Raw genomic sequence first — 144,179 nt, 5'->3', positions numbered from 1 at the left:
CTCAAAACTATAGATTATACTCAAAAGCTTTTGTTACGCAATATGTGATGAGTGACTTGGTTATTTGTGATGGATCTTATAGTGTACCTGTGAGATTCAATCATATGTATGTTATATATTACATGTTAATAATATTTTCATTGATCATGTATTTTTTTTTTCCTTCTACAGGTAGGAGATCTATTAATTGAAGCCTCGAAAGCCTTGGTTCGAGTCCTACTGAGGATGAGTGACTCCAATCAGGTAGCCAAGGCTGAGCAAGAATTCGGAAGAATAATGGAGCGTCTTGAAGCCGTGTCAAGTGCGATAGACGATATACTAGCCGAATAGGGTTTCACAAACTATTTCTTGCATGTTTATGCGTTTAAATAAATTGGAGCATTGATAAAAACTTTTGAGATTTTTCACAATTTTATACTCTTTTTAAATAAAGCTAAATCATAGAATCAAACCACTTCATGATCTTTATTATTCTTTTAGCTGTATTATAAAAATTTAAGGCTTGTCATAATCCGAGGTTGGGAATGGATCATGACGCCGGTCACGATGTGGTTTTGATCGTGACAAAAACCTCACGTTAAATTTTCGTTACTTTTCCATCCATAATAAGACAGATTGTGATGTGATGGATTTATCGATCCTCCTTTATATATTGTTGGCTATGTATTATTTTTTTATGAGAGAAATAATTGAGTATATATGCAATGAAAGTGAAGTAATATCCATTTTCGGTGGAAAAATATTGGCAAAAGTAACCGTTTGGTCCCTATTTTAAACGTTGTTGAATTGTTTCGTCCCTCCAAACATAATCGAACCAAATGGTCTCTCAAATGTTAATTTTTAAACTCGTTAGTCCCTCATCCCTAATAGACGTTAATTTTGGTCAATCTGTCAGTTTTAGTCAATCATAGCGTGGCACGTGTACATGACGTGTCAAAACAATTCCACATACACTTTCTTATCCCGGTCTAGAATATTCTTATTGCCAAATCCAAACAATTATGAATCCACCCCAAACACTTTGAGCTAAAAAACTCGCTACACTGTTCGTACAACATCAAATCAACTCTACTCTCCTCTTCATACAACACAACTCTTCTCTGAAAACAAAACCTAGCTACGACACTGTTCGTTTGGTCGAATTCCGACAACAAATTTCCGAGTTCCAGTGATGGAGGCGACTGATTCTAACGAAGATAGCTCTCAGGTATGTGACTTCAAACTTTTACTGGTCATCTGTTGTTGGGTTAGTTCGAAATTAATTTGAAGTTGCCTAATTTGGTTGTTGTTGCATTGTATGGTGAGTATTTCACTTATTTTATTGATTATTCTATGTATCATGGTGGAGAATTGGTTAAAAAGCATGGGTGTTTTAGTAGCTACTGCTCTCCAAACCCACCAGACAGTAACATTCAATCTCCAAGAAAAGCTTCACTTGAATTTTTTCGAGGATGGTTAAGTTATCTTTGATATATTTCATATGAGAAATTGTATACGATGAACACGCCTAGGAAGAAGAATAAGTTGATTCTGATTGAGACAGAAGAAGATGCTCAGAGGATGTTGGGTTATCTGTCAATCTCTATGTGGAAGGTGCTGTTAAAGGGCCACACTCGCCTCCCCATCCGACAATAAATCAAAGGCCAAGAATTGATTTTTCATGATATGCATTCTTAATGGATAAAGGTAGTGTTCAAAAAGATGCAGAGGATGATCAAAATGATGTAGATGATGATCAAAATGATAGAGAGGATGTTGTAAATGATCCAAAGGAGGTTGGTAGCATGAGTGTTGATGATAATGTGGATAATACAGTCGATGAGAGATCATTTCCTCTTGCCGGTGTTGAAAAGATTGTGAAGGTTGTTGAGTTGATGGAAAAGGTTGTGCTTGATTGTATTGAAGATGATGCTCTTAGAAGATGGTCGAAGCTGCTATTGACGATGATCTAGATAGGGGAAGAAATGGCTGAAACTGCTTTTGAAACTTTAAAATATAGAAGGTCTATTGTTTATTCCTCACCTGATCACGAGCATAGAGAAGGACATGTTGATGGTAGTGAAGAGCTTATGTGGGACGATTATATATGTGATGAGGCGATAGCTGCGACACAAACTGAAGAAAATATTGATGCTTGTTCTATTAAGAGTGGTGGGAAGGGTACTGGAAAATCTCTTAGAAGAAATATTGAAGTCCCTGACTTTCCGGTTGAGGACTTTGATCAACTAACGAAGAAAAAATGGCACCAGGACAATTTCTATCCAGAAGATGATGACGTCGATGATGTACCAGATGATGATGCCGAGTTTGAAGATATAGATGAAGATGAACTGGATGAGAATGAAGATATTCCCGATAATAACAATGAGTTTGAGAGTACAGTTCTTGAGAATGACAAGAAAGAAAACAAAAAGGTAACATACTAATATTATCTTAATCGTAATAATTATTAGTATCCAGTTTTGAGAATTATTAGGTTAAAAAATAATTGGTTCAATTAATTTGTCTTTGTGCTGAGATTTCTCCATTATCATTTACTATTCGCAGCTAAAAATGTTGCAAGCAGCAGTGGATATGCAAGCCGAGAAGAGCCCATTGAGCGGTCAGAGTTTCCTGATTACGTAAATAGAAATATAAATAAGCTTGAGAGTGGGTATATATCAGAAGAATCGGACTACTTGCATGAATATCTAAATGAAAAAAGAACCTGAATTGCCTCCGATTAATATTTGGGTATATTGCTCCGTCACATATAAGGGACACTAGCTTCGCTATTAGTATGAAATTCAGCAATAAAGGTGAAGCTAAGAAGGTCGTTATGGATTACGCTAATGGGCGTTGATACAATCTCAAGTTCAAAAAGAATGACGGTAATCGCTTGAGGATGAAGTGTGAGGATTGATGCCCTTTTAATTTACTAATATCTAAAGTTTCTAAAGATGAGCACTGGAAAGTTTCGACTTTTCAAAATGAGCACAACTGCTGCAGGACTCAAGCGAATCCAAATGCAAAGAAAAAATGGCTTGTGGATATGTAAAAGATAGATTCAAGGTGAAAACAAATGAGGTCAGGAGCATGTGAAGAGGGAGTGGATGCTAGATATCAAAAAATTCATGGCATATAGAGTCAAACGATTGTGTCTGGATCAAAAAATTCGCTGTCATTGAAAAGGAAGACAATGATAGCTGGAGGTGGTTTCTAGACCAGCTGATAAAGGATTTGAATGCAGGACACCGTGTGGATGTCAGACCGACAAAAGGTACGTGATTTGTAGGGAACTATTTTTTTAAGATTGCACACATTATTTATTATATATTATAGTGACTCATAAGCCTGTTTAATGAAAAGAATGTCGAACACTGCTTTTGTGTGCGACATCTTTACTCTAATTTTAGGGAGAAATACCCAACAGAGGACTATAGAAGGCTGTTGTGGTATGCTGTCAAGTCCCCGAATGCTGGATATTTCGATCATATATGCAGCAGATTAGGACAATAAGCGTGGGAGCATACGAGCAATTAATGGGAATCAAATAAAGAATTGTGGTGTCTCCATAAATTCAACAACATCTCTAAGACAGACAAATTGGTCAATAATATATGTGAGACATTTAATTCTGTCATTCTAGATGCTCGTCAGCTCCCAATCATACGTATGTTTGAGTGGTTGATGAGATACCTGATGAATAGATTGAGAGGACAAGAGAAAGCAAGGACTTCCATCAGTAATATTTGTGCCAACAGAGAAAGCAAGGACTTCCATAATTCAAGGACTTGCAGATTTGTGCCAACAGAGGTAATACTTTAATTTTATTTAATTCAAGGACTTCCATCAGTAATATTTTAATTTAGGGGCAACAATGTAGAAAATAATGTCAATATTTACCTTACTTTCAGATACCTATAACTGTTGGACAACCACCAAGAGGATCAACCATTGTTGTAGGTGCAAGAGGCTCTGAAAATTTCAATGTTGCTGTTGAGAAAAATTTCTGTTGAGTTCATTATGTTTTAGACAACAAAATTGTATGTTAAATTGTTGGTTGGTGTAGAATGATGGATCTACATCATCTTCTGCTGTTAGAAGAGGAAGGCCACCGACTAAAAAGGCCACCGAGTGGTGGTGCTAGAGGAGGAAGGCAATTGGCCGGTGATGATAGAGGAGATAGAGCTACTGCCAGTATTAGAAAGGGAGGAAGAGGAAGGAGTGGAGGCAGAAATGGAGGCTCTAGATCTACTATTGATCTGGATGGAATGGAGCCAACTGATACAATAAGCTCGCAGTCCTAGTTTATGATATTTGCTTTTGTTCAAAACATGATCTACTTCTTAGCTGGCATTATTTTGGATTCTTTTTGTCTGCCAATTTGGAACATTGTAAGGTTGAATGATAAAATATTGTCACTTTTGATGCCTTTTTATCCAATATAATACTTGGTCAAATGGATGGTGTCATTCTCAGTTAATGTTTTGTGTAAAAGTTGTATTATTGGTGGTGGTCCTCATTTTGCATTCAAGTGGACGAGTTGGTAGATGTCACTTAAGAGATCAACAACTCTCACAGTATTTACATTCCAGTTTCTACATTTAACAATCAAACACAATTCAACAAAGTTTCAATTTCATTCAACAACAAGAACCTAATACATTAACCATTCAACAACAAGAACACAACATAGTTCAAAACCTCAATGGCTTACCAAACAAGAAAACAACAATCAAAAGCAAAAAACATAATGAGAATATCCACTTCTACAACTTAACATTCTGCATTTTGACACCATGAAGTTCTATTTCCAACTTCTACATTTCTTCTTGAAGACTCAGAGTTGTCTCCTCCATTTTCAAACATCTCTCTTTTGACATTTTAAGCTCCTCCATTACAGGTTTTCCATGATCTCTTAGTTGCTGCTGCAAATCCTTCTTAGCTTCTACAAGCTGCATCACAAGATCTGCAGCCCAGCCAGATAATGGTTCATCATCCAACCACTCAAAGAAATCACACCGACCTCCATAATGTACGACAACAATTAATTCAGCAGTCGAGAAAATTTTCAAATTTCACAAATTCATTAATTAAGATAACATAATCAGTTACATGATATTTGAACAATCTCCGTCCGAGACTACTCGTCGTGAAGGACGTGAATAACACAGAGTATTTGAGACAATCACAAATAGGATTCATGTTAGAAAGTTGACATCGATTAAGGGCTAGGGCAGAAGAGGAAAATGAAGCAGACGACGATTGTGACATTTCATTCAAGGATTTTTGAACTCGAGTTCTTTTTCGACTTAGGTTTTTGTAGATATTCAATTTAGATGGAATTGGGAGTATGATTATGGTATGGAATTAGGAGTATAATTAGGGTATGGAATCGGGAGTATAATTAGGGTATGGAATTGGAATTCGGGTTACGAAGAGGAGTTTGGAATTAGGGTTCTGAATTGAGGAATTGGGAATTAGGGTTCGGAATCGGGAGATAACTTAGGGTATAAAGGGATTTGAATTGGGTGTGTTTGACAATAAGGATATTCTAAACCGGGATAAAAAAAGTCTATGTGGAATTTTTTTACACGTCATGTACACGTGTCACGCGATGATTGGCTAAAACTGACAGATCAGCCAAAATTAACGTCCATTAGGAACGAGGGACTAACGAGTTCAAAAATTAACATTTGATGGACCATTTGATTCGATTTATGTTTGGAGAGACGAACAGTTAAACAACATTTAAAATAAGGACCAAACAGTTATTTTTACCGAAAAAATATTGTTGGTTATATACATGCGTGATTTTTAAGGTTCTTTCTCATATGTAAGACAGATTGTGTGAGATGCATTTATGTTTAAATCTACGTTAGGAATTTTCTGACGTGATATTGATTGATCCTCCTGCTTTAAGGATGACGTGTGCCATGTTTGAAAAGAAAGCCCCTCGTAGCAGGGGAGGATCAGTTAAAAGTTAAACGTATAAAGTTTTTTAATCCACCATTATCAGACAAAAAAGTTGCAGTAGCTCAAGTGGTACTGCAATGAAACGTCCTGAGATCTAGTACCCAGGCTGTTTTATATTTCAAAAAGGTTTTCCCATTTGTCTTTTTCCATAGAATCTCCGTCTTGTTTTCAAAAAAAGCTTTCCCATTTGCTTTTTCCCCATTTGTTTTTTTTCAATAATTCTAAAAATAATGCTGGTATAGTGTAAATTAAATATTTTTTTATTACCTTCTCACATCACTTAAATTACTACTGTATTATTTTTTTACAATCAATAATACTAAGTTATATTGATATTGGTTCAGAAGTTTAAATAAAATAGTTTGGAAGATAAATTTGATTTTTTTTTTTTTTTAGGGAAAGAAATTTGAAATTTAAGTCTATGGTTATTGTAGGGGTTAATTTTAATTTGTCCCTCAACTATACAAACAAAATATCTTGACTATACAAACGAAAGATGAACGTAATATACATTTAGTCTACATATATATTTTAATAAATTTAAATCTCAGTTATTTAAATAAATATATAATGCTTTTTTATCATAAAATAATTATTTAAAGTCTATTTACTGAATTCTATTAGAACATGTTATTTTTATAAATTAAAATATGTCATAATATTAAATGCATCATGTTTAAATAGCGAACAATTGAAAATAACATGATATCTAATATGGAATAAATATAAGAAATAGAGAAAATAATTAGTATGTTTATATGTATCATTTTGTCTCCGGGTGAAAAATTTTCTTGGAACCGCCAGTGTCTCGGAGATTGTATCGAGTAACATGTAGACAATTAATTAGGTTCAGAATCAAAGGTACAAAGACTTTTAATGTACTTTCGAACCAAATTTAAAAAATACAAAGACTAAATGGCTCATTTTCTCAAAGAAAAGAAAGGAAAAACATAATAAGAAGTAAGTGGGTGGCTCATTGCAGTTGGGTATATTATTAGACTCGACACTAGAAAAATCTACAACAAACATGGAGAAATTCCTAGGAGACGTCGATCCTCCTACCATATCGCGCCACTCTTGACTTTCTTCTTAGCCATATTTATTTATCTCCTTCGCAGTATTTGAGGATTGGCTACTGGTTGAAAGAAGACAATGTCTCAAGATTGTTTCGGAATCACAACATTATTTTTGCATTGCTTGCTAGACACTAAAATGGTGGAACATTTATTAATGTTTTTGCCATGAACCACGGCTTCTACGGGATGTTTTATAAATTTCTATATACGGTCATCGATCGAACTCAATGCGACTCCATGGCGATTCTATGGCGTAATAAGCGAAGATTTGGAAGATATTCTGTTGGATTTAGTTTGCTTTAATATTGGGGCTTATGTTAAAGTAAACTATTTTCTTTTCACCCGAAAATTGTTACCTGCTATTATTCTTTTGTTGAATACTGGTATAACGCTAAGGAAGTTTGAGCTCTGTCGATTGAAGATGGTTGTTTGCAAGTAAGGAGTGATTAGTACTGACTTCTTTTCACTCAGATAAATTGTTTTTTCCAGCTATGTTTCTTGATGCTCGCGCTTGTAAATCCTAGCGGCATTATATTATTACATTATACTTTTGTGTAATTTGTCCCGTTATCTCTTTAAATGATTATCTTTGGTAATACTTACGATTTTTACCAAGTTTAGAGAGCTAGAGCTTTCATCTCGAAATAACCAAACTGTAGACGTAATTTAGCTCAGCCATTCTCTAAATTTTCAATAATAATAATTCGGACCCTCCTTTACCAATATATATATATATATATATATTAAAGCAAAAAATTGCCTCCTGTTTTAGCAGCCTGTTACAACCAACATACACATAAAGATTGATATGTGGTAATTTTTAATTTTTGAAATTTTGATAGTTAAGGACGTGTTTTGTTTAGAATTCTTTTTAATATTTTTTCATCAAAATTTATCGATTCATTTTAAGGTATAAACTAATATAAAATACAAATGTATTATTTTTTTTTCTAACAATATTATTTTAAGTTATTATTAAATATATCATAAAATAAAATTATAAACCAAACACATCATAAATTATAAAAACTTAAAATATTAAGCATTGTAGACAACCTGCTCATGCAAGGGAAGTTTTTTCCAAATATTAAAACCGAGAAAAATAACAAAAACCATAAACACAAAATTGTAGCAGGCGTTACTATCTTATTAGAGACACACTGCGTGCAATCTAAAGAGTCACGATCTAGTCCGCCAGAAGATAACATAAATAGTCCAATTACATCTTATTCATTAACCAAACATGACACGTAAATCTAGTACTATTTCCATCTTTAATTAATAGTCATTTTTTTTATATAAAATGTATAAAAAACGTGATATGTAATTAGAGAATATAAAAGTTAGACATTATACTCGAGTTTATTCGTAGGTTTGGTTTACTGGATTTTCCTGTGGTTTTACAAACCTTCTATTTCTCCAGCGCCGATGTTGTTACATGTTATTATGTTTTAGCAAGAATGGATCTTTGAAATCTGTTAACCAATTTTGGCAAATGTTGATTGCAAAATATAAAATTCTGAGTAATTTATTCGTCATGAGAGCTAATATTTGGAAATCGATAAATGAAATACAATAACAGTATTCTCAACTCTGCATTCTAATAATTTTGGGGAAAGATTTTTTACAAAATAGTATGAACATTTCCATTCATTCTGACTATTTTATTCTTCGGATGAACTTAATTCTTATCATCACTAAAGAAGTCCCTTTTTCTTCCCAATGTTATCTGCACAATGAATCGAAAGTGGTTAGTTTAGAGAAAAGTAAAAAGACAAATTAATTAAGCCACATGAAATAGATAATTAGCTAAAGAATTCAACAAATGACAAAACAAAGATGTACATTACCTCATTATCCACATTCGTATTCAGTCACAACAGCTTTATGAAAACTGTTGCTGAATTTCAACGCACGGATAAGAGTCTTGTTTTAATTCCTTGTCTTCTAAATTTAGCGGTGAGAGATCTGTATATATAATGGTCATGAAGTTTAACATTGATGACATTATAAATTAGTAACATAAACAACGTGTGAGCAGGCATAAGAATTTACATTGAGACAAGTATTGGCATCTTAATCATAAAAGCTCTAAAATAAACATGGTCAAAAGCAACTATCGGTAATACTGAGGTTCTGTTGCTGAATTTCAACGCACGGATAAGAGCCTTGTTTTAATTCCTTGTCTTCTCAATTAAGCGGTGAGAGATTTGTATTTATAATGGTCATTAATTTAACAGTGATGACATTATAAATTAGTAACATAAATAACATGTGAGCAGGCATAAGAATTTACATGAGGCAAGTATTGGCATCTTAATTATAAAAGCTCTAAAATAAATATGGTCAAAAGTCATTATGGGTAATATTGAGGTTCTGTTATTAATAAATTATTCCCATAAACAAATTTTTGTCAGAGATTACGGATTTCCTTTATTTAATACTTCTTTCGTCCCAAATTAAATATAAAATTAAATTTATTTTTTTGTCGTAAAATATATGTTTTGAAAATTTTAAGATAAAAAAAATCACATTTTTCTCATTCTAAAAATCATGTTTTGAGCGGAGGGAGTAATTTTAGTTCAACAAAATAAAAGTGCAGAAGTACATTAATAACTATATAGTACTCAATAACTGAAAGAAACTCAAACTTTATTTGCTTTTTACTTTATACAATTTGATTATTTTTAAGATTACTTAAGAAAATCTTAATCAATATTTTAAGGGTTGTTTTGGTTGGCAGTTTTCGGGACCGAATTAGGATTCGCGAAGTCGAAGTTGGCTAATATCGTGCTTTGATTGGCTGGTTACGCCAAATCAAACTTTCTCAAATCCCACGATAGTGAGTTTCACGAAAAATGGGGGATATTTTTCACGAAACCTACGTTTGTGAGATTCGCTGACTTGCAAATTTGGAACGGAAGTTAAACTCTTACCCTCACTTATTTTTAATAAATACATCAAATTCATTTATTCCTTTTTAGTCCCGACATTTCTCTTCTTCTCGTCGGACGCCACTCCCGGCTCCACCTCATCCGGCCAAACCCAAGAACGACGTCAATCAATCGCCAACAATAAGGCCACCAAAGGAGAGGACGACGTCGAAATTGACGGCACGACAAAGCTCTAATTTCCATTCCAACAATGGACAAGTAAGAATCTCTTACCCATTTGTTAATTAATCTCAATAATCGTTTTATGTTAAGAGTTTTCAAATTTTGAATTCTGAGTTTGTTATTTTGAATGTTGATGTCAAACACCCTATGCTAAATTGAAGAAATTGCTGGCTTAGTTGCCAGACTAAGTTATCGGTCTGCCATTTTTCAATAAAATATCCTCCCATTTTAATAAGTCTTATTGTTGATTTGAATATATGATAATATAAATGAATTTAGGGACCCAAATTATTTGATTATGTGGAGAAGAGAGTTGTTCGGTTGTAAAAACTATCCTTTTTCATCGATAATTAGTATCTTGATAATGAGGCTGCTATAATTGTTATCATGAACTTTCCTACTAGTAGTTACTTTTCAGTATCGAGTCTTAATTAGAAAGAAAAAGTTAGAAATTTGCGTACCTAAGGTTAAACCAGGAGAAGAGTTATGTGATAATCTCATAGTGCTACCGGTATGAGGCTTGTAACAAAGAATGTGTTAATAATTAATTTTCATACTATTTTGTGTTATATGAACCTCTGTTTTCTTGATGTAGGTGTTTAATTAAGTGTTGATGATAATTATATGATGTAATTTTCAGTTGAAAAAGTTAGAATATGTTTCATATTGCATGATATTCTATAGATGCATACCTTATTTTGTTAGTTACAACATTAGTGATTGTACAACAACTTCATTGATTTACCGACATGGTTTCATGAGCATGATTGCCTAGACAATAATTGTTTCATATTGTAAAGCTAGACAGTCTATCCGTTATATGATTGAACTTGCATTGAATTTCTTTCATGCTTGTTGTTCTGCTTTGATAAAATTATTCAAAGAAAAGGCTAAATTAGTCTCTACTTCTTGTAGTGGGAAGAACTTCAAGGTGGTTTGAGCAGTTAGAATACCTTAGAGAAATCCGAAAGGGACACTTAGATGGCGAGAAGAAACGGAAAGAAGATACATATAAGAGATGTTTCGTTACAGCGACATGATTCCAGAATTATGCTTATATCAAGTTGTTGATGAAATTCATGTAAGGTAGGAATATGAAGCTAGTGCACTAGATCGGATAACTATATCAAGTTTGTAATAAAGTCCAATATGTATGTATGTATTTATTTATATATAGCTAAGAAATCATCTTTCTGAAATTTTTGATTGTTGAACACATGCACGTAGAAGCAAGTTAAGTAATTGAACTGAGTTGTAATTGAAGAGGCTGCTTTATTTAGTCCTCTGGATTACTCCACTAATAAGGTTTGTAATTATATATCTCTACTATCGAATGAAACTTGTATTTTTGGTGGAACAGAGAAGAGTATTTATATTTGGGGAAGAAGGATAAAAGGGTAATTATGTTTACAATCTGTAAAGTGAAACATACGTTCCAAAAGCTTAACAGGTTTTGAGTTGTTAATCATATCAATTCAATACTATCAATCAAAGGCTTGATGGATTTATTGAAACCAACGCTCAAATTCTAATCCGGTCTAATCCTACTCCCGTCCCAAAACCATGAAATCAGTACAACCTACCAAAACAGCCCTAACTATGCAAGCTATGAACACGTGCCATAGATTTCTACTATACAAAGTACTCTAGGTATGATTGACTGCTACTTGCATTGCGGACCTGCGTTGCCATGACAGTGCACTGCTGTCTTATGTTGTTGATGACCTAGCCACGCAATTTCATGCTATGCATGTAGTGCATTAATTGCCGGGGGCGTCGGCGTGACACATATTTATCTCGGCAACACACCAGGTGCATTGCTAATTCATGTTTTTGCGTGGTGCTAGTGAGGCTAGATAAAGATCCGTCACCCCTCCAAAGATGAGACTATGAGTAATATCTTATCGAGAACAAGTTCCCCCTCAATCCTAGAAATGGACATCTAGAATTTTATTCTATCGTACCCTTTATTGCAAAACTACTTTTCAATATTAATCACGAAGTCTTTATCACAAAGCCATTGACCTTGAAGTGATGGTAGCTAGATTGATGCTCAAAGGAGATGGTGTATCAATGGTGCAGCTGTGGGTTTCTCAATAAATTTTGTTTACTAAGTGATACATTGATTTCTAGGACTACTACTCTTGGGAAGACTCTGTACTTAAATTAAATTGATTATTGACCCTAGTTTTTTTTATCATTTTATATATATCCTTATATCCTTAATTCATATAAAAAAATTATCGACATTGAAATATTTTACTAGTCATACTCGCATTACACTGTCCGCATTAGCATCATCTAATAAAAGTAAATCCTCCATAAACGGTCTCACAACAACTAGCAATCGACCAATATTTTACACTTGCAGAATCAACTCTTCTTCACTTATAATCTCATCAATCGTTCTTTGATTCAATTCTGGAAACAATCCAACGGATCTCTCTGGAGTCTTCATCATTAGCCAAAAACCTTACACTCCTTCATAGATGAGTGAATAAAAAAATGTCAGGCCAATTACTAATATCGTCGGACTTCCATATGTTGGTCCATGACCCTAAGTTACACTACTCTTTGAGCAACTCAACTTGTAGCTTAACATCAACAATTAATCCATCTAGAAACATGCACTGGAGCGACGACGAATCATGTACAACTAATCTGTTATCTGCAGTAGTAGCTTCCAAGCTATCTGGGAACTCGATCCATCAAAGCATCTCAGTATTCAAATCTATTCCCAAGATAACATTTCTGTCGAAAGTATGCGGACGTCTTTCGTTAACTATATAATCAATGAAGAGCTCCTTCGTAAATACTGGCCGATTGTTTTTGAAAATAATACTTGTACTCAAGTTAACATCTAAATTTCCTAGAATTAAGATTGCTAGAAATATGTCATTGCGAGATTCTATACCTTTTCCATATTAGAGAATGCGAACAACCTTGTAGTCGTTGGAAAGGGAGTCGGATGCAAATCCTAGATACTGATGTTGAATATATCGGGAGCGGTGGTATGACACAAGGTAGAGGGAGGCGAATAATTGTTTGGACGGTGGGGTTCCATAAGAATAATGTAAAAGGATACTTGGCTAGGCATATCACACCACTGGATATTCCAATACGGTGTTTTAGCTCCAAACTCCTTAATCTTCCCAAAAGGAACCGTGTAGTACTTTTTGAGTAGTTATTAACATTGAATTGCAATTTATCATCATCCTTAAATTTGATGCAAAAACTCGAAGTAGAATATCTATGAAGATATATGTAGATCGATAGATGCCGAAATATTTTTAAGTTGAAGACATTCAATAATAGAAGGTAATGGTCATGGGTTTGATTCAACAAAAACTTGTATGTGCCAATTCAATGTTAAATCGAAGGTTCTTCTAGTTATACACATCGTCTCTTGGATTCATTTGAATGAATGAAGAAACATCTTGAAAGAAAATTAAAAAAATAATTACTCTTACGGTACACTTGATTTTAATTTGTAAAAGAAAAGCTATCAAAATAGTCAATCTTATGGTCTAGCCAAAAATCATAGATTGGTTGGATAACTCTAGCCCAAAAGTCAATAGTATGGACTTATAAATTGATTAAATACTTGATATTTTGAGGGTAATATTGTAAAATAATATATTTCGCAAACTCGGTCATTTTCCACTCTTAATCTTCTATTGACCATGAAAATCTATGGTTATCAATCATGCTAAATGATGGTGGAATTGAGAAATAAAGTATCGAAGACATGCTATAATTTTAGATTGTCCTATCGGATTAATGATTTATCAGGTAATCAGTATAAACTCATTAATTTTGAATTTTTTGTTCCTCACTCAGTTATAGCACTGAAATCCAAATCAAACCGCTCCCCTCAATCAAAAATGGTTACGACTATGGAGAACAATCACATTGCACACTGGTCCCCCTGCACAATGGCATCATTACGGTGGCTCTCGTAGACAATGCTACTACGAGCTTCTTCAACACTGTATGGACCGATAGCAAAACGTCGATTAAGTATATTCAAAGAGATTTTCGGCGGAGAGGACGAGAAAAACCCTAGAATTTCATGTAAACTAATAGGAATAAAATAAAGGGTGCAATATACCAAAAAGCCCCATAATCTTTTGTTATTGTAATGTTTACGGTTTTATGATTGAGAAATTAATAAAAATCATATTTTTTTATGCTTCCCTAACCATTTCAAACAGAATTTATCATAATGTTTACCCCTGATAGCTTTTTCGACAACACCCTCTATTATTTTTTTTAAGAGTAATTCTCCTGATTGTTAAGTATGTGAAACTTGACCAAATAAATAAAAAGATAGATAAATAAAATAATAGCTCAATAAATAAATCAATAGAAAACAGCAAAGTTATTCTAAATATACTTCATTATGTTTTATTAATTATATGGTCGTCATGCATTGCAGAACAACAGTAAACAATTCATATATTTAACAGTAGAAGTATGTTGAAGATCATTTAAATAATGGAAATAATTTGTCAATTTGTCTAATCACGGAAATAATTTATTGAATGGTATAGACTTATCACAATATCTCATCATTATTAATTGTGAGTGTGCTGAACATGCACCACGCATGTCAAATTAAATTACTAGTATAGTATGGGGCTTATAATTGGAGTCCTTTTCTCTAGACGGAGCACGGAACTGGATTTCCTTGCTAGCGTTGAATTGAAAAATGAAAAACGGTATTTTGAATATCTATATATACACACACTGGAGCAAGGCCCGCAACTATGACACGTCTGTTTAGTAATTCGGTACAACATTACACTTATAAGCCTCTTGATCGTGGCCGTTGTCAATATACGAGTAAACAACTTGTTTAATCCCTTGCCATTGGTCATGAGTATTATCTTCCAAAAAACACTTGTCGACTTAATTTGAATGTAGTAATAACTTTTTTATTTATTTTTATTTTTTATGAAGTAAGTATAATTACTCTACAGTGTAATGAAAGGATAAGAGGTGTGAAATTTTTTCTATACTTGTCGAGTTTGGTTACTTTGAGACTAATGCATATTTATAGTATCGTTTAGGTTTCTTTTAGCGGTGATGATGAGATGTGGCATAGATAAGCTTTTGAGCAACAAAAAACTGTCGATGATCAACTACTTTTCCATTTAGATTTACTGAAACTTGATAAGTGCTCTCTTGGATTTGAAGATTCAAGCTATTGAGAATTTGCATGTAACGAGTAGAAAATTGGAAGTGCGCCACGCTAAGAGTATCGACGGTCAAAATAGCGTGGCATAAAGTTATCTATGACCACGATTTTATAATCGTGATAATGTTTTTTGTCCACGAGTATAAAACTGAGGCGTAAGATACTTTACGCCACGATTTTCTGACAATGATAAAAATGCGTGGTGTAAAAGTACAATACAACACGGTTTGGCAGACGTGGAGAGTGTTTTTTGTCTTCACGGTTCATAAACCGTGGCAATAGGGACGAACAAGATTAATTAACTTTTCAGATTCCCTTTATCGTCTTGAAAACACGAGAAATCCACAGTTAAATCATCTCGACCACAACTCTATCTTCTCACTTCCGAAACCCACAAGAAGCGATGGTTTTCTTCCACGAACTTTTGCTTTTCGTTCAAAGGTACGATTTGACTCTAAACTTGTCTTTTAATTTCATGTTTTTTTCTCTTGTAAGTATTCTGGATGAATGATTTGATGACAGTTTATTCTTTTGCGTGATTTTGATAAGTAAATAGAACTTTGCATGTAGTTTCTATTTAAGGAATGGAAAATTATCTCTTTCCGTTAGTGTAATAATTGACATTTTCGAAAGTATTTTGATAATTTGATTTACTCAAATGTTGTTTGATTTGGATCGAAGAACTTACTCTAATATTAACTATTTTTTATATATTTCCTCTGTATTTACTCTCAATTAGCTCTATTTTGCTATCGATAGTGTGTTAGTTCGTGTGCTTATGGTCTGTTTATTCTGTTTTTGTCACGACCCAAACTCACGTCATGACCGGCGTCATAATCCATTCAACCTCGGGACTACGATCAGCCTCAAAATACAAAATTTCGTCCAATTATAACCAACAACAAAGTTTAATAATTACAAAACGACTTCCGACTTAAACAAAAATCCGCATTATAACATCTATGCCCACAACAATCCCACAAGCTAGAGATCGCAAGTCATATAACCAAGTTCTACTAACACGGAGTAACACTAATTTCAAAAATTTACATGGATAATTTACAAGTCTAGACGACTAATGTACATAGGGGAGATACCAAAAAGGAATATCCTAAGCTCCTGGAGAAAGTTCTCGAGTAGACAAGTCTAGAGTATGGAACCTAGTCCTGCAAAATCTGAAAAGAAATATATATTTTTGCGTGAGTGGGGGCCACTCAGTAACTACCGAATATAATAAACTAAGCAATATAACCATAGTCTAATAAATTATAATCCCAAATAATCTCCAACACAGTTATAAAAATCGTTTTGAAACCATATGTGAAATTACAAATCGATTTATCATATAATTGAAAGAATATTGAATACTCCCAAAATATCAATTTCACAAAGTGTAGTTCGTCAAAATACGATCCCATGATAAGTTAATTAAATCACAATATAAATTCGATTTCAAATCTCAAAAAAATCACAACCTCTTATCACGGGTTAATCTTCATGGCATGTGCTCCCTAGAACCTGTCTAGGTACGAGTAACGACACGCCACCACGTCTTTTGGCTTAGGTGCGCAACCTTTAGCCTCACCGTGGGCCCGTCATTGTTACGAATCGGCCACCCTACCCTCAATGATAGCTAGTGACAGGACCCAAAACTAGATAGTCCTAATATCGGTATATGGCCGTATCCTACACATATGCTAATCCAATCAAATCTCGGATTTCTCAAAGTAATCATTTTTAAGTCAAATCACGGTTCAAAAATTAAAGTGAACTCAAATCAAGTTTCCAGAATCTCTCGATATTATACATATGGCATATCACAATTCATGGGAATCAAATCGAATTTCCAAATATATTTCGACAATAACATAGAAAACTACCGCATTTCTTCAAATATCAATTTAAAATCAAGCTTCCCAAACCCAATCATATACTTTAGTAATTTATTATTAAGGAAATACTTAAAACAACGGTTTATTAGAAAACCGTTATATTACGTAGTATCTTATATACAGTACTTACCTCCCCAAAATACACTAAAAACTGGGACCACTCAAGTGTGGTCACCCGCTCGATCTCCGTCACCTATAATATTAATATTATTATAACAATTCCGAGAATTAATATCAACCAATAATTCTATATAAAATGCCGTGAATACATGAAATGCAAGCTAATGTTGCTTTTAATGCACACAAATCAATATATAATTAAGTTTACAATTTCATAGTTAAATTCCCAAAATTCCATCTTGATCTTTAATTACATATTACCACCGCAACCTCCTACTAATAACTAATTAGAGACATACACATGTTATGTAAAATGAAAACAACGAAAATCCAAAACTTATTTATAACATATATAAATCTTCCAAGTTTTTTTAAAAAAACACTTGTTATTTGAAATAATTCAAGTTTCAGAGTAATTAAACATAATATAATAAAAATAAAAGCACTTACCCACTAATTAAAATTTTAATTAATTCAAATATAAGACTCCTTTTGTCTTCACTTTTCTTCCTCCGATCACTTCTGATCAAACTCAACTATTTTTTTTTTCGATCTATCTTTCTTTTCTCCTTTCTTTCTCTTCTTTCTCTCTTTCTGCCTCTCTCGTCCTACTCTCTTTCTTTATTTTTTTTTCCTTCTCTCTCTCCTCATGTAATCTGATCCTATTTCTATAATATATACTATATAAATATATATATATATATCTTTAAGTTGGTGGAGATTACTCCAACAAATTTTTTTATTATTTTTTTTAAGTCACATGGGGATACATATATTATATATTATTATTTTTATTTAACCTTTAATATAACGTTATAAAAATTCACGCAATGTCACGATATCGTTTGATTCCAATCGTGCGTCTTATTATATGATGAATGCATGTATGCATGATATTAATTTAAAAATTCTATATCCAACGGATTAATATTTGGGGTGTAACAGTTTTCAGGCCCTAAAATGGTGCACCACTTTGAGATGACCATTTCACATTACCAAGAAAACATCTGTCGCACCAAAGAAGCAGTGGTAAAATGGATATAATCTCATCACCATTTCAGTTGTCACATTTATATAATTTATATAGAACCTTTTACTTATGTTTTGTATTATCCGAGGCGCCCGCATTTCGACCCCCCTCATGGGTCTAGTGTGCGGCCCGTTGGTACCTTCTATTGTCTGTGGAATCTGGGCCCTAGCCATGCCTCATAACCTGAACCTGCCTAACATTTTATTTTGTAGAAATTTGTAAGCTACAATGCTTAGTGAGGTTTTATATTAAAAGTAGTTAATGAAACATTTTTTAATGATAAACATTTGAATTCTTAAACATATTAAATTACTTTATCTTTAGAACTCGTCATAGAACATCTTTAGGAATCTTTGAACCCCGTCAGTAAAAAAAACTTAGGATAACTACTATGGGATACCCACTGTAGTATCCTAATCTATGGGCAGCCCGTCAACATGGGCGCAGTTAATCAAAACTCCAGCTAGATAAACTAGGGGAGGTCATACTCTCTTATCAGACCGTCAACATGGGGTCACAAGGACCGAGTACTCTATATGGATTGGGCCGCCACAAAGTCAACCGAATCCTATATATGAATTGGGTCGCCACAAAGTCGATCGAATCCTCTGTAAATAAAACATTTTTATTTGGGTTCGTATTTTATAATATGTATAATAAGACACAATCTTTCTTTTAAATTCGTTATTAAGAAGCAAAGAGAATTTTGCTTTTAGGGTCTTTGAAGGTTCTCTCCAATTTTCAAAAGTATAATACGTATCTATGCCATATATTTAAATAAAACTTAAAGCAGCCAGATAATCAGAAACTATGGCATAATAATATATATTTCATAAAGCATCAATATATTCTTCATAATGAAAATGAAAGTAACACTCACCCTCGTTGAAGTCATGTATTCGTGTACGCCCTCCGTAGGTAACTTTTGCGATTCTGTCTGAAATCGATACTAACGTTAAAAACTATCGAATTCTACATGATAAAGTAATTCGTATACTTATAAGGTTCGATGTTAATTCGCTGTTACATAATACGTCTCGTCTCGATCTGCGTGAATTACCGACTTAATGACATCGATAATTTATTAACCGAAATCCTTAATTAATGACGTCGAAATAAAATTGAAACGTGGAATTCGTACGTCTTACTTGTTAGATTCTACACGATTGATTAGTTAGTTAATTACTAACGGAAATATTTATTTAATTCATTAATATTTATCTCAAAATCATTTCCTAAATTTAATCAAATACTTATATAATTTTAAAATTTCACATAATATTCCAAATAGTTTAAAATAATATTCTGTCATTTTTACATAATTTTATAAACTGAGATATTACTTTATATAATTTTGAAAACACTTAATTATATTTGAAGTATTCTTATAATTTTAATTAACTCAGAAATCCAAATAAAATAAATCTGTTTTTCAAAAATTCCATACTTTTGATATTACATCCAAAATAATATATATAACTTACTATAAGAATTTCATAGGTTCGGAACATATATTTTAGGTTATATTAGGTTCGTAAGATAAATTAGGTTCGGGTTTTGTAAAATAATCAGAATAACCTTTGACTTAAAACTGACGCTTTGGTATTTTTGTAATTTTGTAAAATAGTGAAGGGTATAAACGTCTATTGACACAGGTGCGGATGATTTTAAATCAGACCGATCCAATCAGGTTGAATCAAACCGAATTGAACCGAAATAGACCGAAAGAACCGATTTTAATTCTTTGAAAAGATAATTTTAACCTTTCACGTTATTGTTGACCGAAAGAATTACGTTAACAGTTTTGTAAATATTTTAAAATTGGAAGGGGCAGAATAGTCTTGTAACAATAAAATCGCTTTTTCATTCTCTGTTATAAATATGACATTTAACTCATCTTTCTCCTCCAGACGAAACACGATCCTCTCTGTGTCATCTCCTTTGTCGTTCGACGATTTCGCCGGAGTCATCTCCGGCCATTCCTTTGGCCGTTTCCAGTAGATTTCGGCACGGAAACACAAATATGAGATTAGATTTTTCAAATTTTACTACGTTTATCTTAAATCTCAATTTTTCATGTCGAATAAAAGTTTCTAAATCGTCGAATTAGGCTCTCATCTCATACTATGTTGTTCTACTGTTGATGGGGATGGTTTCTATGTTAAAATCTAATTGAATTACATGCAGGAAGGCTTTTGATTTTTTATTTTTTTTACCTCAAGGGTTCCGGCCACCTCGTTTTCCATTGGCTCTAGCTCGAATTGGTTCACCGGTGTCCCTGGAATCCTCTGGTGCACGAACTCGATAAGGAATCAGTCAACTCGATCACGGCCCGATCATAACTCGGTCGTGACTCGGCGACCTCCGGTCGTCCGATCGGTATGCTCCTTTTACAAAAATTGTTCCTATCCGTCTCTAGTACAAAATATGTGAATTTGAGAATTTTCTAGAAATTTAGATTTTGGCAGTAGGTTTAATTAGATAATTTGTAACGATTTGACAGTTATAATCTTTCGTAGGCTTGTTACGGAAGAATTTGGACTGTATTTTCTGTGTAATTGGACTGAAAACTTGCTGTGATCGTTTAAAAAAATTGAATGGAGATTTTATGCTGATTTGTTGAATGCTTGTTTGTTTTTCTGTGTTCAATTGAGTGAAACGGAGAGGGAGTATACAATGAATGAGTGTTACATTATTAGTGAGTGTGTTGTTGACGTGAGTGAATGAGTGAGTGAGTGGTAGACATAATGTAGTGCAGTGTTAGGTTTAGTCTAGTATAGGTAGAGTAGAAAATGAGAGAATAGGGTGTCGGTGTCGGCAGCCGACTAATTAACCTTCCTTCCGTTTCGTCACAAACACATGTATAATGCCAGATATTTCGGGTATTATACTCGATAATCGATGTAGGTAAAAATACCTAAAATCAATTATCGAAAATAAGAAAAATTTTAAACGTCTATTTCTCTAGATAAATATTACGCGAAAATAAAATTGACGCGGCTACTTGCAATATCTATTTATAATCAAATCAAATTAGGTTACGGGCGTTACATTATCTCATTGCATTTCAGTTATTGCCAAGGACTTGGCTGTCTGAAATTCCAGGCAGTGAAGCTGCAATGTATATTCTCCTCAGTTTGGCAGGTCGAGAACCCTATCCTATCCATTTATGTCATCTTCAAAGAACTGAAGAGATGAGTACCAGATTATCTACTACGGAATTCTCAGAATTTGTCAACGAACATGGGTTGAAGGCGGGTTTCAGCCTTCGGTTCGATTCTTTGGCTATTGATAGTGACAATCTGACTGCCCGTATTACTGTATTTGAAACGGGTATATAAATTTTTAGGGACTCTCTGGCGAATGGGTCATCCGGAATGGTTTTGACCTGAACTCTATTAAGAGAGATCTTGATGATAATCCGTCGTGGTTTTCGATAGAGGCTATGAAGTATATGTTCTTCGGTGTTGATGTGACCCAAAGACATGTTACAGAACAAGCACCATTGGTATGTTCTTAACATCGTTCGCTATAATTATATGATATGTTACGTATGTATAGCATAGATATTTGTTTAATATTTTCATTCGTTTTTCTTTTCAGGTGCTCCGACCTAAAGTGCTCCAACGATTAGGACTTGTTGTTGATCATGTCTTTCAAGTCCGACTTCTTTCCAGGTCGAGGATTTATCGATGTGAGCTAAAGGTCAGCATGGAGGACAATCTTTCCAACAATATTTCAGACGAGAAAATAGTAGTAGAGGATAGATTTAGACTGCTATAGATTGGAAGGACCTCATATCCGTACATGGTCTTCCTCTCTAAGGTTATGAGAGTAGGTCAGTAGGTCGTCTTCGAGTATGTCTGTCAAGAAAATTAGCTTTATTTTTTAATGGAGGCAGCACTCGCTACCTCCATTCCATCTGAGTGCAGAGGCATTGGGGTAGGGTAAACTAGTTGGATCAATAATCATCAATGCAATCTTAGCTGCCCCAAATACCCATCGTGCGAAGAGGCATTGAGGTAAGGTACATGAGCCCTCTTTCAAGTTTTTCAAGAGAGGCAGCTACTCCTTGCCTGTTATCCCAAATAGACACAGAGTTCAAGGATGCCGGATTGGTGCTTTAAGTGCAAAGATGGTGGATATCTGACTCTGTGTGACTTTAAGTAAGTACCAACATTCTGAATTTCGATTTTTATTTATATTTTTGAAGTCCTTGTGGTTATTTTTGTTTTAATATAATGTTTTAATTGGGTTCCATCTCTAATCACATTTCTTGATACTGACCTTCACATTTTTCTGTCATCGCAGTCGTGCACTCGGTATTTGCTACAGTCAATATCAGTTGTTAAAACTGTTAGATCGTTCAAGGCTAGCCGTCCAGCTGGTTTTGGGATTGTATTTACAGCTGAAACTAACTGAATTACCATATTTGGTAAGTAATAAATACTGCTTTCTTTAATTTCATTATAATGTTTTAATTTGGTTTTATCTCCGATGATCACATATCTTGGCACTGATTTTCTGTGATTTTTCTGTCGTCGCAGCCATGCGAAAGCAACGATATCGTGGGAATATCGGACTAAATAGGTCAATTATGCTAAGAGAATGTATGGCGATAGGTGGTAAAGGATGCAGAGGTCGAGTGAAGTATTGGCGTATATTTAGAGACATCTTTCCAGTTTACGGTACTAAAATATTACGAGTTAGTAAACTGTGTTATGTTTTCAAATGTACGCCACTACTCCATTCCGATCACCGTGTTCTTTATCACTCATCCCAATATCTTCCTTCGCATAATTGGACTAATCGAGACAGTTTGCTTCCTACGTCATCAGTTTCTTCGTTGCCGGTGGCCAAATGTACGCCAAAACTCCATTCGATTGTAAGTGGGCCATGTCATTCGTAGGTCTTCTTGTACGCCAGCGTCCAGGTTCTCGACAACTAGAAGAGGTCAATTACACACGTTGATCCATCTCTTGTTAAGAACCGATGAACTCAACTACTCCTTCTTCCAACAAAAAGATGAATGGGATGAATATGATCTTAGATCAGCTGAAATCAACTGTAAGTTCACATCTTCATCACCACATGTAATTTTCTAGTATCCTTTAAAATAAAAGGATGAATGGAAGGAATGAGTAGGAAGCAACACTAGTCACAGAGTCTGAAGGAACCAACCCAGATTCTGAGCGAATGAAGAATAATTTTGGTGGACTGTAACTTCGGTTCTCCACCAAAGAAACGAACTTTTGTGAGCTGCAAAAAGATATATAGGGTTCTTCTGGAAATTGTCGAAGAAACAAAAAGATGAAGGAAGATCCGAGAATTGTCAAAGAAATGATAAAGAAATATAATGAAGGAAGATCCCAGAATTGTCCAAGAAACGATGAAGAAATATAATAATGATCTCCATGTAGTTTTTGTAACCATCAATACTCATCAACTCTTTCCCTGTTACTCCAAATAAACTTTTTTATCTTATGTAACCATAAATAATATTGGTATATCGAAGGAAAATTCCAATTGTCTTTTAATATAATGAAAAGAATTGAAATTGTGTTATGAATTTCGGATTTATGTCCCTTTATGATATTTTATTGTTGGAATTGAAATCGAATTGTCTATGCATGTGAAGGATAATCTGATGTAGGTTGGCTTCGAGATAGAAATTGGATCGATCTTTGTTGTGCAGCATATGGCCACGGGTTAAAAACCATGGAGACACTGCATAAAACCGTGGCTTATATTTTAAAAAAATCGTGGCGTTTGAACAAAAAAACCATGGCGGAATTTTAATTTCAAAAAATTTTGCTAAGTTAAAATGTGAGACGTGCGCCAATCAATATTTTTTTTTCAATACTAATTTAAACTTCTCTTTTTATTCAAAAAAAATTCACTTCTCTCACAAGTTGGACAAACCCTCACTCTTAAGTTGGACAAACCCTCACTCCCCGAAACTCAACAATCGTCAAGTACTCGACTTTCTAAAAATTTCTCGCCGATCGACCCTCGACAATCGATAGCCAAGCTCAACATTAGAGTTCGAAAGTTGACAATCTCATTTGAAACTATATAAAGGAAACCATTGGTTGCTTAAATATTGAGAGGGCTCCATAACTTTAAGGGTTTTTTGAGTTCGTCATAGAACTAATTTCGGATTTTCCGTAGGTTTTTTTTGGTTTGATGATCAGAATTGGGTACTTTATGATTTTGAGTGTAATTATCTTAAGTTGTTTGATGATAAGAATTGGGTACTTTATGATTTTGAGTGTAATTATCTTAAGTTGTAATCGATCTTTAAAGCTTTGCATATATATAGCATATAATTTCCTTTCTTTGTTTGGAGTAGGGATGTTTGGATCATTCACAACTTGTACTACGTAGTGAATTTAGATTCGTTGGCAATGTCAAATTTATATGTAGTTGGTTTAGTACAGTTAAGTAGAAATCTCATAGTACCTTGATGTTAAAACGTATAGAAAAGATTATAATTTGCGATTTGATGAAGTGCGTCGAATTTTAATTGTTGGTAACAAATGTTTCTATGAAGAATGACCATTTTTCCTTTAAAGTTAGCAATGATTTATGCATTTTAATTGTTAACGTAATTTTCCTACTATATACGTAGTATGTACTAAACATTAGGCTAGCTCTTATTACTTCCCGTCTCTCTCTTTCGCAGACATCGATACTCTTCTCGTTCCTTAATATGGAGCACAAACTTGGCCTAAGATTCTGTCCAACCATGGACGAGTTGATAGATCACTACCTAAGAAATAGAGTCATCGGGGACCATTTGGAGGAGCTCGACCAAACAATGGACACCATCGAAGATTGTAACAAGCTTGAACCGTGAGATTTACCTGGTTAGTGACTTAATAATTTTATTCCATATATGTATTTGGTGATTATTTTTGGATTAGTTTTGCATTAATTCATTATTTTCTAACTAAAATATATATATTTAGAGGTCTTTCAGTTGAAACATCGTTGGAGAACCATTGGTTCTTCTTTTGTTAGCTGCAAAAAGAGGAAAAGCGTCGTATCGGTTTTCAAATAATTACCCCTCAAGGTTATTGGAAAGTCACAGGTAAATATAAAAATTTCACAACTTCAAAAGGTGTTACAAGTGTAAGGAAGATATTATCTTACCAGTCAGCTAAATTTTCTTTCAAGAGTACCAAAGGTGTATCCAAATCCAAAGGTAAATCCAAATCCAAATGCAAACCCAAATTGGACACTCAATCCCCATGGATCGTCCACGATTACACAACAGAGTTTGGCTGCCGGAACCCTGTATGTATGGTGATGAATTGCTATACATATTAATTATATTCTGAATTCTGCTTAATAAATATATATATGTATTTGTGTGCTCTGTAGAAGAACTATGTTGTTTGGCACTTGATGAAGAAGGGAGGGAATGGAGGTTGTACGAGTAATTCTCAAGCTGCAGCCAATATTCAAGATGATCAAGGGAGAAGAAGATCCAATTCCCATTGGGTGAGTATTATATATTCGAAATTTGATTACTCTATATACAGTCCCAAATCATATTGTGGCGCCCGCTCCCGACCCCACCTTAACGAGGCCGGAGGCGGTGACCGTCGGTACTTCTATTTGTTATAGCCTATCGATGCCTCGTAGCTCAGAGTTTTATCTTTTCATGAACCTGGAGAGAAAGAAAACATTTTTTGAAAACAAAACCGTAAGCTATAATGCTTAGTGAGGTTTTACATTGAAAATATTTAATTGAAACATTGGTGAAGGTAAAACATTAAGTACGTTTGAATCATAAATATCTTAAATCATTTTATCATTTAAAGCATAGAATCCATTTTAAACATTTCAAAGTTCAATCAATGTAAATATTTTTGAAAAATAATAAAAATATTCATTAAACGTTACTTTTTTGTTGAACCCATTTAGTGGAAAACCGTTAGTCTACCATCAATCCTTCAACACGGGCGCAAAAAGTACTCCTGTTAATACCGTAGATGTACTAGGGGAGCCGTACCCTCTGATCAGACCATCAACATGGGTCACAAGGATCAAGTACTCATTACGGACTGGATCGCCACAAAGTCGACTGGATCCCATCATCAATAAAACATTCATTCATTGGGTTTGTATTTATATAATAAAGCGAAACATGCTTTTCATAATCATCCATTGTAAAGCAAAAACTTGCTTTTAAATCATTAAGAAGCAAAGCGAGACTTTGATTCTCTCCAGTTTTTAAAATTATAATACATATCTATGCCATACTTTTAAATAAATCATAAAACAACGAGATAATCGGAAATCATTTATATGGCATAGTAATATATATTATGTTTCAATAAGCATCAACATATGTTCATAGGGAAAATGAAAGTAACACTCACCTCAAATAGGTCCTCGAGTCTTCCTCGTACTAGTATCGTCGCAATCTATCGACCTATCGAGATAACGATTATTAATATCATACATACTTACGCTTATTGGAAAAATTACACGAATTAAATTCTACGCGTCACACTCGTCGTAGTAACTCTAATTTAAATTTAAAACATTTATCTACTTCATTTTGTATTAATGTTCTTAATATCATTTCTTTTATTATAATTTATAATTAGTTTCCTTAATTTAATTATTCAATTAAATATTTGTATAATAAAAAAAATATTTTTAAAAAAAATTTACATAATATTTCAAATAATATACTGTCATTTTTTTTCATAATTTTCTAAACTGAATTAATACTTTAAAAAAAAATTAAAATACTTAGTTACATTTAAATCATTTTTTTTAACCTTAATTAACTCAGAAATCAAAATAAATAAATATGATCTCCATTAGATACAAATTTTACATATTTATGTTCAAAACAATTTATTTTACCTACTGTAAAAATTTGGTAGGTTCGGGACCAGTAGAAATGATTTTATTAGGTTCGAAATAAAATATAGGTTTGCACTGACTTTCAACAGGTTCGGTATAGGGAAAAGACTATCTTACCCTTTGACTATTACGGTGACTGAAGGTATTTTTTGTAATTACTTTAAAGACTTGATTGCAAAATAGTCATTTTATGAAAAATCTATTATATATACTCGATTCTGGACCGGAAAATTCATTTTCTCCTCCGTTTTCGTCTCTCTCTAGTTCATCTTCTCATTCTAGACAGACGGTGACCGGCCGGGATTTTTCCACACCTCCACGGCAGTGGTGTCGGTTTGGTCAAATTCGGAGGGCTTTGGTCGGAAAATCAAATCAAAGGTTCGGTCAACACGTTTTTAAAAGTTGTCTGTTGGCCCTCATCTTTTAGTATATTGTTCCTAAGTTAATTCTAAGTGTTTTACTCTTCTATAGCTCTTTGATTTGATGAAATATTTGGCCGAAAACGTGACTTGAAGTTCCGGTCAAAATTTAAAAAACGTTATTTTACTTTGATCTATTAATATGTTATTCTACTCCTCCTAAGGATCTTTTTAACATATAAATCGTCTCGATTCGACAGGCAAAACGACGGAAAACTCACCTCGAAATTTCTAGTAACAGCGGCGATGGTGGTTCTCGATGTGATTGGCTTCCCCGTCGCCTGGGCTCCATTTTCTCCTTCAGTGCCGACTTGAAACCCGGAGAATTTCCATCCGGTTCGACGTGATCGAGTCCGGTTGAGCTTCAATTCAGGTCCGAATCGCCGGTTTCAGTCATGTTGACTTGATCGGCGTCATCGTTTCCGAAAAGATTCGTAATTTTTTTACAGTTAGGATCCTCTGTAGGATTTGTTACGGAGAGATTTTTGGACTGGAATATATAAGTTGGACTCATGTGTTGAACTGAGCTGGAATGATTTTCTTATAATTTTTCTCGTGAATTTCTCTGTGTTTGTGAAATTTTGGATTTCTGGCTGTATAATTGAGTGTGTGAAAATGTGATGGAGGATGTGATTTTTATAGAGAGATCACCGACACTTTTCCTCATCACTGTGTAAAGAGATCATCGACAATTTCACATGTAGTCACTGTGAAATTTTTGACTTCAGTCATTCGTTCCGTCTCATGCATATATGTGTATTTATCTGATATTTCATGTCTATTACCCGTTATTTGATGTGTAGATAAATAGTGATGCTATTTACTGTTGTTCGAAAATATATCGATTAGACACTTTAGGTCTCGAAACTGTTACGCGTCACTATTTAATAGTTAACTTGGTTTAATAAAAATTTCCGACTAAATTAAAATACGAAATCAATGCGCGTTGACTACGAGACGAATCAAATAGGTTTAGCTTTAATCGTGATATCATCTACACATCACTATCGTTGGCACGATTACCTAAGTTCGAATTTTCGGGTCGTTACATATATAGCATATAGGTTGTATAAGTATTATTGTTGAATTGTTATCTAGTCAGATTAAAGGCACAACAGGTATGGGCCCCGCTCCTGACCGCCTCGACCGATCGGAAACGGTGCCTACTATTCGTTCGATAACTTAACTTTATTTCGATTATCTATTATTCAAACATAATATCCAGTAGATCATAAATATAATTATACAAATTAAGTCTTTGCGGAAATATAATACATATCATTTAAATTAGCACGATGCTCATAAAATAGTGAGAAAGAGTCCTAATGCCGCGGAGCCCACCTTATTCGATTTCATACACAGATGAATACCGCTAACTCCTCTTTCCGAAATCACCAACTCAGCCTGAAGAGAAAGAACATAGATTTTTCGGAAAGGGTATGCTATAATGCTTAGTGAGGTTTTATTGAAAACATTTCTTTGAAATATCTTTAAGGATAAACGTTTGCATTTATAAACATCTTAAATCATTTTATCATCAGAATTCGTCATAAAACATCTTTAGAAATAGTCGAACCACATCAGTGAAAATATAGGGATGATTGACAATAGGTGCGACCTACTGTAATATCCTAATCTATGGGCAGCCCGTCAACATGGGCGCAATTAATCAAAATTCCAGCTAGATAAACTTGGGAAGGTCGTACCCTCTGATCAGACCGTCAACATGGGGTCACAAGGACCAAGTACTCTATATGGATTGGGTCGCCACAAAGTCGACCGAATCCTCTGTAAATAAAAAATTTTAATTGGGTTCGTATTTATAATATGTATATAAGGCACAATCTTCCTTTTAAATTTGTTATTAGGAAGCAAAGAGAACTTTACTTTTAGGGTCTTTAAAGGTTCTCTCCAGTTTTTCAAGGTATAATACATAACTACGCCGTATATTTAAATAAATCATAAACATCGATATAATCAGAACTCACGGCATAGTAATACATTTATATTTCATAAAGCATCAACATATTTTCATAATGAAAAAGAAAGTAACACTCACCTTATATTGCTCCTCGAATTATTCCGTCCGATTAACGTGCAACTTAGCTACCTATCGAATATCGATTATTAATTTCACATGTACTAACGCTTAACGGAAGATTTACTAGAATAAAATCCTACACGTCACACTCATCTCTAATTTTAAGCCAATTTATTCTATTTTTGTATTTATCTTAAAATCATTTTTTTAGTTTAATTATTTAACTAAATATTTATATAATAGGAAGATATTATAAAAATTTATATAATATTCCAAATAATTGAAAATAATATTCTGTCATTTTTACATAATTTTCCAAACTGAAATATTACTTTAAATAATTTTAAAAATACTTAATTATATATAAATTATTTCTTATAGCCTTAATTAACTCAGAAATCAAAATAAATTAAATCCATTCTTCAAAAATTGTGAAATTTTGATATTATGTTTAAAATAATATATTTAACTTACTGTAAATATTTGGTAGGTTCGGAGCAAGTAAAACTATAATTATTAGGTTCGGAAGATATATTAAATTCTGATTGGTTTAAAATAGGTTCGGGTGATTTAAATGACATGACTGTCCTTTGACTAATAGAAAGACAGAAGGTATTTTGGTAATTATTTAAAACTCTGTAGGGTAAAATAGTCATTTAATCAAAAATTATTATATATAGCCGATCCGAACCAGAAATTTCATTTTCTCCTCCGTCTCTCCTCTCTCTCTCCTCGTTCATCTCTCTCTCTAACTGTTGGTACCTGGCCAGATATTTTTTCAGATTCCGGCGACTTTCACGGCGGTCCGACCACCGTTCACGGTGGCGGCTGCCGGCGGTCATCGCCGGACTTTGGCGAAATTCACATGGTCGACTCGTTTCGAAGAGATAAACACGATGGTGTGGTCGGTTTGTCCTAATTTGCAGTCGTTTGGCCGGATCTAGGCCTTAAAGATTCGGTTTTCCGTTTCTTAAAAATATTCATTTGGCTCTCATGTGTTAATATGTTGTTCTAGGCTTCCTTACAATCGTTTCTATGTGATTTACAGGTAAATCGGAGGAGTTTAAGGTGGCTTACCGACGAGTTGAAGTTTCGGTCGGTGGAGTTGACGGCGGCTTCGGCTCGTATCGATGTCGATTGTGGTTCTTTCTTCTCCTCCTCCTCGTCTCTCGTCAGATGCCGTCGAAATAGAACTCCAACGACTCGGTTGGCGTCACTGGTTCACGGCGGCAGAGACGGCGGTTCGACAACGGGTACTCAGTTTCTCCTTTCTCTTCTTCTCGTCGATTCCGTTCAGTTTTAGACCGATTTGGTTACTGTTGGACTCGCCTTCCTTCTCTGGTTCTCGTCAGCATCGATTACAGCTCCTCGAAATTGGAGCCACGGTGGTAGAGCTCGTCGGGGTTGATTCTGTTAGGTTAGGACTCGTTGGAACAAAGACTGAGATGGCAGAGTGTGGTTTTTGGTTTGTAGTGGATGTCGTTGACGGTGAGCAGAGTACTTTTTGCTTAGTTTAATTATTTTGGTTTACTCATTGTAATGTTGTTTCCTGGACTGGATTGTGTTTGTCAGACAAGGCTTGTTTTGGGAGAGCAGAGAATGAGTTTCTCTTAGTTTATAGTTCTCACGATCTCTATCTGTATTTTACTTATATTGAGTCTTAGTTTCTTAGAGTTGTTGAATTTCATTTAAGAACTTTAGTTGCTGGTTTAGCTATTGTCTCAAGTAGGCTTTTTACAATTGCGATTTTGATTTGAGTGTTTTCCGTGAAGAGTTGAATTTGTTATGCGTGAGAGAGAGATAATCTAATAGTACACAAGAGTGATCATAAAGATGATGGTGAATTGCAATAGTTGAAAACTGTGTTTGTAAATGTGACAGGTGAATGTTGACAAAATTTTCTATAGAAATATATGGTTGAGATGAAATATTTAAAGATGGTGAATTGAAATGTCTGTCGATATTTTCTTTGGTCAATGAAAATGGAATTAATTAAATATTTAGACGAGTTAATTTAATTTTCGAGGCGTATCTAATCACTTTACATATTCTACGATTCGTATATCTATCGGATTACGGGCGTTACTATGGGCCCCGCTCCCAACCGTCTAGACCGATCGGAAAACGGTGCCTACTATACGTTCGTTAACTTAACTTAACTCCAATTGTCCATTATTTAAAACATAATGTCAAGTCGATCACAAATATAATTATACAAATTAAGTCTTTGCGGAAAATAAAATACATAATTATTTAAAAATAACTCAATACTTGTAAAATAGAGAGATCGAGTCCTAATGCCGCAGAGCCCACCTTATTTGCTACCCTACAACGCCGGATGCCGCTAGCTTATCTTTCGGAAATTACCGACTCAACCTGAAGAGAAAAAAAACGTAAATTTTTCGGAAAGAGTAAGCTATAATGCTTAATGAGGTTTTACTGAAAACGTTTAAGTGAAACATTTATCAGAAAAATATTTTGTGTCATAAACATCTCTAAAAAAAAATCGTCGAACCCCATCAGTGAAAACGTCGGTATAACTAACAACAGGAGCGACCTACTGCAGCATCCTAATTTACCGTCAGCCCGTAAGCAAAGGGCGTAAATAATTCTCCAGCTTGATATACTAGGGAGTCATACCATCTGATCAAACCAAAGCAAGGGGTCACAAAGATCTAGTACCCGTTACGGATTGGGTCGCCACAAAGTCGACCGAATCCCATCATCAATAAAATAGTTTTTCATTGGGTTCGTATTTTATATAGTATGTATAATGAAGCAAAAATTTGCTTTTAAATTCATTATTCATTGTTAAGCAAAAACTTGCTTTTAAATCATTAGGAAGCAAAGAAAACTTTGCTTTTAGGGTCTTTGAAAGTTCTCTCCAGTTTTCAAAAGTATAATACATAGCTACGCCGTATATTTAAATAAACCATAAACATCGATATAATAGAAAATCACGGCATAGTAATATATATATTTCATAAAGCATCAACATATGGTCATAATGAAAAAGAAAGTAACACTCATAGTATTTTGCTCCTCGAATCGTTTTGTCCGTTTAACTTTATCGTGCGATTTATCGACCTATCGAAATATTGATTATTAATTTCGTAAGTACTAACATGGAAAATTATTCGAATTTAATCCTACTCATTACTCTCGTCGTAATAGTTCTAACTAATTATTCTTCCAATTTATTCTATTTTAATAATTGTTTTAAGGTCATTTATTTAGTTTAATTATTTAATTATACACTTATATAATAGAATAATTATTATAAAAATTACATAACATTCTAAATAACATTCTAAATGATTGAAAATAATATTCTAATATTTTTTAAATAATTTTCCAAGTTGAAATATGACTTTAAATAATTTTGGAAACACTTAGTTATATTTAAATCATTTCTTAAAATCTTAATCAATTCAGAAATTAAAATAAATTAAATATGAATTCAAAAAGTTATGAATTTTTTTATATTATGTAGAAAATAATATTTTGGCTTACTGTAAAAAATTTTATAATTTTTTTTGACCAGTATCTTATTTGGTTCGTAAAATAAAATAGGCTCGGTTTATATAAAATTCTCAGAATAATCTTTAGTTTAAATCTGATACGTTGGTAATTTTGTAAATCCGTTAAAAACAGAAGGGTATACTTGACTTTTAACGTAGACACGGTGATTTAAAATCAAACCGAACTGATGAGGTAGAACCAAACCGAATCAAATCGAGTTAAACCAAAAGAACCGAAAGAACCGATTTTAATACTATGAAAAGACAATTTAAACCATTGACTTTTATTTGACTGAAATAAAACACGTTGGTAATATTGTAAATAATTTAAAAGACTGAGAATAGTATAGTCATTTAACAGTTGAGACAGATTTTATAACGGATTGGACCGGTTCGGTCCATTCATTTTCTCTTCTTCTTCTTCTCTCTTCTTTTCTTCTCCGCCCGTCGACTCTACTCTGTCGATCGTCGCTCTCGCCGTCGTCTCCGGCCAGTTTCTTGGCCGTTCCATGTAGTTCTCGTCGCGGGGAGTAAGATTCTACCATCAATTTCTCCTATCGTCGACCGGTAAGTTTTTAATTTCAATTTTTAAGAATTAGGGTGCTTCGTGTAATTTGGGTTTTCCTCCGATTCTAATATATGTTATTCTACTCCTCCTTTTAATCATTTCTACATAAAATTCGACTATAAAAACGATTTAATTTAACTTGAATTGAAATTGGGAGTTTCAGATTCTTACTGTTTACGGCCTAAAATCGTTGTTTTTGTTGTTGGTTGGCTCTGGAACAAGGTTTGGGGCGTCGAATTAATGCTCGACTTGGCTGGAATTGGCTGACCCGGTTATGTCTCCGTCCGAACTCGGTGACTACTCAGTTCCTTCCCGTCGGTTGTTGGCTCAACGACAGCGACATTGGTGATCAGTGGACGTCAACGAACGTGTCTGAGGTAAGTTTTAAGTTTTCTGGAAAAATATAATTTGGGTTGTTCTGTTTCTTGGCAGAATTGATTCTGTGATGTTGTTGATGATCGATTATGTTATTTGATGATGATTCTGGTTGTTGCTTTGCTGTGTGATGAGTGTGAGTGTTGTTTATAACGTGATATAGAACTGGTAGGCTTAGAAAAATAACAGTAGGCTTGTTGACATTTTAGAGTTGATTTGAGGGTTTCCTGTTGAGAGTTGAATTTGTAAAGCTCTTGTGATCCAACTGCAGACAGGATGAATTGTGCAGGAGGGTAACTTGTTTTAACTTGAGTGAGATGTTTGTTGTTTTATGTAATGCATGTCCATTATTGTAGTCTTAGGCATGTGTGAAAAATTACTTTCTTGACTTATGTTGTTTTGTGTAGAAAATTGTCAAAAAGTGAATGCTTGATTGCTTTGGTTTTTGCAGGCTGCCTTGAAGACTTATGGCTGCCAGTTTGGAGATATTAGGTGTAGGTAGTATTGTAGATTTGTAGGTAGTACACTTAATCAAACTAAGGTAGTATTCTTGTAGGTATTTTGTATATACTTATGCATAGAATTTGCATGTAATAACTATTGTAATTTGGACTATGAAGTAAACTTTCTTGTATAAATTTTTAATGTAGAAACATTTTATAATATTTGCTTCTTACTTAAATCATCTCAAATCGAAATCAATCAATATTATAAAATTTTGACTTGACGTAAAAGTAACATATATCTAGCGTAGGAATCGAGATTTAATCGAAAGAAAATTGAGTCGTTACAGTTACAACAGGCCTGTTAAATTAATTGTTTTACATAATTTGCATAAGGCATGATAGTGGATTTCAATTTTGTGATAAGCTTAACTAGCTAACTTCTACTTGGAAATCACATATCTAATTGTTTGTCTTTTGTAGGAACGAGGGTTGGCAATTGATCTTAATTTGTGAGCTGAGAATGCATGGATTAACCTTTTGTACATGATAAGATTTACTAGATTTACATTAAGAAATTAATTAATGATATGTAAATTATTTTAATTTTATTCATGTTTTTTTTATTCCTATTAAATTGTGTTTTGGATTCAATAGGTATGAATTTATTTTTGATAGAATCGATCTATTGAAAAATGTGAAACAAAGGTGGCTTCGGAATCGGGACCACGATGCTGTGGCTGGAAGTATATAAAACTGCCGCGATTTTAAAATCATGGTAAATATTTCTGCAAAATCGTGACGTAATCTTGTGCCACGGCTAAAAAACCGTAACAATCTAAGGCCACGGCCAAAACAACCGTGATATATAAGTGGTAAGGGAGTTAACTTGATGGATCATTTTACGCCACGGTTTCCTAGAATCGTGGTAGAAAAGGTCAAAAAACCGTGGCGTATACTTTCCGCCATGGAAGCAAATTTCATGGTTCATAGCCGTGGCGTAAAGTCAAAAAACCAAGACCTATTCTTTTCGCCACGACTTTTTGGCATTAGGCCACGCTTATCAGACCGTGGACGTATCGATATTTTCTACTAGTGTGTAATTATATTTTAGCAAGAATGGATATTTGAAGTCTGTTAACCAATTTTGCAAAATAGAAAATCTTGAGTAGTTTATTCGTCATGAGAGCTAATATTTGGAAATTGGTAAATGAAATACAATAGCATTATTCTCAACTATGCATTCTAACAATTTTGGAGAAACATTTTTTACAAAATAATATGAACATTTCCATTCATTCTGACTGTTTTATTCCTCTGGTGAACTTTTTAATTCTTATCATAACTGAAAAATTCCATTTCTCTTGCCAATGTAATCTGCACAATGAATCGAAAGTGGTTAGTTTGGAGAAAAGTAAAGAGGCAAATTACTTGAGCCACATGAAATAGGTACTTAGCTAAAGAATTCAACAAAATGACAAAGCAAAGATGTACGGTACCTCATTATCCACATTCGTATTCAGTCACAACAGTTTATGGAGACTGTTGCTGAATTTCAACGCACGGATAAGAGTCTTGTTTTAATTCCTTGTCTTCTCAATTAAGCGATGAGAGATCTGTATTTATAATGCATGGTCATTAAGTTTAACAGTGATGACATTATAAAATACTAACATAATTAAACAACATGTGAGCAGGCATAAGAATTTACCTGAGGCAAGTATTGGTATCTTAATCATAAAAGCTCTAAAATATACATGATCAAAAATAACTATGAATAATATTGAGGTTTTGTTATTAATAAATCTTTCATGTAAAATGAATTAAATATTAGCTATAAGAGAAAATATTGTTAGATATTGATATATGTTTACGGGCAGTACACTATAAACCGTCAAATATATATCTGGAAACCCACATTATATAGAAAAGCTATCATTTCATGACATAATTTTCAGATCAGATGGATTACTGACTCTGGATAAGGCAACATAGAGTTTTTCAAGAGAAAACAGAGTTTGAAAGACAGTCCTCTCAGGTTTATTGGATCACTGTAAAGTTAGGATCGATAAACCTTATTAAGGACCTTGTATAAACTTACCTGATATTTTAAATCTAATTATCTACTTCATCCTGTTTAAAGCGTACCACAACAATATCCCCATCCCCATTTCCAACATTGACTATCCACCTGCAAGATGGTTGGATTGAAATAAGAAAGATAGGACCATTTTATAAACGAAAAGACAGCCACATTTGATTCGAGGAAAAAAAAGCAGGTGGTGTAAATGAAAAATATTTTCACATTAAATTAATTTACAAACAATTTTCTATAAAATAATTGAATAGCTGAATAAAATTTGTCTACATGAAGATAATTTTATGCAAACACAACGAAACCACTATAAGACAATTGAATAGTTGGGTGGCTTGATATTTGCCAAAGTTATAAAAAAAACTTATAGACAATACAATTAAACCACTTTGATCTTACTCAAAAAACAAACATATTGAAGTGTACAAAGTGATAAAGTAACATAGCATCAGAAGTGTGACTAAATATGAAAATATATTGTTAATAATAATGGAAAACAAATGATGGAGAATAGAGATAACTGAACTGAAATTAAATTGCCACACGGTAGAAAAAACAATGGAAAAAAATAAGAAAAATTGTCTATAATGATACTAATGTAAGGATTAAAACTTAGATATGATTAAGATAAACAATCCAAAGACAAAGATATCTCTGAATCCAACGATTAAAAAAATAAAAATAATCTAATTTCACTTCGAATAAGGAATTGAAAGACAATCCTCAAACAATTGTAGTAAAATGAACACAACTTGTATTTGAAAATTACTTTTTCCAAAGTATGAAATTGAAAGACAATCCCCGACCAGTTTGAAGGTAAACATATGTCGGGCTATTTTGCACGCACGCAAGTGCACGTGTCGCCACAAGTAATAAAGAATAAGTAGAGTATCGATCCCACCAGGAGTTGTGTTTAAGTCGTCACTGACTAATAGTATTATCCTTCTATGAATTTGTTCAAACTAACGATGGAGGTTGTGATGAATAAACCAAGAACATAAATAAAAATAAATAACAAGAAAATTCAAATGCGAGAAAATTTGTAGGGCATAATATTATACTATAATCATCACAAATATTAACAATAATGTCGTACTCGTTTTATATGAAATCATTGCAATTACCCAATACTCATTAATAGCTAAAAGCATATCTCTTTGTCAATTAATCCTAATCGTTTTACTCTAACCCTGTATCTCTACGGTATTAGAAAGTAAAAGAATTGCAATGGGTTCTATATCGAACTAAGTTCGCATGTCTATTAGCTATATGTCTATGCTAACAACAATTAACTCATCATCTTTGTGAATACATTAAACATGCGATATATTCAGGTTCTAATCCAAAGCTCACACTTTCGTTTTATTTTTAAGGATAATTAATCAATTCCTAAGATGATCAAATCTAAGAAAACATTGAGAACACAACATAAAAAATTAAATTAATCCATAAAACAAAGTACGAGCTAATATCGTCAAAACATTGGCTAAATTATAAGTTCATCCTTGTCCTAAAAAAAAAAGTACCTACTCATGATCATGTAGAAAAAACAAAAAAAAAATAACAAATTATAATGACAAAACTACGAAGATAAGAAACCACGAAACTCCGTCCTCTCGAATTCACCGCGTCGTGCTTTCTCTCGCAAAAAACTTAATTCATCGTGTAAGGTGGTCGGCTCTTCACGCCAGTCTCCTCCTTTTGTTTTATAGTTGGCTTCTTAATTAATCACCAGCATTAAACACCAAAGCCCAAAATAATTAGGAATCCCAAATTCATGGGTTTGTTTTCCGGTCCGCTTTTCTTCATCTCTTCTGAATTAATCATTGAATTCAAAGTCAACACAAAATCCAATTGAGAAAAGACCCATTCACGTAGGAGCAATATTTTCACTTAGATTGCAACACTGATCCTTCAAGTTTCACATGCGTTCAATTCAGTCCCTGAGTTTTGTTTTAGCTCCAAATCAGCATATATTGACCAATTTAAACACGATTCCTACAATGACATGAAATAATTAAATTAAAATAAAATAAAATACAACTAATTTACTTAATACCATACAAATTATTAGATATAAAGATAGATAATTATACATAATATATAGTTATCAACATACAGCCGATTATGATGAACAAAATACAACGAAAGAGAAATATGAAGGAAGAGTAATTACAAAATTGTCTGTGACAAGAATTTTGAAGAAGCAATTTAATTCCTGCACACAAAATAGAGAAATTCATATGAAATTGACAGCAATAATGAAAATTAAAATAAGATAAATATAAAGGAGACGTGGAAGACGTACGCAGGAAGACAAAATCCAGCTAAACCTGTCCGTGAGAGTGTGAAATCAAAGAAAGAACGAAAGAGAGAAGATTCAAGAGAGAAAATCAAATCGGAAAGAAAAGGAGTAGACATAAATGATGGAAAGGCACACATGGGCGACGTTTTCAGGCGGCATGGTGTGGGAGTGTCAGAGAATCGTTCTGAAAAGTCGTCCGAAAGAGACAAGCGGCCAAGATGAGCAGGCTGGCAAATTGCAAAGATGGGAGAATAAACTTTGCAGGCAAAATTGGATTAGAAAAGATTAAAGTTGGAATCTAAACCGATAGGGCTGACTCGGACAATCTAATGAATAGAAAGAGTTGACATGGACAGATCAAGGGCAGTGAATTAATGAAGAGGTATTTAATAGTAATCTGAGTCTTAATTAAGTGATATTAGGATGAACATGCTCAAACAACTGTTGCTCAGTGAAAGCTTTAATCCTTTGCTATCTATGTACATCCTTAATATATATATATATATATGATTAGTTCGATACAAGAATTTTGCCTACGCAAAGCAAAAAGTTGAATATATTTTGGGATTTGAGGATGACAAGATTTCTCACCTTACAATTTGGAATTTTGTTGGTTTAATCTAGGCTTAAACATTAGTAAATCATTTGACATTCCCTTATACCACAAAACGTTTAGGAATCATGTTGTGAACTTTCAAATAGAGAATGATTACATCGTTTAAATCTCATAATGTTTACATCCATGTTTATAGTTGCAAGTTCATATCATTTACATCTCATATCATTTTTCTGGTTTTAACCAACAACAAACATACTTTCCCAGCACTATAAGGTCATAACCATTCGATGTCACTATTATCATCCCCTACGGTTAATTCTTCCTCCCTCCAGCGTCTGTCATCCTCGAAGCGGAAGTTTGACACCAACGACGATGATCATGATCCCAATCGGACGTCCCCTGCTAGAATGAGAAAAAATGGGCCCAGCTTTGGCACCTCTAAACGTGCATCGGCTTATACGCCCTCCACAGCCACGTCCATCGGCTTATAAGAGTTATTTGTTTCGTAATGGTTTATAGCTAATATCTGATGAAAATCGTGTTGATTTAGATCTATATCGTTTGTGATAGTATCAACATTGATATAAGTTTTTTCATTATTTCGAATTTCTCTTAAATATTGAATTTAATTACCTATGTGCGAACGCTTAGTTGTTTAAGGTTTGTTGTCTGTGACAATATCAACTATTTGGTAAATTATAATTTGGCGACAAATTTTTTGATGTTGGTGAAGCCATGGTCTGTTGTTCTCGTATGAGGAGCACAGGGTTTTAGTCAAGAAATTTTATATGTTCTTCATCCTTTATTCGACTACAATTAGGGTCCCTTCCTGGAACTTCATGTATAATTGTCGAATTTCGACCACATGTTGTTTTATTTTTTATTAATGAAATAAAATCCTAAATCTTGTATAAAAAAATTATTAATTTTTAAGACTAGATTAAACCAAAAGTATTCCAAATTTTTAGGTTGAAAAATCATTGTCACCCCCGATCTATATTTTCATGGGCGGAATAACATAGTAATGAGGGTATTTCCTAAACTTCAGTTCCTATTTTTTTATAAAATAATCCAATTTTTTTAATAAAATGTATATAAATAGTTACTAAATAACTTAAATGAACACCTTCAATTTATGTTTTGTTATGTTGAACACCCTATCACTACTCGAAAATGTTAAAACAACGACACAGATCCGTGACACTGGCTTGTGTCGCAAACTCTGCGACACATGTGCGACACAAGGTACATTCAGTGACACATCTGCGACACAGAAAAAAATGTGTGGCAAATGTGTCGCGGATAACTGCAACACATATTTGTGCCGTTGACTTTCTAACAACAGAAGATTTAGCGACACATCTGCGACACTTAAATATGTGTCGCGGATTGATTTAGCGACACAAATCCTTAAGTCAGCGACGCATGTTTGTGTCGCTGATTCTGAATTGTCCAGTAGTGGATAAATATAGTGGGCATTTTCTATGCAACCGATTAAATATTTTTTTGTTACTGATAACCTCATTTCATTTAAGGAAAAAGGATTTTATTTCTATAATGTCCTTTGATCACAAAATAACATATTGAAATCTTTCATTAGAAACTCTGAAAATTATATCCAATGAAATTTTTCTATTCAAATAGATGTTTGACCTTCTCTTTTCTCCTTTTTTCCTCAATAGAGATTCTTGCTTTTTGAAGAATTTCACCTGATCTTGAGATCCGGAGATGGGAGATTCAATTAAGAAGAATCGACCTCAGAAGATGTCGGAACTGCTTCTGGCCTTTTTCAAAAAGTTCATCAAAGACAATGATAAATGGGAACTCCCTAGCAAATTGAACCGGAGATCTTGGTCGCTACCTTGCTGAAATGTTTTGATTCAAAAGAAGATGTATTGCACACTCATTCCATAGAGGTTGACCTTGAAGCATTAGTCGTTCATCGCATGAAATATCCATAATTTCAAAATATTATTAATTGTATTTATTTTTTTCTAATTAGAGTTTTGAAGTTATACTGCTAACAAAAGTGTACGTCAATTAGGTTTAAAACCCTAATCAATTGGCGCACTATATACAATCATATAGAAATATTGTTATGTGCGCAGCCCCCTAACTCATAAAGTTATACGACATTCTTATAAATTCGTTTTGCATTAACAAACATATGAGTTGTAAAAAAATTATCTTTCCAAATAATTATTTAAAGTTCATGTTGAAGAGGGAATAGCAAGCAAATAAAGGAAAAAATCAAGAAAACGAAAGAAAACATTTTATTTAAGTTTTAATATCAAAAATCGAATCGACAATTTACTAGAGAAGTTAGAAACTAAAATCTTTCTTCTCTATAACTTCGCTCATTTTTATTTTTTATTTCTCAGTCATTGATGTCAATAATATTGATTAGGTTCAACTGAGCTTTTTTGTTAATCAGTATGTAATGACTTGATCTTTTGTGAAGGAACTTAATGTATGCAAATCAAATTCAATCAACATGGCGGCTATTCTGTCAGGTTTTCAGAGTCCAATTCTTTCTCCGTATGAGTTCTGAAGCGAAGACAGTAGTTATGCGCGCAAATGCAAATGATATATACAATTCAATCGCTCCATGAAATATATCGCGGGATGATCGGAATTCTGGTTGGAGATGAGGCGCTTATTTATAGGGGAAGACAGTTGCAGCCGGAGAAGACACTTACCGAGTCCAAAATCAAAATTGATGGAGGGCTGCAGATGTTGGCAGGACTGTGCATCACATATGCTTCCCCGATACTTGGAAACTAATCGATAACATGGTTACTGTAGCGTACCGACTTTTCAAGGGTCATACAATACCTCCATAAGCGAAATGTGTAATATATTACATGTCACAGTTTTTTTTATATGATAATTAAACAAGTTAACCATGTGGCGATATTTATTGCAATTTTTAGGTACTTTGAGGGTGTGCACCAAAAGGCGGGGGTGTTGAAGCCCTCCTTAGCTAAGGGTGGACCCATCCCTGATTGTAAATGTATTCTTATGTTGATTATATGTTCAAATTGGTGTATAGAAAATAAATATTACTAGTAACATTTTTGGTCATCAATAGAATTCATGTTTATGATTTATACACTAGCCATGTGTAGAACTTCCTTGTTTTGAAATATCTATGTGCATGAAATAAGCATGTGTACAATGGAAAATTAATGCAATTAAAAGTGATTTAATGAAGTTTCTAAATAGATGTTATTTATCTCGTGTTGCATTGCAAGACGTAATCGTCCTTTTCTTCATTGGTTAAGAGCATCCATGGAACGATTATTAATATTGAATTACAATTGATCGTCATCCTTTAAGTTTGATTTATAAACTCAAAAGTAGAATATATACATTTAGATCTATAAATGCCGGAATATTTTGATTTTGAAGTTACTAAAGGTAATTCTGAATTAGGCAGAGAATAGAAAAGATATTCATGAATAGAAGGTAATTAATGGTCATGGGTTTGATTCGGCAAGAACTTGTCGATACTAATTTATTTTTGACTTGATGGTTCTTCTAATTGGGCCCATTGTCTCTTTGATTCATTTTATTTTTGACTTGATGGTTCTTCTAATTGTGCCCATTGTCTCTTTGATTCATTTGAATGAATAATGAAACATTCTTAAGGAAAGTGTAAAAAATGACTACCAAAACAATTACTCTTATGGTCATTTGATCTTAGTTTGTAAAAAAAAAAAAAAAAAAAAAAAAACCCTACCAAAACAATTACTCCATCTATCGTCCAAAAACCATAGATTAGACTGGATAACTCTAACCCAAAAGTCATTAGAGTGGACTTACAAATTAATTAAAATAAATACATGATATTTTTAAGATCATGTTAGTTTCTTGAATGACCACATCATGTTAGTTTACCATGCATATTTCTCCTTCTTATAGGATATAATAATGTCATTTAATAACTAGCATCTCAAAATTGTAAGTGTACGTTGTGATATACATTTGTTAGTGTTGACATGATGAAACACACCGTACACACAAATTTCAGGTAAAGTTGTCACTTACAAAAAGTATGATTCTTCAGATAAAAAAAATAGCTCACTAGAAACTAATTAAGAGTGTAATAAATTTTGGGATTTGAGGGTGACAAAAGATTTGCTACCTTACAAAATATAGCCCATTAGAAACATTCATACATTTTTTGGCATTCCCTAATACCACAAAGCGTTTATAAATCATGTTGTGAACTTTCTAACTATATGTAAACCAATGAAAATGAAATAGAATGGTTTCTTATTGTTTACGTCTCATATTGTTTACGTCCCTGTTTACAATTGCATGTTCATATCGTTTACATTTTATGATTTCTCTAGTTTTAACAAATTGCTGCCATACTTTTTAAGCACTATATGGTCATAATCATTGAATGCCACCTTGACGTCCCCACCGTTAATTCTTCCTTTAGCGTATGTCCTCATGGAAGCAGAAGTTTGATAGCAACAACGATGATCATGATCCCAATTGGGTGTCGCCTGCAAGAATGAGAAAAGATGGCCCCAACTTTGGCTCCTCTGAATCAAAAAAAGGAACTGGACTTTGAAAACTAGATAAAGTAGTAGGCCGGTGGCTGTGGAAGTCGTATAATTAAGCGGGACGTTCACAGTCCAGTTCCTTCTCTTTAAGTTTTCTAAAGGGAAGACAGTAGTTGTGTTTGCAAATGTAAATGAAACAATACAATCGCTCCATAAAAGAATTTGTGGGATGACTGGAATTCTGGTGGGAGATCAGGGGCTAATTTATAGAGGCAGATAGTTGTAGCCGGAGAAGACACTTGTTCTGTCCAAAATCAAATATGATATAGGGCTGCAGTTGGTGGCACGAATGTGTAGCACATGCTACCCTGAGACTTGAAAAGTAATTGATAACATTATTACTGTAGCATACCGGCTTATCAAGGGTCAGACAATGACTCCCAAAGGGAAATAATGTGTAATATCTTGCAAGTCACAGTTCCTTGATACGGTAGATAAACAATTTAACCATATGGCAATAGTTCATCTTGAGATATTTTCATCATCTACATTTCCCGGTGCTTTGGTTAATTATGTTAAGCATGTGACATGTCACGAATTCTCAATACAGAAGAATTGTTGACTCAACGATTTCACTTTTCTTGAATATTTGTAAGATTACCGTAATAAAATCTCTTATTGGAGCTCTTTTGTGGGGATATGGCTAGAAGTTCTATGTTGACTGAATATGACAAATGAAGCAAACGCAAGCTTAAATTTTATGCCTCTATAAGTTGATTGAATCTGCCCGGCACACTACTAGTGCCATCACAAATGAAGCGAATTTAAGCTTAAATTGTATGCCTCTATGCTTTCGAGGGGACCCTAATTTATTGTAATTCTCTTTTGAATCGCTAAAAAAAGAAAGATTTAAAACGTTTTGTTGTATACAATTAGAGAGATGTCATAAAAATTTTATTAATTTTTAAGACTAGATTAAACCAAAAGTATTCCAAATTTTCAGGTTGAATATCTTTGTCAGATCCCATTCTATGTTCACTAGGTAGTTAAATATAGTGGGCATTTTGTGTAGCGTCCTCTAGTTCTACTAGTGATCAACAGGTTGCTATTTGTCATTTTTTGACATTTTATTAGGTCGTGTTTAACTATTTTTTTCTCCAAACGTTATCTCACAAGACAAACTATTATATATATGTCGTAAATATTTTAACCTTCCATCATATCATAGTTCTTGCTAGACAAACTAGAGTAATTTAATTATTCAAAATATATACGACAAAAGACTAAACGTGAGATCTACTGCCGCATAACCCAACCTAAAACACCTTGAAGAAAACTATGTCTGTCTGTCGAGCGTCATTTCTTCTACTTACTAACCTGGAGGGAAAACATAAACATTTTTTTAAAAACATAAAAATAAACCTAAGTGAATGAACTATATGTTCTATCAAGTTATCTTAACACAATAGCATCTAAAACACATTAGATTGATAAGCATCATTAGAAACTTCTGAGTATACTTTAGATACATCGTAAACATAACCCAAGTCATGAAAACTGTTTCTAAAACAGTTTTAAAGCATTTTAAAGTTGTCACTTATGGGTTATCCTAGCCGGGATAATTACCCAACATTAATAGCAAGCTGACTTCAAGGTGGTTGCGTAAAAATACGCGACATTTCTGTCACGTTGTTACCAAAACGAGAATCATTCATCTAGAGGTCTAACCAGCATGAATGAGCGTGCCATATACGTATAACCTGTCACTAGGTGGTCTGAAATCCTGACACTATCTGGTATCCGTCAATTCTTTATATGTATTTGGGCTTTTTTATTTTTCTAAAAGATTTCTCTATTTTATCAAGGTCCCTCCGATTTTCAGAAATCATACATACATATGTCGCATTTAAAATCAGCAAAAAAATATTTTCATGATAAAAAATATAATACACTCACCTTATATAACTCGTACTCTCATAGCACCTAAATTCCCGTCACGAATCCTATAATATCGTCTCCTATAGTTGATACCAAAATTATTTAAGAATATACACATAAAATACTACAATTTCCTAAATACTTATGATATACGTGGAAATTAATCAACTTTCATATGCACCTTACGTAATATATGTACTTCTTAATCTAATCGACTTAACTCCTAATTTCTCTATATACTGTTCAACAACAACAACAAAATACATAGACTTTATACTTTGGAATTCATGTCGAATCATTTTTTTTTGTTCATATTTGTAAGGTTCACCATAGAGATCAATTAAAGTAAGCCCTTAAATTGATCTTTTGTATATATATTCAATTCAAACAACAATATTTTTCTCCTGATTAAATCATATATCTATCAAACTCATGGAGCTAATGATAATCTATGATATTAACCTAGTTAAAGATCAACCCTTAGGAAAAAAGTTACATGATCAACCCTTATGAATTTGATTTATAGTAGGGCTAATATATTTAGGTGCCAGTTCTTAAAACTTCAAAATCAAAAACAGTTTTAACTAAATTGATACGCAGACATCCAGCTTTCAACATAATAATCAGTTGATTTGAGATCAAGAAGTATAAATTTACCTTATTTTGACAAGTTTAGTTCTTTACACAAGCTTTCTCTAAACCCTTTTTCTGTATCTTAGCTTTTCTTAATTGTAGTAGTGAGTAATGGTTTTCTGTTAATTTATATGGATTTCATTATATTTTACGCTCTGGTTTATCTCTTCCTAAGTCAAACTGTTGACCAAATTTATCTCTATCACAGTGGTCGGTTTCTTTGGCTAATTTTTCTTAATTTAATCCCAATCTTAACATAATTAATCAATCTAGCCTCCTGCCATTGGCTAACTTGTGTTTTATTAAGACAATGTCATTGTTCGGTCAATACATATCCGTACACAAAGACCAAATTCAACTTGCTTCCGTCCAAACAATTTAATTAGAACTTCTTACATATAGATTAATTATTAATTACTTCCTAATCATTTATGTAATGTATTTTTCTTAATACACTATTTTTTTTATTTTTTTATAACAGGTTAAATTTTTTAAATAAAATAAAGGTGGCCGAGCCGGTTTAAGTCAGCTATCCCCAATCCACCGGATGAAACTCTAAGAGAACCGGACGTGATAAGGGAGAGCGTCGTCCAAAAAACCCAATAACAATAATAAAGTAACAATGTTCTACGGAAGTGAAGAGAAACTACCTAATACAATGAGGTGACTATTGTATAAGGTGTAGCTGCTCATTCTTCGAAAGATCTCCAGGAACATGAAAATGAATACACTAATTTTGTTTAGTAATAGTCATTTTCTTACCATTAATCAAACTAACCTATATTATTAATTCTAAACTACAATTTGCTAATTCAATAACAAAACTAAATCATCGATTTACTATAACGTGATGATGAAGATGTATGCATAATTTTATTTATGTCTAAATATTAAAAGTTTATCGATATTTTCTAATTAGGATTGCGGGTGTTACATTTTCTATCCGACTGACGACACATTTTTTGTTAATGATAAACTCATTTCATTCAAGGAAAAAGGATTTTATTTTTATAATGTCTTCAGATCATAAAATAATACGTAGTATATTGAAATCTTGATTTAAGTATCCATAATTTCAAAAAAGAATTAATTTTTATCTATTTATTTTTTAAATTAGAATTTTGAAGTTATACTCCTGTAAAAAGGACAAAATTGTAAGTCAATTTGGTTTAAAACCCTAATCAATTGGCGCACTATAAGATCAAATAGAAATATTGTTATGTGTAGCCCCCTACCTCATAAAGTGACATTCTATTATAAATTTGTTTTGCATTTACAAACATATTCACAAATAAATTTATAATTTAAAGTTCACGTTGAAGTCAGAGTAACAAGCAAATGAAGGAAAAATCAAGAAAAGGGAAGAAAATAAATTTATTTAAGTTTTCAACATCAATTTTAATCGACGATTTATCAGAGGGGTTAAAAAATAAAATCTTTCTTCTCTATAACTTCTCTGTTTTTGTTTTTTTTTTTTTTCCTTAAGTCGTTGATGTCAAAAGTATTGATTAGATTCAACTGAGCTTTTTTGTTAATCCGTATGTGATTGCTTGATCCTGTGTGAAGGTACTTAAAGTATGTAAATCAATTTCAATCAACATGGCGGCTATTTCGTCCGGTTTTCAGAGTCCAGTTCTTTCTCCATGTGCGCGCAAATGTGAATGATTTATAAAGGAAGACAGTAGTTATGCGCGCAAATGTGAATGATACAATTCCATCGCTCCATGAAATAATTTGTGGGATGACCGGAATTCTGGTTGAAGATGAGGCGCTAATTTATGGAGGAAGACAGTTGTTGTCGGAGAAGACACTTACCGAGTCCAAAATCGAAAATGATGGAGGGCTGCCGATGGTGGCGCGAATGCGAAGCACAGGCCTCCATGATACTTGGAAACTTATCGATAACATGTTACTTCAGCGTACCGACTTTTCAAGGGTCATAAAATACCTCCCAAAACGAAATGTGTAATCTCTTACATGTTAGAGTTCCTTGATACAATAGTTAAACAAGTTAATCATGTGGGAATAGCTCATCTTGAGATATTTTCATCATCTTCAGCTCCATGCTTTTGTTATGTTATACTTGTCAGTGAATCCTCAATATAAAAGAGTTTTTTATTCATCAAAACCTAATTGCTCTAGTTATTTTAAAAACTTTACGTCTTTCATAGAACAGGCATGAAATTTACGATCTTGTGGTCATTAACACGTTAAAACCTCTTGCTGAACCTCTTGTGTGGCTATGTATGGAAGTTCTATGTTTAGTAATATGAAGCGATTGCAAGCTTAAATTGTATGCCGTGTCTCAAGTCATCACATATTGCATAACAAAAGTTCAATTGAATTTAGAAATGTAAGAGGGGTCGAATGCAAATCCTAGATATTGATATTGATATTGAATGATAAATAACTCCACATGGAAAGAGTTGAATTGTTACCTAATTTATCATTTGTAATAGTCTTTGGTTGGTGGATTTATTCACATACGTTAATTAAGTGAAGATCTAGTACAAACAGAGGACAGCGAGCTTTAGCTTCTTTGCCAATTATGAACATTTTGTTGTACAAAAAGCAATATTGCTTTGCAGAATGATTATATTGTTGCCTTGTCGTCTCATAATTTATCCTATAGCAGCTCAACCTCCCCTAAATTATTCACATTAACAAATTTTTGTTTATCTAATTCATCTTCTCCTTCTTCATCCTTCACTTCATTAAGTGGCTTGTAAGTATAAAACCAAGCACAAACCACATAATAAACAAGATTAACAACCTGAACCCCACTAACAAGCCAATAATAGTAGTCTAATCGCCCCCGATTCAAATTCCTATCAGGCAACCAGTTATGTTCTTTTCCCGTATGATCATGAACAATAGTTACCATGAATGTCCCTAGATAACTCCCAATCGATGTCGCGATATGATACAATGCTCCAGCTGTTGTTCTCATACTTTCCGGTGATTGATCATATAGAAATTCCAGATGGCCGACATTGATGAACACTTCAGCTATTCCATGAATGAAATATTGTGGAACTAACCAAAAGACGCTTATAGGAATCATGGCCTTAGGATTGTCTAGTAAATTGTGATTCGCCGCGACATGTTTTCTTTTCATCTCGACTAATGCGGAAACCACGGTGGCTAGGATATTGATTGCGAATCCTACGCCCATTCTTTGTAAAGTAGTAATTCCTGATGGATTTTTCGTGAATCTACGAATAAAAGGCACAAAAACTCGTTCATAGAGGACTAATCCTAATAGCATTGTTAGGATGCTGAAAATGGCGAGACTTGCGGGTGGGAATTCGAACGATTTTGTTATGTGACGGTTCATTGAACGTGCTTGTTGAATTGTGAAACTCTGTAAGTGCGAAGATGAGGTGACTAGGAGAATTCCGGAAGCCCAAATTGGTAGGATTCTGATGATGGATTTTACTTCTTCCACTCTATGGACTGTGGCTAGTTCCCATAAGTTTGGTTGGTTTGAATTTTTCAAGTCATCTTGAGTTGCTATTGCTGCTTTGTCAAGCCACCTGCAAATAATGTAAATGCACGACAGGGTTAACTGATTAGGGACTAGTAGATAAATTAGCAATTAAAACTCCTAAAAATAATTTGTTATGATGGCAAAATATCCTAGTGGAAAAGTATAAAATTGATCAAACTTTACAATATTAATGATGCATGATATTTAAAAGAAAAAAAAAAATCAATGACAAATAACAAATGACTGCTATAACTTTTTTTTGGACATAACAATATCAATAATTGATCAAACTAATGGAATTAGGCCACAAATTATTTCTAACAAGGAGAATTTCTTGTATACACATAGTCACATACTATGAAAAGAATATGAATTAATTAATTAAACTAATATCAAACTAATGGAATTAGGCGACAATTAAGTTACTCTTGGAGTTTAATAAAAATTAGTGGTTTGTTACGTACGAATTAAGTTGAATCTTACTTGAACTGATCAGTATGCTCGAGTCTTCCATTGACGGAAATATAAGTATCAAGCTTGTTATTCTGATAAAGATTATTCAAATCTTGAGGCACGGCCTCTTTCCTTTTTTTCACAGCCGAAACAAAAACTTGAGCTACTCTAGTCAACGGACTCCCACCGGGTTTCAATTTCAAGTACAAACCTGACCCGGCTATAAACGCTAAGACCGACAAGGCCATGCCGACAGTTGGGATCCCTAGACCCCAACCCCAACCGACGTGGTCTTGTATATAGACCACGACAGTTAGGGCAGTTAGAGTCGCCATCCCCATGCAAAAGTAATACCAGTTGAAGAAGTTCCATTTCCGAGACGCCACTGTCGATTTGCTCATGTCGAATTGATCGGCTGCAAATGTCACGACGCAGGGCCGGATTCCTCCTGAGCCTAAAGATGTGAGGAGGAGGGAGATGTAGAGGACCCACAATTGGGAGTTTGATGCTTCTATGCAGTTTTCTTGTGTTGGACATGGTGGAGGTCGGAATGAGGGGAGGATTGCTGATATTGTTATGCTAACTAAGCCCTGTAACAAAAGAACAAAGTTAGCTGAGTTAATTAAATCGATCTAAATCATAAATTGAGAGTTTAATTTACTTTTCAATGTGACTAGATTCCATAAAGATCAAACTAGACCAAATTTATTTCAAGGCATACATCTTCTCGGTCCGATTTTGGTCAGTTTTTGATCGAACCGATCATTGAAGGTCAATAGATCATTCAAACTGAATCCAAACATAATGTTTGACAGGATCGATTTGATTTTGGTCAAATGGACACTAGAAAAAGTAACATGCAGTTTGTTGTACCATATATTATTTTAGGTCTTTCCGAACCCCGGATATCCTCATAGTCAACAGCCGTAAAATTAATCTCTCGTTTCAGCTGTCATCGTATCGTATGAAATGGGAACTCTCCACAAATGTACCATATATACTATAATATAATGTAAAGAGATCAATACCATGTGATTTAAATAGTAAGATTCCATAAATTATATCACTGATAAACTATGTGCTTTGTCCTTATTATACTTTACAAAGTACATTTTATTATTGGAGAAAAACCCATCACTAGCATGGCTTTGCCTCTCTGTGATTCAGAACCAAAAGTTATCTCGTGAAGGGGGAAAGGAAAAAAAGGTAGCCACATATACTGGTTTTAATGTTATCCATATTAGGCGCCCATCACCTATAGGTTTTTTCTTTTCTTTTTTGAAATATCACATCTAGTTAGATTCCCCAACAGACATTCACATGGAATTTGATGTAGCGTTGGGGTTTTGGTTAGGATTCAAACATCATTCAATTGTTCATTCTATTTTATACACCTTACCGTCCATTTCAACTATCGAAAAAAAAAAAATTTTGATCTATTTAAAGTATCGTTTAATAAAATTTATTTGATTTATTTTTTTCAAATTTAAGTTTGTATTAATTTTAATAAATAAAAATATAATTCCTCTATTTATATAAAATATTTATTGTTTTGATCAATACACATAATATTTTATGTCATTAATTATATCTTTAAAACTCACAACTTCATTATAATATTTAAAGTGGATTTGATGGAATATTTTCATAAAAATTATTCTTTTCATCTCAAAATAGACTTCACTATTCATATATAATTAGTGTATATATATCGATAATTATTGTGTATAAATTAATTATTAATTGATTAATAATTAATCGTTTAAATATCACTTTTTTCTATCCGAAAATACATGCCTTTAGGTAAATTATATAGACAAAGGCATATACTTTCCAACAATTGGAGAAAGATGGATAGACCAATAATTACCAATTGGTAGATGATGGAGCCAACAATGATGGTCCAGAATCTGCCAGCGAAAGAGTCAGCAATGAGGGCGCCAATGAGAGGAGTGAAGCTGGCAGTTCCACTGAAGTTAGTGAGAGTGTTTGAAGCTTTCACCAATGGCAAGTTTAGGACTTGCGTTAGGTACGTTATCATGTTCGCATGGAACCCAACTGATGCGAATCTATCACATATCTCATTTGCTGCATAATTCCCATTTTCACATCATCATAATTAACCATAATAAATTAATTAATGCTAGTTAATGAAACACAACAATAATTAAAAATTGAAAGATTCTTTTAACACTCTGTTAAAGTAGATCAATATGTTTGGAAAATGATTGTTAAAGTAGATTAATTTGTTTGGAAAATAATTGTAGATAAGAATATAGAACTAATATATTTTAAACAAGCTAATGGTCATTAGCAAAGGAGATATACATTGTTTTAAGATTATGGGGCGGTGTATATTCCCTAATATCATTCTCGAGAAGAACAATGTAAATTCTTACTAGTATATATCAAAATTATTTTAGTTTTGTACGTCTGGATAAAATAATAATACTGCACATTCATTCTCCATCATAATTTAATCTCAACAATTAATCCATAATTTTATTGAAAGATAAACTTCTGAAAATTAATTAAATGAAAGTTACCAAGAATGAATGGCATTGTTCGAATCCCACCAAGCTTCTTTCTTTTGCCATCTTTAGTGATGATCTCTTTCTCTTGCATTGGATCGTCATCTTTAACTTGAACATTTTGTTTAGCCACCTCCATTATCCTTTTGGGTTTTCAGCTTCTAATTAATCAAATTCATAGCCTGTGATCCAAAATCTAAGAAGGAAGATCGACAATATATAGACAGATCATGCTTATAGAAGGGACAAGAAACAAATCATAAGAAAACGTGGGGCCCAAAAACTGACTACCAATGCCATGTGATGCAACATCTTATGTCATGTTTTCTTGTCTTCACCTCCATTACTATCTTAATTTGTTTTTATTGTAATTAATTAATTAAATTATGGAGCTCATGTATTGTCCTTGAAATCATAAAAGCTAGAAAAACTCCAAATATATATATACACACCATATAAATGTACAAAATATTAAATATTTGTTCAATTTAATACCGATCATTTTCGTTAGAAATTATGGTGAATAATCCTTTGCATTCAATGCCAATACGTTAAATAAATAATTGAAATGTGAAAAACAAAACAAAAAAAAAAATTAATTTAGAGTTTAAGTGATTATTGGCTTATGGCTATCAACACTAATTTATTTATTATAATTAATTTTACTTTTTCATTTAAATTTTAATATTTTAATAATTAAATATGCATATTCTTTTAAATTATGAATAGATGACTTTTTTATAAACATAAAGAAATTATACGTTTTGTTAAAATACCCCTAATAATATAAATAATTATAAGATATCCGACCGACTATTTTATAAAATAATCAAGATTGGTCAATACTGATCGGCGGTGGTGTGGGGTGGTGGTTATGGTGGGGTGTTTGGTGGTGATGGACTTGACACAAGATAAATATGAGTTTGGCAGTAGAGATTTGATATGAGATTTAAATATGAAAAATATAAAAAATATCATATATTTTGATATAAAATTTAAAGTTAAAATTATATATATTTTTTTTGATAGTATTAAATTAAAAAAAGAAAATAAAGATTTTTCTATATAATGTAACTGTGTAAGGTTGCATTTTTTACTTAGAAATATTTTTCCTCTAGAATATATATCCTACAAATTTATCCAAAGGTTATGTTGGCATGGCATCATAATTTCTTTCGTTAACTAAATTTTATAAAATAAATTTTAGTGCTCATATTTTAAAGATAAATTAAGATTATCCTTGATTTCTTTCATGGATTTATGTTAGTCCTCTTCGCCGTAGTCTTTCAAAACCACCCATAATAATTTCTACCTAAGCCTTTACTAGACTCAAGCATAAGTGAGGCTGAGGCCAACTCCGTGAGAGGCTAGAACATGTTCATGTCAGTAAAGTCAAAACATGTCCTATATCGTTAGGAGAACCCACCACCGATGAGCCATGGTATTAAAGTTTAGTATTTGGTCAGAAAGTTATATTATTTGGAAAATTATATGGTTTTTATCGAATACATGATTCATTATGACAATGCAACGGTGTGTACGTAGCACTAACAGCCATTATCAAAGCACGAAAACTCTCAAGCACATTATCAGCTACAATCGCTGCATGTACATCACATCCGGATTGCTTCTAGCTTGGAGTACATATTTTGTGGTCCTTTTAAATATAGTGGACGAGCGATCATATACAACGTGTGTGATTCAGATTAAATAAATATCAGTCACGGACGAGATTGATAATAATGATCCCTTTGCATGTGCACAGATATATCCTTTTCAAAGGAATTAGGGTTCAATATTTCAACTACAATATATACAACATAGTACTATTTTGTTTCGAGAGTTGAGTGGGCGCGAGCGCATGCTATTCAGTATCGGAAAATATCATCGACTTTATACTAGAACGTACGTTACGCACTTTCTTATATATGTTTTACATACATACATCCATTTGTAAATATTCTCAGAAAAAGAAAACTATTTGTTAATTATTGCCATAAAAAGACAGATAATTGGTTTCACATTCTTATTGATATATATATCCCCTATACTATAATCATAAATCGAGAGCGAGGCGACATTGCCTCTGAGCATTCATGTTAGGGCTCATTGATCTATATTTTATTTTAATCACAACATTATAATTAACTTTCCAAACTACTACCTCCATCCCTAATTACTTGTTACTTTTCTTACTTTTTTTTCTGTGTCGTCATTAGAAAAGTAGTAAAAATGAGAAGTAATTATGATTGAACTTTTGTTCGTTCAAAATTGAGGCGACTTCATGCATGCTTGATGGAATCATAGAACTTATCATTATTGGTATGTTGGGAAAAGAATTCAATTGAATTAAGTAGATTTAAAATTCAGATTTCGATCGATTAAAGAATGTTATTTTGATCTTTTCCATTTAGTTACATTATAAATTCCTAGTTTAAACTTCCAATATTTAAGTTCATTGATTCTTTTCGACCAGCAAAATCTTCGATGGGTCGAATTTTATCTTCTTCTTTTTAAAAAACGAACTGCATAAGACAGTATATATATATATATATATATATAGGTTTATATTCAACAGTTCAATTATTGAAAGTGGAGTGATTCATTAGTTTGTGGCCATAGTCAAAACTCAAAAGATCAGCAATCAAGGAAAACAAGGAATATATACATCTTTGCTTCTTTTTTAATTAAACATGAACTCGTGACTCCTAGCTAAACATGACTGTTACATTACATAATTATGATCGTTTATTTCTTTTGAATGGATGTGGTGTCAAATGTTAATTTAGACACTTGACATGGTGTCAATGGATTCCAGCACTTTATTATAGATAATTACAGATCAACCTTATTATTTTATCATAAAAAAAAAACTTTATTATTTAGTTTTTGTCAAAAAATCTACATTATCAAATTTAGAATTATTTTCCAATAATTTATTCAAAATTATAATCTTGTTTGAATGAATGACGTACCCACTTACGTAATATCCATACAATCAAACGATCAATCATCCTAAAGAACAATAATACTCAGTAAGAAAAAAGACAGAAGAATTGAGAGACATCAGGCATGTATATCTAATATTGAATGTGACAAACAATGCCAACCTTTTCTCTTTGGGACAGATATTTAAGAGAAAGAAACTTGATGTGTGCCTCGAACCAGGAAATTTATATCTTTTTCTCTTTGTCATTTTATAGTGTTTGATCAAATTTTCTATTTATAGTTTCAGTTTTTCTTTTTTGAAATTACTTATCTTTTTTTTTATACGAGCGCAAATATTAAACTTATATTTTTATTCTTCAATTTTAATGAATTTTATTAAATCAAATTTTAAAAAGTTCGCGACAATAAAATTTTACAGACAATAACAAAAATTTTCATATAAGATTTCTTTAATACTTCATCGGTCTCAAAATACATGATGTTTTTATTTTTGTTTCATGAATAAAAACATCATGTATTTTGAGACGGAAATAGTATTTAAGATGTTGATCAAATATATTTATTATTATTTTATTGATAAATAAAAATTGGACACGTTCAATACAAGTGTTCATTTATGGCAATTCAATATAAACATCCACACATCGAGAACAGACATGAGCTTTGATACCATATACAACAATAATAAAAAATATGCTTAAATTTTTATCAATTTGGTTAAATGTATTTAAATCGTAGATGGTATGATCAAAAGTTATCCTTCATCATATTACTATTTGTGCAATTCACATTCATCATTATTTTTTGGTCCTGTTTGATATTTGTTTCTACGTCAGTCCAAGATCCTCATATTTTCGTTTCACCTAGGTCTCACAATTTGTCGAGACGCCTCTGGTGCGACGTCGTTTGAACTCAATTGTTGTCTCCAACAAACACATTAGAAACTAGAGCCAAAGTGAAACATACTAGAATCGTCCGATGCATAGGATAAACCAGTCAACGATCCAGATTTACCCACACATCATCAATCCGCGCGATAATGTTAGTTAGAATGGGAGAATTTTTAATCCTGCACATATAAAGAAGAAAGCACATTTTGTACAATTCTTTTTTTGCGATAATCAAGAAGTTCCCAACACTAACATACTATGTTTTCTCTCATGAGCTTGATATAGCTCGAACAGAGTAATTGACGGACAGAGTAATTGACGATATCGTTTTATCCATCATCTCAATATGGTTCGCGTAAAACCACCACCACGATCGGTGTCTGACGAGGAAGTTCGATTGATGAAACCTGCTTCGTCAAATCAACCCAGATGTTTCTTTGTCAGGGGATGTTGTGTTCTTACTCAGGAAAACTTCCAAGGAAAAAGTAAATGCTAATTTTGGTTGTTTATTTTTGCGAAATTGTTTTATGCAAAACCTTGAGGGCTCTGCCGCCGCCGCCGCCACCATCCAATGAGATACTGACATGTATAAAATGTATTAATTATTTTATACTTTTTGCGATTCTATAATTGTTTTATGGCAAATACTTGAGGGCTCACTGACATGTGTAAAATGTATTAACTATTTTATATTTTTTACGCCTCTGTAATTATTTTATGGCAAAACCTCGAGGGCTCTATCGCTGCCGTCACCACCATCGTCCAATAAGATATTGACATGTGTAAAATGTATTAAGTGTTTTATATTTTATTTTATTTTTTATTATAAGGCCTCATTCGGTTTATGTTTTTTTGTTCCTTTGCTTCCTTAACCTTCTTTTGAACCTTCTCTTTGCCTGAATCTGTCTGCAGTTTGTAATGTTGTTAATACCAATTTAGTATGCTGGTTAAATGGCATATTTGCTATGCTATCAGCTGATCAACTCTGCATCTTTATTGGGGCAGCCTGAAAAATTTGGTGTAACAGGAATAAGACAATCTTCAAGTCGGTATGCGCTAGAGGAGTGGTAGCAGCTGAAGAGATCCGCTTTTGGATGCAAGAGAATAGGCTGTTGTCCGTGAGTCATAGTCGGCATAGATTGGATAATGTGAATAAGCTACCAGGAAGATGGAAGGCCCCTGAGAATGGTATCCTCAAACTGAACTTTGATGCATCTTTTGTTTATGGCATGACATGCAACAAGTTCGGGTTCATTGCGAGAGATTCGTGTGGGAAGGTGATACATGCTGTCTCGGGGAGATTGGGGCCTGCTGAGGATGCTTTGCAGGTTGAAGCTGTGGCTGCGTACCAAGCGCTTTCGTGGGCGGCAAGTATGAATGTGGAATGTGTCAGTCTTGAAGGGGATTGTCTGACTTTAATCAGTGAAATAAAGATGCGGAGGAGGAGTTAGACAAACTATGGACGGCTTATTGAAGACATTAAGGAGCTAGCACGAAAGTTAAATTTGTGTTTATTTCAATTCGTGAAAAGAGATGGCAATAAAGCGACACACTTTATGGCTGCTATAAGATCAAACCTATCTCTAGTTTATTGATTACTGGGTATTTGGATCTGGCTCAACCAATATTTATGAAGGAATTTTGCAACAGTTTATTTGTCTGCAAGGTGTTTGTGAAAAGCTCAATTGAGCAGAATAAGGGAAAGTCGAATTTTTTTATGTTTATCTGTTTCTTTGAAACAAAATTCAAGTTCTGAAGAAGGCAAGTTTTTGCATTATTTGCTAATCTTTATGTTCGTTTGTGAAAATGCTCAATTGAACAGAATAAGGGAAAGTCAAGTTTTTTGTGTTTATCTGTTCTTTAAAACGAAATTACAACTCTGAAGAAGGCAAATTTTTGCCTTGTTTTATTAGATTATATGCTAATTGTTTAATACTTTATGTTTCTAGGTCAGAATGATGCCTGCAGATATATACCTCAGAGGAGTTTGAGTATGCAAATGAAACTTTGGCCTTCCATAAGGCTATAAAGGCGGGCCTAAGCAACCCCATATCGCTCGCGCCAAACGAGAAGAATTAGTGAGCTGGCTGTCTGAAATTCACGACGAGCACAATCTCCCGCCTGCCTCCCTCTTTCTGGCTTCCTACATTATGGACTGCTACACATCATTGGAGCCTGTACGAGCAGCTGAGTATGATATGCTTACTTTAACATCCATTTTGCTGGCGTCGAAGTATGAGGCCATAATCCCAATGAAGGTAGCAGTTGATGGTAGCATAATTTTATTTGTTTACTATCATGTTTTGGTTTTTTATTAAACATGTTTTAGGTTGACTATCTGCTTTCTTTACTTCCGGAACGTCACCCTCGTTATGAAATGCTGTCTATGGAAAGTCGTATTCTGCCATCGTTGAAATGGAGGTTGTCAACTCCTACCACGTTGACATTTCAACTTGGAGTTCTAGAGCATTGTAAAGGATCTTTTCTGGTAAGTTACTTGATGGTTTTGTTTTTGCTTTTGGTGCAAAAGCATTTTACAACCTCACCTCTAATCTCTAAATACTATTGTGTTATGGTTTTATTTTTTTTTGTAGATGGAGTTGTGCTTTTTCTGGCTGAGATGAGCCTCCTCAGTTAGGGCGTGCTTCAGTTCCGGCCATCGGTGGTTGCTGCTGCAGTGCTTTATGCGGCTCGGGAAACTGCCAACATTGACAATTGGTGGCCAGAAAACCTCACAACTGTCACTGGCTACACACAGGCAGATTTACAGGGCTGTGTACAGATTCTTGAATTCGTACCATGCAGAAGGAGCCACTGCAGAAAACCAGTATGTCTTTGCCAAATATGCTTCGCTTGAACACTATTGCTTGTCCCTCCTCCCTGCTGCAGTACTACAGTGATATATACAAATATGGAAGTACAACATTGATATACAAATATGGAAAAAATTGTGAATGTAAACATATATAGTGTTTTTAGTGAAAGCTTATCAGCTGCTAGTGTGAAAGATTTACTTAGTGTCGACTGCATTTTCCTGGAAATAAAGGCTAAGTTCTAAAATTTTCAATATCTTGCCACCAATCCAAAATGCGTTAGCAGCAAAAAATTATGAAAAATCGCAAATTGATTTCAAATCAGCTATTTTGTTTCATTAAACAGACACTCCAACCATTTTTAGTGACCACATAAGCTATCCCTTGAAAAAAAAAAAGTCCCCTGCTTTAAGCTTAGCTAGTTAGCTTTCACAACCTTTTGGTGTCTGACCATGGGATTAAAATCAAAACAGTTCCAAACAAGTTATTCATATATGGCTCGAACCAAGACCGATCCATCTAAACCAAATTAAACCTATATATATTATACTACTTCCGTCCCAAAATAGATACAAATTTTTATATAAAAATTTATATCTATTTTGAAACGAAAGTAATACATATATATAATTATTTTAAATTCGGACTAAATTTATCAAATCCTAATATCTGATTTTATATTTTATTTTATTTTTTTCCTTTTTGAGTGAATTTCTTTGTGTATAAAGAAGAGATAATAACAAAAAAATTCTACAAAGTGGTTCATTCACATTAAATCACGTCAACAGTTTGTCCAAAATAGCCTTCGTTGGAAAAAAAAATTAAGGGCTTTTGGTCATTTATTTAGAGCGTCCATTGTTGGTCCCGACAATTAAATTAAAATTCAAATTTGAATTTTAATGTTTATTTGGTGCTTAATGTGGCAGTAAGGATTATAAAATTTAATCTTTCAGTTCCTTTAAGAAATGACTTCTCCCACCAGTCTCAATTGTTATTCTTTTCACTTTCAACTAATGTAAAAATAATGCTAGAAATAGTAATTTAATATAGTGACTTAATAAGGAAATAAATCATAATTAAGATCAAATCTCCCATTCATTTTAATGTATAGTAACCGATCATTACTTGTGATATTTACTTCTATATGTATATTTGGAATATCGTAGTGGCAAGCCTTTTAAACCACTCATAGCATAAATGCATTTGCAAAAATATAATGTATACATTAAACTATTTCAAATGAGATTTACCAAAATTGCAAAGATTACAGATTATAAATTAAACATCTCTTCTCCCTTGCTCAATGAAAAAATAATTAATTGTTATAACCTTCTCTTCTAAATTCTATTTGCAAGTAATTTCAATATCGATCCATGGCAACCCTGTTTTCTCAAACTTGTTTATCCGATACCTCTAGCATTTCTGCTACATCACAAGAGACTCAAAAAACTCCTAACATGGATACTCTTTCCATGAATATCCCACCCAACCAATCCCAAAAACAATTCAACAACTAATCGGTTAAGGTTGAACTAAATCTGTGCAAAGCTACCGGTCAGGCTAATATTAGTTTGATTTTTTTGAAAGGGTATAAGCTAGTTTGATTCTTTTCAATATATATAAAATATTCATAATTACAGTATAAACTAGTCTAATTGTTTTCAATTTATGTTTATGATTCAATAAGTATTTAGTATATATATTTTGGTCCTTCAAAATTTTTTTCATCTATTTTAGTCATTATCATTTAAAAGTCTTAAAAATGGTTAAATAAAAAAAAGATAGCATTATCTTGCGTGTAATTTCTCCATCACTTTCCATCCTTAGTTCACAATTTACACACGTGCATACAAGAATTGACGCTAGCTAATGAAACAATGTGGTTTGTGCATGCGTTTCCACTCTGAAAGAACGTCTTGAAGTATCAATGTGTACGAACAGCCTGTATAGACTAATTATTACTTCTATGATTATCCAGGTTATTGAGCAGGGAATATTTGAAGTCATGCGCCCGGGACCAGAACCAATTGTGATTGAGCATATAAATCTAAGTATCGTCAAGGATGACTATGATGAAATGATATATCCTGGTCGAAGTCACCTTTATGACACCCATATCCCGATGGTAAGTGTGTAAGACCACTGGCGGAGCTAAGTACATGATTAGGAGGTTAATTGATCCTCTAAAATTTTGGAAAAAAAATTATTTGATCATCTATTTATTTATTGTTCACACATAAATTTTTATAAAAATATAATTTTAATTATTAATTGTTAATTTTGAGTATAAATTTAAAACTATTCGATATATTTTCTTATAAAATATCCAATGCATCTATTTTCTTAAGAGATCAATTGATTCTCTAATTTTGAGACTCATCCAATATACGTATATTTCACCGATTTAATTAAAAATGAGATAATTAAATTATAAGCACATGAAAAATTTCCGTCAACTCTTTTAATGATCTTACTAATATAATTTTGATCCCATAAATAATTTTTTCTAGCTCCGCCACTGTGTAAGACTAACTCCAGCACGATTGGCGATCTACGACGTGTCGGTTTTAAAGGGATTATTTTGGTATTTACACCCAAAGAGTATGTCTCTAAGACTGTCCAACAAGTTCATCAAGGACAACAAATATTATTTGCAGGCACATTATGCATACATATACTCCTGAAATATTTCATTATTATGTACTAGTGAAAATATTGAGCTTAATTTGACTTGATAGTATATATAATATAGCAGACATTTTGGGGGAAACTAATGAAAATTGAATACGAGGAGTCGAATCTAAATTGGCTTCATCACTTGAAAAGCTATGAGATTAGACATGCCAAACAAGGAAACATCGTCAACTACGAGGATTTCCGGAGGTGTGCAAGTCGATCACCAGACCTAGAGCTCCAACTTCAATTTCAATTTCAATGGATGTAAAGAGCCTAATGCATACATTAGTATCTGTTTTTGATTGTTTTTAGTTTTAAATAAATAGTGACGTATATGTCACATTAGGTACTCTATCAATGGTTATCAGTCCCAGAATTCTATAATCATTGAAGCAATGACGAGACAACAACTTCTAAACCCAAGTGTACGGAAAAGTATGATCTTTTCATATAATATAATATAAAATCCCTATGCAATAGTAAAAGTCGACTGAAAATAGAAATACCCTACGTTATATTCTTTTTTATTCATTTTAAGTATCGTGTAATAAAAATTGTTTTGATCCACTCCAAATATTATTTTATTAAATAAATATATATTTGAGCTAGTTTTTCACTTTTTTTCTTGCATTGATTTTAATATATTATTCTATTTTAATAAATATTTATAATTTTGGAATAATAAATAAGGACAAATATATAATCTTTTCTATCTTAATTCGCAACTTTCATTTTATTAAACGACACTTGAAGTGGACCGAAAGAAATAAGTCTTTATAATAAAAATAACAACTCCCAAAGATGTTATCCGATATTGTTTAAAATATATTGATATAAACTATAATCAAGTATCAAGTATGTTTAAAATAGTATGAATATTTTTTAATTAAAGATGTTTGCTTAAAATACTTTGAACAATTGTATTATGTCAACTTTTGATGAGTTACTGATTCTTATGTGTAATTATAAAAAATTGGCGGTGCGACAAACTTTTTTTAAAAATATTATATACAAAATATGTTCGATTGAATTTAACACAAATAAATCTACTTGCCCAGATCTTAAAGTTCTCTTGATCATCCTAATTATAGAGATTTAAAATTAATTGTTGTTCATCGACGCTATCAAACTTTCAACCCCACATCTGTCCCTGAGTGAAATTACATAACATGTTAAGAAAAAAAAATTCAAACTCTCATTGATATTCTATATTTATATACCCCTGGGACAAAAATTCATGTATCCGCTATTGCCTATACTTTGTAAAAAATATTTTCGGTTTTTATTAGTCAAGGAGGTAAAAAAAATAAAATAATAATAATAATAATTTTATGGGCAAAGTATAGCAGTCTTCATTATCATCATGATGCAAAAATTAGTTTGCTACAATCAAGTACAAGTATTTCACCTTGCGCTATCTGTCACCCATATTTGTAGAATGAGAAAAATATTAGATCTCACGAGATGTTCCTTTACGACCTTCGAATTTATTTTGAGTAACTTATTTTCAACAATAATTTGCATTACCTTTAATCATCACAAAGTGAGCTTATTGATCATTTTATTTTCAATATATATGTGTGGTTTGAGACTTGCATTATTCATGTAATTAAATTTAGTTTGTTTAATGACTGAATTGCGACGTACGGTACGTACAGACGATATGTATCGTTAATCTTGGAATATACAAATGCAAATTACGTACAAAAGGATGTTTGAGTTTACTTAATGTCTATTGTTAATTACTTCATATGACGTTGAGATTAATATGAAACTAGTTTTGATCGATCGAATAACACATGAGTAATTGTATACTCTCTACACCGCTCGAAAATGGAAATCATACAAGACTCATTTCAAACAAATCTATGTCAAGGAGAATGTTTCTTGCTTTTAGGATCTGCTCCTCCTTTCCGCCGTTGCAGCTGGTTCTAGTCATGTTCCCCGCCGTCATCTTCTCTCTCTGTATCTTGTTCGTCGCCCCTCTCTGGATCTTATTTGTTGCCAGTCTTCCTCCGGCAGTCTAGTTCTATGTGTCTTGGGTGTTTTTCGGGGTGGTTGCTGCCCTTCTCCTCCTTTCAGATCGGTTGGTGTCCTCCCCTCTTTTGACGTCGTGCGGCTTCGGTTGCCTCCTCTACCCAGTCATGCTAGCTTGCTGTTTGGATCTGATATTTGGTGTGTCGATTCATTTGTCATGTTACCTTTAGGTGTTCTTGTCTTTATTTTCATTTTAATTGTCCTTCGGTGAAAATCTTGTTTCCTCTAGGTCTACCATCGAAGGTAGTGGCAACAATCCGACAGTTAATTCCTAGTCTAGACAGACTTCTTTTTGGTCGGATTGCATTTCTATGAAATGGAATGGGGTTACATTTGTTATTGAGCTAACGCTCAGTTGTTCTAGGTCTATTGTTTGTGGTATGTAGTGACAACTATTTTCGACTTTTGTTTCTAACATTGACAATTGTTGATCCATCTAATTTCTTTCTTTGAATGTAACCTGTTGATTTTTTTCCGCTCTTTGGATTTAATGTTATTTTTGTGAAGTGATTGAGTTGGTTGGGTCATTTTTCCATTATATGAAGGTGTATATGGTTTTCTATTGATTCGATTTAATTTTTATAGCGAAATTCCTCCAGTTTGTATTTTTCTTTGAATATTAATTAATAATATTCTCATCATCAAAATAAAAGGTCAGGACCATTTGGACACATGACTATCATTTGAATTCGTGGAATGAAACCCCACAAATTAATATTTTGTCTACGAGATCTCCTTCCTTCCTTCAAACTAAATATCCAAACGGTAGGGAGTTATGCATGGAGATGGCTAAGATGAGTCATATGGTTGATGCAATTGTAGAGCATTCTTTTGATGCATAAGAAACTAACGTCCTAAATGGCATCTTCTCAACGTACCCAAAAGTTTATATGGTCTAGAGAAATTGTTCTCAAAGACATTCCAAATGATCTTTTGAAAATCATATCATATAATCTATGGAAAGAAAAATCGGAATATTAATGCCACAAATGGCTCGATTCGGGAAAGGCAAATTCAACTGTTTATGTGAATTTTTGCACCATCATATGTGACACCACCAACAATCACTTGAATTCGCGGTTGGGACTTGCTAGTAGACTTGCGTTGGGACTTAATTGCATCACATTCATGTCACACCAGAGTTGGGATATTGTTTCTTGTTGGTTCGTGGCCTCTTTATTTCAGGTAAAAATCGAAAATAGACTTTGAGGAAATTCCCTCTCTCTCTCTCACACATGGCTAGTCCATCTTTTCGAATTGAACGGAGACGATTGTATAGGGCTACGGGCATTTAACCATGTGACTTGTATAAAAAGTTGTATTATTTTTATCGGTCTTCCGACTATAAAGTACTCCGTCCAAAACACTTCTCATTTTTCATATATATTTTATATAAAAATGACATAATTTGGGTAGATACATATACATGATTGAGAATCATGTAGGACCGGACCGATAATTAAATGGAAAAAAAATTATACATAACTCTTATTTTACATGAAAAGGGAAGAAAATAAATAATAAATTGACTACATAATCTATAACTAATCTATAACGTTGATTTAATTTAAAAATTTACTAAAGAACTTACGATTTTAACTTATGATTTTTGTTTTAAAAGAAATAAATGTTTGTGTCGTGAATATTTTAGGTCGTAGGAATGTTTGAATAGTAATATGTAAATATGCATGTTGATTACGGAGTAATATTTTTCTTTTCTTATAAAACTAAAAATAATTGTGGGAACCCATGACCCCTTACAAGGGGGCAAAAACAATGCATCTAATGTCATAACCACTGAGCGGCAACTAATTTATAGTAATCCTACGAGGACAAACAAAATTATCGTAAAAATCTTGCAGGTTAGGCAATTGATTGGGCTAAAGTACTAGGTACAAATTTCTATATCATGGTGTATATAATACTAAAATATTTGTTTGATTATATTATCCTGAGTTAATCGATCGAACAACGACGTTGATCTCATAAAATCAGACTGAAATTATTAGAAACTTATATAATTAATATGATTCCGATGATCAATTGCGAAAACGGCTTCGAATTCTAACGGCTTCAATTGAGAAAACGAAATTGGGCCGAGCTAAAGCAAAACGGATCAAACACCTGAATAAAGCCTAAGCCCATATGTCTCAACTTCCAGGTGGCACGACACTGTTTCACAACTGAGTGAGTCGTCTTTTTCGGCTCACCTTAACAAACTGAGTCGCTGAGTCTAACTGAAAAAACACGTTGGAATCCTTCCACGAGTTTGTTAGTCTTGAAAGTCTACGAGCTTTATCAAAAAGATAGTGAATTCTCGATTGATATCAGATTTGGTGAGTGGTCGATGTGTGATATACCCATATATTTAATTGTTATGACTCTGTTTCAACTGTACATGATAGTAAACCAAGGCTTGTAACAACTGATTGTTGGAGAATCAACAATAAACACTTACACAAGCTTTTATACATTGTGGTTTCTCTCTCTAAGTTTTTGATCGTATTTCCGATCATATATAGTCTGATTTCATGTTCCTCCATCATCTCCTGTTAATAAAAACCTGGAAACATTATGGTTCGTGTGAAGAATCCACCACCACGATATGCGGGACCGGAATTGGCGGGAAATTATAATTGTATAATTTTTTTTTAAATGGTGGCCGGAATAATGAGATTTCGGCCGGAGGTGGACGAAAATACTACTCCCGGGTTTACGAAACCCGGGTAGTTAACGTTAATTACAGGATTAGTTAATCCCGAGATTGTCATTACGGGGAGTCAACTCCCGAGTTTCCCATTCACGGGATCAGAGAGTCATCCCGGGTTTACCATTCACGGGACAAGGGGAGCGTGACACGTGGCAAACATGCGTGCCCCCCTTGACCCGGGTCTCCCATTCCCGGGAATAGCTGTACCCGGGTTTCCCATTCCCGGGAGTAACCTGTATAAACCAGATCCGGCGACTTCTTCCCTTCCCTTCTTCTCCGTGGCGATTTCTTTCCTTCTTCCTCAAAAATCTGGCGACTTCCCCACATAATCCGGCGACTTCCTCATATATTCCGGCGATTTCATCATACTACACGGACATATACTTATATCGAGGTAATTTTTTTATAAATTTCGACCCAATTTAACTTATATTGTTAGTTTAGTTATTATTTTTGTGAAAATTGTGTAATGTAGAAAAAGTTCTCGAATTAGATTTGTGTGTTGTTGAGTGGTTGGTGGTTTTGACGTTTCAATTTTTCCGATTACAGTTTCGTGACGAAATTGTTGGTATTTTTGGTATTATATATATGTCGTAATTTTAATGGTTATTCGGTTTGGTTTATACAATGGGTTCGATTTGATTTATCGGTTCGAATTTTCGGTTCGATTTGTTTGGGTTCGGTTTTTCGGTCCGAATTTTTGGACAGATTTTTTGGGTTAGGTTTATCGGTTCGGTTTTCGGTCCGATTTTTCGGTTCGATTTAAATATTCACTTTTTGACCAAATAAATAATTTCAAATGTTTAGAGTTTACATTTAAAAATATACTTAATTAACAATTTAATTAGTTGAAATATATGTAATTAATAATCTATTTTAAATAAATATTAAAAATTAATTAAAAAATATGTTGGAATTTTCTGTTTCGTATTTGTTCATTAATCGTAATTAATTGTCAATTTTATTTTTCGCAGATTATGGCTGAGAGATCTTCATGGATGCCTCAGGGACCTAGGGAGGATGATCTATTATGGTTCCAGCCGCAGCATAGATCGCTGCATATCTATGCATCCGACGAGCAGTGCGAGAGGGCGCTATTTGTACGGCGTTCAGATGCATTTTTTTTGGGAGACTAGGAGGGAAGAAATCTACATACCTCGGGTGGACGAATTTATAGAGATGATGGGTTTTGGTTTAGTTTCGACCATCGGTTATATGGAGTATGACCATCATCTCCTGACAGCACTTGTGGAGCGTTGGAGGCAGGAAACTCACAGTTTCCACCTATGCGTCGGCGAGGCCACCATCACGCTCGAGGATGTTGAGGTATTACTCGGTCTACGTACGGATGGTTTGCCAGTTACTGGCAGAGAGTCGTATCCCAGCGACGACGACATGCCCGGCTACCTTCATGGGCTTTTGGGGTTTGTTCCGGAGAGGGATGGTAGGACCGCGATTCGACTTTCGAGCATTAAGGACCACCTGATCCGCCACAGGAGACACGTACAGATTTCAGCCGAGGAGGCCCTACAGAGGGCGCGATGTCACGTCGCGATCTTGTTGGCTGGCTGCTTTTTCTCGGATAAGAGCCAGAACAAGATTGATCTTTTCCTGCTGCAGCTGCTGGAGGATCCGAAGCGTTGCGCTTCGTTGAGTTGGGGCAGCGCCGTTCTGGCGTATACATACCGCGCACTGTGCCACTCAGCCCGGTCAGGAGAGACTTCCGCAAACATGTGCGGTCTGCTTGTGCAGTCTTGGGCATGGTCGAGGATACGGAAGGTTAGACCGAGATTTGGTGCAGGTTATTTGGAGCCACAGGGCGCCCCTTTCGCCGCACGGTAAGTTCGCATCTGTACAGATGTTGTAAACTTACTTAATAGATTATTTCTAACAACGATTTTGAATTTAAATATGTTCTAATGCAGGTGGACTAGACCGTTGTCCAGGACCACTGTTACCAGTCATGTCCTCCTCGCATGTAGGGACCAGCTCTCCTTGATGACTCCGTCCCAGGTATGTAGTCTTACAATTCACATGTACCCTACAATAATGGACTTCTGAAATTGTTTAATATATTTCTAACAACTGATTTGGTCATTTTCCATACAGTTCGAATGGACGCCATACACTGCCCATATGGAGTCTCTACCTGATGGATGTCGTTAGGGTGTGAACATTTGGAGGTCCAGGACAGCCCTTCACTTCTACTTCGTCGTCGAGGCTCACTACCCCGATAGGGTGATGCGACAGTTTGGTTGCACCCAATTTACTCCTCCCGCGCCCCTTCATGCGACCGAGATAGGAAGATTGCACAGACTTAAGAGGTCAGGACACCCCAGGAATTGGGCGCGAGACCATGCAGATTACGTTGAGGAGTGGGAAGCTCGAGCCGCTAGTGTGGTTTGGGGTATCCCCACAGATGAGCCCACGACGGATGTCGATTATATGCCATGGTATTGGAGTAAGACGGTGAAGTTCGTACAGGATCCTGGTCATCAGGCTCCACCTGCAGGTTACCACGGCCGGACCGATGCGTTGCACGCCCTGGTATGTACTTCATATTTTATATGACTAATACGTCCGTCATCCTCTACTGCATGATATTGAATCGTATTGTAATTTGCTTGGTTTTGAATTGCAGAGCGTAGAGTTGTGCCAGATCATGCGGTATGCGTCCTCACTACAGGATCAGTATCGACATATCGACACAGATGCCGAGCATGTCGATAATTACGGGCGGATATCGACCAGGATTAGTTCCGCCCTGGAGGCCGTTGGATTGCCATATCGGGTAGATGAGTCAGATGTAGTCGACGAAGCAGTCGTGTACAGAAACCCGAGTCAGAATTATAATCCCCCATAGCGGACATCATTTCTGGACTGGCTAGGGAGGCGGGTGTTGGGGGGCGGTAGACGGCCAAGGGTCAGGTCTCCCAAGGTACATTCTCCTATGGACGAAGCCGGACCCTCTCGTCCGGCTTCATCTGGACCATCTCGTCACTCCGTCTCCGGACCCTCTCGTCCTGCTGCATCTGGACCCTCTCGTCCTGCTGTATCTGGGCCCTCCCGTCCCACTCCTCCTGCATTCGATCAGTCGACGGACGTCTATTATCCACAGATGGATACCGCACCGGAGGCCAATCCGATAGGGAGCGAGGCCTTGTTTTCAGACAAGATTAATTCGAGGTTCCTTGACGAGACGTTCACTTCTGAGCACATGGCTGATGCGACTTCATCGTATAGTCAGTTCGGCCCTCATGCCACATCCGGTCAGCACCGGCCCATCGAGTTTACGGTGGAGGATCTTTGGGGAGGTGTTGTGCAGCAGCAGCCCACGCATGACACGCCTCGTAGGTCGTTTTCCTCGGATCTTCATATGGGATTAGGTATCGGGTCCAGTTCCCACGGCGTTCGGTCACAGTCTGCAGCAGATCCCGCGCCAGAGACGGAGGAGACAGCGTTGGACCGAAAGGATCGCCCAGGGCGGGGTCAGACGACTAGGAGGGACAGTTGGTTATACCCGAGGCCGTGAGTGGTTATTTTATATTCCTTCATAGTTGTAGTATGACGTTACTTTTTTATTTATGTGTTGAGTAAGACTTTATTTACATTAAAATCGTTTAACATTTTATTTATATAAGAACACAAGTAACATTTTATTTTATATTACTATTGAATAACATTAAGTTACATATTACTATTGAATAACATTTTATTTTATATTAGTATTGAATAACCGAGACGTTACATATTAGTATTGAATCACATTTTATTTATATAAGTACTGGATAATACATTAAAAACGTTAGTAACTTTGAAGTAATATTTCATTCATCTACGTCGTCATCATCATCGTCGTCATAATCCTCATCTGTATATCCGTCACCGTCACCCTCATCTGTATATCCGTCATCGTCGTCTTCATCAGAATCATACGGTTCTTCCTCTTCGTAGTCCTCATCGTAGTCGGAATCCTCGTAACCGAGAGGGGCATTCCCGGCATGAAGCCCGTACGGATCATGCAACATGTTCACCGGCAATCTATCCGCAGGGGAATGACTGAAAGGGCATGTCCTCCTATCGTGGTCGTGTCCATTGCAGTTACTGCATACGCGTGGTCTTGTACCTCCACTGATCGCATAGTCTCTCGCACCCCTTATTCGTCTGTTATTTCTTCTACGACCACGACCTGTGTGATGAACCATCCGCGTGTCGTCCGGTAGTAAGCAAAATCCCGATACAGGCCAATCATTCGGTAGAGGATGAAATACACCACTGAATTGATGTTTCCAACCGTCCCATGTGTGGCAACTGTGAACTAGATCTAAACGACGAACGCCAAGTGCCTTACCAACAGCCATTGCGTGAGAGCAAGGAATCCTGTAAGTGTCCCACTGTAAACATGTGCAAGAACCCGTGTCAAATTGTACAGTGTGTTCTTTGCCCGGAACTCCCATGCGCAACGGCGGAGATACCACACGGAACGTACGGTCGGGACAATTTGGATATAAGGATACATCGTACCGCCTGGCCCTCATTTTGTTATCTTGGAATGTCCGATACGGTTTCTCTGCAAGCAAATATCTAAGCCTATTTATTTTTGCAATCTCGTCCATAAAAATCTCCATCGCTTTTGCGTGAGTGGCCGGACTAACGCCCTTATTGGCAAGAATCGATCTCCTCTGAGAACGTTATTGTAACTCTCCGCGTCGTTGGAGGTAGTGATGCCCCATCGGTAGAATCCGTCTTGGAACAATGTCCATTTCTCTAGGGGAATACGTTGAAGGTATGTAGCTGCATGAGGACTCGTTTGTATTAGATCTGTCCAAGCCTTCGTATATTGTTCCTGATCCAAAGCGGTTGAAACGGCCCAACATAACCCATATATTCCTTTCTTCTTCGGGACACTTGCAATCATATTGGCACGAATGTGCTCCATGCAGTACCTGTGCATGTGAAATGTTTTAAATTGATGGCCTAATACGTATATAGAATTGCAAATAAAATTGGGATGTCGTCATTACCTGTGAACTCCCCAGTTCGGAAATTTTGTATCCATCTTAACGATAGCAGAGAGGATGCCAGAATGACAATCAGAGATTATGCAAGTAAACGAATCTTGCAGAACGTATATTTTTAAATATTTCAAGAACCAATACCAGCTGTGGGTCGACTCTTCGTCTATTACGGCATATGCGACTGGCACGACTCTGAGGTTAGCAGTCTTCACAAGCGCCACGATCGCCTTACCCTTGTACGCCCCTTTAAGATGCGTTGCGTCGACGGTAACCACAGGGTGACTGTGCTCAAATGTCTGTTTGGTGGCACCGAAATGCCAAAATATGTATCTGAAAAAAATAATAGAAATCATAAAAATCTATTTCGCAGACATATACCGTGCACAGTAAACATAGTTCGTACCTGAAAATCTTCCTCCGACTATGTACCACCCCGTCTTCTTTCTTGAACTTCCACTGTACTTTCGTCCCGTCGTTGCACTGTTCTAGAGCACGCATGTAACTGGGCAGTTGGCGAAAGTTTGTTTCCCAATCTCCATATACCTGGTTCAGTGCAACCCGCTTGCCGTTCCAAGCTTTTTTCCGGCCTATTCTACAGCCAAATACTGCTTCGCAGTCATCAATGATGGATTTGATTGGGTAATTTGGACGTTCGCGAATCTTCGAAGTTATGACGTGGGCTACATGATTTTGCGATATATTTCGGTCATCCCGTTCGTTGTTTGCACCGTCGCAATTATGTCCGTCGCACCACACTATAATTTGCCACGTACGATATTCGATCTTATACGAAGCACGGAGCCTCCAGTTACATGCAGTACCGTTGAACGGTGCGTTAGTACGTCTGTTCGGACGATTTATACATTCTGCCGCCCATCTCGTCTAATCTGATAACGTAGTGCGATGCTTTGTTCCATGCCTAGTTGACCAAATGGCTACCGCACCCTGAAGTTCTTCCTTGTTCGAAAAATGTGTTCCCAGCTTTATGGTGTTAAGGTCACCATTGTATAAATCTGGACAAGTAGGCATTCGGCGGTTTGTTATCTCATCAGGTCCATCCATATTGCTGAAGACATGATAATCCGCAACGCGAGGAACAATGTAATCCTCGTTGGAGGGCCCGTATCCCCGCAGTCCGCGAGGCCTACTACTCGACTCTCCCCCAGCATTGGGTCTCGATGTTCCACCCAAATTACGAATCGGAAGGTGACTTATGAACAAGTCCCGACTCCAAGATTGATGTTGATAAATCAATGATAATGTAGCATCATCATTGATGACGATACATCGCTTATCACCGTTATCAACGGCGTATACGTAGATTAGCCTCAATTCTACCGCTTCTCTTTCAATCCCAGCAAAAATACACATTATTTTGGAAAAATCATCATAACTAAACCTATCTTCGAGCGTATATGTTGCGTCGGGAACACTACATACAACGATCTTGCCATCGACATATTGTATAGAACTCTTCCAATATAAATTTAAATATGAAGATATATTTAATAAAAAAATATAAAATTAATACGAAAGGAAACACTAAATTTTGATATTAAGAGATTTTGAGAAAAAGATGGAGATAGATTGTGAAAATGTATACGGTGCGAGTTGGTTTATATAGGAAAAGTGTCCCGGGTATGGCATTTACGGAATAAAGTAAGTCGGGCGTACCAAAACCGGGAATAGCTATTCCCGGTAATGGCATTACCGGGTCCGTGAATGAGAAAACCGGCCACACGGTTCCCGGTTTTGCCATTCCCGAGAATAGCTAGTCCCGGTTTTGGTACGCCCGGGAACAAGCTTTCCCGGTTTTGAGAAACCGGGGATTGAACTTAATTAATGACAATTAACACTCCCGGTTTTGAGAAACCCGGGAATAGTAAACGATGTCCACCTCTAACGGTTCTGTTACACAACAGTGTCGTGCCCCCGGAGTTGGTGTCGGGATCGGAGTCTGATGAGGAACAATTTCGAGTTTGATTGATAACATTCCTGCTTCGTCAAATTAACGGAAGAAACACATTTTTCAGAGATCTTGATCAATGTCCTAGAGATGTTTATTTTTCAGTGGATGTGTTGTGTTCTTACTCAAGAAAGCTTCTAATGAATTGGTAATGTAATTGCTAATTCTTTATGTTATGAACATTTTTGTTTTGCCTTTTTGCGATTACTCTGTAATTGTTTTATGGCAAAAACTTGAGGCTCTCCGTAATTACCCATCAATAGTACATGTTTTGGTTTTATATGCTTACTTTAACATCCCTTCTGCCGGCATCCAATTGTGAGACCAAGAAAAAAAAACCAATGAAGGTAGAACTTAATAGCATTATGTTTTTTTTTTTTTTTTTTTTTTGTAGACGTAGGAGTTATGCTTCTTTCTTGCTAAGATCGGCCTCCTGAGTTATGATGTACTGAACTTCCAACCGTCACTGGTTGCTGGAGCGGTGAGTTATGCAGCTCAGGCAACTGTTGACATTGGCAATATTGGTGGCCAGAACAACCATCATTGGCTACACAGAGACATATATAAAGGATTGTGTCTAGATTCTCGTTACGTACCATGCTGGAGGAACCGTCGGAAACAACCAATATGTCTTTATCAAATACTCTTTCCCCAGAACACTTTTGCGTGGCCCTTCTCCCTTCCGCCATACTACATTGATATACATTGTGGGAGGCTCTATCACTACAAAGAAAATGACTTCTATCACTACAAACCATCATTGGCAATATGTTAGTTGCTATTCTTCTGTTACTGTTCCACCAGCCAGTTTTAAACGAGAAGAATTGGTTGCTATGCTTGTCTGTGGATTTGAATTGTTTACATTAGTAGTAGTGAGCTTTTTTTTGAGTATTAAGTTTGTTTAGTTTGCTTGCTTGGTTGGTTCTCACTTAAATTCCCACGAAAAAAATCCTTTGAGTTCGGGGAAAAGGTGGAATTTTCGCGTTTTGTTTGTCATCAAAATTGGACCTTTATGCGTATTGGATTTTTTAAGTTGATTGGTTGTCACCTCATTTGTGTTTGGTTGCTGGAAAAATGAAATGGATTGTTGTTTGAGCTTAGGGAAAGGAAGGGATTATTTTCCGAAAACTTTTTCTTTTTCCTTATTGAATTGATTTCTTTTTTCTTATTGAATCGGTTTGCTTATTTAGTTGGTTGGTTGTTACCTAGAAAGTGAAAGAGATGGATTCCAGTTTCGGCCGTAATTTTACTCTTTTGGATATGAAAATGTGAAACTCTGTCTGATTGATCATAGATGTTGGTGGTCACTTTCCTGAAGAGTGAAAACGTAGAATTCATATTCTTTACTTTTTACGGGGAAACCTATACAACCATACTCTTTACTCCTTAGTATCAGTGACCAAATTACAAACTAGTACTAATGATCCAGAAAATGCCAAGCCTCTCATTCATAGTAAGAACATGAATTACCAGCCTGTTTGGTGATTACAAGATGAAATAGAAAAATTACAATTTGCTAATAGCTATAGAGAGTTGTGTGTGAAGTGTAGTAGTAGGTGTATTCAAGGTTGGTTTGTGAGTGTATGCCCTTAGTTATTTATAAGGGTCTTACTTAGTCCCCAAGTATACCATTAAGAGGGGTTACGAACCATTAGTAGGAGGTATAAAGGTGTTTATTGGGTGGAGTAATGAGGGACACTAATGGAGGGGTCATAATGCCGTTACTCATAGCACATGTGCCAAATGACTTTGATTTTGACTTGATCATCCCCTTCGATCCTTATCTTGACGCGTGTGAGCTTGGGCCTCCTACTTCCGACCATATTGGACTTTATTCATATGGACTAATATTAATTTATTTATTTTTATTTCAAAAAAAAATGTTAATTTATTTCGTGCGATATCAAGTACAATGTGCCAACTTTAGATACAATTTCGGTTTTTTGTTGTTCAGAGAAATTTCAGTTTTAGTAAGTTAATTCTGATCTATTTTTTGGTCATATACATTCTATGAAGTAAAAACGTAGACATCCTTTCAGCAAGTTTTATGCCGACCTGATCTCTGCTTGCTCCTCTTCTTGACTCACTCCTCCCTAAGAACAAAAATAAAATTAGCCTCAGATCTAGATTAATTAGTATAGGGCTTTTGTAGTTTTTTTTCTTCTTATTTTTGTTTGGGTGGGTTGACAGATTACTTTTTTTTTTTTTTTTTTTTTACTTTCTTCATTTCTTGTCTGATCATTAATTAGGTCGATGTATAATTTATCCCTATACTTATAGTTTATGTGCAATTCGGTTTCCATAAGAGAAAAACAATTTTAATTTAGGTTACCGTATAATAAAACGGGTATTTTAAGTTGCCTAACACCTCCCTATATACAACTAGCCTCCTAAGCTTTCGATTTTAATTTATTTTGGGACTAACCATTTTATTGTGATAAATAAAAATAAACTCATTCTATCTAAAAAAATTAATGGCCATTCTAGTCATCTTAGTCAAATTTCGTCCAAGCGGTCCCAATTACTTGCAATTTATACACCCATGTATCATTTTCATTTTCATGTATCTACTAGTGAATAGGAAAGCAGGACACCTGATCAAAGACACAGCATAAAATCTGTTTGAAATCTGGTCAGTCATCACAAAATAAAAAATGTACCGATATAAAGCTTCGTAGGAGTAGGAATAGCATTTCTCCAACTTCTACACCCAAGTGTACGGAAAAGTATGATCTTTTTATACTACCAAAATGGAAAAATATCATAAAATCTATATTAATTGGAAGGACAAAAAAAAGGCTCAACTAGCTGAAGTCCTTCAATCTCTTTTTCAGTGTATCAATGGATTTCTTCCGAGCATTTGTTTTTGTATTTCTACCTCCAAGGCTTCCGAATATCCCATCTGAGGAATCTTTAAACTTCTCCAAGACGGTAGCCACTTTCTTATAATCCAAAGTATAGTAATTTTTCTCCCTTATCACAGGGTTCATGAAATTCTCAGGCTGACTGCTTGACAGAAGATTTATCAATTGCCGTGCTTCTAGCAAACAGCTTCTAAAGCTACCGTCCTTGTATATCTCACACAAACCAGTACTCTGAAACGCGTCGTCGGCGAAACTCTCTAACGTCTTCAAATCCATGTTGATGGACATAACCGCATTCACGGTGAACCTCTTCACACTGTCACTGAGAAACGCCGATGCTATAGAATTCGAAATGTGGTCGAGGGCACCACTCCCTACCTTGTACAAAGCATCCAATGGTAAAATCTGCTGAGCTGTCGACATGAGGGTGTCGAGGTAGAAACGGACCTCGTTTATATATTCATTCCCCTGCTGAGGTGCTTCCTCTGATGTCCAACTGATATTTTCCGTCAGCACCATGAATCCGTCCAATTTCTTGTTCACCGAACTCAACAAGGACAGATAAGCTGCATCTCTCGAAGTTTTGAGGACCACTTTGGCAGTTAAAGTGGCTTGAGGACGCTCGACTGATCGGATTGGGATTCCGCATAATTGGGCTGCATGCCGGGAGAAAAAGTCACAAGCTCGTTCTAAAACGGCGATATTTGCAGCAATCTGCATGGCTTGAGATATGCCTACATTGTCACTACTGATTATATTGAGTAAAGCTTCATTCAGCACATCGATCAAGAGCTTGTCTAAATATTTCCCGACGACATCGAAAATGTTCGTACGCAATCCGTAGGAGAGGAAATCTACAGACCCTTTGATGAATGATCTGACGACACGGCAAGTATCGGGAACCATACAGGAAAACGCGGCTACGTATGGAAAAGCCGGCATGATATCGGAAGTCTGGAGATGGAATGTCAGGACGTTACTCTCGTAATCCGTATCCCTTTTCAGTACCATTTGGTCGTAAGAGTCATGCGTAAGAATGTCGACAATCTGCTTCCGACACTCTTCCAAGAGGAGCTGGTGGTACTTGGCTTGACTATTGTCAAGGACCTCGAGAATCGGGCCCACATCGTACCCATATTTTCTGAGGGTCGCCCCAAGGAGAGCGACGTAATCCTTCACCAAGAGAAGATGTGTTGTGGAATCCATACGAGAAAATTGAGACTCCAAAACCGAAGTTACTTTACCTACTGCTGTTTCCCACATTGTCTGAACCTGATCGGCCCGTAAGAAGCCTCCAGCTGTCCTTAAGACACGATCCTCCACAATAAAATAGCCAGCAATTTGACTCAAATATGTCTGATATGATTCAATAAATGGTTGCGACGAGATTTGTAAGTCGGAATTCAGCTGCAATACTCTGTTCTTGTAGTAGTAGTCACGAAATTGCTCGGGGATTCCCATACACGAATAAATGTTATATGCCCGATAAAGAGGGACGAGATCAAATTTAAGAACCGAATCTTCGTCAATTTCCTCCACGTCTAAGGTGTAACAAAAATCTCCGACAACAGAATCATTCTGCTCCTCGGCTATCCTCTGACGCTCCAGCATGTCCTCGTCTCGTTGACGCGCCGATGCAGCATGCCCAATCGCCGTCTGGCCAATATCCTTGGCAGAAGTCCTTATTCGAACTAACCATTCGTTAAATTGTCGAGTAACTTTTTTCTCGATATGCTGTTTTATTACCGGAATTCTCTGCCCTATGACTACTTTGAGTGGCTTCATCGGGATATTTTGCAGAGAACTCTTCTCAATCATATCTAGAGTTTTTAATGCAGGATAGAACTGACCTTCGGAAATGAAACCGTTGCATTTTTGACAAAGCTCGACAACTTGTATGCAGTTTTTCGCCATTTTGATAGCTTCTGTTACATGCTTCTTAATTGAATAGGATTCCAGTAGGTCCTCAAGTTTGACCAAGAGAACACTACCGGCCTCTTGCAGCTTAAAGTTATCACTGGAAAGCTCGCATTTCAGCTCCTCTGCATCAACCAAGACCCCCCGAAGCTCATCGACAGCAAAGATGAATTCCTCGTAGTGGCTTTTGCAAATATCTTCGATCTCAACCTCTTTCTTCTTTACTACATGCTTGAGTTGTTGAAGAAGAGACTCAGGTTTCTTCATCTCGAATGCATGCCTCACAATAGGACCCAAATCTTCTCCGTTTCCGATAAGAGTGGCAAGGACCAAGTCTTCTGAGGTATCACCATTTTCAGCAACAACTCTCCTCTTAGGTTCTGCTTTTGCATCCATTGCTCTGCTCAATTAACCAACGAATATAAGAGAAATTATTCAACAACTTATAGGAGATACATACATACAAAGAAGAATGCACTATTTTCTATTATCTAACACAGAATGAGAAAATATGTGATTAAAAGAAAACAGGTTGTTCCTGCATAGAACAGAGATAGCTCCCCACATAAATTACGACATAAATTTATACCAATCACATAAAAATCAAATAAATCTCAAATCAAATAAGAACCATCGAGGGATACTTGAAACATGGCAAACCCAAAGCTAAATTTTTACACATGAGCTAAAATTTTGAATCTTAGACTAAAAGCAACCCAGAAAAATTGGTACACGAAAACGAACCCTAAATTCATTAATGGGGGGGTAAAAACAAAAACTTGAATAGTGAGAGGCACTTACAGAGACGCGAATATGATACGATAGAGTTGGCAGGCTGCAAATTTATTTTATCTGGTTGAGCGATGCGATTTACTTTGCTCTTCTAGGGTTGATGATCATCAAAACTGTATTCATTTTATATAAGTAGAAAAAGAGCAAATGGACCTTAAGCCTCGTTAAAATCAAAACACTCGCATTATTTTATGTCTGCTTGGTTCTGTTGTTGTGTTCTACGTCTGCCTCTGTTGTTTTGTTTTGGCAATTTTCCTTGTGAGGAATTTGTTATTGCCACTATGTTTTTCACTTCTTCCACGCAAGTAAGACGTTGTTGAGAAAGAATTGATAGTATTAAAAGCTCTCTTTTTCTTTTTCTTTTAGGTTTCATGGAGAATCATTTGACCGGTTATCCATGAAAATGAGATATTATGATATGTGTGTAGAGTTGACAATGATGGTCATCTCTCATATGATACTCCCTCCGTCTCACAATACACATTTTTTAAAATTTTTTATTTTATTTTAAATAGATGATTTTCAAGTCTAATTTATATCAAGGTATGTAAAATTTTTCATTCCATTTTATTTTTTGTGTCAATAGCTTAAAAAACATGTGAGAGACAGAAGGAATATCTAACATACCCAAGAATAGTTTGAAATGTATGTGCGAGTATTTATCAAACTCACAATTATGTTCATTGATTTGAATCGTAGTTAATCCAACTCATACATCCAAATGCAATTTTAATGAATCACTAACTTTGTTTATGATAGTTTCTTTCAAGTATACAAAAACCTTTCAAAGCATACAAAACATTAACCTCTAACAACTAAAACGGTTAAATTAGCACAATGTCATGTTTGTATACTCTATAAGCCTGCTAATTTTATTCTGATATACAGAAACGGGAGTCGAGCAGCCATCTTCAAGCCGTCACCATGTGAGTAGTGCCGGTGCGAGGAAGCATGCACGAATATGTTATGTACTTCACACTATCTATTAGCACAACCACAAAAATCCTAGATATGGACTTCGGGGAGACCATATCCACGTCAGCAGCTTCTCGGGGATCAACGAGAATGGAGACGACAACGGGCGACGATGCAGATCCATTTCCTTTGAAATTGGCTCGTCGTGAAGTTTCTCTCAGTTGCTCGGCAGTGAAGTTGACTTTGGATCCAGGGAGAGGAACTGGAAGCCCTCTTAGAATCCTTCTATTCCTTCCTCTGTTTATGTTTGTACTGTTGACTTCATGCTTTCCAGATGTATTTGTAATTGTCGAGACAGGGATGATGGCTCCGGAAGCAGGAGCTGACGAGACGTCAAACTGGAACACTTCGCTGCACATCCCAGAACTCAAAAATGGCCCTGAATTATAGATAACGAGCGATCAATAAAAGTTGTGATAATAATAGAGGGTAATAAACAGCCACTATTCACATGCATATTGAAATAAAAGAAGTTTTCCAAATTGCACCAACGTAATATTAGAATTTCAGATGCAATAATGGTAAAAGGAGAGAAAAGGACTAATAAACAACGTATTATAAAACATGTGACAGGAGATCATGCAACGGAATATATCTAAAATAGAAGAGACACAGGTATCATGCAGTTACAAAATTAACTCAAACTGAAATCACAGTTCAGTAAATTATTACTTGTCAAGCACAACTAAGAACAAATGTCCTGCCATAATTTAGTACTTACCAGCGAGATCTTCACGGAACCACTGCTGCACTTTACCATCCGCTGCAGGTGACTTCTTGTGGTCCTTCAATATATGACTGGCACCAGGAGCAATGGCCTTTGGTCGTTTACTAGGATTTCTATGCAACATTTGAGGATCCTTTTCCAATGCAGCATGTAAATCTCTCGGGACGGCCAAGCCCGTCTCAGTATTATTTTCCTTTTGGGAGGCCCTTGCTTTGTCACATGCCAAAACCGAATGAATAATCAAATTACCTTCAATCTTAACAAGCGCATCGTTCCTTGGAACATAGAGAGACGCGACGAGCGGCTCACTGCCATTATGAACACGAGCTAAGCCATCGGAACCAGATGACCGCTTGAATTTCATTCCTTCGTGATCAACTCCAGAACCATTCCTGAAACTATCAACACTAATAACCCCACCTCTATGTTGATCATAAAATCCACCAGTAACTTCATCCTTCATTCCACCAAATTTCATATTCACAATTGGGGCCAACCCACCAAACAACAATATGAAAAACAAAAGACCGAGAAAAGTAACGCTAGCAACTTTCTTAGTTCTACCCCCACTACTCTTTTTACTTTCAGTCTTCTTAGCTTTTTGGGCAGGTGCATTGGATTGTGGGTTTAATCTAGGAATTGGTACCAAAGGCACCTTCGATCCATTCACCATATACGGTGGCGCAACCATAGGATGATACCCCATGGGCGGTGGTGGATACATCATCGGAGAAGTATTATTAGCTCCTCCAGTAAATAACTGTTGCCTCAAAGTTACATTCTCAGTCATAAAGTAAGACAATTGACCGTTCATTTGAGCAATTGTATATTGCATCCTTCTTACCTTCTCTTCCAGCTCTTCCACGTAATGCCTCTTCCTTTGTCTCGAAATTTGAGCGCTCTCCCTATTCCTAAGCAGCTTAATCTTCCTTTTCTCATCCTCACTCATCTCTTTCACCGAATCCAAATTAGCCTTGAATACCATTTTCTCTTTCTCAGGTTTTCTACACTTAGTTTTCCTCATGTGGCTATCGATATCTTCACTTCCCTTCTTCCTCTTAGGGAAGCCGGTACCGTTTCTGATCCCCTCCAACTTCGCATTTTGCTCGACCACAAAATTTTCCGAGGAGGAATCAGAAGAATATTTTACAGGCCCAGAAGACTCACCCGACACGAAATTACCCGACCCGTGGGATGATACGGGTTCCGCAGCCGAGAACTCCTCCCGACTCGGTTGTTGACCTGACGTGAGGCTGCCAGAATTTTCACCTGAAGGAGAAATCCATAACCCAGACGCTTCAGCACCGCCCAAATCAATATGATCGCAGCCGAGAACCACGGAGCTGCCCGATTCCGGAGATAGTGTGTTCGAGTTGCTGTTGTCGCTAGGGATTACTGAGATAGGCTCGGTTTCGGAGGGGAAGTAGAAATCGTCAAAATCGTGCAAGGTGAAATCGAGCTCGAAATTATCGTCGAAATTGAAATCGAGATCGGTCATTACGGGGTCATCCGATGATATGAACAGAGGATCGAGAGGCGGTATCGGCAATGCATCGAATTCATGGGGGTTTTGGAGAGGTAGTGGTTGTTGTGCCGCAAGGACGGGGTCGGTCTCCGCCATGAACGGTGGTGGATTGGAGGTGCGATTAGGGTCTTGGAATTTGATGGTCAGCGAAGAAGAAGAAGATTTTGATAAGAATTAAAACACGAAGAAATCTTCTTTTATGTTTTCTGTTATACTGCAGTTAAAATTCGTTGGTTTTTTTACTTCCCTCTGTAACTGTACTTCTTTCTAGAAGGAAATTACTGTGTCACATTTTAGATGGAATTGGGTAAAACCAAAAGTCTAATTTACCCTGCTGGTGGTGGCTCCCACGATGTGGGCCATGCTATTTTGAGGATTTCCTTTTTTTTATAATACCGATGCAATTCAACCCATAGCTATACCATTCCATGGAGACATATGGGCCTAATTTCAAAGAGGCCCATTAATTTAGATTTTTTTGGAGTGAAAACACAAAATAAAAAATGTTTTTCCTTTTTTTTTGCATTGCCTCTTTGTACTACAAACTGTAGTGTCGTTCCTACATTGATTTTGATAATAGTACTCTGAACATTAGTTACAGAACACTCAATTCTCGTGGAATGGACTATATGAATCCTCAACTACACAGCATGTCTGTGTAGATATCGCGAATCTGCTTAGCATGCCTCGTTTCAGAAGTTCTATGATAAGGCATGTAGAGGAAGATTTGATTAATTAACCTGATGGCCAATTATGGATGATACAGAGTGTGTGATTTGTTCGAACAAAACGATCCGTGAAGTATGTATTTTCGTTACAAGTATTTATGGATACATGATCAATATGTGATCTGTTCAAACAAAATGATCGAAAAATACAATCCGTAAAAATCTTTAAAACAGAGTTTTATAAATTTGAACATTCTGGTGCCACAACAATAGTTTAGGAGTATTATTCAATAAGAGTTTTCTTTTTTTTTCCTTTTTTAAAAAAAAAATTCAAAATGGCATTTCTTTTCAGAATAAAACTATAAAGAGCCACTGATAATTAGACCTGGGCAAACGGGCTTAAAGCCCGGGATCGGCCCGAAAAATAAGCGGGCTTGGGCTTGACAAAAAAAATCGTTTAGAAGGCGGATTTTTATGGGATCGGGGGACTCGGGCTTTTTGCGGGCTCGGGCCGAGCCGATCCTGGACAGCCCGCGGGCTTTTTGTAAAAAAAAAAAATTACATGCCAACTGTGTAGAGCAAAGAATAGAGGGATGATTATGTAATTACATACCTCTTTGAAACCCTACCGTACTACACACTAAGTCACTAACAGTAATACATACACAGCTTCAACTTTCACCTTCAGTTTCATTCACTCTCGAGAGACAGGCTCAAAAAACACAAAACAAAATACAGAATCATCAATCGTCAGTTGAGTTCATTCATTACCAAATTGATCCACTGCTCTCTAAACTTTCTAAAATTTATTTCGATTTCGATTCTTTCCCAGTTGATTTCGATTTCAATTTCAACTTTCTAATTCTCTCTATCTCAGTTCCCACCGTGATCGTGAAGCTCTTATAACAGGTAAAAAACTTTTCTTTCTCTGTTTTGATCTACAAAGTTGTAATCGTATACTGTCATTTTTAACATGTCAATGAGGATATTTGGATTTGTTGTATTTGAGTTGTTATTTAAGTTTATATATAATTTAATTGGTTAATGGTCAAATGGCTGCAAGTTTCATTCTTTGTGCGTCATTAATAATCAGTTGCTGGCGATAAAAGTGTCGGCCGAAAACGTCCTAGAGTTTGATCTTGAAAGTAATCTTAGAAGCAGCTTGATCTTGAAAATGAATATTTTCATCATAGACTAATTAATAATGATGATTGGAACTTAATTAATTAACAATTAGTAATCTTAGAAGCAGCTCATTATTAGGAGTTTGATGATGACTTTCTTTTCTGGCAAGCCATTATATATACAAAATAATATATATGTGATTTAGCTCATTAATTAACAATTGGTAATCTTAGAAAGCAGCTCAATATTCGATTTAGCTTTCAACTCTGGAGTAATCATTATTTGTTGAGACATTTTTTTCGATTTGATATTTTTTTCTGAGAGTTTTAGATTTTTATAAAATGATATGAGAATGAATGAATGATTGATTATGTATATATAGACGCATTTATATTGGTGTATATATAGTTGATTGTTTGCCATTGTCTTTAACATAACTGTTTTATAGTCTATTATTGCCATTTATATTGGTGTACATGTAGTTGATTGTGTAACTATTACTGATTTTGATGGGTTATTAATTTTCTTAATATGTAGAATGGATTCTAAAGCCAATATGTTAAGTGGTGATGGAGGAACGAACGGACAGCAAGTTAATATAGATGAGCAGAACAGGATGTTCAATGCAGGCTTTGAATCTGATGATGATGTTGTCCACTTACCGAATAGACCTTCTACTGGTGCAACTTCTAAACGCTTGAAGTCAGAGGTATGGAATTGTTTTGTTAGAATTGGGGAAGAACCTGATGAAAATGACAATAATAAGCTCAAGTTTAAGTCACAATGTAGGGGTTGTTTATCTAAATTAATTGGTGGAGGATCTAACTATGGAACATCAACCCTTAAACGTCATATGAAATCTTGCAAATTATATCAGTCAAAATTTGGTAAGCTACCTGACATGTTTATGGATCAAGAGGGTAGAGTTAGGAGCAGAAAGATATCTCAAGCTATTTTTCGTGAAAAATTGGCCATGTCAATCATCCGGCATGATCCGTCTTTTTCATTTTTTGAGTATAGTGCTGTAATAGAACTCTTTAAGTATTTGAATCCGGATGTACAACTTATATCTAGGAAAACAGTATCCTCTGATATTTGAAAAATACATCTTGCAGAAAAAGCTAAACTAAAACAAACTATGCTGAATATTAAAGGTAGAATATGTTTGACATCTGATGTTTGGACTGCTTGTACTGTTGAAGGTTATATTGCTATCACTGTACATTTTGTTGACAATAACTTCAAGTTACATAGTCATATATTGGCATTTGCTAGTTTTCCTCCTCCATATTCTGGTCAAATGTTGTCTCAAAAAGTGTTTGATGTTTTAACTGATTGGGGAATTGAGCGAAAGATATTCTTGATAACATTAGACAATGCTTCATCGAATGATAACATGCAAGATAAGCTTAAAGATTCACTTGTATTGCTTGATGGTTTGCCATGTAAAGGAAATTTTTTTCACATACGATGTTGTGCACATATTCTGAATTTGATCGTACAAGATGGGTTAAATTTGAGTGCTGCCAAAGAAGCTATTATGAAAATCAAGGAGAGTGTCAAGTATGTCAAGGCATTTGAAGGTAGGAAACGTGTATTTGCCGAGCAAGTAAAAAATGCTGGTATTGAGGGTGGTGCATTCTTGTCTCTCGATGTACTCGCTGGAATTCAACATTCTTGATGCTTGAAAGTGCCTTGAAGCATAAGAGAGCTTTCAATTTCCTAAAGGCTCATGATCCTAACTACAAGTGGTGTCCTAATGAGGCGGAGTGGACTAGAGGGGAAAACTTTTGTGAATTATTGCGTCCATTTTATGACATGACAAATTTGATTTCTGGTTCTGCCTACCCCGACATGTAATGTGTATTTCAGTCAAGTTTGGAAGATAGAGTCTCTTTTAGTAAAATATAAGAGCAATGAAGATCCTACAATCAAGACCATGATTTTGTTAATGCAAGAGAAGTTTGATAAGTATTAGGAAGAATACAGCGAGATTCTTTTCCTTGAATCTATTCTTGATCCCCGCATGAAGCTTGAATTGGTACGGGTATGATTCTAAACTAATTGTAATTCTGGCCATGATTCTATTACAAGTTGTAATTCTGGTACACCGGTTATAATTCTGGTTACTGCCTTTTTATTCTGTTATAATTATAATTCTGGCCATGATTCTGTTACAAGTTGTAATTCTGGTACACTGGCTGAATTGTTACACTGCCTGTAATTCTGTTTTTTCTTTTCTCTTTGTTCTTTTTTTGCAAGGTATGTTTTGAAGAAATTGATCCAATAAATGTTAATGTGAAAGTGGAAAGAGTGATGGATAATTTGAAATTGCTATTTGTAGAGTACATGAAGAATGCGGCTGATATTAATATTATACCACATGATCATCATCGCACAATATTCAGGAGTGCAAGTTATGGAAGTGGAGAGAATTCTAATTCTAGCAGCGTGTCTAATGTAAGTTTCTTAACTGTCGAGGGCTCAAATGTGATTGAGTCGCATGGAGATGATGAAAGTACTGGATTCTAACTATTGGTTATGTAAAGGATGTAAGCAGTAAGTTGAATAAACTGTGAAACTATGAAACAAATCTTGTATGTTTAACATTCTGGCTGGCAGCAACTGTGAAACAAAATTGGTATGTTTAATTGAAACTGTGAAATATTCTGGTTTCATTTATCGTTTTTTGGCACTTTCGAAAGTTTAGATTGTTTGGTAATTGGTATTTATTTGTTTCAATTTTTATAATTTTTTTTTTTTAATTTTAAACGGATCGACTCGAGATCGGAAGCGGGCCGGACTCGGACTTCGATTTCGAAGATCGGAAAATTTTGAGGCCCGACTCGGCTCGTTTTCCGATCGAGCTCGGCCGGACCGGGCCGGACAGCTCGTTTGCCCAGATCTATTGATAACTGCTTTTTCTCTGTACACTAGTGTACTAGTATAAGGTATGAGCACACATGGGAATTATGTGTGATGTATTGCCAACTAATATAATTGCCAATGAACTTGGAGAAATTCTTTGACAAGTGTGGAAGAGAGGCCGGAGGATTATGAAAAGGCACGAGCTCGCATCTTCAGTACTCCAAGCACTCCAGAATCAGATAACATAACATCTTCAGGTGCCTACAGATGAGAATGAAAGTTGGCAAATAAAGCTCTATGATTGAATCAGAGAACTACATGAATTCAAGGGACCGAGTTCAGTTGCGATCATTAGAGATAGGGAGAAGGATTGCACTGACCCAGATTATAATCGAAGATAAAATTCTGCATTTTGACCTTTTAGGAAATATGATGGCAGGTTAATGGGAGAGTTGTGTTAGAAATAACAAAATTTTCTAACTAAGTCTTTTCAAGTTTCAACTGTATATAACAGTAGAGATCGAATTCACATCTCTTTGATATTTCTTTAACTAGAAATTGCCAAATGTTCAATGTTGTTCTTCAAATTGGCTAGCTATATTGTTCTTGGAGATGGTTTTTGGTGGTTATCATGTCATTGATATTGCTGAAAGTTTGTCTTCATCTGGTTGAGCTACTGTTTTTTCTGGGTTTTGAAAGTTCGAGCTCGGTTCAAGTGTCGACATAAGCTTTGTTGCTAATGCATTGATCTTTGGCTTTGGTTGAGAGAATTTTTCAAGTCGGCAAAGATTCTGTTTTCTGTTTTGAAGCTTTATTGCTACTTCTCTTGAACTGCCAAAATGATTATTTCCTAAACAGAAATCAAAATCGGATTCCTGGACTGATATTTTTTGATGATTTTCTAGTAAGGCATCAACTTGATTGGTTGAGATCATGAGAGAATGAGATCCTAGGACTGATTCCAGGACTAGAAGTCTCAGAGAAAACTTCAATTTCCATCGAAGAGATTCAGAAACCGCGGAAAAAAAAGGAAGGTTTTTATTATGGACATATCATAATTTAGGGAGTAGCTTGCTAAGAGCATACCGAGTTATAAGCTTATTATGAACGTACCGAATTGTAGGTTTGTTAATAGCTAACCCAGTTGACCTATTTTATCCTAATCCCAAATGAAAATCACCTCTCTACTAGTAACTATGTTAAGGCATTATAAATAAAACTACACACTCACACTTCAAATAAAACTTTCCTACTCTTATCCATCTTTCATTCAAAGCTACAACTATGGTTAAGTTGAATAGGAAGACCATGCATCCATCACCGGCGTCGTACATGACCATTTGATATCAATTCTCTCCATCGCGATTCTCACTCTGGCGGTGGGTTCTCTGTCCGTAAGATAAGATAACTTTGAGTTATCTTTTGTCTTACCTCAGCGATCATATGACAACCAAAAATAAATTTTACACTCAAATCAAGTGTCATGAAAAAACAAAACTACCGAGTCATTTTATACGATTGCAAAAAAGGAAATCTTCAATCATTTACATTGAATAACGCACCTACGAATCATAACTTTAGAAACCTATATTGTTATACAATGTTACGATTGGCTAAAAAAATCAGTTTGTAGAGCTGTAAAATTCCTAGGACTGAAGAATCAATTACTTGTCACCAAAGAAAATCAAAACAGCTTTCCTTCCCACCCAAGTATACTCCTGTAGAAACACTATATTTTTCGAATGGATAACCAATAAATCTGTGAGTCAAAACACCTTTCCTTCCCACCCAAGTATACTCCTGTAGAAACACTATATTTTTCGAATGGATAACCAATAAATCTGTGAGGGGGTTAGTGAAAAACATATTTTCCAAACCTCATAATCAACAGAATGACGAAGAAGATTCATCACATCATAAACAAGTAATTCAAGTCCTCGACCGTGAGCTGAGTTTGTTGATTGTTAGTATCATCCTCTCCAAATGCAGATGCAACCATCTCTCTCTTCTTTGCCATTGTTTTCTTGGTACAAATTAATGCCATTAATTTCTTGTTACAAATTCTATTGAAAGAGATGGGGTTTGTCTAAGAATTCTAAAAGCATTCATGAAATTGTCGATTCTTTCGAGGAATGGTTATTCGAGAAGAATGAGAAGCAAAACAAAAACTGAGGAGGAAAAACAAAGCTAGTTCTAGTAATAGTAACTAGAGGAAAGTGTCAAGCGGGATGGTGGAGAGGAACGGCATTGGAGAGACCTCCAATGGTGGTGGTGATGTGGTGGAAGAGAAGGATAGGGTGAAAAGGTTTATCATCGATCTATATATACATGAAAACTAACGCACCGAGCTTCCATTACTTGATTAAGGCAGGATCGATAAAGATCTTCTTTTCTATTTGTCCCACAAATGACTACCACTTTTGTCTTGCTCAAATCCATCAATCTGCAAAATGCCAGACACGTTTTATCAAAATTGCATATGATACATGCAATTGGTCAAATAAGCACGACTCATTACTCATGCATCCAAATTTAAATGATAACATAATTAGGTTAGGTTATTTCTGTGTGATCAAGAAGGAATATATAGTTAGTTTAGGGACGTCACCAATGAATTATGTGAAGTTGAATGATAACATACATGAATGTCATAATTTAAACTCTACCTCTTTACATTTCAAATAATCTTTCAAAAGATCAAAGTGGAAGGCAAAATGCATTAGCTAATTTAAGATTATAGTGGCCATGATGTTATGCACAATGATGAATAGTAAATAGAAAAATTAAAGTGAATTTGTCTGGGGAAATAAATGTTATATATATATATAAAGTGAAGTGAATTGAATTGAAGGTGTTATTATATAGATCAAAATAGGGTTGGCAATTTAGATCCAACCCGCGAAAATTCAATCCTATCCGATCTGACGGATCGAATAAAAGATTCCGATCCATAATTGATCGGATCCAATTCGGATCAAAAACTCCGCGTATCGCATTCAGATATTGAAATTTATTATCAAATCAAATCCAATCCGATCAGATATGTTATTATATAAATATTACAATAATATCATTAATATTATTATTTTAGCAATAAATTCAAAGATCAATACACATAATCCATTAAATGATGTCTATTTTTCAGTCAACTTAATTAAAAATAACGTAAAAAATAATTAAACAAGTCTTAAAAACAAAAGTTTTTATGGAGATTTGACATTTTATAACAATTAAATTTAAAAAATTTGACATTCGGATTGGATTTTAGTTTTTTCAATGTGGACCAGATTCGGGTTTGTGAATATCGCAGATCGGATTGGATAATAGCGTCCGAAATTTTTTCCGGATTGTATTGATCAGATCGAGGGAAAATCCGATCCGATCTGCTCCATTGCCAATTCTAGATCAGATGGTTAAATTAAAAAGAACGTGGTGATGTATATATTTCCAAGATTTTGAATGCTCAAAATCACATAGATGTAGATAAAAAAAAAGATATGTACCTGGTAAATCATTAATCCAATACTAGAGAGGATTAAAAGAGAATGAACTCTCTTGGATTGTAGTCTGTAAACACTGGGGGATCATTTTCTTGCATTGAAATAATCATCGATGTTTTTAAGGAAAAGAAAGTGGATCTAAATTTGTAAGATAGATGGGACGATGGCAATGGACCCTCTATATGATTTGCTAGCTATGAAGAACTAAAGCGTCTACTCGTTGAAATTGAAGTTGTATGAACCCTCACTTTATTTGGATGAGATTATATATAATGTTTGACTCGACATAGCCATGTAGGGTTTATGTGAAAATACAAATTTATCCTTTCCATGAAAATATTATTTCAATTTTATGCATATATTATATTATAACAATATAAGTTCTTTAAGAAAAGAAAAAATAAATTAAGAATCTCTCGTCCAAAATCAAAAACCATAATAATAACCCTCTATTTCCCTAACGTCGCCTCCTTTTTTGGGAAATGGAGAGACCCTTTTTCTACTATAACCTCCTCTCTCATCCTCCATATCTTCATCTCCCTCTGATTTTCCTTTCTCTCCCAGCCTTACTTCTTCAGTTTCAAGGCTTCTCTATGTTCCACAATGTGGCGGCATCGAAGGCCTTTCTTTCTAGCGCTTGTCTTGGTTCGATGATGGGTGTTCCGAATTCATCTCTTCCATGGTTTGATCGTTGATGATGGGATCTACTAGTACGGTGAAAACTTTGTTAGTCTAAGTCCGTCGCCAGAGATAGTGCCCTTCCCATCGGGTATACTAGTACGGTGAAAACTTTGTTAGTTTAAGTCCGTCGCCAGAGATAGTGCCAACAATAATAGTTGACATATCCACTTACATTTTTTATTGTTCTTGGAGTGCTACTTTTCTAGATCATTGAGCTAACACTCATTTTCTTAAAGGTCTGGTGCAGTAGCAACTACTAGTGGCAATTATCTCGTGCTTTTAAGTTGATGATCTTATGCTTTGATTCAATCCATATACATTTTGTGGATGGTTATATCATGACCAAGATTTTTATGCCTTCGAATATGTCTCTAAGTGTAATTATTCTATTTTCGTTTTTGAGAATCCTCCCCTCCTATACAAGCATTTAACTTTCTAGAGTTGTATCATCTTTAGGCTTGTGTATTTATTTTCTTGATTTATTAGATTTTTTACACAATTTTAGGTAGGGTGCTTAGTATCCTTGAATACCTTGTTTCGAGAGCAAGAATAGGAAAAAATTAAGAATGTTGTACCTGCTTGTCTTGGATTGATATAATCATCATTAATTGTAATCTTTAGAATCGCATCATTAAAAAAAATTATGTACAAAATCAGAGATAGGAAAAAAAATTACAAATTCTTTTTGAGGAAAACATTAACTGAACAAAGTGAATATAATCCAGGGAATATTTTCCATACAATCCATTTAATTTTGATTCATCATTTTTCAAGCACGACGATGATAGCGTTGGCAAATTTAGTTAGTTGTACATGTCTTGAGTGAGAAGAAATTGCATGTTTAGGACCAAGATAATATATCCCTGTCTTCCAAGTACAAAAATTCTTCCATGACCGTTGCTAAAAGTGAGGTACATCCTAGGTATGTGACTCGAGATTATGTATTGAATCAGAACACGTGAAAGAGATCGCCATGAAAAACGAGGAGAAGAACTTCATTGGAAAAAACCAATTATGCCCTTGATCGGATGGCAGAAACCAGCATTCCATTTGATTGATTCATATCTGAAAGTAATGTCCATTCTCGATTTGAAACCTCAAATGCACCCAAGGCTCCACCACTGAAAATGAAGAAACACTTTCCGTCTTTGTAGACAACATCTTCAACTACCTTCCTAAAACCATCCAAAGTTGTAGTACACTATTCCTTGTCTCTAGGTGAACATGAGCTGGTATAAATTTTGTAACTTTGTATGACGAAGCAAATAGAATAAGGAGAAGTTGAAATTGTTGAAAATGCATCTCTGTTAAAGTGAATCTCCATTACTAGATGTCTGATGATGTTCTTTGAATAAAGTTAGGTTATTTTTATGTCAAAAAACAAGATATATTAGTTTAGGAATGTCACCAATAAATTATGTGAAGTTCAATGATAACACACAGGAATGTCATAATTTAAACTCTAGCCTTTATAAATTTTAAATCATCTTTCAAAAAGTCAAAATCGAAAACAAAATACATTAACTAATTAAAGAATATAGTGATCATGATGTTATGCACGGTGATATATGACTATTGACTAATAAAAATTAAGGTGATAATTATCTCTAGAAATGAATATATATATATAGTGAATTTAAGATGTTATTATACATCTTATGTGGTTAAATTAAGAAGAACGTGGTAATATATATTTCCTAGATCTTGAATGCTCAAAAATCATAAATCCCTTAGATATAGGTAAGAAAAAGATATGTACCTGGTAAATCATTAATCCGATGTTAGAGAGCATTAAAACAATGAGTTATGTTAGATTGTAGCATGTAAACATTGAGGGATCATTTTCTTTCAATGAAATAATCATCAATATTTTTAAGGAAAATAAAATGGATCTAAATTTGTAAGATAGATGAGACGATAGCAATGGGACTCTCTATATGATTTGCTAGGTATGAAGAACTAAGGCGGCTACTCGTTGACATTGAAGCTGTATATTTGAACTCTCATTTTGTTTTAATGTGATTATATATAACATTTGAGTCGGTATACCTATGTAGGGTTTACATGAAACCCTAAAATAATCGGATAAATTTATCCTTTCCGTGAAAATATAATTTCAATTTTTTATGTATAACTTATAACCATCACTTAAACCCAAGAGAAGTTGATGAAAACATGCTACACGTTTATCTTAACACTGCAACAAACCTAAAAGTGTGATCATATATTAGAAGCGTGCTACATTGTTTGATCAATATTAGGAACTACTTCCACACTTAACTCCCTAAAAGGAGTTGGCTACACGAATCCAAAGGGATAGAAAACACTACTAAAATCGAGACATTCGAAAGTGGTCTTAAGATAGATAAAGGTACTTACGTACAGTTTCAGCTACGGATATTGTAACATTGGGATTCTTGGTGGAAATGCTTGGTATTTATGGCTTATGCCCCCTGTACAACAGTTTGTTTTGTATCAGAAAGTTGTTTTAAACATCCAAATATGGTTCCAAGTCTCTGCAGAAAGAATGAAGGTAATGTTACGGAGAGAATAGAATCTCGCCGGAACTAGTACAAGAAGTTGATCGGAGAGAGTAGATTCTGTCAAAACGGACTATTATAGAAAGGAAGACAGAGTAACGAACGGAAAAGTGAAATTTTATTGAATACCTGACTCTGAATGGCCAGTCCAACTAACAAGGGGTGGATATGGGCCTCACATACTCTATCGGCCCATATCTATTTACAGACTCGATTACAATTAACTCGACCCAATCGACTCTAACTATTAGTGACTCGATTACATCTCTAGTTAGACCGAACCGCTTTTAATGGCAGAGTGGTAAGCTGAATTATGGATTCACGCAATCCATGTAGCTTAAAGATGCCATAATGCAGCAGCTAAAAGGGTGTGTTAATGCAATGAAGTGTGCAGATTTTGTGAACCTGTGTCCACCACTACCATAATGCAGTCTCGGCCTGTAGACTTAGGTAGTCCTTCAATAAAATCCATAGAAACACTCACCCAAGCTTGTCCTGGAATGGGCATTGGTTGGAGCATTCCCGCATAAGACGCCCTCTCCGCTTTACATTGCTGATAAATAGGACAATTTAGAACCCAGTCAGACGCATCTTTCGAGATGTTTGGCCATTAGAAAAGTTGCTTGATTCTTTCATAAGTTGCATTAACGCCTGAATGTCCACCAGTAGGAGAGTTGTGCAACTGATCTATTATCTTTGCGTGCAAGGTAGTGGGGGATCCTACACATATGCGTTGCTTGTAATGTACCACTCCATTCAGCAATGTAAAATTAGGAGAACCATGATTATTTGCCAGTAAGGAAAGCAGCAAAGCTTTAGCATTATTGTCTCCTTCATAACTCTTTATTATCTCCTTCTGCCATTCCGGAACCTCTGTAGAAATTGCACAAATAGAACCTTCAGCTACATCTGAAAATGGAACTCGAGAGAAAGCATCAGCGACTGCAGCCTTTGTTGTACAAAATCTCATAAGTTAGACCCAACAATTTAGTAATGCCCTTCTTCTGTAATGTACTTGTGCAGCTTCTGTTGGAGCAAATACTTGAGGGAAATGTGGTCCGTTTTAATGTAAAACTGTCCAAGCTCCAAATAATGACGCCAATGGTCCACAGCTAGTAGTATAACCATGACTCTTTTTTGTAAATAGAAAGTCCTTTATTCCTATGGCAGAATGCTCTACTGATATAAGCAATTGGGTGTTTCGACTGAGTCAACACAGCTCCCATTCCCTCACTGCAAGCATCAGTTTCCACAGTGAAAGGTTGGTTAAAATCCGGCAATGATAAAACTGGAGCAGAACACATTGCTTATTTGAGACTGTCAAAAGCTCTGTGCAATATCAGACCAATGAAAAGCAAAGCATCCAACTTAGTCAATTCAGTCAGTGGTTTAGCAATAACTCCGTAATTCCTGACAAATTTCCTGTAGTAACCAGTGAGACCCCAGAAAACCTCTGAGAGATTTCAAATTCTTAGGCACTGGCCAAGATTGCACAGCTCCAACTTTAGAAGGATCGGTAGAAACCCTGCCATCTTCAATGAAGTGACCCAAATACTCAACCTTAGTCTTACCAAAACTGCATTAAACAAACAATGCATTAGATTTAAACAAATCAAACAAAATTCTCATATGCAGCAAGTGTGCATCGAGCGTAGCACTGTAGACTAGTATGTCATCAAAAAACACTATAACAAATTTCCTTAAATTGCTGTTTGAATATACTATTCATCAAAGACTGAAAAGATGCAGGAGCATTAGTGAGACCAAATGGCATGACTAAAAATTCATAATGAACCTGATGAGTTTTAAAAGCAGTTTTGTAAATGTCATAAGGAGCCATTCTCAACTGATGATAACCAGACCGTAAATCTAGTTTAGTGAAAAATCTAGCAGAATGTAATTCATCCAATAAATCTTCAACTAGAGGAATAGGAAACTTATCTCTAATTGTTGCGTCATTCAATGCAGGCTCTCCAAGTACCATCTTTCTTTTTGACAAGGATCACTGGTGCAGCAAAGGGTGAATGACTCTTCCGGATGAAGCCTTTATCTCACAATTGCTGCACCTACTTTTCCAATTCATTCTTCTGAAGAAAGGTATGACGATAAGGATTTAATTTTACTGGTTTTGCTCCCTCCTTTAAACAAATTGTATGGTCATGATCCCTATGAGGTTGAACTGAATCCGGCTCTTTGAAAACATCATTATATTCCTCCAGTAATTTTGCAATTTTCGGATTGATAGTTGCTTTCTGTGGTAAAGCAGAGTCCTGAGCTGACTCGATTTCAATATTGTGAGTACTATTTTCTCCTGAGTTGACACTTTTCTTCTTTGCCAACTTCTGCAATTTCTTTCCTGAGATCATCATTAAGGAACCACTGTTTCTGACCCCTTTCGATACAATATGTTTGCCTTTATAAGGAAAAGTGATTTGTAATTTTTCCACATCTAATAACACTGGATTATGGTGCTTAACCCAATCCATTCCAAGCACCAAATGGTAGCCACCCAAGCCAAACATCCAGAAACTGTGCTTAAACTTGTATCCTTGAATCACCCACTTAAAATCCTCACATTTAGAATTTATCATTGTTGCTGCACCATTAGCCACTGCAATTGATAAACGCTGAACCAAAGTCTCAGAAACCTGTAGAGAAGCAGCGAGGGAGGAATCCATAAAACTATGTGTGCTTCCACAATCAAAAAGAATAGTCAACACCACACCATTAACCACAGTTTTAAACTTGATAGTCTCACTGGTTTCCTCACCAGTAATAGCATTCAAGGAAACCTTACCCATAGGTGTAAGTGTAGGAACCTCAACAGAATTCTCACACAATTCATCAACTGGTTCCATATCATGACAATCAGCAAAAACATCCTCATCATGTAACATATCTGCCTGGCTAGCATCCTCCATTCCCTCATTTGCCAGAAGCTGATCAGGTTTACATATGACCTTTAAACCATTTCTCAATACAACTCCTGCATTTATCAGAAGTAAAACCGGCTGTTCTGAAAAGGAACAATCTCTCTGGAAACTTGTGGAGCGTCAGATTTCACAGGTACAATTGCAGTATTACTAACACCAGAACTAGACATGTTGGTCCTGTAAGTAGAATAACTAGTAGATGCTTGTTTCATGAGCAAAAACTTGATTCTAGTAAGCTTGTAAGTCTCTTCCAAATTCTGAGGACGCAACGATTCAACAGCCATACGCAGGTTAAAGGTGAGACCACTAAAGCATGCTTGCATAAAGTATTCACCATCAAAAGCTGGATTGTTAGGAAACAATGATAAAAGTTGAGAACAAAGAGTTTTGAATCGCTCCTGATAATCATCAATCGAAACTCCTAAACGACACTTACAAAAAGAGCCAATCACTCTTTCCTGTCCAAGAACACTAAATCTTGCAACAACCCTTCAAAGCATGAAGGTAAGTAAAACAGTCATCACTCCAGGATGACCACCTTCAGCAGAAGCTAAAGTTTAGCTACCACAATTACTGTGTACTAATCTCCTATACAAGAAAAAAGACTCAGGAAGGTCTCATACCTAAAGTAAAAAAGTGAGAAGCTTTTTGCTAAATTCTAAGAAAAGATCATCATCAGAATGGTGACCAGCAACCATTGCCCAGATGCAAGGTCTCCTGACTCTATTGTTTTCAAGTTCTTACCGAATCTTTCCTTCCAAAAGTGGTTGTTGTGAGAGTTAACAACACATCATCGCATTGACATGAGCGTCAGGACCCTTTTCTCTCTGGCTGCTTGCTTAGCAATTGGTGTACTCTTAAGCTTCCGCAGTTCCTCCAACACTTCTTTCTGAACAGTCTCGATTAAATTCAGTAGTTTCTTCTGAGGAGTAAGAAACTTCGAGTCTCCAGCAGCTTGGTTGGCAATATTAAGCAATATCTTTGACACTTTTCCAACAGAACGTGGACGGGTCATGACACCAGGTGTATGATGTGGAGAGATCATCGAGTTGTCATGATCCAGCAAAGCATTACCATGCAGTCAGGAATTTGTAATGCCATGATCGTGGAGTTGATTGGTCTCAGGTTCCTGATCATCCACTTCTCTCAGCCGAGCTCTCCTTTCAATTGCCTGATTATGTTTCAAGTATTAGATATTTCGACATGCGGCTAAGGAAGCCAATAAATTAAACTAAGTTCGATCTTCAAGAAACAAACAGTTCAACGACTACAACATTAATAAAGGGTTTGAACTTTTAGCTTGGATAAGAGTTGATTGAGAATTAAATGCCTCTTAAGTAACAAGAAGACCTCAACATAAAAAGAAATTGAGCAGCCAATGTGTATCAATATGTATGTATAATATTAAATGCGATGGGAGAACAAAGAAACAATACCCAAATTCTCTACAAGCTCGTTTAATTATACTTCACTGATCAAGACACGAAACCCATAAGTTTGCTAACCAACATAGCAAATCTAAGCTACTAACGCTAAAAGAATCAATAATATTCAAGAATATGGCAGTTAATATAACATATACACAGATATTAAAACACCTAGAGGGAGAGATAGATTACCCGCACAACAGCAGTGATATCACGCAAAGGGGTCCTGGGATACCAAGCAGGTAAAAGACTAGTATTAGTCCCTCTTCCTCTTCCAAGGCGACCACCATTCAGCAATGGTGTGTTCTCTCTACCAATAGTGCGAGTCTGTCTTCGCAAATTGCCACCGCGGCCAACATTTCCTCTCGGCGTACCCCATAAGACGGCTCCACCAGCTACATTTCCTCCTGCAACTCTAGCTGTTGCTGCTAAACCAGCACAGATTGGTCCAAGTGATGCTGCTAATTGGGTAGGACGACTGGGGGTGTACGGTTCATCAGAGAGAACTCCAGAAGGTCTTCTAGCGAAAAATGTGGCAATGTCTTCCAAGCGCCTTAATCTGTCTCTTGCTTCAGTCGGCATTTCCAATGGGTTCCACTGCCAGATAAAACAACAAAAATGGAAAATTTTAGATCGTATACATTTTTCTTGCAAGAATTAGGGATTCTTAGAATTCCAAAAGCGAAAATGAACCAATTTCCGTAAACCCAGCACCAAATTAACACTCAGATTCCCATAAACCCAGTATCATATTCGCAGATTTCCAGCAACACTGAGATTTAGTCGGATTTTCTTGAGAACCAAATGGCAGAGCTTTTAAATAGTCGAAACAACTCAAATCTTCTTTGAAATATAGCATATACAATAGACACACACCATTAATTATATCAGCGAAATGCTGGTAAAAGGAGGTTAATGAGTCTCTGAATCTTTCAAGAAATGAGGATTTTCTACTCATTCGGTGTTAACAAACAATGTGAGGAGATTCTCTGCATACCTTTAAAATTGAATCTGATGAGTTCTTGAATGGGATCAAGGTCTTCAACTTCTACAGCCGATTTTTGCTCTGTAGCCCAGAAGGAGCGTGTGGCATTTTAAGCTTGGGCAAAAATTTCAAATCATCTGGCTTGGGCGGGATACCTAACGAATAAATGAATAATTCCGAGTTGTAGCGTCGTTCAGCGTTTCCTTCCCGAGTAGTAACCTCGTTCAAGGAATAGTAGCCTTGTTTAAGGAATCCGAGTAGTAACCTCGTTCAGTTTTTCCTTCCCCAGTTGTAAGCTTGTTGGAGCTTATCAGGTTGTAAGCTTGCTTATGTACTGATGAAGGTGTTAAGAGGAAGAGCCTTTTAACAAATCAAAACTTGAGCATGGTGCCTTTCAATTTGCCGAATACTCAACTTCCATTTGTGAATTATGGTGCTGGTTTTCCTAATGCGTGGGGCTCAAGCTTCAGCCGTCTGCGGGCCTCCCACAAACCAAGATATCAGGATATGAATCCTTTTTGTCCCATGGGACTTGATCAGATGCCAGGAAATGGTAAATATGTACAGTGGCCGAGTACTGCTATGATGTATACACACTCGTATGACCAATGTAGACAAGCCGTACATTTCCAGGTACAATTACAGTGGCTAACTCAAGATGAAGTAAAAAAAAACATTGCCTTTAAGTAGTCTGTAGTTAATTGTTCCATCCAAGTTGTTTTGTCATACATGCCCTTTAAATCTTTCATATTAGTACATTCTTTGACATGCTATTGTTTGCCCATTAATTATTTGATCGATAATTATACGTCTTTGACATGATTCATCATTTTGCTCTCGAAATGTCGAGAGTTTATCTATAACGAAAAAGGGATAATTGTTAGAAAAATGGTGTCATGATTTACCGTCTGTGAATTGCTTTTGGTTTAAAAATATTTACCATCTTTCTTTTTCCTTGTGAAGGTGTCATACCATCATCATCAAGCTCTGAGCTTCCATTACACCCAAAAGCATTAGAAGGAAGACAATATGAACTTGAAGTTTTACTAGCAGCATTAGTGGGACATGTTCCCAAAACATTTTTTTTATCTAAATATTCTTTCTAACAATTTATCTTTTTATTACTCTAGTATTTCTTTTCCCTGTTTTTTGGGTATGTGTGAAACTTGAATAAGATGCAGGCACCTACCAATCCCATGATTATTTATTTATTTATTTATTTATAACCATGCCTCAAATAATGGTTACTTAACAGCCTAGCTTACTCATTAGAAAATTAGTTGACTCTTGACTTATATACAAATCAGTTCACATGGGGTTTTTATAAGTAGGTTTTCCATTGGTCGGAGACATGTCTTTGCCAGCTCCTCTCTACTTCTTTAATTACTACCTTTTAATTATCTAGGAATGTTCATGGATAATGCTGATTTTGTCAATCTAATTAAAATATCTACTTAATGAACTGTTAAAGCATCATATGATCAGATCTGATCTTGTATTATTATATTCAAAGGCATTGAAGTTGCTTAGTAACACCATGTCTTGGTGTTCAATAATTGTTTTTGAAATTTGAAGCAATAAAATAAACACAGATGCAAAAACACCAAATTTGAGATTCTCAAATAAATGATTGGTCGATCTAGCTAGCATCACATGAATCTCATTAGTCCCCCTATGGACTCATTCCATTTGACAATATCAGATTTTGGACGAATGGTACAAAATTTAATTACTTTGAATATTCATTTCTAATTGTGGTTAATTTGTGGATTTACATTGGTTGTCTCCCATTTGATTCAAGTTTCTCGCATCATATTGGTGGACGCAATTTTCCCTACCAACGCGACATAGATGGAGCTATAAATCTCCATTGTTTTAATTTTTATACGATTCATCGTATGTTATTATTTTTGTTTAGGTTTAGCTAGCTCGTATCGAGTCGTAACCTCTTGTATTTCCTCATCAAAGTGTAATGAAATTGCAATCTTGCTTTCAGAAAATATTACTGCTGAGGTTAATTATAGTAATAATAGTAATACTAATTCTGAGCTGTGAGATTAATGGCAGATGAAAGTGAATAGAGATTGATGAATTCAATAGAGGGAAAACACATGGGTGATGTAAACAAAGCAGAGGACAGTGATATTTTCTCTTTTTATTAGGAAACAAAACAAAAATCTTTTTTCTTTACACATTTGTGGGTGTTGTTAACATTCATTCATTCATTGTACTACTAGATAGATAGAAAGACAATAAACAATAGATATGTTGTTGTTGGTGACAGACAGCCAGCCAGCCTGACACCTAATCTTTTGCAGCTCCAAACATGGAAATTTGAGGTCTTTTCTTATGTTTTTTATTTTCCACTTTTGTTGCTGACAAAAGGATTTCAACTGGCTTATGCAAATCAATCTCTCAGCAGCCAACAGAATTTAAGACTTATCATTCAAGGGATGGGCACTCAAATAAAAATTAACATTCTAATAAATTCAGATTTCAAGGGATTTAGTGAAAGTCATACAATGTACATCAACTGAAAGATTGAAAATAAGAAAGACTTGCCGGCATTATTATTTATCCGCACTTTGCAGGCTCGAAAAATTAATTGATCAGTTGCTCCGACCACATGCCTCTCTCTGTAACAAGACTCTGAAGACTGAACTGTGAGAATACCCAACCAGATGACCAGACTCCGAACAATTGTCGGATAAAGTACTCGTTTAGACTGAAGCTACACATCAGTGCACTACATTCTCGGCAGTGACATCATGACAAATTTCCGTCACTAATTGAAAGAAGACATTTGATTGAGATGACATTGAAGTACAGCAATAACAAAAGAACGACAACGACAGCGAAACTTCCGATCAGAACCTGATGATATACAGTTTCCGATGAATCTCAGCACCGACCACACCAATTAGATTACAAAATATCTAACATAAGTACCCACCATCAAAGACTAAAGCTTCACAATTTCTCAAGTCAAAATGAAAAAGTCACCAAATTTAATCATCCCCAGTTGGAAATAAAGTGAGCACCTTTCTTCCACCATTTGCATTAGCTGACTCCAAATCCTCCACATAATTAGGAACTGCATTGTGCACCATCCTTTGAAGTGGCTGTTGTTGCTGTGTCATCTGCCTGGCCAAGAAAGGATGGTCGAACCCTCCTCCTCCATTTGTCGGCGACCCGAAATGCGCCATTTGCCGTTGCGCCACGGCTGCAGCTATCTGTTGCTGGTGATGATGCTGTTGCAGGGCAGCAGCCATAGGTACAAATGGCATGAAATGGTCCGAGTTGGGCCGCGGATGCAAAAAATGGGCAGGCACAGGTTGGCTGGCGAATAAATGATCCGTGGCCGAATCGGATGAGGCGGAAGCAAGTCCACCCCCAGGGCTCCCATTACCTACTCCCCCACCGCTGCCACTAGACAAACCTTGCATACGCTTCAGGTACAACCGGTACTTCTGCAAGTGACTGGCGACATTCTCCCTGGTCAACCCGTCTACACTCATAAGCTGCATTATGGTCTTAGGTACGGCATTCTTAATCCCCAAGTGGGCCACAGCGTCGACGAACCGCTTATGCAGCTGTGGGGTCCACACTAGCCGTGGCCTCTTGAGTGTTCTGGCTGGCTCATCCCCGCCATTCCCCGAGCACAATTCGCTGGAATCGGCCCCGAATTCTGCCCCTGCAGCTGCAGAGTTGGCCTGAGACTGAGGAGTGGCAGCGCCACCTGTGGCAGCGGAGGAGAGGGGCAGAGGTGGCGGTGGAGGGGTGGTGGGAACCTGGTGGAGGTGGTGGTTATTGATGAGAAAATTGTTGTTGTTGGTGCTGTTTGAGTTTCGGATATCGAAAGCAAGGGCAAGATCAGGGGTGATTAGGGTTTGAGAGATAGGCATCAATTCTTCAGGGGATGGTAGTTCTTCTTCCCATCTAGCAAACCAATTGGGTTCATCTTCCCTCATTTTAATTAAAAATTCAATCTTTCTCAAATTTGACAAAAATCCAATCGAGTACAGCTCCTATATATTCAGTAATCCAAGTCTAATTCTGGTAAAAGCTACAAAGATGATTTATTCTATAGGAGCTATATATATGTATCTTTTTCAAGATATGAGCTTTAGTAGAGCCAGCGAGTGTTTGTATATATGTACCAAATTAAAGAAACAAAACAAACCCAAAGCAGATAAGCTAATATGGATTGAAGAAACACTATTACTTGAACAACAAAAGAACAAAACAAAGGGATGATAGATAGGATTACAATTTACTTAAGGATTATCTTCTTCTTCTTCTTCTTCTTCTTTGCTGTTCGTCCTTTTCCTCTCTCCCTGGAAAAATTGACTTTTTTTTCACTTGATTCTAGAGAGAGAGAGAGATTTTGTCTGTGAGCTTTGGAGGAGTAATTAAGGAATGGAGAGAGGTTCGAGGTGGATCTTGTTTTCTTCAGCTTTTCAATAATACTACAAAGTGTATTTATTTGTTGATCATGATCAATTCAATATGATGATGATCATGAATGATTCTTTTCTTCTTATTTTTATTTATGGTAGTAATCATTTTTCTTTTTTATTTTCCTTTTTCCGGGATTTGAGGGTCTTAATCTAAACTTGAGATTCAGTGTTAGAAATGTTTTTTTCAGTATTCTATCTAACTTAAAAAAAAAAAAGTATTCTATCTTATCCAATATTGGGTTTTTAATTAATATTTTTTTAATTAAAATATCAATTTCGATAATACGAAAATTTATTTTTTAAATTTTTTTAAATTCTCAACGAAATTCGAACATTAGACCTTCGAAAAAAGAGACGATGCCTTAATCATAATTCGGTTCTAAGTGATTTATGCACTACATTTTTCTAAAATTACAAGACTTATTTTTATTTCATTTTAAAACTTTTACTTTCTTATAATAGTATATTCAATAACATCCTCTTCATCTGACTATAATGCTTGTTTGCTTTAGATAAAAATTTATGACCATTATTTATCCTTCATTTGTGATATTTTAGTTAAATAATATGAGTAACTTAAAAGATTAAACTTTATAATAACGTTTACATATTATTTTCTCAAATACTGAATGTACATATCATCAAAAAAAAAAAAAGATATTGAAGGTACATATGAAGTTCATTATTCTCTGTTTAGTTTTTTGGGCTATATTAGTATTTGCTATTTTTGTTTTAAACAAAGTGGACCATTGAAACTCTGAAATGAAAACTTTACCTTCTTAGGTAAAATGAAACAAATTGATCTATCAAAATATACTACAAAATGAAAAAAGAATTGCATATCTTGAAAATTTACGATTAGGGATGATAATTCTATTCGAAGATTTATTAAATTTTATTTATTTTGGAGTAAATTTGGAGGGTAAAAAATCCCATGAATACGAAAGTGGATAGAAAAATTTATCCACATCATAAATGACGGGGACAGATACGAAATTTTATCCATGAATATCCGCTTCGATAAAATAGCTATAAATATTGTTTTTTAATCCAATAAAATATAGCTATTTCGATTTTTTATTATTTGTGAAATTGCATTAATTTTATTTTATAAATATTTAGTGTAACTGTAAAAAATTATAACTATCGTTGGTTAATAATTAAAATAGTTTCCGATTGATTTTATTCTATTTTTTATGTTTTTAATGTTAAATTTTCAAAGAAATTGATGAATAAAAAAATCTATGGATATGGATGTAGGAATAGATGTAATTTTTTATTCGGATATGAAGACGTGGACGGAGAGTGATTAGAAAAATTTATCCACATCATAAATGACGGGGACAGATACGAAATTTTATCCATGAATATCCGCTTCGATAAAATAGCTATAAATATTGTTTTTCAATCCAATAAAATATAGCTATTTCGATTTTTTATTATTTGTGAAATTGCATTAATTTTATTTTATAAATATTTAATGTAACTGTAAAAAATTATAACTATCGTTGGTTAATAATTAAAATAGTTTCCGATTGATTTTATTCTATTTTTTATGTTTTTAATGTTAAATTTTCAAAGAAATTGATGAATAAAAAAATCTATGGATATGGATGTAGGAATAGATGTAATTTTTTATTCGGATATGAAGACGTGGACGGAGAGTGATTAGAAAAATTTATCCACATCATAAATGACGGGGACAGATACGAAATTTTATCCATGAATATCCGCTTCGATAAAATAGCTATAAATATTGTTTTTCAATCCGATAAAATATAGCTATTTCGATTTTTTATTATTTGTGAAATTGCATTAATTTTATTTTATAAATATTTAATGTAACTGTAAAAAATTATAACTATCGTTGGTTAATAATTAAAATAGTTTCCGATTGATTTTATTCTATTTTTTATGTTTTTAATGTTAAATTTTCAAAGAAATTGATGAATAAAAAAATCTATGGATATGGATGTAGGAATAGATGTAATTTTTTATTCGGATATGAAGACGTGGACGGAGAGTGATTATTTTAAACACATACTGAGATGGAAATAGTACTATCCACCCAAATCTGCTCCGTTGTTTACGATGTTAAATTTAAACGTGATGATTTATATAACCAACTTTATTCGATAAAATTAATATTGGTTGTTATTATTGACTCCTTGTGGAATTTTACGATGTTGCACGAATTATTTATCGAAATTATTTTCTTTACCAACTTGACAGTTTCACTGTATGTAAAGGATCAACACCTCCTCCATGAGTTTTGGATCTTTTATGGAATTGATTTTCTAGTTTCATTTTTGTTTTTATAAGGAAAAAAAAACGTATGATTGGCCAGATAATAGTTACTGCGTTATATATGTGGCATTAACGTGCCAAGTGAGTATTTTTTATTCTAATCTTTTTCCAAATAATAATATGAAAAAAAATGCATAGTACTGTTGTGGAAATTCAACCGACCTTAATTATTAGTGAATATCTTGTGGATTATGAAGAACATTAATTGACATATAGGATATTTAAATTTTTAAAAGCGTTTTCTCCGTGGACATTATTCTATTATACATAGAAAGATATTGGTTTAATCATATGATTATTAATATTGCAAATCATATGGTTATTATCATTTAATTAACTCAATAAAAAAAGACGTGATGTTATTACGTTATAATAGAAAAAATAATATAATATAAAGTAGTATAAACAAAATATTAATAATGTGGTTGTTACGGTAAAGTATGTCACACACCTAAAGAAAAATCCAATTAATGATTGTAGGATCGATTTGCTGAGAAAATTAAGATAAATTTACGATATTCTAAAAGTTTTATAGGGTGACGATATTCTAAAATCTAGATGATATACATACAACAAATTTCATATTAATTATCCATATCACGGATGATTACCACTATCGTTCGTTGTATTCGATTGCCATTCCGCTTTATAATATCCATCCTTAAAAAGAGAAAAAAAAGAAAAAAATAGTTTATCCATATTACAATTGAGATTGGGTGTTCAGTTGGTCCATGTATCACATCAATTAAATTTCTTTTAGTCATTGATTTTCCCGTGATAACTTTGTTAGCATTAATCTTTGTCAAAAGGTTAATCATCCTTAACTAAGAATTTAGTCTTCTAAACAAAATGATAGTCATGATAATAAAGCAAATTAAATGAAGGTCGTAATCAAAGGCCACCCAAAATTGCTTGCTTAAAAAGAAAAAAGAAAAAAAAAAAGGGCAAATTGTTTTTGTATTTACGTGCAACCTAGCTAGTTGTCAAAACAACATATACATATGATTGTTAAAAAATCACGATAAAAAATGAGTCTTTATTAGGTTGAAATATTGGTAGATCATGTGATCCCCACTTTTGATGTTTTTGGTTTAATTATGTTAAACTCACTTATTACGGGACTTGATTAAACTAATTAATTTAATGCTAATTAATTAATTTGTTTTCTTCTTCACTTCTCAATTAGATTAGATTCTCTCAAACGTTAGTCACTTTCAACTTTGTAAACTCTATATCAATGACTTCATCCACTAGTTAAGTTAATATTAACCCCTTCAATCTCCATCATTAATTTGGTTACCTTTCCCTTTCTTATGTTATCTTTTTCATGTACCTAAAAAAATAAAAATATCTTTAAAGTATGATCTTTTACGTCAGTTTCATCCACAATAACTTCATTACATTAAAAAAAAAAAAGATTGAATTCAGGATCTGTAGTCATTATTAGTTGGTTATACGCTTTGAGTCGGTTTTTGAGAATCATCAATATTGGTTAAAATTTACGTATTATATATATATATTAGAGGTTTATTTATTATATTTCTAAATTAATGTGAATAACATTGAAATATAGTATTTTTTTATTTTCAAATAAATGACGTTTTTAACTATGTATCTAAATACTAATAATAATTAAACACATCAATTTTTAAATGAATTTAAAAATTCAAAATAATAGCTATAAAGACGGATAATATCCAGCATTATTCCTATTAGGATTTGAATCTTAAACCTAGTTGAGTAGTGGTCGACGGATCGTGGGTGATGTATTTACACTCCCTTCATTTCACGATGGTCTATTTTCAATGTTTTATTTGTGTGGATGAAAAATAAAAGTAAATGGAGTGGGCTGGGATGGGATGGGTAACTTATTAGACTCAGCAATGATTGAATTGTACATATAAGGATTCAAAACCTTTTTTTTTTTTTTCTTTAAACATTTTTAACACAGTTAACGTAAATTACGAAAGAGTTAAATTTAAATACCGAATTACTGCCAATGACATTGACAAGCCAAAAAAATGAAAATCAATCTGGGAATCCATCCATCCACTAGGAGGCAGCTATTGTTGACCTCTCCCTTTCTCTCTCTACCTACCTCACTAATCAGGACTAGTATCCAATAATTCTATCCTTACCTTAGTTTTTCCTTTTTTTTAGATTTTATATCTATCAGGTCCGTGTCATCCAATAACTATTTGTCTACAGAGAATAATAAATTACTAAAAAAAAAAAATCTTTTTTTTGGGTGGTCTCAAGTGGCAACAATTAATTTCTCCATTGAAAGAAAAATTGGGTACGATTACAAATAAAAAACCAAACTTTTTTAGTTACAACAACAATCATGCACATCTGATGTCCATACCCACACACTTCTAGATATTATAACCCACTTATAATTCTATTTTATCTATCTTTGGAGTGTAGAATGGCTGATGGGAGCCGATATACGAACTGCATGCTGGATTTTATCATAGTCCTGCCAATCCAGGAGATGTGCATTGAGTTCTCACTAATAAAACTGACAAAACATTCTCTGAATCCCAAAAATATTACGAAAAATAATTACCAGATTGCGGACGAGTTTGATTCCCTCGAATTTTGCACGTGTGTATGTTCATCTGAATTTTCAGTAGTACTAGAGTGGGCAAGCCTTTGGAATCTAGCTGATAGCTCTTGATAAGGTATACTTTCTGACGGCTTCACTCGACCAATTGCAGCTCTTAAGTGTGGCATTGTTATTTCAGTAGCATCAAGAGATTCCTAGATATAACAGAGATGTTACTCTTTGTGTCGAAGAATAAACCAAAAAGAAATGCTCGGAATGACGAACCTCAATAGCTGAAATGGCTGCTTCCCGACAAATTAATGATATATCAGCTCCAGTACATCCTTTTGTAAGACTAGCCAGCTCTTTTATACTGACATCAGAACTACATGGTATTTTACGCAAATGTATACCAAATATTTCTTCACGATCAGATTCCGATGGAGGTCCCACATATAGTATCCGATCAAAGCGTCCTGGTCTCAGAAGGGCTGGATCAATTTTATCCGGCCGATTTGTCGCAGCGATGACAGTTACATCAACCCTTTCATGCAAACCTGAATTAGAACATGATATGTTACAACAAGGACAATATCTAAACATATTTATTTTATAAATCTTGGGTTCCCTTTAAAGATAGTCTTTTTAGGTTTTATTCTGCTCAGATTATGATGTCTACGGCTAACCACTGAGGGATGGAATCTCACCATCTAATTCAACAAGAAGCTGACTCATAACCCTGTCGGAAACTGAAACTCCATCACTTTCCTTCCCTCGGATGACTGCGAGTCCATCGATTTCATCGAAAAATATAATCGATGGAGCATTGGCCCTTGCCTTTGCAAATAAAGATCTTACTGCCTTCTCAGATTCTCCAACCCATTTACTAAAGAGTTCCGGGCCTTTCACAGCCAGGAAATTAAGTCCTGCTTCGGAAGCCACAGCACGAGCCATGAGGGTCTTACTACAACCAGGAGGGCCAAAAAGCAACACTCCTGTTGGGGGACGAGTACCGATCCGCGTAAATGCATCACGATGTTTTTGTGGCCATTCCACTGCTTCCATTAATTGATTTTTAACCTCCCATTGGCCGCCAACATCTTTCCAGTTAACCTTGGGAACTTCAAGAATTACCTATGAAACAAATGGCACAGACTAAAAAATGAGTTTGGTACATTTGTTCTTCGTACAGGTTTAAACTGAAGCAATAAGCTGAAGGGTAGATGAAAGAATTTGATAATCATACCTCTCGCATGGCGCTAGGCCTGATTTTCATCCTGGCCTTCTCAATATCTTCAAAACTGACTTTCAACATAAATTCTTCTTCCGCCGAAGTTGTTTCTGAACACGGACTTGGGTCTTCGTTAGAGTTATCTCTAACTTCTGAGACCAAAGAATTTCCTGAATTTGGGACATGAGAAGATGCTGAATCCGAGCAATCCCTAGAAATATTTGTAGTGCCACTTACAGAATCAGACACTTCAACTAGATCGCGTCCTTCATAAGCAACAAGTGACTGGTCAGACTGCACACACGACTTTTGAAGCTTTGCAAAACGCCTCAGACAAACCAAGGCTGCTTCATTGCATAGTGCCGCTATATCAGCTCCCACAAAACCATGAGTGGTTGTAGCAAGTTGTTGAATTTGCAAGTCTGCAAGAGAATGCTCCATTTTTCTCAGTATCGTGTACAGTATGTCCAAACGTTGCTTGGGAGATGGAACACCTACACGTAAATTTTGGGAAAAAATGAATGATCATAACTGAATGTTATTCAGAGGTTCACGAAATTAAAAGTCCATACATCACAACGTGGTAACCAAGGCTATGAGGTTCGCCTCTAATGAATTTAATTCCCTAGACTCATTGTCTTGATTGACTAAGTAGGAAGCCTTTTGTCACTTGACTTCCTATAGAATTTAGGCGATTACTTGGATTAAAAAATAAAACCCTCAACATTACCTATCTCAATTTCCTTGTCAAGTCTTCCAGGCCGTCTGAGTGCTGGTTCGATACTATCTGGCCGGTTGGTTGCAGCCACTACAAGGACACCATCACTTCTACTAATTCCATCCATCAAATTTAACAATGTGGCAACCATTCTCTGCGATAGCTCTTCACTTCCATCTTTTCTGGCAGGTGCAATGGCATCCAGCTCATCAATGAAAACCTGTTGAAGCAACATCAACGCACATGAGCACCAAGAAAAGGAGAGAAGACGAATCAATTGAGTGCATTCTCAACATAAGTCGCTGCTTTTTTTTTCAGTTTCTCCCCCAATTAGATTTTATAAATCTGGGTAAAGATGTCTTACCACAGAAGGTAAGGCTTGGCTAGCTGAATCAAAAACTTTAAGCAAGGCTTGCTCACTTTCTCCATGGTATTGGCTTATTATCTCAGGTCCATTTATGGGGAAAAGGTTAACGCCAGCATCCCGTGCACATAGTTGAGCCAAAGTGGTTTTTCCTGTGCCAGGTGGGCCACGGAGAAGCACTCCCTTTGTCGTTCGCAAACCAAAACTAGAAGGTTATGTCAATATTTGTTAATGCAAAAGTATCAGAAATGTAAGACCTTACTGAACATGTACATTGACTCTTACGCAAACCACATCACCATAAGCACAAATCTAGTTTCATTGATAGTTAAATAAAATAGCTCCTTATCCTCTTGACTACTGATCTTTGGTTTAACACAAATCTAGCTAACTGGAGAAGGTCATGCATCTGATGATTTGCAGCTTTGCGTTAATGACGCTAATTCTCATTCCTAAAATCTCTATAAAACTATGGCCAGTGGTTAAGCAAAAATGAAAACGTTTCCGTACTGAGTCCTAAAGTGAGGAAATGTTAAAGATAACTATTGATTGCATGTGGCCAAGAAAAGTGAGGGAATCAATGCTTCTTATAGAAACTAACCAACAACCAAAACTATTGTATACAACATACCTCGATAATCCATTTTTCTTGGATGATTGAATAATTATATCCTTCAAAGTCGCATATTCTTTAGACAGGCCTCCCAATTCTGGATGATCATATACTGCTCTAGCTTTTACTTCCTCAAATTGAAGCTGCAAGTGTGACGAGCTCCTCCTCTGAGAGATGTCAGATTCTGAATTTGAACGTAGAGACAAATATATTTTTGTGTCATGTTTCATAGCAAAGGCTTCATTCTTATGATTCACTGCTTCAGTATCTTGGACGTCAAGACTGGTACTCTTTCCTTTTGACATAACTTCATCAGCAGATTCTGGGGATGAATTAGCACCAACGACATGGAAAATACAAAGCTCTGAAAGTATCGGAATGGTCACAAGATTTCCATAAAGTAAACAGCGAGAATACAACCATGAAGTGGCACACGTCTGCAGAAGTTTCTTAGCATTCTCATCGGCTAACATCTCTCTAATATGAACTATATTAGATTGCGACCTCAAAGTATTTGCGGAATTAAATGTTGAGTCATTATATGGTGTAGCTAACTCATTAACAATGGGAGAGGTAAGTTTGGATTGATACAATGGCGTCTTAGGGGAAGAAACTAATCCACTTGGGGTTCGATCATGGACATTATCTGCACCACCAGTCCTTTTCGGTCCATCTATGCAAGTAACCATGTCTAAATACAATTCCTTGCAGTTATGTAGCCGGAGATGGTCAACTCCACCATTTAACTGATGGCTCTCATTTATCATAGATTGATTGCTCAATGGGTATATGAACAAAATTCGTCCTGAAGCCGGACTTCCCATTGTGTATAAAAGGTCACACGACAACCGCGCTCCATCTTTCAAAACCTTTTGAAAATCAAATAGAGAAGAAAGGTAAAAAACAGAGCTAGTTCAGTGCACAAAACAATTTTTCAATAATACCAAATCTTTCACATAAAGTCGTTCATCAAGACATGTTTAGATAAATATTTCATTCTCTTAGAGGGTTAATCTCGTTTGACCTTTTTCTTCCATCAATACAGCATTACTAGAAATGAACAACAGAAACACACATCATCATACACACCTTAGTAGAAGGATAAACTGTGGCTATAGCAAAGTAGGTCCCTACTTCATTACCCATCTCCTCAACAGAATCGCCGAATTTTTCAGCACACTCGTCCATAAATGAGCCTAGAGGAAAACTATTCGAAATTCTCCTCCTTGAAGCAGCAAGCGACACCTGCAGAAGACCGAAATTAAAACATCAAACTATTCCTTACTGCTCAGTCTAGTCAAATATATATATATATATATATATATTCAGGTAAGATTCTAAAACCCTTTTAATTGAAATGGGCATTTCTCTATTTCAAAGAGCTCCAATCAGCAACAACATCAAACAATTTTGTTTATATGGAATAAAAAATGGTAACTTTACCGAGACAATAGAGCCAGGAGAAAGAGAAGAAGCGACCATGGCGGGTTCTGAGAGCCAGATTTTGCAGCCTCTGGAATCGAAATCGACATGGGTGATTCGACTAATGAGAGCAGAACTTCCAATTAGAGTAGGGAACCGACTTGAAGCATCTATGACTGAACTTCGTAAATCTTCTTCGCTAACAACATCAGAGTCTAGATGATTATTAACTAATGGCGTCCTGGGAGATGATTCAGAATACTCAGAACTCGATTGCTTTGAAGCTGATGACTTTGATTTCTTCTTCGAATTTGAAGGCATTTCAACAATGTTAAATGGGTTTTAGCTAAAACCCAGGGTTTTTGAAAACCTGCAAATATGATTTTTTTTTTTTATATATATATATATTATATTTTTTGGAATAAAAGAAGAGAAATGGGGAAGATTATGGCAATAGTGGGCTGGGCTCGCACAATTCCTTTTCGGCCCTCGGTCCAGATAATCTTATATTTTTTTTATTGATTTTGGACTATAAAAAGAGGATAGTCCTTCTTCCATAAATGGATGATCGATCCATTATCTTCAGGATGATAACCCATTTCGATAACCATTAGACCATAGGTGCTGATTTTATTTTATTTTATTTGAATCTTGTATTTTCTGATTATAATCTTCTATTACCTCCGTCCATTTATACAATTCTTTTTATATGATGTGCGGAGTAATAAATAATAAGATGTATTGAGAGTATTTTTGTTGGAAAATTTTTATCTTAAACCTTTTTTAAATAGAACAAAATATCATATATAATTTGATATATATTTTTTTTGACAAAAATACTCTCAATATATCTGATTAATTATACCATACCACAAACTTAAATCAAATTATCATGTATTATCAATTATGAGACGAAAAAAATTATGTTTACAACTTTCTCCTTCTCAAATTATATAATAATATAAATATATCTTTTTATCTCAAAATATATATATATATATATATATCGCTTTGATGAGTTAGTTGTATCTCTTCTAATTAATTTTTAGTTTAAATATTTTTTTTTATGATTGTTTAAATACATTGTGTCTAGCAAAAAGTTGTAGACAGACTGAATAAGAGTTACATGAATGATTATGTAATCGTGGTGTAATTACGAAGAAGAGTTAATATAATGGGACCTTTTCGTTACATGCAATACACAAACGATTTCTCATGTCTAGCTAGTCACGATGCAGCATCTTTTCCCTTATTTGAATGTGTACGATGTTTTTTTTAATACTATCTATCTAAAATTCTCTCATCTTTAACGTGGAGTCAATATTTTTCTAACGAAAAAAATTGTCTAATAAATTGGTCACGTTTTGATTTGAATATGATTTTAAATATACACGGTTTAGGTTGATGCATGTAAATACATGTGTTGAATTTTTCTCTAGCTGTCCATATCTTTTAAAAACAATTTAATGAAATTATCTTTTCTACCAATGCATGTCAGCACTTCCCGAATAGCACATCCATCTGTTCCATTGAGACGTTCCTTTTGAAGCACTTGTACACTTGCATGCATCAATAAATAAATCTCCCAAAGTCAACTCAGATCAACCTTCAAAAAGCAAGCACTAGTCTCTAAGCTTTCTTACTAACAATCAGAAAAATGGAGATTGATAGTTTGAGAAATAATGTGACATGCAAGCCCAGGTTCGTCAAGGTTTACATTCCGGACGTCCACTCGGAAAAAATGGTAACTTATAATGTCTAATTAATCTCAATCTAGGAGTTTTTTTAATTCAAAATTTGGTTTTTGGCTTAATTAGTCCCCATTTTATTTTAATTTTTGTTGCATGCAAGTGCTCTGTTTGATGCTTTTTTGTATGATATGGAAGCGGATTGATGTATAGAATTGTCGGTGAAAATTAGTATTTCCTCCGTCCTTAATTAACCTTCGCATTTCCTATGCAAATTGCATCTATATATACAGCTTCTGCATTAGATAGTTTGATGTATAATGAAGATTTCAAGACCAAAACCACTAATATTCACATCTAGATAGAGAGTATTTTCAATTGCATAGCAATAAGATCTGAATCTTTTCGTGAAACAGCAAGATATGGGTTTCATTACTTCTTTCTAGCTTTGAAATGTATAAAAACATTTTAGTATACACACATATATATATATATATTTACTTTTTGCATGATTTTATATATGTATATGTTTGCAGATGATTCCAACAAAGTTTTCTCAGAAATTCGGGGCTGAACTTTCTGATGTTGTGACGCTTAGTGTGGGTGGTCATATTTGGAAAGTGGAGTTACTGAAAACGGAAGAGAATATCTATTTCCATGTTGGCTGGCCTGAATTTCTAGACCATTATAAATTACAATATGGCTATATTGTAGTCTTTAGTTATAGGGGGTTATCGAATTTTCACGTTCATATATTCGACCTAACAACTTGTGAGGTCAATAATGTGTATGATGATAGGCCTATTGGTGAAATCAATGATCGCAATAACCATGACAACCAAACTTCAGTTACAGATCTAGAAAAAGATGATTTTAAACCTGGTGATGCTGTGCTGATCCCGAGCACATCTAAACAAAGAGATTATTCTCGTAAAAGACCTAGACAAGTGACGGAAAATGTAAATGATCTGAGTAACCTCAAGAGAATTGGCTGTGCAGATAGAAATTTAGATGTGTCCATGATCAATAATGGCAGCCTCGCGAAAATGCCTGATGCAGGTTCATGGAATAATCAAAACTTTGATTGTATTTCATTTAATTTCAATAAATCTTTATCCCATGTTAATTTTATCTAGCCCTAATGATTTTCCTTGCAGGGAAAGTATATGAGCTACCGGTTATTGTCGGTAAAAGCTTTCTCAGAGAATGTGAAAGGTTGTCTGAAAATGGAAAGAAACAAGTTTCAAAAGCCAGACTTTTCAAGTCTGAAAACCCTTCATTTCTAGTTTTTGCATCGCAAATCAATAATGCAGCTGGAAAAATGGTGAGCTATGTAGCTAGTTATCCTGACAATCGATATCGTACATATATAGTACTCCCTCCGTCTCAAAATACATGTTGTTTTGAGTTTTTAGGTTCATTCATATGTACATGTATTTAGTTAATTAAGATTCTTCACTAGATACATGTTCATGTGAATGAACCTAAAAATATAAAACATCATGTATTTTGAGATAGAGGTAGTATCTTTTAATAAAAGAAATTAATTACTAGTTACTACTTGTGGTGCGTATGCAGTATGTGCCAGCCGAATTTGTCAAGAAGTACTTGCCAAGTGACATGAAGTCGATCATAGTTCAAGACTTGAGTGGAACAAGAGAATGGAGTTTCCAAATCGAAAAGAGAACTTCAGGTTGTCTGTTTCTAACAAAAGGATGGAGTCGGTTTTCTAGGGAGAATGGCTTGAAGAGAGAAGATTTTTGCATTTTCGAGAGGTTGAAGATCATGAGCGATGTCTTTTTGCTAAGAGTGTCAATCTTCCGCACAGGTAAAATTGCATACTACAACTAATTTCAATGCTTTCTGTTTTCTCAACTTACAAATTATAATTATGTAGTTGTCATTGATTATCATGTAGTTGTCAGCAAGACATCAACAAATTCTGAGAAAGACCATATTGAGATTGTTGGCGGAGAAAATTTTTCCAAAAAATGCGAAAAGTTGTCTAAGAGAGGAAAGAGAGCTGTTAGTGCAGCCAAATTGTTGAAGCCTGAGAACCCTTCCTTCATGGTCATTTTGGGAAAGAATCTTTCCTTCAACAGTGCTATGGTGAGCTAGTTATAACCTATATAATTATTTTTTCAATTTTGAAATAATATATATAGTCTGAATTAACATGTTATATATATTATATGTGCATGCCGTATGTGCCATCTGAATTTGCAAGCAATTACCTGAGTAGAAATTCAACGTATGTTACGCTCGTCGATCCGGCTAAGAGGGAATACTGGCCTTTGAAAATGAAACGGCAATCGCAATCCAGTGCTATGGATTTATCAGGACTCTCTGGATTCATGAGGGACAACAATTTGCAGGAAGAAGATGTCTGTGTTTTTGAGCTTATCAAGACAGACGACGACGTACGCCTGAATGTTTCAATATTTTGTGGGGATTAAACTAAATTAATCTGGATATTTTGTTGTAGAAAGGAGCCACATCCAACTTCTACATACATATGAATCTATTTTGCATATCTTATCATGTATTAATTGTCTTCTGAATGTTTCAAGATTCGAATGAGTCGTTTAGAACACAGCTAACATGCCAATCATGTCGTTCAACCAATATAAATTAGAGTTTGAACCCCAAAACGGACACAACATTATAACGAATTACAATATTCAAAGTCTGAAAATGTACTAGTGTACAGTTTGAGTGATGTTCATATGCAGAGTTCTGACAGGAAACTAACTACAAGTTAATTGGTTGCAAAACACACTCAGTCTCATCATGTCATGTCTGTTCAGATTAATGAACAGATCATTGCAAGACATCACATGTGATCTTCTGATCAGAAATCCATGGTAAACGCTTTCCAGGCAAGCAAGTGCATTTTTCACATCGGTAGTCACTAGTCACCGCATCTTGAAAATCCAGAAAAAATACTACCGCTGTTCATTTTCATGCCTCTGAGAAGTTCCCTAACTGGAAATTGCTTTTCATGTAATCTGCAATGAGGGACACAGCCAATCAGTCATTAGATTTCAAAACTTTTCATTAGAAACTAGGTTTTGCAAGTAATCTCTAACCTTGATAGTGTTTAGATACAATATGAGCAAGTCGTTCCAAGTATCTGTCATTCCGGGTAAGCACCAATGCATGCAATCGTCATGTTTTTTACCACCAGATGTAGATGGATGAGCATCTGCTCTGAACTCACTCATATGACTAACGTCCAATATATGGAAACCAGCTCCTTCAAGAGCTCTATAAAGGTGGCGGTTCACCAAACGCGCCTCCACATTGGTCCCGTTGTTCGTCGTCGAGAAAAAATCTTCAACCTGACAGGATACTTACTAGACTTTAGTACTTGCTATTCTCTAAGTATGAAAGATGAATAACACTACAACTACCTAGTTTCAATTTAGAATGCAAATTTTAGGTCACTCACTTTGGCAGGCAATAAAGGTTGTAACCGCTGACAAGTACCACCTTGGTCCCAGTCTCCCCCTTCAAAATGTCTAGGTGATTGTGTGCGAAAGAATTTAATGCCACCTGGCCTCATTTTCTTCTCAACAAATTGTATCTGTAAGAAAATATTGTCAACAGCAAGTACAAATTGTCTTTCAGATAATTTGCATATTTCAAAGTGGAAGTTGTGTATATTAAAATGGAAGAGTACGCCATACCATGTTTCTTAAGACTTTATCAAATCCAACCTTGGGTGGTATTGGAGGAATGATAGGCAAACCCTTTTCAAAGAACAGCATGGGTGACTTGACAGGATGAAACTTTGAAGGAGCCCACCACCTAGCAACACAACAAAAAATACAAAACCAAACAGCAATCAAGATGTCGTACAAAGAAGTTGTTTCAATTTTGATCCATATGTGGAATATATTTTCACTAATCAATACCATCATTAAGCAGAAAACACAATGCAGCCTTACCAGTGCCCGGTGTTAAAGATGAGAATATCATGGAAGTTTGGGAGCTTCTGCCCATGTGCCTTCTGGAATATCTATATCGATTCTATAACCCTCCTTATATCCAAGAGATTGCAACTCAGCACCATCAGTATTCGCAAACCACCTATTTTGCACAGGCGGGTTATAGCAAAATCAAAATACAAGCAATGAAAGCATGCACTTTTTTGGCCTAAAAGTAGATTTTGAGAGTTCGTTCCACATGAGCGGGCTATAATATGTGTGATTTGCTAATTTTGAAGTTGGACAGCATTCAGCATACACATTAACAATAGCACAACTTCTCGATGGAAAAGCAACACAGCTTAGCTATGTAAGCTTGTATTTGTGGAATGTTACCATGTTGTCTTAACAAAGTATAATCAGTGAATGATAAGAAATGAGCTTACCTACCATAACGAGCCAAGAGATTTGTTCGATGATAAGCTATGGTAAGGTTATAAGCAAGAAAAGTATAGCCACGATCAGCCCCAGCAGGACGCCACTTCTTAACTTCAGCAGAGACTTGTTTCAAAGTGCAAAATAGCGAAACAAACATATTTCTATTCAACGAATCACCAACGAACCCTGCACTATTCAACATTTTCATTCATTCATAATGCCATCAAAACAACATAACCTTAATCCAAAGTAATCAATAACTTAAACAGTACTAAAATTAAACCCAGAGAGTGAGAGAGAGAAGCTACCAATATTAGTGTCTCTATAAGTTTCGAGAAACTTGAGAGCATCAAACTGAGGCAAGTCACATCCTTTAGGCTTCCATTTCCAATTGGGTATCTCATTAGCGTTGGATTTGTTACTTAAACCACAGTTCCAACCCTTAAAAATCTCTTTGCAAGAGCTGTCGTACCTGGGTGGTCGGGTATTCGGGTCGTAGATCCATGACCCATTTGTGAAATCACATTGCCCCAAGAATTGGAGAGATTTCTGGCGCGGTTGGGAAGAAATGGAAGCTTTCTTGGACAGAGATAAGCAAAGGAAGATGGAAGCGAAGCATAGAAGAGAAAATAAAGGGAAAAGTGAAAGCTTTTTGGATTTGTGAAGATGGGTTTGGGGAATCATCGTGTTTCGCTATTGGGTTTCGATCGATCAACAACAACAACATACGGATTGTACATTGTGCTGAGATTTTGTAATCATGTCGTCAAAATAGAGGTCTCAGTGATAGATTGAGTGAGTGAGCGACGAGTGAGTGAGTTACACAGTTCACAAACTCGTTCAATTAGAATACCTCCCAAGTTTTTAGTTGTTCCAAATTAGTCCTCAAACTCCTACATTATACGTACACACCCCGTCAAGAAAAGTTTGTATGCTTGGCATTGAAGATGGTAGATTCTAGAACAAATCGATCTATTAATTTTATTTTTAAAAAATTTCTCATATGGTGACATACACAAGGATTTCATTTCAAATCGAAAATGGCTACACTATATTGATCACGACGGAGAGTATTTTTGTCCTCGCCCATTCGACTTCATAGTTAACAACAAAACGAGCAAGCCGATGACTAAATATATACAAAAGAGCAATACAAAAGGAGAGCTAATTAAGCTCTCAGATCCTACAAAAAAGATCCTACATGCTAAAAAATAAGAACCATCTCCATTAATCTCATTGACGATTGCAAGCCATCAGATTCAAAGACGGATATGTGCTCAGTATCTCTTCATTAATCAGATTATGAACTGATTGATGCAGGCAAGAGATCTTTGGCTGGTGGAAGCAATGCTGCTGCGACTCGTTCAGGAGTCAAGTATTTCATGTAACCAATTTTCATCTCATTGTCTGCAGCCTTAGAGTGATAATAAACCAGCAGCTTAGCACAATCCATTAGTTGTTGCTCTGTGAATCACGGGTGAAACTTGAGCATCTCCATCCAAGCCGGAATCCGTGCAACGAGCAGCATACACAGCTGATGCAGCCACCACTGATGGGCAGAACTTTAAAGTTTCATATTCCAGAATCCCCCAGCTCTGCCAGGAAATATATACCAAAGTCTCCATCTATTATAACAAAACAATTACAAAGCTCAAACCCCTATACTTTGAAAAATTGAAAATTTTAACCCTTATATATTTAAGGAATTCGAAATAATCCTTACTACACAATTTCTAGGCAGTGCCAGATGCGATAAGAATGGCAAACGGTCGATTAAGTTAATAGCAAGATACAAGATAAATATTACTGTAACTCATCACAATTAACGATTGAGTTTTATGGAGCATATATTTTAGCTCTTAAGTGATTGACACAAGTAGTATGGTAATTGGTAAAACATTCATGTTAAAAAGAAGAAAAAAATTCTTCCTCTTTGATTGTCAGAAACAAATTCATGTTAAAAAAATTAACAATGAATAATAATAATACTCAAGCCAAGTATCTAAAACTAAGTTTCGGATATCAAATTAAAAAAGTCTTCTTCAATCATTACGAACTGATAACATTGGCAGCAGGCAAGAGAGATTTGGCTGGTGGGTGCAATGCGACAGCGCCTCGTTCTGCCTTGGAGTATTTCCTAAACACAACTTGCAATTTACTCTCGGATGCCTTGGAGTGGAAGTAAACCAGCAGTTTAGCGCATTCTGTCAACTGTTGCTCGGTAAATCCTGTGTGAAGCTTCAATGTCTCTGTCCAAGCCGGACTCTTGTTCAACGTACAACGAGCGGCATATACGGCTGAAGCAGCCACCATTGACGGAGAAAACTTCAGTGTTCCATATTGCATAATACCCAACTCAGCCAGGAAAAATACCAGATTCTCCAATTGTCCCTGTATTTATAAGAATCCAACATTTAGTTCTTGAACTTGTAAAAAGTGTGAAATCAGTAAAGAAGTAACAAAGAGAATTAGCCAATTAACTCACATCTTGATCTGGAATTGCAGCCTTGATGAATCGAACGAGGAATACGTAATTAGTAGGCAATGTCAAGGTCCATTCTAGCTTTCCAAGTATAGTTTTCTCCATGATCAAGATCTGCTGGGAACTGTATGCTTTGTCAGATATGCATACCAGATCATTCACCTGCAAAAATTAATATCCATTCCCCAAATTAGTCCATGGCCAAATACGCAAAAGCAAAACAAAAGGGACTCTATTAGAAACAAAGGATTACCTCAGGGGCCCAAATCTCTTCATACTTCGAAGCGATAAGCGTGGCGCTAATACCCAGCAGCTGTAATTCCCTTCTCGGAACAGTTTTCACAGATAGAAACCGATCAATGATGTTGATAGTGAGGTATAGGGTTTCCGACGACAACTCAAACTTGTGGTGCACGTCAATCAACAGTCTACCAGAATTGCCCTCATCTTATCATTGATATCGGGTTGACATCCCATATAGTCAGTTGGCCTGTTCTCATTCTGCATAATCCACAAGTTGTTAACCATCAATACTAATTCAAATAATTACACTTTCATCAGTTTAAACAAATTTAATTAACTTATAGTATACCTCAACAAGCTTGTAAAATTGGTACATCTCTTCAACATATTCGGTTGCAGCCAGATCGTTATTCGCATCTGCTATGTCGATATCGATTATCTCCTCCTTCGGTACACAAGCAGCCTAAATAAAAAATCGCAAAATTAGACCAAATATCCATTTAAAAATCGGAAAAGAACGTCGAATAGGGTTGTTTATTCACCTTGCTACGAGCGTTTAGGACGGAAGTGAAAGTGGGTCCGTTCTTCTTGGCCGACGCTCCGGCTTCTTTTTGCTTCTTGGTCTCCGGTTTGGCTACTGTATCAGGGCTAATCTCTATCACTTCCTTGGGTTTAGGTTTTGTTGTCACTTTCTTAGGAACAACAGCTTTGGCGTTAACTGCAACAACCTTTTTGCCAATTACAGCTGGTTGCTTTCCTTCAACATTGACACAGACTTGTTTCTGGAAGAAAAAAAAAAAAGATCAATCAGACAAATTTTCCAAAGGAGATTATGAAATTGATTAAATAAAGATTCAACAAACCTTGTTAATTTCAGCTGCCTTATTGGCTTGTGCATTAGCGAGTAATTGAGCGCAGAAACTTCTGAAAATTAACATTAAAAATCATCAAGATTGGAATATTTAATAATACAAATTTAACAAATATATATACATTTAATTATATAATGAGATAAGATGTTCATACCTAGTGATAGGTCGATTTACGACATTTCCGATATCTCCAAGTGCCCTTCGGCTCCTCCCTTCTACACCAACAACCCCTGTCTTCTTTGGTTGCTGCTTTCCTACGACTCCCTCACCTAATCATTCAAAAAGAAAAATCGTTTAGTGAGAACCCAATTAAACGAAATTCATGAATTTGATCTGTTAACAACTCCCCCCAAATAAAAAACACAGTGGATTCATAACGAAACCCCAATTAAAAATTGAATCTTTTTGCCGTCCTTCAAGTTTTCTTGGCAACCAAACAGCGATATTTGAATCGACCCAGATAAAATTCGTACAAAGATTCCATATTATCGATCTACGAATCATCGAATTAAAATCCAGATAAAAGTTCTGAAACCCCCAATAACCCAGAATGTAATTATAAAAAAAAAAAAAAAAAAAAAAAGAATACCTCTAGCTTGTTGTTGCTGAACGACGGGTCTTGTTGTCGCCATCTCAAATTTCTTCTTCTTCGTCTTCTTCTTTTTTTCTTTACTCCGACTCTGATTGATTGAGATGTGAGAAAAGACAGAAGATGAGCGAATGAATGGGGTTCGCAGTCTCTCTTTAATATAAGCTGAGGATGGGAGCCAAAGCCAGCGCTTTCAATTACAACGGTCAAAATTTTTAGTTTAATTATTGTCCGTTGGATCTAACTTATTTTAATCCAACAGTGTATGATGCACTTTCAAAGACCTAGTAGCCGTTGCAGCGCACAAGGTTTCGCTTACGGCGAAGAGTTACCGTTTGAGAGAATAAATTAAGTAACAGAATTGGAAATAAGAGGAGTGATCAGATGACATTGAGAGGCATGAATATTTCGTGCAACTAATGTCTTTAAACGACACGTCGCATTTTAATCCAGAATTTAGGACATGTGAAAAATAGTGTTATTGTAATAACTAGTCATTGAACGGATTAATGATTCATAAAAAATATTCGATTATGCATTAAAAAAATTCGTAACAATAATATATATAATTAAGTTGCCATAGATAAAAAATAATATATATGTAGTATATGTTATATTTGGTTTGTGCTATTATAGTACTATTTGAATTATAATTTAATCAAAAGTCTAAAATTTATTTTAATGTCTAAATTAAAAATAAGATCGAAATTTAATTAGGTTGATTTGCAATTAGAGTGCCTATAATAAGATGAGATTTGGAAGAGGAATGATGGTGAAATTGATTGAGACGCTCGTTCCCGACCCCACCAGAATGAGACCGAGTTCGGTGTCTCGTAATCAATAATCATTATTATATTTTCACTTAGTCAACCTTTAACCATAAATTTAACGATTCCAAATTAAGTAATAATCCATATTACACATTATTAAATGTTTGGAAACATCAAATCATAATTATTCAATAACGTATTTTAAAATAATTATACAAATAGAAATCCTAGTGCCGCCATGCGACTAGCACGGAGCCCACTTTATTCCTTATCTTACACGCGTAGATATCCGCTACAAACAACAGTTCACGTCTCGATGATTAACTTAGAGAAAATATTTATTTTGTAGAAATCTGTAAGCTATATGTTTAGTGAGGTTTTCAATAATTAATTTTCATCACTTTAAACAATTTTAATTTTTGATAATATATTTAATATTCATATAACGTTTTTAAATCAATCAATCAATTAATTTGATATTTTTCATATCAATTTTTTTTTATCACAATTTGAACCCTTCAGTGAAAATCAATAGCGAATCAATTATGATAGCTAGTCGTAACGATCCTCCCCACGTATGTGAGTTACTCATATCGGGAACTCGGCCCTACCCGACGCTGGATAACAGTCAAAGTAAAGCGTACAGTCTGATCAGAGGTACTGGCTGTCCGTATTCGACAAAGAATAAAAATTTATACTATTAAAATTGGTCATCATGCAATCAAATAATTTTAAAGACAAAGAATAATTTCGTAATCTTTACTATAGTCCTATGTTCGATACTACGTTCAGTACACTCGACAGTCCGACGAATTTATTACTACGATCCAAACGCTCGCTTGGACAGATCAAATAATGTAGTGTAGAGAATAGTACAATTATGATATATAATTAATTGAAATAGTTAATTTGACTTCTAAAATATAAATAGGAAAGGCAAATTATTTAGATAGATTTTTTTTTAAACCGATATAATAGCATTATTTTCGGTGGGCTCGAATCAACCTAAATTGTGAAGATTTTTCCAAATCAACGATCAAGAATACTATCCCTTAGGTATAATTTTGTAGATACAAGACATATATGATATAATCTCAAGCATACATTTGAAGACTAGGAATACAGGAGTAGATCTCTTTGAGTTTGTGATTTCTTTTTACTTTACAGTTGTTTTTGTGTTTCCTCTAATCTTAAATGCTACCTACAAACACAAAGCTCTGCTACTAGTACGAAATGAAGAACAAAATGAAATGTTGATCCTAGCTAGATTTGAATGAAGAACATGATGAATCTGAAGCGTTGAACTAATTAGAGCAAGAAAATAGGAATGATGATGGTCTTTGTAAGTTCTTTGAAAATTCATTTTCCACTCGAGTACACGCGTCTAAACCCAACTTGCAAGCAATACTTCCAAAATTGTACCATGTATAGAAATTAATTGACTTGCATTGACTTACCATGACTAATAATAACATGCATGGAAATTAATATCCTGGAAATTTCTTTATACTTTGGAAGACTATAAATCCATATCCTCACCTCTCACTGCATACACAACACAAGCCCCAATAAGAATCTCTAAAATTACTTGTTAACTTAATTAAATCATGGCATCTTTCAACAACCGAATCATTTTGTTAGGCTTGTTTTTCGGAGTTCTTCTTACAGTTACATTTTCGAGCAATGTCGTCGGAGCATTTCCTTTTCCTACTGGGACTGGAGCTGCTGTTGAAGAAGCTGCTGGCCATGCTGGACATGTTGTCGGGGCTCTTAATGAAGCTGTTCAACAAGGTATTAAGCATGTACCACCACCCGCCATGTCATCATCATCTAGTACTATCAACTTAACACCAGCAATCCCTACGGCACTCATGATTCTAATATGCGCCCTTATCTAAACCAACGCTACGCTATGTTTCCCATCCATTATTCATCACCTGCTTCTACTATATCTCTGTTGAGATCTGAATCTTTCTTCTTGTTTATCATGTCTGTTGCTTTATGTTTTTCTCCTTAATTTGTGTATTGTATTGTTTTGTACACGGTTGAAAATCCAGATAAAATAGCTAATATATATGATAAATATTGAGATGGATCAACTTTATATGTTTTAAAAGAAATTTACAAATCAATTTTTTACATATACTAATACTAAATGAAATTACAGACGTGCAGTAGTAATAAAGAGGGATCTAATAAGTGCACGAAAATGCATGAATCTTTTCGTGAAACCTATGTCTTGAAAAGACACGTTGCAATGAGTCGATTTAACCCGAGTCAATCCTAGACAGAAATAACGAGGAACTATCAAAAAGGTTAAAATGCACATTCATATGCGAAACCAGAAATGGAATTATATTAGCTTCCAGCAAACTATGCAAGCAAACCAGACATTTGGAGTCGATATTTCTAATACCGGTTGATTCTATCAATAAAGAAGCTACTCATAACAGCAGTTTGCAACTAGAACACAATTTCAATTCATTCAACTGAGGTATCAAATTAAATCAAAATAACCCATTAATCTTATGAATGCTCTCAAAGAAGCATTGGACGCTGGGAGGCCAAAAACAAGCGAATGAACGAAAGAAGATACTAAATTCTCAACGTTTCTTCAACAAGCAACCAATACTTGAAGGTGACAAACATTATAAAGAGACATAGACATGATTATTCTAAACCTCCCCTATGCTTCTAAGTTCTAAAGCTATTCCAATCACAGTCAAAATTATTATCCTAACATCGATGCAGCCACAAACTTCATTATAGAAACAAACACAATTGAAAATGATTCGACTGAGGTAACAAATCAAGTCACAAATATCTTATGAGAAAACTCTCCAAATAACACAATTAGTCTTACTGACAACCAGACAAGCGAGCCAAAGTATCAAACTGAACCCAAAATAAAATATCCAACTCCAAGCCCTCCTTATAAACCCCTGCATCATTATCAAAACAAAAACTCATTCAGTAATTTCATCGAGCACTTTGTAGGTGCAAAACTGAAAACCAAAACCCAACAAAACTCAAAACAAAAAAATGAAAATTTAAATACCTGACTTTCTTGATAAGGATAGATTGGAGCTTACGAGCATGCTCCTGAGATCGGATTTTGCGCTGGAGATTCTTCTTAGCTAAGACTCGCTTCTCCGAGTTCTTGAGATGATGAGTCTGCTGCCGTTTAAGCATTCTTGAATAAGAACACATACAAGTGACAACAAGTGAACAAGCAGAAAATATGCATAATTAATAAGCAAAAGATACAAATGGGGAATAGATTAGATTAAATAAATCTCCGGGCGGTCATTGCTCGAACGCCGAGAAAGGAAAACTCTTTCTGGCTCCGATAGTTGTGACGAAGTTAAGCTTACTACTATCCTTGTCGTCTATAGAGAATTCTCCAACGGTAAACCAAAAGACGAAAGGTTTGGCTTTGACTCCGGTGATATTCCTCATCTTACGATCTTCGAGGAATGCCGTCGTCACCTGATCGTACTTGGCGATCCTGTTGATCGCGGTGAAGTTATGTTCGTTAACGCTTGGTTGCTTGGCCCAGAAGAAACCGGTGGATTTGTTGAAGCCGCATTCGGTCACCTCCTTCAAAGGCAAGAGATTGTTAGGAAGATTATGAGTTCGGAGGAGGTCGCTTATCTTTTTCCTGCATTTTCATCTTCATACAAGATTTCAGCTCCTTCTCTGTTCTTCTCAATCGATTCGGCTGCCATTTCATCTATAAATCCAATACCAAAGAATGATTAATCTCTCTGTTGATTAAATAGTTTGCTTTATTGGAGGACATCAATTAGTCTGCAGGGTGTATTTATAAATGAGAAAAATCTTTCTCGAAGATACGATTAATAATTAAACGTGTCTTGCAATTTCACATGGTGTCAATTTTATATTCAAATCTATGTGCCACGACGTCCTTGTGAATGATTCTTTATAATTATATATAAATCTTGTGATAGAAAATAAATCTTAAACTATAAGCAGGATTTTAGTCGCATTTAATTTGGTCTTTATTTTTAGTATCTGTATTTAAATTTTACGATACATTCCTTCCATTCCATTTTAATCGCATTAATGTGAAATTTTACCATTCTATTATTTATTTTATATATATGGTGACTTAAGATTTAAAAATTACAAGATTAATGATTATGGATAAATTAATCAAAAAATATATATTTATCTACAATTTTGATTCGTGTGAAATGATATTTTTGGAAAATAAAATGGGATTGAGAGAATATAATTTTTATACTTTTCTCTCAAAATTCACCATTCCATTATAAAATATAATAAATTAATGGATGCAACCTTTGACTAAAAAGCTGATTTAGATATTAATTAGAAAAATCATAAACTAAGAAGAAAAAGTATATTCGGCGAATATTTTTTTTAATGAAGTTGATTCCTGGTTAGAGTCGATTGAAGAAATCTCTTCTCTACATGAAATAAAAGCATTCGACATAAATGTTTTTACTCTTATTCTTTTCGGTCAGTTTTGATACGCAATGCGGAGCACAATAAACAAAGTTCTGTCTACTTCCCATCTCTTATAGCCATTTTGATCAAGAAAAGCCGATAGCGCTTGTCATACCAAGCCCGAGAAGGCTATTTAGAACGGCTACATAAGGGGGGAGTAGGCAAAACTTTGTTTATCTTAAAGAAAAAAATTCAAGAAGTTGAGGATTCGATGGACCAATTAAAACGTTGTTGTAGTCAACTAAATAAAAGACGTATCGTTAGTGGTTAAAATAAAATTAGTTGATTGAAGTGCAAGAAATAAAAGGCAGTACTGACTGACGTGATGAAAGTCAAAAGATGAGGCTTGCGCCGTAAGCCACACCTCGCACGAAGCCGTTATAGCAAGACACAATCAGTAGGTCAATTTAGTTAAGCCGATCGAACCGGATGAATTTTTGGTGATTTGAAATCGGTCCGTTACCTTTCTTTTTAATCAATATTTTCCATCCTCTATATATGTTACAGGTTTCCTTATTCAACTGAACAGACGCTGCTAGTTAGAACAAGTAAGCCTCCGGACTAACTTCTTATTGTAGGTTTTCTTTTTTTTTCTGATAGGTCTGTTGGTTTTGAGATAAGCTTCAAATAACAAACAGGAATGGTTTCTTGATCTTTTTGAATTAGCTTTGCAGAACCACCTTTGTATGTTTCAGTGTCTTTGTAATTACATGGTTTTTGATGTGAAAACTAAACATGAACAGAAACTTGCAGCCACCATATCTCATTGATATCAAATTAAAAATCGAACCTGATATGATATATCAGGTAAGCTAATAACATCCTCTGCTGCAAATCTTCCTTTATAGATTTTCACAAAACAGCATCTCTGTTGTTCGTTGTATAGAAAAAGGAAGCATTTGTTTGTGTAGGAGGAAATTTTGAAACCGATAGAGTCCCCAATTGGCCATTTTTAAGAAGAAGATGCTGTTTATATGTATACAGATACAAATAGGATGGTTGGATCGGCCCATTCGGTTTGGTTTGAGCGGTCATATATTGGCTTGCCCATTCCAAGATGGGAGTTGGGTTATGGGCTTCAAGCGAAGGCATGGAGCTCTTAATCCTTAGAGTGGTGGGCTCCGCGTTAGGCTGGCCTCACAGAGCAGCGAAAACTGCCCGCTCTCGTCGGTGGAAGGACCACAAGCCGATGCTTCTCAGGCCAGTTTACAGCCCAATCGGCCATTCTCAATCAGACAACCTTCTTTTTATTTACACTTAATCTTGGTCGGTCGGCTTGGCTCAATTTCATTTTTGGCCTTGGCCTAATAAAACTTCAATGGGCCTGTGTAGCAATTTCCTAATAAAATCGAGGAGCTTAATTACAGAAATTTAAGTTTTTTTTTATGCATCAGAAATCTAAGTTGGAAATTGGTTTTGTTCAATGACATGTGAAAAATAGTGTTATTGTAATAACTAAGTCATTGAACGGATTTATGATTCATAAAAAATATTCGATTATGCATTAGAAAAATTCGTAACAATAATATATATTTAAGTTGTCATAGATAAAAATTTAGTTAAAAGATATATAGGAGAGCATGGCCAAAAAAAATTTAGTGTGGCCCAAACACACTCAAATCACTGTTCATCGATTTCGTCCGTTGGATTCGGTCGAATTTGGCTCAAAAACGAATCGAACTGTCCATTTTCGGCCAAAAAACCAAAAAATATACGAAATTACCTTTTAACCCTCGCTCTTGCGTGTTTGAGAGAATGGGTTTGGGGGCAAAAACGTAAAATTAGTATGTAATTACTTTTTTACCCTTTCTGATCCACAACCTTGCATTTCAGCCCGAACGAATCAGAGATTGTCACGTGGCAATCACTGCCTCTCTCCTCCAAAATAAATTTTTATCACGTGACACACATTTTTACAATCAAATGAGAGTCGTTTCATAGTTTTCCGACTTCGTATGAATATTTTATGAATTTTTGAAAACTGAGCGGATTTTTATTTTAATAAAAATCAGATTTTCCCACAACTTTCTCCTAAAATTTCGAACGGCCCTCAAAGTTTGTCTTCTAATTAGGCGACAACTTTAAACTTAGATCTACGCCAAACGATTTGAAATTTGAAAAATCCGACAACGATTAGACGTTCATCTCATCGAGACGACACCGGCCATATAATAAAACCCGGAATCTCGGGACCACCGACAACGACACTACCATTCCCACAACTTTCTCCTCAAGTTCCGAACGGTCCTCAAAGTTTGTCTTCTAATTAGGCCACACCTTTAAGCTTAGACTCACGCCAAACGGTTTCAAATTTCAAAAATCCGACGACGACATGACGTTCATCTCGTCGAAACAAGTCCGACCATTAAAAAAAAAGGAATCTGACGACCACCGACGACGGCATTACCATTCCCGCAACTTTCTCCTTAAGTGCCGAACAATCCTCAAAGTTTATTTTACGCTTAGATCTACAGCAAACGGTTCAAAATTTGAAAAATCCGAAGACAACACGATGTTCATCTCGCGGACATTTGTCACGAATATCATGTATATATAGAGCTACATTTGTAGAAAAAATTAGACAAATCCAATCACAACATATTGTGTACATTTATATTTCTTATTCAAAATTGCTCGAGCACCTATCATATTTTTCGTAAACCCGTAATAATATTCGACAAATCCAATCACAACATATTGCACACACTCGCGACTGATTTTTATCAAAAATTAGACCATCGATAATAAATTGGACTTTTAGCATTAGAAGTCCGTCGTGGGCCTTGCTCTACTAATATATATGTAGTATATGTTATATTTAGTTTGTGCTATTATATTACTATTTGAATTATAATTTAATCTAAAGTCTAATATTTATTTTAATCTCTAACTTAAAAATAAGATCGAAATTTAATTAGGTTGATTTGCAATTAGAGTGCCTATAATCCTATTATTTGTAAGATGAGATTTGTTACCTACTAGTGACAACTCTTATTATAACAGCCAAGCATATCTGTTATATTATCAGAATCAACCAAGTTACATCTCAAAATCTACCAATACTCAAATTCGGTCATTCCTTCCAACATTGGTCCTTTAAGTATTTTGTTGGTTCAGTTTCTTTTCGGTTTGATTCCAAATTCATAGATATAAGATAATAGTATGCAAAATTTTTAAGATCGAAATTCTTATATCGGATCGTATTTTGATTTTAGGATTAAAAGATCGAAAGTTTTCATCTTATAAGTTCATATAAAAATTTAGATGTTATGCAAACATAATAATATTATAAATAATTTTCAACTTTAATGCTACCACATATATAATACATTATATAAAATATGATAAAAACTCGATTTTTTTTCTTGATAATCAAATAAAATTATAGAAAAACAAAACAATTATTAGTTAAGATCTAAATTATTGTTGTCAAAATTATCACCATCATGACTAACATTAAAATTAATTAAACATCAATATTTAATTAGATAAAAAAAAGATCATTTGAACGTATGTACGTAGCATCCATAAGATTAGTGGGATTATTTGTATTGTAAAGATAATGAAAGAAAATTAATAGATGAACATCGAGGAAGAAAGTGGGACAAATTTGGAATCTTGGAGCTACTGACATATGTCATTTTCATCACTTGGGGTGTGATCAAGGTTTTATGACATTTTTTAGCTTAGTTGTTATAAAAAGTCTTTTAGTTTGGATGTGGATAATCGATCATGTACTAGATTATTATTTCATGATTTGCAAATGGGTTATGATTGTAACATCTTGAGAATTAATACTGGAAGGAGATATTATTGTCAATTTGTTTGATTTGCAAACACTTGATTAGAACTCTTACAGTGTGATTACTGACTAAAAATCTTATAATTATTTCTTTCACAAGTGTAGAATGAGGAATAAGAAGTTTTTCATCGTTCTCATTTTTACATTAAAAGAAGCTTTGGAGTATCATTTTCAATATATTGCAGCTTCCTGTGTTGCCTAATGAGTGCTAGCAACGAGATTGATTAGCTCAATTTTTTGTTTAAATAAAGTTGATTGAGTCTTGATTAGCTCAAATAACCAACTTATGTTTGAGAGGACTTGTCTTCTAGCCAATCTATGTTTGAAATTCACGTTGATGATGCGACGGAGAATATCGTGAACATTGATTCCACCACTGAGTGGACTGCATGGAAGGACAATCTTGTCCAAAAGATATATGATGACTAGTTGGCAAATAGGAATGGTCATTAAAATATTTACTTATATTTGAACAATATTTCTTTAAATAATTATTGAACATACTTTGTGTTGTATGGATTTACTTATATTTGAACAATATTTTTTTTTAAAATATATGGATTTAATTTGCATATCATTCTAATTAGAAGAGGAATGATGCAGAAGTTGTTCACTTGGAAGAGTGATGGAAAAGTAAGGTGTAATTTGAAATTCTATTTCTTTGCAAGCAATATTTCCTTTTAGAAATTTTGTTCAATTTTTTCTTTACACATTTTTTTACTGTAGAATGTAATAAAATTCTTCTATTTTTTATAGCTTTTTCAATTATTATTCCGATCTAAAATGTAGTAATATCTTACTGTAGAATAAAAAATTACACTACTAAAATTGCTCATCATGCAATCAAATAATTTTGAAGACAAAGGGTAATTAATTTCGTAATTTTTACTATAGTCCTATGCTCGGTACACTCGACAGTCCGACGAATTTAGTACTACGATCCAAACGTTCGGTTGGACGGACGTGTCTCATGCCGAGTCCTAGTCCCAATATCATACCGAGTCCCACTGAATTAGTAACACGATTCAAACGATCCCTAAGATCATATACATATCTTATGGATCAAGAATCCAAGATCCACATACCTTATAGATCCTAGAATCGGGATCGTTCGCAATGTAAAGATAACGAAATCGAAATTTCGGATCGCAGATCTTCACAACCATATATGTATCAAATACTTCTGTTAAATCATCGGTTTGAAATTCAAAAGCAAAGATATCAATTATTGTAAATTAACCTGTGCATGTATGTCAATTCAATGTATAAATCGAAACAACGAATTTCTTTTAAATTTCTCCTTAATTTATTTTTTATTATGATTAATCCTGTATTTCAATATGATGATTTGAACTCCAACATCATGCACACCTTCCAGATCTCCAAACTTCCAGATCATCTTCGTTAGCCAAACGAATTAATTTCTATTGCTTAACATAAAGTTTAATTTCAAGAGAAGCCTTAAACACTCATCTTCGTAAAGATTGTTTTGAGGAATTCTCCTGAAAATAAACATTATATTAAAAACAAACAAACGCTTTACAACGCTCTAAATCTAATCTCTCTCGATGGATGGATTGTGGACCAACACACAAAAGAAATTATTTCAAAAGAGAAGAAACTTTCTTGAGGAAGATGAACTACAGCCGTCGAAAGAAGTATAACTATATTAGGTTAACCCTTTGGCCAGAAAGATACATGGACAAACATATTTATATTGAAGATGCTTGGGGCGCAAGCAAAATATACAAAAAGAGTGACGTACGAGAAACTAATTAACCCTAAAAAGTGGGGCTGATGATGAGGCTTACTTAAGCCACAAGAAATCCAGCTGCAAATTGCAAACTACGGTAGTAATTAAAAGGGTTGCACTACGTTTCTTAATGACCACACAAATAATGTCAAACACCCAACAAAGTAGTGAATTCACATTACTCTTGTTTAGCACAATCAATCAAAGCTCTTGTTAATAACAAACACCTGATGAGGCAAAAAATAAAATAAAGAAGCAATGCCTAAAACGATGCAGCACAAATTAGTAAAAGGATTTGAATTATAAGCACATAAATTACACACACTATATGATTATACACACTTTTGGAGCAAGAAATTAAAACCAAGTCTCGGTTAGATTTGATTAATTTACTCGATCATCCGGTCCACCAAACATCACCTGTAAATGAAAACCTCCTATTAGACTATGCCTATGTTGGATCGGCCCATTCCAAGATAGGAGTTGGGTTATGGGCTCCAAATGAAGGCATGGAGCTCTTAATCCTTTAGAGCGGTTGGCACCGCGTTAGGCTGGCTTCACAGAGCAGCGAAAACTGCCCGCTCTCGTCGGTGGAAGGATCACAAGCTGATGCTTCTCAGGCCAGTTGCAGCCTAATTTGCCATTCTCAACCAGACAACCTTCTTTTTTGCATCCCAAATTGACAAGAAAGAAAGCAAGCTATTTATGATTGTACGTTGCAGCTCAATTGAGTGTGTTAAGATGGTAAAATTACGTAATCTGGGTTACTAGACGCTGACACAATTTGACTCGGCTGCTGACTACTCTTTTTAATTATAACAGCCAAGCATATCTGTATGTTACCAGACTCAAGCAAGTTACATCTCGAAATACTTGTAAATTAACCTGTGTGTGTATGTATGTCGTCAACTATTTTCATTGAAATTATCATTTAATGTGTAGTATCTAATAATTTTAGATTCAAATATTGGAATTGGTCTTAGTATATGGCCAACAGGGAATTACAGTTTCAAAATGAGTTTTACCAGATCTTCTCAAATTACGACTAGTAATAATTACCGATCGAGGCTGTATTCTAAAGGTCATAAAAAGTTGGTGAAATTACCATATTGAATATGGCACCATAAACAAACTTTAGTTAGTATTGTAGTAGGGAAGCATAGTACCTGACAGATCTCCAAATTATTCCAACACTCATCTTCGTTAGCCAAACGAATGAATTTGATATAATGCTTTATGTCCGGATGTAGCTTAAAAAACAATAGTGTTTTTAGGCAACATCTGGCCATAAAACGTTATATTAAAAACAAACAAACATCGTACACTGCGCTCTAAATCTAATCTCAGAATGATTATAAGAAATTGAAAATTTTGTACAAAGAAATTGTTTCAAAAGAGAAGAAACAAAAGCCGTTAAAGAATATTAGGTTAACCCATGGCCAAAAAGATACATGGACAAGGATATTTATATTCAAGATTCATTCCATATATGGTACTTTCGTATCAAAATAAATGATATTTTGAATTTTCAGATTCATTTAAATGAACACGTATCTTATAGAAATTGTTGACTAGATACATATTTATATGAATGAATCTAAAAATATAAAATATATTTATTTTGATACGGAATGAGTAATAGAATTTAGTCCCAAAATTTAGTAAAAATTTTCAAATTGATCTTTTAAGTTAATAAATACTCGAAATTAGTCCACAATAGGAAGAACTTAAAGAATGCTTAGAACAGTTGAGGATTGAATTGTCAAATTAAAGTTTCATCGAAAGTGGACTAAATTAAAGATGTTGGGGCTTGCTTAAGCCACAAGAAACCCAGCTGCACCTTGCAGGATTGTAGTAAAAGGGTAGCACAAATTTCTTAATGAACACAGAGAATGTCAAACACCCAACAAAATAGTGAATTCACATTACACTAGTTTAGCAAATCAGTCAAAAATCTTGTTACAAACACCTGATTAGGCAAAAAAATAAAAAAGCAATGCCTAAAACGATGCAGAAAATTAGTTAAAAATAATTGAATCACAAGCACAAAAATACACACTATGATTATACACACTTTTGGAGCAAGAAAAATACCACTTATTCTCGGTTAGATATGACTAATATACTTGATCATCCGGTCCACCAAGCATCACCTGTAATGAAAACCTCCTATTAGACTAAACTCTGCCAATTTTAAAAAATTGACGGTGAAGAAACCTTAGGGTTAGAGAAAAATGCGAGATGACACTTACATTGCAACCAAGAGCATGTTTTCTGGCAACCATAACGGCGCCATTTCTTTCTCTCTCTGATTCAAATGTTAAGACATATGAAAGTCCCTTCCTTGGTTGCCAGAACAATTGCTTCGCTGCAGCGTTACTTTCTCCTCTAAAACCGCATAGCTGAAGGTGTGAAGAAATCATAAATAAAAGGACGGATTCGAAAGTTTCTAAATTCTATGAGGATAACTCCGTCAATGTTGGTAGGAGCACTTACCTGCATTGGAGTGGAGTAAATCTCTCTTGCCTTGGTGATCCATCCTCTACACAGCTTTATCCTCATTTTCCCGACATTAAATGAGTGAACAGAATGTGACGGATGGCTTTGTCCGTTCATCTGAGAAATAACAACCTGAAAATTTCAAAGGCGGAGAGTTTAACAATAGAACGTGATAGTAATTCACATTAGTTTAGAGCAAAATTTTTAGAGTGACGTAAACATACACTGAATTCACTATTAGATTTCCGTAAAAGCGTATCGACGTAGCTTCCTAATCCTGAAGCTGTTTTAAGGAAAACAATAAGTACATATTAGGATTAGAAGAGCATATTGGAAAAGTGAAATGGACAAAAAAGTAGAATTATTAGAGTTAGAAATCCTTATGAAACAAAACCTACCTGGCTCAATGAGGCCAGCTGTCGAAACTGTGAATTTTTGGCCATTTGAGAAAACTTCAGCTTGTAAAACTCGTCCAATGTCATAGGGTTCCGGAGCATACATTGCTTTGTTGGCACCTGTTAAAGTTGAAAATTTGATAGGTTAAATTTTCTCATCCTGAAATGATATTCCTGTATCTGATCTATAGTTTGGTATGAATTGTGCTAAAGCTAATTTTACCTGAAATTGCTTCTTTGTGGCAGTCATCAGATGATACACGATACCACTGAACAGAACATTTGGAAAGTTGAGGAACTTGATCCGAGCAAGGCTGTAATCTTAGGCAGCATCCCAGTGTTTCTGAACCAGTTATAAGATAAATACTAGATTTGTTCTCCTCAGCTCTCTTGCTCATTGCAAGCTGGAAATAAACATACAATAACCAAAACAAAAATCATTTTGCTGCAAGAAAATAAAGTAAGATGAATGCCATATAGCGCTAATAGTGAAACATCTAACCTCTTTCTGCAGCTTAAAAGAAAATATAGATTTCTCTCGAATTTGTGTTCTTAAGGCACGAAGCTCATGTTCCATGTCCATGACCTACAATTTTAACATAATTTGTCAGAAAATCTCATTAACTAATTACAAAGCATCTAAGAGAATTAGAAACACCAATGTCCAAGTTATTGCTTAAGGGTGAACGATATTTTGCACCTTGCTAGGTTGATGCAACTGCTTAATTCTTCGAGCCGCTTGCACCTCTTCTACGAATCCCAAGACATCCTGCAAAAAAGAAGTGTCTTATACAACTTGTATGACTATGAAATACTTATAAATTTGTATCTTCTCTTTTAGGGGAATAAAAATTTATCTATAATATGTAGTGCTATATTGTTTGTCAACTATAATATTTCCATACACAGGACAAACAAACTGTTTAGACTGATAGAAAACCTTTGTTTGAGAACTATCGGAATTCCTCTCTCGTTCTTCAAGGGCCTCTCCAAATCTCTGAACCACTACCCGAGCACTTTCAATTTCAGCACAAGCAAATGATTTTTCCTGGTTCACCAACTTTTTAGCATCTTCAGAGGCCTGCAATTGAAAAAGTAGCTTAGTTCAACTACATAACAGTAGATAATTAGCAAAGATAAAAAATACTATGTAACTGACACTATTTGTAGAAAAATATACTATATCAAGCAAAAACCACGAAATAACCTCCACGTGCGAATTTACCGAAGATCTATTTAAGATGGAATAATCCATGGAATTGAGCCTAACCTGCTTGAGAAAATTAGCGAGCTTTTTCACTTCGAATTTCCCTTGAATCAATTCTCCTTCTTTTTGAGTCAACTTAACTGCAAGAGCCTCCACCTGGATCAGAATATCATAGTCAGCAATAGCTAAAAGTAAAATGCTACTACATATACCTCAATTTGTTATCCAATTCAAAAGCAAGCATATATGTGGAATGAAATTAAGGACAAGATTCTAAATGAGAAAAAAATAGTAAGGCTTACCATAGAGATAGCTTTCTCAACATCTTCTCTGTTCCTTCCTGCCATGCGACCCCTTAAAGATTCCAATGCATCTCTAAGCTTCTTCAAAAGAACATGTCCTTCCAATGAAGGTGATTCCTTAATCTTGGCCTAAATTCACAAAAAAATATGGAATTTGATTGGTAATCTAATCTAAATGCAAATCATTGGAAATGATTAAAAAATCACCGAGTATTGTTAATAACCTCATTAGCCAATTTAGCAGCAGCCGTCAAGTTCTTATCAAATTTACAAGCAAGATCACGAACTGAGAGGCGTTTGTGCTGATGGGAAAGCTCGGTAGTTTCCCGGTCTACGACTTCCTTTAATGTTGGCCCTGTGTTATCATCTCTAGGCTCTTCTACAATCTGATTATCAGGGCCTAATTTGTACTTGGGAAACTGATTAGAAGAGAAGCTCACATCAGCTGAAACTGCCAAATCAGATTCCATGAATACCATATCTTCAGTCTCCGGACTTATCTTCCTCATTTTTTTTCTTTTCACTCAGAATTTTCTCTGCTTCACAGAAACAAACGCAAACATTTTAAAATACATTTACCAGAAAGAACCAAGCTTAATCCACTTAATGAGAATTATTTGTTAAGAGCAACCTATATATTTTATCAAATCAAAGAACTTGCATCACTCCTCCTAGCATAATTATTCTAAATGAGGCCATAATTTTTAAAAAGATGAAATTTTTTTAACAAAATAATATTGAAAAAGATTGATTTAAAGCTTGATGGTCATTATCATTGCCAGGGAGAGTGAGATGAACAACAAGTAGAAGACTTTCCTAATACTGAGGAATAACACTCAAACAAGAGCAAAGGTAAATTAACAAAAAATATAAACTTAAAGAAAAATTAACCTTTTTGCCAAAATTACTATATTTGAAACATCTCTCTAAAAAAACAACCTTTTTCAACTACATTACATTTACAAGCACCAATCCAAATTTCCCAACCAACATTGGTACTTTTCTCAAAAAAAAAAAAAAAAAAAAAACATTTTTATCTTATTTCTGATTCAAGGCAATATGAATACAACATCCCAACAAGTATTTAAGTTGAAAAAAAAAACAGTAGTCAAACAAGAGAGGAAAAGCACTTACAGAAGTTGGGAAGAAGATTAAGCAAAAGCAGAGGAAATTAATCTGGAATGGTAACTTAACAGTAAAGATGGTTCATGTTGAGCAAAATAGATTCCTCTGCTTCAGAGAAAAAAAGAGAGAATTTGGAATGAGCTATTATGAAGAGTCTTTCTCTATAGAGAAAGGGAGAGATGGGTGCTTTTTCAAAGGGGTAAAAGAGGAAAAAACTAATAAAGGAAAATGCTTTGCATTGCTTTCTACTGACTTGTGTCTCTCATTTCCTAACAAATTGAATGATTTCTTTATTATTTGGGGTTCTGTAATTTTTATTTATTTTACCAGAGAGATCATAAAACGAATACAAAACATAATTAGAGTATTGATGAAGGATTAGGAAAGAGTAAACAACATCATAACATTGTTTGGAGTCCTGCAAAAAACTGCTTTGTCCCATCTCATGTTTAAAATACAACGTTTCAACCTCCATAAAAATTAAAAAAAAAAAAAACTCCCTACAGTTTTTTTATCCAAGGATTTACCCCTCATATTTCAGAGAGCTTCAATAACATCTACCTAAGGAACGCATAATCTAATATTTACTGCTCATCATAAATAGAATTTCTTATACAGAATTAACCTTCGTCTTGAAGAGGGTTGTTATATTAACCTTCATTCATTCTAACAAAAAAAAATTATTCAGCTTCATTAATATATTATAGAGAAATTATAATTTTATGAAACATGGTACTATAACTTGTAAGAATCAAAATGCCAGGGACTGCTTTTTATATTATTATTTATCCAAATGACCAAAGCAAACTACCCAAGGGAAGGGAAGAGGACCGCTGGTAGTCAATGCTTTACTGATTGGGTCCTACTTTATACTTGGTGGGCCTCACCTGACTGGTTGAGTTAGCGGGTAATTGACTGAGTGAGTGGGGCCAATTTAAAGTTGTGCTTTCTTTCACATTCATGAAGCCGGAACCATATTATTAATTTATTTCTTAATGTTTGTTATTTAATTAAAAAAATATATAAATTCTATGAAAGGATAAAAGCTTTTCAAAAACTCCATCTTCAATTGAATGCATAATCTAACGGTTAAGACATTGTTTTTCTTTTGATTGAATGCATAATCTAACGGTTAAGACATTATTTTTCTTTTGAAGAGAATGAATGTTTGAATCACATTGGAAAAAAAATAAAACAATTGAATGCATATTACCTGTTCAAAATTGTAACAAATTTGAGAATGTTGGCTGCTTGCCCTCCATTCATGTACCCCATTCAAAACTATTTTCAAATAAATGTAGCAAAAATAAAATATTTTGGTTCATCCACTCCTGAATGTATTTTTTAGTTGTGGCCTATCTAATTAATGTTAGTTAATGACGTGATTAATTCTTAGTTCGACTTTACCGCCATTGAAAGCGAGCGAGCTGACTTTCCCTGTTTTTGGCGGGGTGGGAGGGTTGTGTTCTTGGACATTAACCTCACTTCAGAATTTATTTACAAAATGCCATTATAAGTAGTGGCAAATTTCCTCGTACTAGTACATATTTTCTTGAGCATTTTCGGGTCTCTTTTAAAAACTACAGTACATTAGTAATTTTTAAAAAGGAAATGTATTTTGTTATTTGTTAAGTTTATTTTTTATCGAAATTAAATATTGTCTTTTATTATTTTATTGTGAATATCATCCCTTTCAATTTCCTCAAAAAAAAAAAAAAAATGAGGTGCCATTAATCAAGAAAAATGTCAAGTAATGAACATGAAAAAAGCTAGCTTTTTTTTTTTTTTTTTTATGTCTAGTATTTGTTTGAAAATGACATGATATATATTATTTTATTTTATTTTTTAAATAAAGCTAAGATGTGTCATAAGTTTGGCTAACCAACTCCCATGTCTTCTGGTCAACAAATAAAAAACATTTGAAAATCATTGTAAATAATTTTTTTATCCGTCCTTCACCTATATACTGTATAAAGCAATTCTTTTTTTATTTTCATTTTTTATAACAAAAGACAACTAACTCTTATTTTAGATTTTTTTTAAATCTCCTCGGATATTCTCACCGCCGACCGCAGTGAGATTAATATCTCGTTTTGACTATCAACGCGTGAAACGGTAAGAAATTAACCACATAATTTTTTTCATTCGTAGAGGATGGGGATCGAACTCTCAACCTACTGGTTAAGAGACGAGACGCTGAATCACCGCACCAACCCTAATGGTTTTATTTAAAAACCTTTAGATATAATTAATTATGACAAACCCAAATTAAATAATGTCACAACGAGTGACAATTGGCAATTGCATCATTCTCGTTTATTAAAAGCTAGCCTAAAATTAAGTAACGCGACTTCAAGCAGATATCTAGCTGTTCTGTATTTGTCAAACCAATAAAATATAACACTCCTTGCTTTGTTTACGAGTTGTAATAGTGAAAACACTGAATTTGTTATCGTAACGAATTATGTACTTGATACTAAAATATATATATATCTTTAATTATGTACCGTTTAGTATTAAATAAAATAAAATCTTTTAGTAACCAAAAATAAAATAAAATCAGTTTATCAATTCAATGATGATTTATATTATATTATAATGTCTTATTTTATTTTATTTTGACGTCTCCAATGAAATCGGAAAGACGCAATATCTTAACCATTAAACAACGATCTTGATTGAAATATATTATAATAGGAAATTTGCTTCGTACGTTTTGCCCCATATATCTTCATTAAAAAAGATTATTTCCAAAAAATTAAAAGATATTTGGAATATAGTAAAACATACTAAAAATACCAAATAAAGTCATTGTGGACAATAATTAGAATCACTTTATTTTATGAATAATTTGTATATGGTTCGAAATTAAGATCTATCGAATGCTCGATATTCAGATATCGTCAATAATCTGAATGAATAAGTGCACAATTTCTTGGTCTAACCGTCAATGACTCGAGTCAAGTGAATGTAAGCACGAGACATAATAAGCTAGCTCGAATATGACAAATCCACATACTTGCTTAGGAAAGAGGGATCTTTGTGTCTCTTTCAACATAATAACCATACATTAAACATGCCAATAATCATAAGTGTCACAACAATATAACCTCTCTTGATTATATATATATGTACCTTAATTAACTAGTAGTATTTCTTATTTTTTCTTCTATCCAAAAGAATTGAGTTGGACTAGTTCTTTTCAAAAAGAAGGTAGAGTTTACTACTTTCTTCGTTCTTACTTTTGGCAGATTCCATGCTTCATGAACCACCATTGGCTACAAGTCAAAAACAAAACGCCAAAAATTAATTTGCCACGTGGAATACCATCCAGATGGACTGTCACGTGGAAATTAAGTAACTATTGAAATGCAGGAGGTGGAGATGACCAGCATATGGATCGAAATGTAGTATACATCGTACAAGTTATGATAACAATGTAAATACTAGCTAGCTAAACAAAATGGAATTATTTCATTTAAGTCTTGCCAGCAATTTGTTGTTAATCTTATAAGTTAACCAAGTAGGATAATTTTATCATAGAGATCGATTCTCTATCGATGCAGCTTTTAAATTATTTGGATTGGAGAAGGACAACACTTCTAGTCTAAAGCAATAAAAAAATATAACAATAATAATCGTATAAGTTGCATGCAATGCTATAGTAGTGGGGATGGTGGGAGGGTATCGTAAGTTTGTTGGAGAAATTAAATTAATTAATTTAATGGTACCCTAATCATCATTAAGTAACATTCATCATTTTAGCTAACCACATTGTGGCCCATTATTCCCTATACTTTCTTTGTTAGGTTTACTAGACCCGCATTAAAATTTAAAGAGCTCTTTAAAACAATATTATAACTACCGGTTAGTTACCTTAAGTAAAGTATAATTAATATTAATGCTTTCTCTAAGTCATATACCTACATCCAAGGTAAATCATAAGTAATATTAGCTGATCAGTTTTTCACTACCGGTCAGTTTTTCACTCAGGAGTTATGATCACATGTGTATTTTAACAATGAATATTAGCTGAACATTTATGAATTTTTACAAGATCAATCAAACTCCTTAATTATATATTTCTAGGTAGCTACATCATATTCATCCCTCACTTTGTTCATTATTTTATTTTCTTCTTCTCGAAAAGAATAATTAATGCGAGAAAGAGTACAGAGG

General features: G+C 34.8%; 13 protein-coding genes across 14 annotated transcripts; 2 read left to right on the top strand and 11 right to left on the bottom strand.

The window, feature by feature from the left end:
* Positions 1-49,318: 49,318 nt before the first annotated feature.
* On the bottom strand, positions 49,319-53,305 carry LOC139883444 (protein NRT1/ PTR FAMILY 3.1-like). Its single transcript, XM_071867620.1, has 4 exons — positions 53,182-53,305; positions 52,506-52,723; positions 50,666-51,225; positions 49,319-50,228 (listed from the first exon to the last, which is right to left on the bottom strand). The coding sequence occupies exons 1-4, from the start codon at positions 53,303-53,305 to the stop codon at positions 49,319-49,321; spliced, it is 1,812 nt and encodes a 603-aa protein (XP_071723721.1).
* A 15,118-nt stretch (positions 53,306-68,423) lies between these two features.
* LOC139883443 (serine/threonine-protein phosphatase 7 long form homolog) lies at positions 68,424-70,104 on the top strand. Its single transcript, XM_071867618.1, has 4 exons — positions 68,424-69,079; positions 69,167-69,254; positions 69,408-69,788; positions 69,883-70,104. The coding sequence occupies exons 1-4, from the start codon at positions 68,424-68,426 to the stop codon at positions 70,102-70,104; spliced, it is 1,347 nt and encodes a 448-aa protein (XP_071723719.1).
* Positions 70,105-71,068: 964 nt separating this feature from the next.
* On the bottom strand, positions 71,069-73,136 carry LOC139883442 (uncharacterized). Its single transcript, XM_071867617.1, has 5 exons — positions 73,102-73,136; positions 72,663-72,851; positions 72,266-72,589; positions 71,897-72,187; positions 71,069-71,831 (listed from the first exon to the last, which is right to left on the bottom strand). The coding sequence occupies exons 1-5, from the start codon at positions 73,134-73,136 to the stop codon at positions 71,069-71,071; spliced, it is 1,602 nt and encodes a 533-aa protein (XP_071723718.1).
* Positions 73,137-77,029: 3,893 nt separating this feature from the next.
* On the bottom strand, positions 77,030-79,402 carry LOC139883432 (exocyst complex component SEC15A). The gene has a single exon (XM_071867608.1). It carries the CDS (start codon positions 79,400-79,402, stop codon positions 77,030-77,032), a length of 2,373 nt encoding a protein of 790 aa, XP_071723709.1.
* Positions 79,403-80,709: 1,307 nt separating this feature from the next.
* LOC139883441 (bZIP transcription factor 17-like) lies at positions 80,710-83,121 on the bottom strand. Its single transcript, XM_071867616.1, has 2 exons — positions 81,495-83,121; positions 80,710-81,152 (listed from the first exon to the last, which is right to left on the bottom strand). Exons 1-2 carry the CDS (start codon positions 83,119-83,121, stop codon positions 80,710-80,712), a joined length of 2,070 nt encoding a protein of 689 aa, XP_071723717.1.
* Positions 83,122-98,130: 15,009 nt separating this feature from the next.
* Positions 98,131-100,950, bottom strand: LOC139883439 (protein POLYCHOME-like). The gene is made up of 5 exons (XM_071867615.1): positions 100,942-100,950; positions 100,693-100,854; positions 98,960-99,364; positions 98,439-98,511; positions 98,131-98,327 (listed from the first exon to the last, which is right to left on the bottom strand). Exons 1-5 carry the CDS (start codon positions 100,948-100,950, stop codon positions 98,131-98,133), a joined length of 846 nt encoding a protein of 281 aa, XP_071723716.1.
* Positions 100,951-102,760: 1,810 nt separating this feature from the next.
* On the bottom strand, positions 102,761-103,723 carry LOC139883445 (transcription factor MYBC1). Of its 2 annotated transcripts, XM_071867622.1 has the most exons (2): positions 103,492-103,723; positions 102,761-103,440 (listed from the first exon to the last, which is right to left on the bottom strand). In XM_071867622.1, the coding sequence occupies exons 1-2, from the start codon at positions 103,721-103,723 to the stop codon at positions 102,761-102,763; spliced, it is 912 nt and encodes a 303-aa protein (XP_071723723.1). The 2 variants fall into 2 exon arrangements, with proteins under 2 accessions (XP_071723723.1, XP_071723722.1); XM_071867621.1 differs by having other exon boundaries at positions 102,761-103,723.
* A 5,202-nt stretch (positions 103,724-108,925) lies between these two features.
* On the bottom strand, positions 108,926-113,736 carry LOC139883438 (calmodulin-interacting protein 111-like). Its single transcript, XM_071867614.1, has 10 exons — positions 113,437-113,736; positions 113,083-113,238; positions 112,012-112,862; positions 111,381-111,585; positions 111,029-111,236; positions 110,314-110,792; positions 109,775-110,201; positions 109,353-109,624; positions 109,146-109,282; positions 108,926-109,070 (listed from the first exon to the last, which is right to left on the bottom strand). The coding sequence occupies exons 1-10, from the start codon at positions 113,734-113,736 to the stop codon at positions 108,926-108,928; spliced, it is 3,180 nt and encodes a 1,059-aa protein (XP_071723715.1).
* A 1,336-nt stretch (positions 113,737-115,072) lies between these two features.
* On the top strand, positions 115,073-117,221 carry LOC139883437 (B3 domain-containing transcription factor VRN1-like). The gene is made up of 5 exons (XM_071867613.1): positions 115,073-115,159; positions 115,640-116,162; positions 116,261-116,427; positions 116,682-116,931; positions 117,022-117,221. Exons 1-5 carry the CDS (start codon positions 115,073-115,075, stop codon positions 117,219-117,221), a joined length of 1,227 nt encoding a protein of 408 aa, XP_071723714.1.
* Positions 117,222-118,102: 881 nt separating this feature from the next.
* Positions 118,103-120,154, bottom strand: LOC139883436 (protein trichome birefringence-like 13). The gene is given in 8 exon segments (XM_071867612.1): positions 118,103-118,111; positions 118,193-118,444; positions 118,555-118,689; positions 118,793-118,913; positions 119,054-119,094; positions 119,096-119,195; positions 119,479-119,656; positions 119,779-120,154. Coding segments are annotated over 8 exon segments (1,212 nt in total).
* Positions 120,155-120,770: 616 nt separating this feature from the next.
* On the bottom strand, positions 120,771-121,095 carry LOC139883435 (G2/mitotic-specific cyclin S13-7-like). The gene is made up of 2 exons (XM_071867611.1): positions 120,946-121,095; positions 120,771-120,884 (listed from the first exon to the last, which is right to left on the bottom strand). Exons 1-2 carry the CDS (start codon positions 121,093-121,095, stop codon positions 120,771-120,773), a joined length of 264 nt encoding a protein of 87 aa, XP_071723712.1.
* Positions 121,096-121,519: 424 nt separating this feature from the next.
* Positions 121,520-123,699, bottom strand: LOC139883434 (G2/mitotic-specific cyclin S13-7-like). Its single transcript, XM_071867610.1, is given in 9 exon segments — positions 121,520-121,861; positions 121,956-122,114; positions 122,206-122,378; positions 122,381-122,453; positions 122,545-122,658; positions 122,738-122,977; positions 123,059-123,119; positions 123,222-123,336; positions 123,657-123,699. Coding segments are annotated over 9 exon segments (1,320 nt in total).
* An 11,319-nt stretch (positions 123,700-135,018) lies between these two features.
* Positions 135,019-139,384, bottom strand: LOC139883433 (stomatal closure-related actin-binding protein 2-like). Its single transcript, XM_071867609.1, has 15 exons — positions 139,100-139,384; positions 138,876-139,004; positions 138,637-138,729; positions 138,307-138,447; positions 138,067-138,135; positions 137,869-137,952; positions 137,590-137,770; positions 137,370-137,486; positions 137,196-137,254; positions 136,969-137,103; positions 136,725-136,874; positions 136,599-136,625; positions 135,639-135,722; positions 135,227-135,304; positions 135,019-135,171 (listed from the first exon to the last, which is right to left on the bottom strand). The coding sequence occupies exons 1-15, from the start codon at positions 139,382-139,384 to the stop codon at positions 135,019-135,021; spliced, it is 1,785 nt and encodes a 594-aa protein (XP_071723710.1).
* Between the last annotated feature and the right edge of the window lie 4,795 nt (positions 139,385-144,179).

This window comes from Rutidosis leptorrhynchoides, unplaced genomic scaffold, assembly GCF_046630445.1.
Source record: "Rutidosis leptorrhynchoides isolate AG116_Rl617_1_P2 unplaced genomic scaffold, CSIRO_AGI_Rlap_v1 contig4, whole genome shotgun sequence".
In the NCBI taxonomy this organism is placed as follows: Eukaryota; Viridiplantae; Streptophyta; class Magnoliopsida; order Asterales; family Asteraceae; genus Rutidosis; species Rutidosis leptorrhynchoides.
This window is presented reverse-complemented; position numbering and strand designations above follow the sequence as displayed.

Bases quoted from the DNA above. Each gene is read 5' to 3' on its own strand.
- LOC139883441 (XM_071867616.1), bottom strand. From the start codon at position 83,121: ATGGCGGAGACCGACCCCGTCCTTGCGGCACAACAACCACTACCTCTC. The intron at 81,153-81,494 runs GTAAGTACTAAA...TCTATAATTCAG, and splicing joins GTTCCGTGAAGATCTCGCTG to GGCCATTTTTGAGTTCTGGG.
- LOC139883439 (XM_071867615.1), bottom strand. The intron at 99,365-100,692 runs GTAAATATTTTT...TTTATCTGGCAG, and splicing joins CACAAGGAAAAAGAAAGATG to TGGAACCCATTGGAAATGCC. The intron at 98,328-98,438 runs GCATTACAAATT...CTGTTGGAAAAG, and splicing joins CAATCAACTCCACGATCATG to TGTCAAAGATATTGCTTAAT.
- LOC139883437 (XM_071867613.1), top strand. From the start codon at position 115,073: ATGGAGATTGATAGTTTGAGAAATAATGTGACATGCAAGCCCAGGTTC. The intron at 116,163-116,260 runs GTTCATGGAATA...TTTTCCTTGCAG, and splicing joins CGCGAAAATGCCTGATGCAG to GGAAAGTATATGAGCTACCG. The intron at 116,428-116,681 runs GTGAGCTATGTA...GTGCGTATGCAG, and splicing joins ATAATGCAGCTGGAAAAATG to TATGTGCCAGCCGAATTTGT.
- LOC139883433 (XM_071867609.1), bottom strand. From the start codon at position 139,384: ATGAGGAAGATAAGTCCGGAGACTGAAGATATGGTATTCATGGAATCT. The intron at 138,730-138,875 runs GTAAGCCTTACT...ATTCTGATCCAG, and splicing joins TTGAGAAAGCTATCTCTATG to GTGGAGGCTCTTGCAGTTAA. The intron at 137,771-137,868 runs GTTAGATGTTTC...GTTTATTTCCAG, and splicing joins CTTTTAAGCTGCAGAAAGAG to CTTGCAATGAGCAAGAGAGC.
- LOC139883435 (XM_071867611.1), bottom strand. From the start codon at position 121,095: ATGGAGACTTTGGTATATATTTCCTGGCAGAGCTGGGGGATTCTGGAA. The intron at 120,885-120,945 runs GTGATTCACAGA...TATCACTCTAAG, and splicing joins GAGATGCTCAAGTTTCACCC to GCTGCAGACAATGAGATGAA.
- LOC139883442 (XM_071867617.1), bottom strand. From the start codon at position 73,136: ATGGGCGGCAGAATGTATAAATCGTCCGAACAGAC. The intron at 72,852-73,101 runs GTACTAACGCAC...ATTTGGCTGTAG, and splicing joins TATAAATCGTCCGAACAGAC to AATAGGCCGGAAAAAAGCTT. The intron at 72,188-72,265 runs GTAATGACGACA...TCACATGCACAG, and splicing joins CCGAACTGGGGAGTTCACAG to GTACTGCATGGAGCACATTC.
- LOC139883444 (XM_071867620.1), bottom strand. From the start codon at position 53,305: ATGGAGGTGGCTAAACAAAATGTTCAAGTTAAAGATGACGATCCAATG. The intron at 52,724-53,181 runs GTAACTTTCATT...GGAATTATGCAG, and splicing joins AACAATGCCATTCATTCTTG to CAAATGAGATATGTGATAGA. The intron at 51,226-52,505 runs GTAATTATTGGT...CTTTTGTTACAG, and splicing joins GCTCCATCATCTACCAATTG to GGCTTAGTTAGCATAACAAT.
- LOC139883445 (XM_071867621.1), bottom strand. From the start codon at position 103,723: ATGAGGGAAGATGAACCCAATTGGTTTGCTAGATGGGAAGAAGAACTA.
- LOC139883443 (XM_071867618.1), top strand. From the start codon at position 68,424: ATGGGTTTTGGTTTAGTTTCGACCATCGGTTATATGGAGTATGACCAT. The intron at 69,080-69,166 runs GTAAGTTCGCAT...GTTCTAATGCAG, and splicing joins GGCGCCCCTTTCGCCGCACG to GTGGACTAGACCGTTGTCCA. The intron at 69,255-69,407 runs GTATGTAGTCTT...GGATGTCGTTAG, and splicing joins CCTTGATGACTCCGTCCCAG to GGTGTGAACATTTGGAGGTC.
- LOC139883438 (XM_071867614.1), bottom strand. From the start codon at position 113,736: ATGCCTTCAAATTCGAAGAAGAAATCAAAGTCATCAGCTTCAAAGCAA. The intron at 110,202-110,313 runs GTATGATTATCA...TTTGTTTCATAG, and splicing joins GGCCTAGCGCCATGCGAGAG to GTAATTCTTGAAGTTCCCAA. The intron at 109,071-109,145 runs TTCAGATGAACA...ATTTTTCGTAAT, and splicing joins CACTCTAGTACTACTGAAAA to ATTTTTGGGATTCAGAGAAT.
- LOC139883432 (XM_071867608.1), bottom strand. From the start codon at position 79,402: ATGGATGCAAAAGCAGAACCTAAGAGGAGAGTTGTTGCTGAAAATGGT.